This window comes from Mytilus californianus, unplaced genomic scaffold (assembly GCF_021869535.1).
Source record: "Mytilus californianus isolate M0D057914Y unplaced genomic scaffold, xbMytCali1.0.p SCAF_4, whole genome shotgun sequence".
NCBI lineage: Eukaryota > Metazoa > Mollusca > Bivalvia > Mytilida > Mytilidae > Mytilus > Mytilus californianus.
This window is the reverse complement of record NW_026262690.1, coordinates 67,362,672-67,475,397: the sequence shown is the minus strand read 5'-3', so window position 1 is coordinate 67,475,397 and position 112,726 is coordinate 67,362,672. Positions and strand designations below refer to the sequence as shown.

Sequence of the window (112,726 nt, the reverse complement as noted above, 5' to 3'; positions counted from 1 at the left end):
TTCCAAAATTTGTTTAAACCACTGCCTTCAGTTTGGCCTTCATACACCCTATTTATGCAGGACTAAGTTAATGGTATCCTTTTTGGAAAGTTTCCGATATATGTTACAAAATTCTTTAAAAAAAAAAACAACAAAGATACTAGGCTTATAAATAAGTACTTTACGACAGACGTTCGAAGAAATGTCACAAATCTTTCATTTATTGGACGATCAATACACCCACACAACACAAACTCACTCAATGACTTTACATCTCTGACTCATTATTTTTAGTATCCTGGAAGTAAACCACATGTTAAAACGTATATATACCCCGTTGAATTGTTATCGTGATAAACAGTACATTAAACTGTACGTCCTTCAGTTTTAACATGTTGAAACACAAAAATAATCTTTTTGACAACACAGGATTTTTTGTGCTTCTTTGTTAAATATTTGTTTGTTTTTGTTGTGATTAAGATTGTGACACAGTGTTGACTGCTGTACCCCTATTTTGACATTTTTACCTTTTATGTCTGTTTGTTTTATTCACGCATCGTTGTCAATATAATGGAATTTGAGGCGACTGTCATACAAGTGAGAGGTTTAGCGCTATAAAACCAGGTTCAATCCACCATTTTCTACATAAGAAAATGCCTGTACCAAGTCAGGAATATGACAGTTGTTGTCCATTCGTTTGATGTGTTTGTGCTTTTAATTTTGCCATTTGATTAGGGACTTTCTGTTTTGAATTTTCCTCGGAGTTCAGTATTTTTGTGATTTAACTTTTTTCACTGTTTGATTGGATGAAGGAATGACAAACAAACACATGTATGATTTGAAAACTGTCATTTATTATTAAAATGACGAAGAAGCAACCAAATGATAAACATGTATAATTAAATCAATAAATCATATTTATAAACAACATATAGTTTTATAATGACAAAACCTTATTGACCCATCCCATCAAAGATGGGATTACATTCTCCATGATATTGTTACACAAAGCCATCATAATAACAATCCCCCATCCAAGCCAGTGTCAAAAAAAATCCAAAAAAAAATTAGGCCCAACTACCAAAAGAAATTCACAAATCTAAATTATCTACATGTATCTAAGATCTTTCATTCTGGTTACTAATAGCCTAAATCACCTATCCCATGATTATATATGTATTTACAGATTTTAACATGACTGACAGAGGCCTCTGTCCCCATGACAATTAAACGCCAATAAAACCTATATTTACCATCATTTTTTTTTATTTTTTATTTTTTTTAATCTTTTAGTTATAGTTTTTGAATAGAGTAAAACTCGTTTTTATTCGTTTTAATTGCGCTTTTAATTATGTTGATACTATACACTATTTCCGTCTGCTTAATGTCGTGAAAGATAATAGTATTGCCCACAGATTTTTACAGTGCGGAAAATTAATCATCAAACTTATTATGGGAACTTATGGGATTCCAAAATTTTATAACAAAAGGTTCTCTAGAGTTCAAGCTATAGTCATCTGCAATGACAGACGGGTTGATTCATTAATGTTGGTTTTATATCGGTTAAATAAGTGTAAAATTGCATGAACAAAAGTTGCAAACGTAAACTCTTCGTTTTGATTTTGTGTTAAGTTATCCTCCAAAATAATGTTTTTAAATAGTGATAGAAAATGATTGTTTATATTGTAAATATCACAACATAGTTAAAAAGAAGAAAATTAAAACGTTTATTACACTGCACAATATCAACCCTTATTTGTCTAATATCAACCCTTAAGATGTCTCATGACATTTATATATTCATATATATATATATCCTCTCGGACTATGGTTGCCCATGAATTACAGCTATGTGTTGTCATATAAACTACACAATATTACACCTTAAGTTTGCAATGTACAAAGGATTGAAATGAAAGAGGCCCATGTCCCCATTTCATTTTTAATCACAGTAACAAACAGTTCCAAATTAGATGTCTTATGACATTGATCTCTTCATGTATATACCCTCTTTCATTATGGTTGACAGAGGCCCATGTCCCCATGGCAACCAACACCTAACAACAACCATATAAACTACAAAATATTACAATATTTAATACTCCATGTACCAAGGATTGAATGAAAGAGGCCCATGTCCCCATTTCATATTTAGTCATCTACATAATTATATCTTCTCTTATTCATCGTACTTTGATTCAATTTACTTCTTTATAAAAATGATAAAGATCTACATAAAAAAATAATTCATCAAAACATCTTGTGTTTGGATTGTTTGCAATCAACTCTGCTGTGGTCTTTGCAACATGGAATTAACACTCTGCGATTGGTCAATCAATGCTGGTGTTAAAGTAAGATCTGATGTATTTGCATCCTTGCCTTGTATAACACCAGTACTTTTGAGAATTGTAACAACAGTTTGTGTGATCATTTATTTTTAAATCAGAGGGAATTTACACAAGCATAATGAACACATAATTTCCAAAATATATAACTCGAAATTTTAGCATAAAATTAAAAGCCTTTTGTTGAAATATCAACTTTCTGACCAGTAATGAGTATCTAAGAGTATCTAAGTAGTTGACTCAAATGTGTTCTGTAGCTATAATAAAATATTACTTAAAAATATAGCCATATGACATTGCAAATAAGAAGTTTTTTGTACGAGAATATGCCGCGACATGGTTTACCAATTTATGGGCAAACATTTATTCTGAATCCTAGATATCCCAATGATGACTTTTTATTTAAATTTGACAGGTTATACTGATCATTATATGTAGATTATGTTGACCAAAACGAAAAACGCACAAGTTGCACCTTGCGGAGAGTGTGAATCTAGAAATGATGAATTGGTGTATGTGAACCGAAAATTGCTCATTTGTTGTTCTTGGCATACTGATAAAATAATCAATTGATGTCCATTGTAGGAAAACATATTAACTGTTTTATCTGTTCGCAAAGAACACAAAGCAACTAATTTGTCGATTGCAAATATCAATCAACAATATATCGGTTACACATTGAGTTCAAGTTCTTTCATGATATAAATGATATCAGAAGAAGAAAAAACATGTTCTTGCAAAAATTGCAAGTCATAAATATGTATGATAAAAATTTATATACTTTTAAGACATTTCTTCTATTATCTATTTATATGAAAACGGACACTAATAGACTCAACAAACGACGGCCACTAATAGACTCAACAAACAACGGACACTAATAGACTTAACAAACAACGGACACTCATAGACTAAACAAACAACGGGCACTTATAGACTCAACAAAAGACACTAATAGACTCAACACACAACGGGCACTAATAGACACAACAAGCAAATAAAATCTCGACAAACAGTTATTACCATAACAGTCTTTGTGCTTCTAGTTTTTAGTTGTATATCAAAGATTTCAATGAATGTGGAAAATTAATACTAATAATGAAGATTATTGTGGTATATATTTGTATTGCTAACCAAGAACATGCTGCCAAAAAACTTACGTTACTGGCTGTTCCTTAATTATTTTGTATTAAAAAGCTCATGGAGCACATCGGAAAATATGAATAATGTAAAAATACTTAGCACTACATGTATCTATGCGGTTTTGTTTGATTGAGGAATTTATCTTACAGTTGAAAAATAGGATATAGGTATGGAATTGATAAACTACATATTTCAAATGATAGTATTATCAAAGTAATAAATATAACCCCCTTCTAAAGAAATGACCAATCTGGATATGCAGAAGAAGCTTTATATGAACGGGACATTTCTACTGGATAATCAATTTATTGTCGTGTTCAATAGTTACGCTCAACTATTTTGTAAAACTTTAAATTAACGAAATGTATAAATAAATATTTTGTTATAATTGATAAAATAGATATAAGAAGATGTGGTATGAGTGCCAATGAGACAACTCTCCATCCAAGTCAAAATTATAAAAGTAAACCATTATAGGTCAAAGTACGGACTTCAACACGGAGCCTTGGCTCACACCGAACAGCAAGCTATAAAGGGCCCCAAAAATTACTAGTGTAAAACCATTCAAACGGGAAAACCAACGGTCTAATCTATATAAAAACGAGAAACGAGAAACACTTATGAACCACATCAACAAACGACAACTACTGAACATCAGATTCCTGACTTAGGACAGGTGCAAACAATTGCAACGGATTTAAACGTTTTAATGGTACCAAACGTGTCCGGGTATGAATTTACTTTTGGTCCTTTATGGTTTTATCCGCTCTTCAACGTTTTTATCAGGATTTGGACTTAAAATATAAAGACAGTAGTAGTGAAAGTCTTGGAACTTGGACCGATAGTATAGGTCATAAGATGGTTTGAAATACACGTATTCCCAAATATGAACAATTACGTTAAATAAAAACGTAATTTCCCGATGTTTTACTCCCCCCCCCCCCCCCCCCCCCCACAAAAAAAAAAACAAGAAGAAAATAAACCATCATGATTTTCTCCAAACTACGCTACGTACATTTCCATATTCAGAATGGTTGCTCTTGTTTGAGAAAAAAAGTAAAATAACAAAAAAACCGAACTCCAAGGAAAATTCAAATCACAAAGTCCCTTATCAAATGGCAAACACAAGCTCAAACACATCAAACGAATGGAAAACAACTGATTCATTCCTGACTTGGTATAGGCATTTCCTTATGTAGAAAATGGTGGATTAAACATTGTTTAATAGCTAGCTAAACCTCTCACTTGTATGACAGTCGCATACAATTCCATTATATTGACAACAATGTGTGAACAAAACAAACAGACATGATAATAGGTTAAAATGTCAAAAATAGGGGTACAGCAGTCAACATTGTGTTATAATCTTAATCAATATAAAAACAATCAAATATGTCAACAAAGAAAAACAAAATGGCATATAGACAAAGCACATTAGCAAAAATGAAAGACATAGACAAAGCACATTAGCAAAAATGAAAGACAAGAATACAAAAAATTACCACAGAACAACACATGCATCCCATAAGTACCCAGCCACGCCAAAAGGATATTACCAAAAATGGACTTAACAGTAAATTTTAATGATTTACAAAGACAAATAAAAGAACATTATAACACGTAATTAAGATGATAAACATTAGATTGTCTGAAATACATGGCAAATATAGCATTCCAACATAATTTTCTTTGTTAGACCTAGGGGCAAGTAATTTATTTATCAAACATTGATAACCTTGTATAATGTATATGTTCCTGACCATATGAGTACTTGATCATACGCGTATGGTCATGACCATATGCGTAATTACTCATATGGTCCGACCATACGCGTATGGTACGGGTTATTAATACGATGAACGTTGAACATTAATTGCGTAATATCTAACATTGATCAAGAATTTTGAGCTAAGAAGAAGTTTAACAAAGTTACGTGTATCTTCTCATAAGTTACAAATAGAACTACGTAGATATCAGGGTATTCCCCGACTTAACAGAATATGTAATAAATGTTCTTCCAATACTGTCGAAGACGAGGCTCATTTTCTTTTTGTTGAGGATGATAGAAATTATATGTTAGCTAGCATTGCAAAACGTAATTCTTATTTTAAATAATATGAGCAGTCAAAACAAAATCATCTGGTTATTTAGTGTAGAAAATGTTGATTTACTTAAAATAATATGTAATTTTATATACAAACATCTTCCTTAGTGAATATTTTTTAATGAGAAACTATGCATGTATGTACATTTGATTGGACATTTTAGAAAAATATATTGATCTGAATATCACAAACATACTAGCTGATTTTTATCTTTTTATATATATATATATTTATAGAATACATAATTTATTCAAATGTTCTCTTATATCCTTAAGGCATCGTCCCCTGGTATCAACTGCATTCACGTTACCTATGATGCTACCTTGTTTGCTTTTGATACAGGTAGGAATGAGACATTTACACATATTTGACATGCCTATGGTCCATAAGGTATCACCCCCTGGTGTCAGCTGCCTTTAGGAAACCATTATTCTTTCCTATTTGCTGCTGACACAGGATGGCCCGTAGACATGATTAACTCTTTTTTTTTGGCTAGTTGAATATATGTTTATCTAAACTAATTATGTGATATATATATATGTGGTTATCTATTTTTGGCTGTTTGTTTGTTATCTATATCAATCACACTTGCATTATATATTTAAAATAAAAGGGGGATGTGTCCATTGGACACAGATGATGCCCCCGCTTGCATATCATATAAAGTTATAAAGGGACATAACTGAAGAACGGTAAGAATGACGCTACCCAAATTTGCACTTGATCTGAGTTTTGTGGTAATAAGCATTGTGTATAGGTTTCATAACATTTGGTTGAGGCAAACATAAGTAAGAGAACGGAAACGAAAAAATCAGCAATTTTTCCCTTTGTAAAGGGGAATAACTCTAGAACAGTAACAGTGACACCACCAAAATTCAAACTTGATCTGTATTTTGTGGTAATAAGCATTGTATATAAGTTTCATAACATTTGGTTGAGGCAAACTAAAGTTAGAGAACGGAAACGAAAAATTCAGCAATTTTTCCATTTGTGAAGGGGCATAACTCTAGAACGGTTGAAGTGACGCCACCAAAATTCAAACTTGATCTGTGTTTTGTGGTAATAAGCATTGTATTTAAGTTTCACAACATTTAGTTGAGGCAAACTAAAGTTAGAGAACGGAAACCAACTTTGGAACGTACGTACAGACGGCAAAGTAAAACTTAATGCACCCTCCGCTACGGCGGGGCATAATTATAGGCTCTTTATCTATATAGATATTACTTAAAGAACTTAAATTGTTCTTTATTTTGTCTTGTCTTTTTTATCTCATTGTTTGTATTGTATTGTGAAAATTATTGATGTTGTAATGTTTATGCCCTTTGGGGCCCATAATTGGAAATAAATGTTCTTCTTCTTCTGTAGTTTGACCCAGTGAACTCGTTTTTGTTGGTCTTGTCCGGCGAGATCGTTAATGACAGAGCAACATATTTCTTGAACACACATGATCATAGGATTATAATATTTGATTTTTATATACATAAAAATTATGAAATTATGAATTTTATTTTGTATTGACAATTACAAATGTTGTGTGTTATATAAATAAATTCGGTGTCCACCAGTCTTGTTAGGCTATCGGCTATATATATAGATTGTAGTATTTTATTGCCGGATATGCTCTGAGCATAGCAGTACTCGATGAGTTGGTTGAAATCATATTCAAATTTAGACAATCATCTGATATATTGACTGGAGGTGATGTAAATGTGTCATCACATCGCAGTACGATAAATGTAAGAGATGATGACTTCAAAAACTTTCTACATGAAAATAATTTGAAAATACCTACTATGTGTCCTGTACAAAATACCTTTTTATCATTTTAAAGATAGGGAGGGATGAATCACAAATAGACTATTTCATTGAAAACAAGGATATTGTGGAAATGTATGTAACATTTGAGAGAGAACCTCTTAATACTTCTAGCCATGACCCTGTAATGGTATTAATTCACAGGGATTTACAGGCGGATAAGGTGGTTAATGAAAAAATACATGCTTACAGAAATAAATGGAACAAAATGGACATTCCTGAGTACAAAACAGTAGTTGATATTGAGATGGAAACGAAAATTAAAGAGTCTGAAAACTTCATCAGTTATAATATAAACTCATTTATGTCATCTTTATGTAATACAATAGTTGAAAACTTACAACCAAGAAGAAAGAACACTTTTTAAGAGGAAACGTGATTGGACTCCTCAAATGTCTTTTTTTGCAAAACAGGCAAATTTCCTCCACTGGAAATGGAAAATCGAGGATGATAAAAATAGGAACTGTAAAAATTATCAGAAAATGAGAGAAATTAAGTAAAACCTACGTTCTGTCCAAACTCGGAAAGATTCAGCATATCAAAGAACCCCCTACAAGCATTCATTTTTTGTTGAAATCAAAGACAGTTTGATTTTTGACCATTTGGGTCTTAATGTGGACCAATATAAAAACGGTGCCCAAAATTCAAAATCTAGATACACGGTTAGATTCAGCATATTAAATTAAGAACCCAGCGAATACAAGACTTTGAATTAAACACCTTTGAAATTGGTCAAGATATAAGCAATTTATACAAAGTATCAGAAAAGTGTTGTTTTTGGTCCGTTTTTGCTAAACCGTTGGGACCATAACCCCCAGTCAATCCCAGTCTTCCTTATATGGTATGGAACCTTGTGGTACAATTTCATAGAGATCCATACACTCAAACACAAGTTATTGTCCCGAAGCTACAAAAATGCTTGTTTTTGGTTACTTATTCCTAAACAGTTACGACAATAACCCCCAAAATCAAACTCTAACATTCCTTTTGTGGTATGGAACCTTGTGGTACAATTTCATAGAGATCTAAACACCTATACTGAAGCTTTTGTCTGGAAACCAAATGTCTTCGGACTACAATGACGATGACGATGAAAATGTCATAACAATATATGATCGCAAAATTTTTGCGGCTGTATAAATAAACAGCTGTGCCATGAGCGCATGGTACGCCCGTCGCTTTTTAAAAGAATAAAGTTCAATAACTTTTCAATGTCATATCAGAAATTTATGAAAAACTAAAGGGAGGTTATCTTAATAGATATAAACCAGTCACAAAAGTTTCATGAAAACTCCTCAAAGCACTTTAAAGATATTGTCTGAAAACTGGAAAGTCCACCCTTTTTTATGAATACAATCCCATAAATCGGAAACGTAAATTCTAAAATGTATAATAATCGAAAGGGAGCTTATGTCAATAGATATAAACAATTCACCAAAGTTTCTTGCAAATTGGGGAAAGTGTTTTTGCGTTTTTGTCGAAAACTGGAAAATCCCCCTTTTTTATTGGTTGAAGCGTTTTTGAGTTATTGTCCGACATGTTGACGACGGATGGACGGACAGACGGACGGACAACAGTATACCATGATACGTCCCGTAAATGGGCGAATAAAAATCAAGTTCATACAAAATCTAAAACTCTTTCCAGTCACTCACCAATTTTAGATAGAAATATTGTCTTTTCATCAAAATAACAATTTAAAAGTAGGGTCTGTGCAATTTAAAAAAAAAGTTTAATATTTTTACAAATGAGGATTTTTACTTTCTTTTTATAGTTTTAAGAACAGGTCATCTCAATTTTTGTAAATGTATGTGCTGTCTTCTTGATGTATTCACATTCAATGCTCACATTGAGATAATGTTCCTTTCAATTTGCTTAGTAACTTAATTTCAAAAGTTTAAATGTTTGCTGCATATCATTCTATTCTTTTGGTATTTTTGTCCTGAACTTCTCTGATCTTACTGCATACATATACAGATAAATGGCATTAGAGGTATACCAAGAGTACAAAAATCAATTGATGTTGGAAGTCAGTGGAATGATATATAGCAACGTTTTAAACCAATTTTACACAAAGCTCCTGTAGCCTGCTTTACTCATCGTTTTCTGTATTAGGAGGGAAATGATAATATCATATAAAAGCAGAGACATATAATTATATGTCTTGGATAAAAGTTTTGTTTTTATTTAAACCTTTTTTTGGTTTAACTATTTACATGGCCGTTTTCTTGTGAATTTATAAATTAAATTGTTCTTGCTTAAACGGAATAAACGGTGAAAAGATAAAAGTTTTCAGTGTTTGCAGGGGAGGTAGTTTTTGGACACCAGATTTCCCACTGCTGCAAATCCTCTGTTTTAGACTATCATCTACTGACTTTATGAAGGAAGAAATTATTCACTATATATTCTGTTTATATATTTTATTCGATATAACTATTTTTTATCTATTCAAAAGAAAATTCTTAACACAACAAATATTTTTTTTAATAGAAATATAACATCATTTAAAACAAAAAAATATATAAGTTCAATGGCTGTAAATATCATATATCAAATTCATAGTAACTTCTATACATCAATTATCTCTAACATATATGAAATTTGATATGACTTTATTGCATAAAATATACAATTCAAATCTTACTGAAGTATGAAAGTATAAAAAGACAAATTTTAAAATATCCCTATCCAGCAAGTAATAAGTAACATGTAATTGATGTGTATATGTACAAAAAACTGTAAAAAAAATATGTAAAAGATGAAACTAATTTCAAAAGATTTTTTTACAAACTCCTTTGGCAGCTGACAATACAAACGTGGACTAGTGAAAAGGTACCAGACTGTTTGAAAGTTGAAATGCACATATAACTGACTAAATCTTTCATTGACTGATACAATGCAAAATTAAGAGTTTTTTTGTGTATCATATAGAATTCAGAAATTAAGACATTGCAAAGTAATTTTTTACATTATTAACATCAAATAAAAGAATATTTGTTTTGTTTGAAAACAAGTTATGACAGAAAACTAAGGAAAAATCAAATAAAATGTGTGTAAAAATTCCAATTACTAATCTATGTACAATGTAAAACTGACATTTTCAATTTTTAGATGGCTTATTACTAAAAAAAAAAAGAAAGTTGCAATTAAAAAGATAAAAAAAAAATCAAGCAGGAATGTTTGGATGGAATTAAAATTTAAAATGCATCCCTATGGACTTTATAAATTGAAACAGATCAAATCAAGTTGGCCTCTTGGCCTCATATGGCTCTAAAATATATGGGTTTTGTAAAATCTGTTGAAATACAACTGTATTACCAGAAGCTCGTTTCAAAAGTAACAAAACAAAAAATTCAATCGAAATGTGATGGAAACAAAATATATGTATATGTAAAAGTGCACTTTTCCTGTCCTTTTTACCTCTTAAAGCTTGGAGATTCTAGGTGCTATAAAAACAGGACTACCAATAAAAAGTTGATTAGTTATTGTTCAACATAGAAATTAAGATGTTCTGAATTTGTTTGGAGAACAATGTTCCATAACTTTAGAATTACTGATATGACTTTGTAAAGGACTATTTCTTTCTACACTTCCATGTATGAAAATTAACAAAAGCAAACTTGGATTATTGTACAACATAAAAATCATGAGACAACCAAGAACCACAAATGATATAAATCAGATGAGTATTTATCACATTATATGTAAATTTAGCTGAGATCAGCATTTAAGTGGATTGTGTCCCAAGTACCAGAAATGAGATATCCATATCACCAGTAAAGCTTTTTAATATTTCAATAAAAAAGTCAAAGCTAACAGGTCCAATAAACCTTTCATGGTCAATCCTTCATACTCTGGATTTTCTGCTCCATTATATCTGCTAAGGAATGTGTCATATCTGAAAAAAAAAAAAACTTCACATATATTATATTAATATCCAATACTTTTTAAATATTTATTTCAAATGAAGGTTTGTATTAAAACAAAGTTTAATATTAAAGTAAGTCATGGTCTTATTTTGCATGTTTAATATTGATTAATAGTTTTTTGCACACAAATATCGTGAAATACTAGCTTCAAGTCACAGTATGAAGTTGTTTTGGCTAGAGAGACAAGAAGAGAGCTAAAAGCTTCATATTGCATTGAGAGGTAGACATTTGACTTTATAATGTATGCTGAAAAACTGACAATTTATTTATCATATTCATTTAAGGATTTTCTTGGTCTAAATCATATTTGAAACGACCTAAAAAAAATTGTTACATCATAACATTATAATGTCATGATAATATAGGTCATAGGTCAAAAGTTTTGTGCAGAAGTTTGCAAAGTAAACAAACATAGGGACATATGATAATATATACATTTATTGTCATTATATGCATGAGGTTGAGTTTAAATCAATCTCATAAAAAGACTAATACTGGGTACTACTGCAACATTATTGAATGCAGTATTGTAGAAATTCCAATTTCATAGACAATGACATTGATTATATTTATTCCAATTTATTACATATTTAAATCTACATTTTGCATCACATTGTTTCTTCCTAGAGGCATCACTTTTAGACTATTTACATTTCTTTAATTGTGCATGCATTATTATAATAGACAGTATTATGAAGACTAGACAAAGTGATGCCCCCCCCCCCCGCACACCACTCTGAAGTAACTGTATTATAACAAAGTCAATGTAGAACTTTCTTTGAGATATTATTGTGTCTAGCAGACACAAATAATGCCCCCGCAGACGCAAAGTGTTATTTTAAAATACATATGGTTCACTGTAGGCAGAGTAACCTGGAAACACTATGCATCTCTTATGCAAGTATATACTGGTACTCCAAAAATGACAAAGTTCAACGACCTCCCAAAAGAGCAAATATCAATAAAAATCAAAACCCTGACCACATGCACAGCTTCAATATATGTTCAAACAGCCAGCAAAGTGAAAAGTTCCTAGCATTCAAACTGTAGGAGGAGTTATCTGGAAACCCCATGCACCTCTTATGCCAGTAAATACTCCAAAAAATGACAAAGTTCAACTATCTCCCAAAAGACCAATTATTAATAAAAATCAAAACCCTGACCACATGCACACCTTCAATATATGTACAAATAGCCAGCAAAGTGAAAAGTTCCTAACATTCAAACTGTAAGAATAGCTATCTGGAAAACTATATACCCATAATGGGATGGACGGACGGACGGACTGACGGACAGACAAACAGACGAAGTGACGGACAGGGGTAAAATAAGATCCCCCCCAACTTTCAGTTTCGGGGGCATAATAAACTAGAGGCTCTCAAGAGCCTGTGTCGCTCACCTGAATCTACTGTTGTTTTGGAAATCATGGAAAATAAGGTTAAAATCATAATTAATAGTATTAGATTCCCTAATAATGATTGAGGCCAAGTTTGGTTTAATTTGACCCAGTAGTTAAATTAAAACAGGTCATCACATTGTAGTCGTACAATAGTTACTGAAGACCCCTTATCATTATTTAAATTAGTTTTCAAGTTGTGACCATTTGAAATTTTTTTTTTACAATTTTCCCTTAGACTTCTATAGTAAACCCCTATGTTCTATTTTTAGCCATGGCGGCCATGTTGGTTGGATGATAGGGTCATCAGATATATTTTTCAATCAAGATACCATATTGAAAATTGTGGCTAAGTTTAATTCTATTTGGCCCAGTAGATTAAGTGGAGAAGATTTTTGTAATAGATTAAAATTTATTTAAATTACCAATTCAGGGGCAGCAAATTTCAGGGCAGATAGATCTAAACCTGATGAACATTTTTACTCATATCACATTTGCTCTAAATGCTTTAGTTTCAGAGATATAAGCCAAAACTGCATTTTACCCCTATGTTCTATTTTTAGCCATGTCGGCCATGTTGGTTAGCAGGCGGTTCATCGGACACAATTTTTAAACTAGATACCCTAATGATGATTATGGCCAAGTTTGGTTAAATTTGTCTCAGTAGTTTCAGAGTAGAAGATTTTTGTAAAAGATTACAAAAATTTACGAAAAATTGTTAAAAATTGACTATAAAGGGCAATAACTCCTTAAGGGGGTCAAGTGACAATTTTGGTCATGTTGACTTATTTGTAGATCTTACTTTGCTGAACATTAATGCTGTTTACAGTTTATTTCTAACTGTAATAATATTCAAGATAATAACCAATAAACTGCTTCGCTGAGCGCAGCTGGATACGCCTGCAGAGGTCCAACCCTGAACAGTTGGGGCAAAAATGGACACAATATTCAAGCTTGATACAGGTCTGAATTTGGATTGTAATTAAATATTTGACATATTATAGGTTTCTGAATAAATGTAGTCAAAGAACTTGAAATTGGTTATATGAATTGAATTTATATTCAATTAAAGATTTCTTGCTGTTGTGCAATACGCTGTGCTGTTGCGCAATACTTAGTAAATCTGTTGTCAGACTATAAACAAATAAAGTTCAATTAATTCTCAATGTCATATTAGAAATTTATGAAAATGTAAAGTAAAGGAAGCTTATATCAATAGATATAAACAATTCACCAAAGTTTCATAAGAACTGCTGAAGTTATCGTCCAAAAACTGGAAAATCCCCCCTTTTTTAATGAATAAAACCCCATAACTCAGAAATGATAAATGAAAAATTTATAAAATTCTAAACGTAGCTTACATCAATGGATATAAACAATTCACCAAAGTTTCATAAGAACTGTTGAAAGCATTTTTGATTTTTTGTCCGAACACTGGAAAATCCCCCTTTTTTTAATGAATAAAACCCAATAACTCAGAAACGTAAAATCTAAAATTTATAAAAATCAACAGGGAGCTCATGTCAATAGATATAAACAATTCACCACAATTTCTTGAAAGTTGGTGAAAGCATTCTTGAGTTATTGTCCGAAAACTGGAAAATCCCCCTTTTTTTTAATGAATAAAATCCCACAACTCGGAAACGTAAAATCTAAAATTTATAAAAAATGAAAGGGAGCTCACGTCAATAGATATAAACAATTCACCAAAGTTTTATGCAAATTGGTTAAAGCGCTTTTGAGTTAATGTCCGACATGTTGACGATGGATGGACAGACAGACGGACAGACGTATACAATAATACGTCCCGTAAACGGGCGTATAAAAACTGCAAAATTTCCTTAAAATTATCAATTCAGGGGCAGCAACCCAACAACTGGTTGTTTGATTCGTCTGAAAATTTCAGGGCTGATAGATCTCAACCTAATAAACATTTTTACCGAATGTTAGATTTGCTCTAAATTCTTTAGTTTCAGAGATATAAGCCAAAAACTGCATTTTACCCCTATGTTCTATTTTTAGCCATGTCAGCCATGTTGGTTGGCAGCCAGGGTCATCAGACACAATTTTTTTAACTAGATACCCTAATGATGATTGCGGCCAAGTTTGGTTAAATTTGGCCCAGTAGTTTCAGAGGAGAAGATTTTTGTAAAAGTTAATGGACGACGACGGAAGACGGACGCCAAGTGATGAGAAAAGCTCACTTGGCCCATTGGGCCAGGTGAGCTAAAAAAGGCTGCATATACTTTATAGACACAGCTTTATGTTGACATTTTCTTCAGACAGAAATATTACCAAGTTAAAACTTCTGTAAAATCTACATCAATCTTTCCATATAAAAACATATATGTGAAAATTCACATAACATTAATTTTCAGGTCACTAGGAACAATTGACAACTTCAATGTTTCCATAAATCACATTAAATACAGACTGCTCACGAACATTGGTTTCCTAAATCTTCAATATTGGTCTAATACATGTCTAAAGCTTCATATGAGAGATTTAAGATAACCAATACCACAATTACTTCCACTTAATTGCAGCAACAATGCATTTCTTTTTACATCAAAGACATCTTTATACTACTGAGGTCAAGAGTTGTTAATCAAAAGTAACTGAATTAACGACCAAGATACTAGGTTTTTTAAAACTGTTACAAGAATCATGGACAAGAAGCAATTGCTTACAAATATTACTTTTTTAAGAAACAAGTTGTTACACTAAATTTTGTAAGTCAAAAGATCTGTAGTTTGGGTTTTTAAGATAGACATGTAAAAGGAAGAGTTTATGAAATTTTCATACCTGAGTATAACAGCTCTAAAGATATAATCAAAATTTTTCACCATTATTTTATGCATAATTACAGATATTGGAACATTTGGAACTATATTCAATACATGTGAGATGATGCCATAGGAAAGAACTTCAACAAGTTTCAGTTATTCCAATCTAATGCAGTATTTGTTATTAATATGCACTGCCTACCATCATAGTAAATAAATTCACAAAACTGAGCCTTCTCTGGTACTGCATTTCTCATCAATTGACTAACAATTTCATAAAACCTTTTAGCTTCTGATGCCATTGTTTCCAAGTTAACTCCAGCAATATTCCATGTTTTCATTTCTCGTAAGCAAGTCACAGGTGCAGCATACTGCCCAACAAAGTATAATCCCTACAAAAATTTAACATTTTACAAACAAATGTTATTCACCATCGTACCCTATTAATCACAGCTGGTGAGGTCAAACTGAATGTCAATATTTGTTCTATTTAATAAAACAGTTCCAGTCCTATGAATCTTGAGATATCCCCCTCATCAGAGAGCCGTAATAGTTTATTATGTTTTTGTCACTTCACTTTTTAACCTAAATTTCATTGTGACCCGACATTGAGTAATTCATTGATCTTATTGCAGTTCATAGAAAAATCTAAAACTACCCCAGTTTGTTTCATCTAATTAAACAATTCAATAGGTAACATTTTTTCCCCAAACAGCACAATTTAAGGCAGTGTCAATTTCATGCATGTATTGGATTTCAAATATTAGAAATATATGATATTCTTTGGATTGAAGCACTAACATTCATGCCATGACTGGTTTTACTGGAGCAGTTTGGTCAAATTACTTTAATACTAACTGAATGTCAGATTTGATGATATAAATTGCAATTAGGTAAAATTTCTTAAGTCTGCATTCAAAAGAGTGAAACAAAAGAATAAGATTCAAATCACATTAGGGAACCAAAAATATATGTTTTTAAACCAAGAACGGCCTCAAGTCAATGTGAGCTATTGCCATCACTGTGTCATTTTCCATCTCTAAACCTTCTAAAAACACTTCTCCTCTTAGACCACCAAATAAATGATATCAACTAACAATACCTTATGGTGTTTCCTACTAATAAACCAACAAGGTAATTATTACTAAATTAAGAACATAGCAGTAAAACATAAGTTTTTCATGGGTTCCTTTCTAAATAGCGTGTATTTTTACATTTTATATAGTGAAATAAGGAGTTTCAGGAAAGGCTAGACATACCTTTAACATAATTACAGCCCCTGGAATTTGTCAGAACAGCTAAAAAGTCATCTTTGTTTAATCTTCAGCTTTCTTTGCGGTATTAAGCTTATATTTGCTTTCTTATTTTAAAATAATTAGTTAATTATAGGTTCATAACGAGTGAGAAATGGATATTGCTTGATATCAAGTTAAGTTATTCAATTTAAATATAATAATAAATGAGCCTCGACAAGTTTACTATTACTATTCAAATTAAATAACGAGAGAGCTGTTAAACCTATTTCTCTTACGGTCAACTAATTCAAATTCTGTAAATCGTTGGTCTAGTCTTTTGCACATACTTGTATGACCTCATATGTCCTGTTCCGGGGTCAAACTTTAACATCAAACATTTTAAAACTTTTTTTACGCTTCGGAATTTAATGAAATTTGACTAAAAGAAGATTTCAGGTGAAAAGTGTGCGTGTTTTGTATATTAATGAAGAAATCACATATATCCGTTGCCATAGACGAAATGTGAATTGTCTTAACTCTTGAAAGTCGTCAATGACCTAACGAATAGCCAATGGAAATGTCATAAATTCGTCTCATGATGCTGTATATTAGCCAATCAAATTAACACAGTTCTTGTATCACTTTTTTATATCACACTCGGTGTCCATCATGAAGAAGCTTCTGTCCAAGTTTATTAATATTTCATAAAGGATTGTGAAGTTATTGAGGTCTTAAAATAAACTTCAGGCTGAACCTAAATGTTGATGACACTGAGGCAATGGAAAGAATGTAGCAATGCTATGACCTGCCTTTTATATTGCAGGTGAGACAAAAATCATGAAAATTATTGTTTTCTCTCTATTTTCAGCAACCTTAAAGAATATTTTGCTGATAATTGATTTTTTTGGTGAATTAGTAAATTACAGATAACAGAATTTAGACCTTTTTTCTGTTGCATCTAATAATGACAATGTGACTTTAATTTCAATAAAATAAATTGTCTGTGTTCTTGTGCAGCTTTTATAGAAGTTATTGAGCTAAATGTTTTTGTACTTTGTAAGAAAATGTTTTTAAGATTATTTACTAGTGTCATACAGTTGACATGCTTTTACGTACTAAAACTGCAGGTCAGTCTAGGTGGATCCCAGAGGAACCCCCTGTGTATTTTTTTCAAAGAGAAAATTTGCAATTATAGGGATTAAATAGTTGAAGATGGCATACAGTCAACTCTTATTGTCTCAAAGTTCTGCATGAATGAAATCATATCTATTTTCTGATGTTGAAATACAATAATAATTTATACAAATTGAATTTAGATGAGTTAAAATTTTGGTGACTTGAAAAAAAAATCAGAGTTCTGAGAGTATAATTAACAATGTAAATTTTTTTTGTTTAGTTGAAAAGTTATACATCTGTCAAAAATTGCCATATGTATTAGGTGTCTTAGGCACGCTTATTGGCAATTTACCTGTACTTTAATCCATTGATCATTTATTTTGTTTATCTAAAACTTTTTTAGATGGTTAGATGCTTAATTATCAAATAAAGTACTTATTTTTTAATGACACATCAAATTAACTGTACCTCATTCATATTAAAACTGCTTGGTGACACTTTATAAATATTACAGTGGAATGCTCGATCTGGTCCAAATGGATACACAGCTGCAGTTTTTGAAAAGTTTTCAATCCTTCCAGGGTCATTCTGTTTATCATTCAAAACATCCCCAGCACTACAACTTTTAGGAATGACTATGAACAGCTTGTGAGGACATCTGAAGTCTTTTACCGCTTTTTCTTCAAATACAGGACTGATTCCTTTTAAAACCTCTACAATGCAGTAAATATTCAGCATTTAATAATTTTAAGTGAATTTGTATACATTTGTATTAAAATTGTTATACAATCTTAAGTTTCTGTATAATACTTTTTGAACAATTTTTTGTTTTTTTGTCGTTTATTTTGACTAGGGTTTTATTTGACTGTGATTGCTGCCTCGGCATCTTCTTTTTTAGGCATACAATATCTAATCAGCTTTCTTTTGAGATGCTAAGGAAAAAATGTGATACCTATTTATATTAAGTTGTAACTCATTTAAAGTATTGGGATTCTCTTGAAAGCCTACAGAAAAAACAGTTTGATACAAATATTTCAAATTTCAGTTTAGAACAACCACTGATAATGTATAGTGCAAGAAAAATGCACATGGATAAGAGAGAGAAAGAGTATGTCCTATATAACAAAAACATACCTGGTAATATCTTCATTAGATAATTTGTGACATATCCCCAAGCTAGACCATAGGCCACATCACCTGCTGGCAGTACCATCTGTGTCTCCATTGGAATATCCCTTCCTGATTAAATACCAAACTTATTTTATTCAAAACTATCTTTTAGCCTTATACAATTTTGAAGGCTGTGAAAAATTGCATTTAATTTAGATAAGATGTGCATTCACATTGTAATCAAGGATAATTTCATTTAGTGCTTAAAAGACAATTTTACATCAGGTCTTACAACTAACATTTTACTCAAAACTTAAGCAAGGGCCTTAACAAGATTTCAGATTACTTTACTCTACACATTGTCCAAATTCATATAACAAACATTTTACCCTGTTTTGTTTCAAAATTCTTAATCTTATTATTTATGCCTGTCATCATTAAACTAGGTCTATACGTTATATTATTTAGTAAGAACTTTTGTAATAAACAGCTGTGCCACAATCACATGAGTTGCCTGAACTTTAGTAATCTTTAACAGTAATAGTAATAACTTCTTAAATGTCAAATCCCTCAAAATCAAAATTGAACTTGTCTACGTTGAACAAAAGGTTGTGTAAAAATCTTTATACAGATCAGTCAGAGCTTGAGATATCACATTATGTGTAAGAAATTACCAATAGAATGTTTAATTTAGGTAAAAATTGACCTGAAAATCAAATGTAGTAAAAGATTTTTTCCAATTCGCTGAACTGAATGTTGAATCTTTGCAGTTCAATGATGTACAGCTATTTTAAAATATGCTAAATGTTCAAAGTCAATGAACCATACTTGAAGGTGCAGAGCTATATAATCTCCCTGGAAATGAATATGCCAATAGTCATACAACTGCATACCAAATATACTTGACATATCATGAGGAGTTCCCCTTAAACTGAACTTATTAAAAACTTGGTATGTTAACTTTGCGAAAGTTTCAAAGTCAATTGCATTATTGTTTTAAAATAAACTGACCTATATTAAGCTAATCACAAACTTTAATAAATTGTTGATCCTGATGATGACACTAAAAACAGTCCACCTAAGTTTATAGGTGTCAACTCTCTCAATCTCGACAGGACCATCCTTATATATTTCCAAAAATTCTACCACTCGGTGCCTGTCTCTTGTGCAGATTTTTGGATCTCCTGCTATTTGGAAATTGTCACCTCCTCATTCATAATGAGTGGTTTTTACCCAATTATAATTTAGTCATGTGTTTTGTTCACCAGCTGTTCACATTCAGGTGAGTACATCTCGTATTTTTCTGTCATTTTTTAAAATGTTATTTCTGAAAAGGAACCGTTTCCTTTTACAAATGAAGGAGACTCAAAGAAAGAAAAATATCTCAAAAAATAAATGGAGAATGTGTCCCCATGGACACAGATGATACCCCCGCTTGCATACAACAGTATAAAGGGACATAACTCAAGAAGGATAAAAGTGACGCTACCCAAATTTGTACTTGATCTGAGTTTTGTGGTAATAAGTATTGTGTATACATGTAGGTCTCATAATGTTTGGTTGGGACAAACTTAAGTTACAGAACAGAAACTAAAAATTTTGCAATTTTTCGATTTATAAAGGGGCATAACTTGATAATGATTAAAGTGATGCCACCAAAATTCAACTTGATCTGTATTTTGTGGTCAAAAGCATTGTGTATAAGTTTCATAACATTTGGTTGAGGCAACTTAAGTTAGAGAATGGAATTTTGCATTGTTTTCCATTTATAAAGGAGCATAACTCATGAATGGTTAAAGTGACTCCACCAAAACTCATTCTTGGTCTGTATTTTGTGGTAATAAGCATTGTGTATAAGTTTCAAAACACTTGGTTGAGGCAAACTTAAGTTGAAGAACAGAAACTAAAAATTTTGCAATTTTTCCATTTATAAAGGGACATAACTCTAGAACGGTTAAAGTGACGCCACCAAAATTCAAACTTGATCTGTGTTTTGTGGTAATAAGCATTGTGTATAAGTTTCATAACATATGATTGAAGCAAACTCAAGTTAGAGAACAGAAACCAATTTTGGGACATTCAGACGTACAGACGTACTTACGTACGTACGGACAGACGGACAAGGGTAAAACTTAATGCCCCCTCTGCTACAGCAGGGGCATAAAAAACAAAACAAAAAGTGTACGTTTTATTTGCCTGACAATGGATCTATTATGATTTCTAACAGAAACTTGTTGCCCCTAGTTTGGTTTGCAATTTCAATGTTTTATTTATTGACTGCGTTCTGACGTCCAACTACCCAGCAAGTCCTTAAAAAGGCCTTCAGTCAACTGATCAATCTTGGGCTTATATTGAATTACGTCTTTTCTTTTTTTTAGTTTTCATTTTTAATTTATAGCATCCTCATGGATCAAATTTCAAATAGTTTGAATGCAGATAATTTTGTCACCAGAATTCTTATTATTTATGCGTGCCTTGTAAGAAACCATAATAGCTCAAAAGAAATTAACTGCATGCAACAAGCAAGTTATTCAAACTGAAGTAAATCAGATTGGTCTAATTGAAACAAGATTTTCTAAATTCGTTCACCTGTGCTTAATTGAAAAGAAACATACCACTGACAATACTATATAAACTCTCCAAATGTCTACCATTTATGTCAAATGGAATATAAGTGATCCATCTCAGTGCCTCAGGAATAAACAAATGATCACAGCTGTCCACAACAGGAATGACTCGAACTTTTCTTCTATATATGCTGTCACCCAGTGCTGATATAACATTATAATTTAAGGACTTATCTTTAAGAGCATTTTTTGTCAAAAGAAAGATAAACCATCTACATTTGCATGAAGCTGCTTTCAGTTTGTGAGACCATGGAGAACCTGGTAAAAATGAATCAGCATCCAATATATCACTATCAGCAATCCGCTTTTCCCTAAGATGGTCCATTATCTGCTGTGCCTTCTGTTTATCTTCATGGTGGTCTGTATAAGCAACATACACTTGATATTCATACTGTAATTCTTCTTCAGACTCTAACCTGTCAATCTGCGGAGGTTGATTACCTTCCTGAAAAGATAATTATACAACAAGATGTACTGTGAACTATTATACAAATATATCATGCTACAAGAGGTATTTGCCAAAAATAAAGGTAAACAAATTTCCAGCGCAGTTAGGCAAGGGAAATTTGTTTACCTCGAAACCGGTATTTTTGGCAAATATCCCTTGATAGCATGATATAATTGTTTAATTCCACCGAATGTTCTTTGTATCCACTTCAAAGAAAAGTCTAGAGGTCTTTGGACGACACATTATATTTAGACATGGTATTTATAAGTTTTCAGCAAATAGGAAGGAGAACAGGGAAGGAACTTGTAACATGTCAAACTGTATTGCATAACCACATGAATCATGGTGCCATATATAAATAAATTTGTTTTTGATGAGAAAGAGGGGCGGCGGAAGATACCAAAAGATAGGCAAACTCATAAGTTGAAAACAAACTGACAATGCCAGGGCAAAAACCAAAAAAAATCCAAACTTAAAATCAAACAACATTCTAAGAAACACAACATAGACAACTAAAGACTGAGCAACACAAACCCCACCAAAAACCATGGGTAATCTGTGACTAAAATTTCATATAAGTGTATGATATTTCAAAGATATAAGTTTCCACCAAACAAGAAGTAGACTGTTTAAGGAACTGAAAACAAGTCAAATAGTATGGCATAACAAGATGAAGCTTGGGTGCCATACTTCAAGAAGCTATGGCTTGTAGTTATTAAAAAAAAATAAAATTTTAAGAAATATTTTAATACCATATTAAGTTTTCTAAAATCCAAAATATCTATAAATACTGACGGATGGAATAACAGATAGACAGGTTAAAAAAATTGAAAGCCTAAACAACTCTACAACATTGAGTTTAATTAATATTGGGTACAACACACAATTTCTGTCCTTTTGAGATGACTTGAAAGTTCAGGTCTTTTTTTCAAACTGTCGAAATTATTCACACTAGATTCATGGTATCAAACAACTTGTATTTACTGGTTTCATCACATTTACCTCATGAAGTTTCTTACTGTTTTCTAAAAACGTTCAATAACGATTTATTGAGTGCAACACTTTCAAATTGAAATGATTTTAATGACTCAAAACGATAAATTTCTCAGAAATTGCCAATGCTTTTTTCAATTTTGAAGATGAAATAAAAACCAGAAGTTTCCAGTTAATACTAAATTACGAGTGATTCCGCATTCACTTATGGGATTTGTTCTGTTTATCAAATGACAGGAAATCATCGTATTTTTTATTTTATTACCTGTTAAAGTTTTATATAACTGACAATAGTTTCACTCGTTTAATTAGCATGAAATCTTTTTTTGCATTTTACAATTTAAGTGTCTTATCTGATGAGGACAATTTCATGCATGCATATTACATGGTAAATAAAGCACATGTTTGACTTGTGAAACATTATTTTTTTCAACGTAAATTTAATAAAAGTTTAAATTTTTTTTAAATCAGAATTGGCATTTGTCTTTACTAAAAAGTTCATAAATAATGAAGTGAGTTGTAATGGAATAGAATTTCTTTAAAATATTAGTTCTGAGCTCAATATGTCTGAGCTTAATCAGTGCTTTGCGCCGCAAACCATATTTCATTTGTGCCAGAATAAAACACTTCATTGGTGCCCATAATACAGGTAATCATATTCAAAATAGAATTATTCAAAAGAGACTTTTAATAATAAATTTAAAACACAGTTTTTGTTAGCAAAATAAAACATATTCATCAGAACTCAGTCATCATAAAACTATAATGTTAAAACACAGTTCTGTTATAAATCAAAGTGATCATAAAACCTAAAAGAAAGCACTATACACTGGAGTAAAATTATGATCTGACCTAAGCACTATACACATGAGTAAAGTTATAAGTCTGTTCTGGCACAAACCTTGTAAGCATTAAGAACATAAGATAACCTATATGTGTGGTCATTAAAAATAACAGACTTATTTCCTCTATATGTCTCCAAATTGACAATGTCCATCTCGACAACTCAAACATGTGAACACTATATAATTTTAAATCTAAGTGACTCTCAGTTTTGTATTAAGAATGAGTATACGAACTCACTTAATTACCAAGGTGGAATACTAAAATAAATAATCTTATTCACAATATAGCAATGACTGTTTAGACTTTTCTGTTATCATTATTACCTGTAAAATGGTGCAAATGTAGTTTTTATTTTTTGGCCTAAATGAAATATAACCTTGTGGCGCAAATGAAAGATTGGATTTTATAAAAATTGGCGCAAATGCAATGGGCCCAGCTTGATCACTTCTGTTAGGTTTGAAAAACACAGGTAAAAAGTGAATAGCGATCATTAGCCAATATTTCTCGGAGGCATTAATATTATGATGGTTGTTAGGAGGGCTCTCACAATTATCATACTATACTGGAGTGGCAGTATTATAACTGGGAAAGCATTACAAAACAAAATGTAGTGAAAACAGCAATTAAGAAACCAGATCTCAATAAAATGACCGAAATTATTTCTGTAAAAAATTTTTTTTTACCTAAATCCAAATCTACCATTCCAGTCAATGAACTTTCAGTTTAGGTCATGACTGGCACATTTCCAGACCCTTGGTACAAATATATAACTGAATCAAAAACAAAAATACCTTAAATTTCTTTTCCTGAAAATTTTCTTCTTTTAAGTCTTTTTTAATAGCCTCCATCAAAACATCCGAAATCTTCTTTTTTTCATCTGCAATTACAAAAATACCTCACTATTCATTAATTTTGATCTGAAAGGATCATTTGCTCTTTTAAGGGCATCCAATACAGTTGCAAGGGAGGTAATGATGTTGCTAATGTAAATAAGAATTTCATGTTGTCAAACTGTGACATGTATTAGGAAAAGATGCATTTTTTTAATGATTTTAATCACTAGCTTGAAAACGAGTACATGGACCCCATTTTTGAAATGACATTTAACTTTGTTATCTACAAAGAACATTTGTTTCAATTCTTATGAAAAAATCATCAATTTCTTATCAAATAAGATATCAATATACAGAAAAAAATGTCGTTTTTTTAATAAAATCATGAAAATTTATTGAAAAAGAATTATTTCCAAAGAATTATTACACAAATCTAGAGCTTACTTATGTAAAGAAGATATTCCAAATGTATTTACAAAAACCCGCTTGTGTTTATCTTTTGAAACAATAAGTTGGATGTGTCTGTCCAATGGATAGAAGTATCCCAGTAAATGCCTAAAATTTCAACCCCTTTTATCTCTAAAAGTAGCACATGAAGGTATATTTTTTATTTTAATTTGAATCAACTAGGTGAAAAATATCTTGTAAGCAAATTTTCATAAAAAAATCACCATGGGATCAAAACTGTTTTGTATGCCCTTTTAAAGACTGAACAGCAAAATTATTCAGTCAAATTCAATCTTTCAGTCAATTTTCACACTTATCCACTGCAGTAAATACCATATTGTTCAGACAATTTGTTTGCAGTCCATTCAGTACTGTTCAGTAGCTCTTCAGTAAATTCAGTATGATGTTAATGTGAACACATAATACCAACTACTGAACAGTCTGAACATAGACTGAACTGATCTTTAAAATTGACTGCACAGAACTGAATTGTCTGAACAGTACTGATTTACTGTAGAAGGTAAGTCTGATAAATAACTGAAAGACTGAATTAGTTCAGACTTTTCAGATGATCTTAATATCAAATTGAACTGTTTAAGACAAAAAATAAATTACTAGTGCCATGTAAATAGTATTGTTTAAATCTTATTTTCATCATGGCAAAGTTATGAAAAGATAGAGCCTACCTTGGAAATATGATCGGAAACTAACAAGATTTTCTGTTAATTTCTTATACAAAAACTTGTTTGTTTTTTTTAAAAGTTTCCACTTATCAAAGGTTCATACAATGTCTACATCATTCTATAATTAAACACAATGACTTTGTTAAGACAAAAATATTTTGCTGTCACTTTGAAGCTGATTGAATTTTTACTGCTGATACAATACCAGCATTCTAAGAATTGATTTATCGTTAAATATGAATATTCCAAGTTTCTTTTTTTCTTTTTTTTTTTCTTTTGATTTAAACTAGATATTCCCTAATACAACAATGTACCTAAACAGCAAGACAAGTAGTTGTGTTTAACACATTTTTATAGGCAAAAGTAAAGGCAAAACCTTAAGTCCAATAAGAAAATTTCTTTTTTAGAGGCATCTTATAGGAATTTTTAATACGTTTTTATCAATTATACTTTTTTTTCTATGCACATGTTGCTATAATAATATGTGCTTGTTTTGTTAACAAAGGCATTGCAATTTTTCCTCTCTGTAGAACTTTGCATTAACAACAAAAGACTATAGCTATGTCCCTCTACAAAAGTAATTTATCTTTTATCCCTTTATTAGCTCAACTATGCCATTCATTATATCAAGGAATACATAAGTATTCAGTTAACAGGAAGTTATAGCAGGTTATTTTCATGGGGTGTTTATTTTCATTTATTTTGGCAGATAAACGAACTTTGCAAAAATAAATTCTGCGTAAAATCTATGTATACATTCAGTACTTTCTAATAGCTAAGGAGTTTTGTGAATGATCCCATATTTTTTTAGTCGCCATGTCAATAACGGTAAACGTAAGTTTTGCTATAACGTGAATAAAAATTTTTTAAGAGTATTCCCCCTGGGTAATTGAGCGAGTTTATACTCATTTCTAATACAAAACTGAGAGTCACTTAGGTTTAAAATTATATAGATCTACCAAAAAAAAACGTGCAAGGCGAGAATCACGACAGATGTGGACCACAAAAGAATAATTATAAAAACTTTGAAAAAACACAACCATGGTGTAAACCAGCCGAAAGTAGTAATCACTACAACTAAGAATCAGAGTTTAATAAAATGCTTCGCTGAACGCAGCCTGATACGACCGCAGAGGTCGAACCATGAACAGTTGGGGCAAGTTTGGACACAATAATCAAGCTTGATACTGTCTGAATTTGGATTGTGATCAAATTTTTGACATAATATAGGTTTCTGACACAAAATAAATGTGGTCAAAGATCTTGAAAATTTGAAATGGGACATTTAATTTACCTGGAATGGTCTGATATCCAAAATCTAACAACATGGTTAGATTCAGCATATAAAAAAAACCCCAATAATTTAATTTTAGTGGAAATCAAACAAAGTTTAATTTTGGACCCTTCAAACCTTAATATGAACTAATGAAAACAGGGCCCAAAATAAAAATCTAAATGCACAATAAGATTCAGCAAATCATACAGACGCAATAATTCAGTTTTTAATGAAATCAAACAAAGTTTAATTTTGGACCCTTTTGACCTCAATGTAGACCAATTTAAAAATGGGGCCCAATATTTGAAGATTTCTTGCTATTGTGCAATACTGTGCTATTGCCCAATACTGTGTAATTGTGCAATACTGTGCAATTGATGATTTCTTGCTATTGTGCAATACTGTGCTATTACACAATACTGTGCAATTGAAGATTTCTTGCTATTGTGCAATACTGTGTAATTGAAGATTTCTTGCTATTGCCCAATACTGTGCTATTGTACAATACTGTGCTATTGTGCAATACTGTGCAATTAAAGATTTCTTGCTATTGCGCAATACTGTGCAATTGAAGATTTCAAAAATTTTGAAGAAAAAAAATGAACCCCCCCAAAAAAATTGGAAAAAAAAATCCCCCAAACTTTTTAAACCCCCCAACCCCCTTTTGGAGTAATTGTTGTTTTCAATTGAAGATTTCTTGCTATTGTGCAATACTGTGCTTTTGCCCAATACTGTGCAATTGAATATTTCTTGCTATTGCGCAATACTGTGCAATTGAAGATTTCTTGCTATTGCGCAATACTGTGCAATTGAAGATTTTCAAAAATTTGAAATTTCAAAAATTTTGAAGAAAAAAAATGAACCCCCCAAAAAAAATTGAAAAAAAAAATCCCCCCAATTTTTTGAACCCCCACCCTCCTTTTGGAGTAATTAACCCCAAACTCAATCCATGCCTTCCCTTTAGGGTATGGAACCTTGTAGTACAATTTTAGAGAGATCCATACACTTAAACACAAGTTATTGTCTGGAAACTAGAAAAATGCTTGTTTTTGGCCCCTTTTTTGCCCCTAATACCTCAACATTCGGGGCAATTAACCTCAAACTCAATCCTAGCCTTCCCTTGTGATATGGAACCTTGTGGTACAATTTCAGATAGATCCATACACTTACACACAAATTATTGTCCTGAAACTACAATAAATGTGAAATGTGTCCATGGGACACAGATGATGCCCCCCGCTTGCATATCATATAAAATTATAAACGGACATAATTGAAGAACGGTTAAAGTGACCCAACCCAAATTTGAACTTGATATGAGTTTTGTGGTAATAAGTATTGTGTATAAGTTTCATAAAATTTGGTTGAGGCAAACTTAAGTTAGAGAACAGAAACGAAAAATTCGGCAATTTTTCCATTTGTAAAGGGACATAACTCTAGAACGGTTAAGGTGACACCACCATAATTCAAAATTGATCTGTATTTTGTGGTAATAAGCATTGTGTATAAGTTTCATAGCATTTGGTTGAGGCAAACTAAAGTTAGAGAACGGAATGAAAAATTCAGCAGTTTTTCCATTTGTAAAAATGCATAACTCTAGAACAGTTATAGTGACACCACCATAATTCAAATTTGATCTGTATTTAGTGGTAATAAGCATTGTGTATAAGTTTCATAGCATTTGGTTGAGGCAAACTAAAGTTAGAGAACGGAAACGAAAAATTCGGCAATTTTTCCATTTGTAAAGGGGCATAACTCAAGAACTGTTAAAGTGACACCACCAAAATTCAAACTTGATCTGTATTTAGTGGTAATAAGCATTGTGTATAAGTTTCATAGAATTTGGTTGAGGCAAACTAAAGTTAGAGAACGGAAACCAACTTTGGGACGTACGGACGGACGTACAGATGGACAAGGTTAAAACTTAATGCCCCTTCCACTACAGCGGGGGCATAAAAATGCTTGTTTTTGGCCCCTTTTTGGTCCCCTAATTCCTAAACTGTTTGTACCATCTCCCCCAAAATCAACCCCAACCTTCCTTTTATGGTATTGAACCTTCTGGTAAAAATTCATAGAGATCCATTCACTTAAACTAAAGTTATTGTCCGGAAACCAAATGTGTCTTCGGACGACGTCGACGACGACATCATAGCATTATAGATAACAAGCATTCTGAGAGTATTGCATGGCAATACATAGTCCCCTACCAGGTAAAAGTTCATTTTACTGGAACAAAATGCTAACTTTTTCTATAACTTGTCATGGTGTAAACAAAAGGTAAATATCATGTCAATATCTTCAAGCATGACTAAAAAAAGTGTGGAAAACTGATTATACGAGTGAAAAAAACATTAGATATGATTAATAGTTCTCTAAAATTAGATATGATGTAATACAGTGTATATCTTTATTCAAATTATAATCAAATATAATTAATAGTTCCAAATATTTTTTCTTTCATTTGTCACAAACTAATATAGATTTGTAACTTATCTATAAAATGTCAACAACTTTTATCTACACAATGTAAAGTATTGAAATATATACATTAATAAAAATAGATTATTATCTAATTAAAGGATTCTCTTCATATTTTTTTTTTATATATAAAATATATAGCATTCAGAAAATTAGTTTAAACAAACCTGCCAAAAAATTCATCAAATAATTTAACAAAGAATGATTTTTAAAAAATGAGTTATCTCCCTTTGTACAGAAATATGGTTTAACATAGTACTCTAACATTAGATATGGTCCAGAGTTATGGTCCATAACTCTGGACTAAATCATCAGACCAGAATAAAATTCGAACTTGATCTATAACTTGTCATGATAAAACTATATACCAAATATCAAATCAATATCTTCAAGAACGAAGAAAAAAAGTGTGGAAAGCTGATTTGCCGGACTGACGGATGGACAGACGGACAGACGGACAGATGGACAGACGGACAGACGGACGGAGTGCAAACCTAAAGTCCCCTACCGACGAAGTCGGAAGGGGACTAAAAAGCATCTAATGACATCACTGAAAGACCATCAAATATTATATGCACAGAACTACCAGGTAAAAAAGATCAAGTTGATTGATAACAGAACTGTGTTTTAAGATTAAGGTTTTTAATAATGATAATTAATTTCAAATGAATGTGCTTTATTATGGTAACCAAAAACTGTGTTTTAAAGTTATTATTAAAAGTCTCTTTAGAATATATCTATTTTCTATACTATTTACTTTAATTTACCTGCATCATTGGTGCAAATGAAATGCTTTATTTTGGAGCAAATGAAATATGGTTTAGGTCAAAAGAAATGCCAAATGGCTCAAAACCAAAGAACTGTTATTAATGAATGTCAAATTACATAAGAGTTGTAGGTCACTTGATAATTTTATAACCTAATTAGTACATCAAAGGTCTGGTCAATTTGATAACTAATCAACCGTAACATTTACAAGAAGTTTGTACACCTGTGACAAATATCTAAGTTATCGTTATTCTATTGATTTACCTCAAACATTGTTTTTCATTATCCATATGTATTTCTTATTATTTTTTACTATTAAAATAATCATTTCTTTTAGTTTCTTGTATTTGTACAGAACTTCAGCAAGCTATGTTTCACCGTTTTCTTTCTGGAAATTTTTACAACTTTTTAACTACAACCATTTCAGCATACACCAAAATATTCAATTGGGAATTAAGAATCAGCCAAAAAATTTTAAAATGTCAAAACTTTTTGTACACTTTGTTGCCCTTTAAATGCGAAATTTTGAATCCATGCAAAAAACTCGCTCTACGGTCATGACGGTATCTATCTAGTTTTTTTTTTGGTTATTTTTTTACTGACAACTATTTCATGATTAACTTGAAAAGATGTATAACCTGATTAATTATTCTTACTCTTAGCTTACCAGTCGGTGCCCTTTCTCCAAAATATGAATGAAGAAGCTAGTAGTATAAGTTTTGCCCATTTTTGTTTAACAAAGCTAGAACTTTGACTTACAAGATCCACTTGGAGCAAGCATGCTACCAATGAGACCAATGATATGGTTATTTGGTCTTATATTCTTAAAACTATATAATCTACACGTATGAAAACATTTATAAGTAAAATAATTGACATTGATGTTATTGAAATAATATTACCCCTATTTAATCTAAAACCTGTAAATCTAGCACTGGTAAATAAATTCATCAAAACATATACAGTAGCATATAAATTATATTATTGGCACTCAATGAAATTAAGAACTAACAATTTTAAAGAATTCCTTTAATACATACCATTGTACAGCAAAACTCTAGCTGTGTCTTTGCAATCATCAAAATGATTAAGAGTAGAATTCATTGTGTAGTAAAATCTGCCTAACTGTAACTTCTTGTCTTCAGTGGTAAATTGAGCAGCAGTTGTGGGGCCTTCTTCTTCTCTGACTTCTCCTGGGTATGCATGAGAAAATCTGGCCAACTGATTGTCCTCCATTACTTTCATTGTACCAATCACACTAGGAAACTCACACACACAGTAACAAGTCTAAAATTATTTCAATCAAACCGAAATAAAATTAGATGTGGTGTATACAAATCAAACCGAAATAAAATTAGATGTGGTGTATACATCAATGATACAGCTAACTATACCGCAAAAAACAAAAAGACATATGTCTATACAAGAACTGCATGTACCATATGTTTAACTTGTATAATGCTGCCACTTTTTGATGTGCTTTCCACGTCCTTCATCAGGAAACTAGTAACTGTTTATCTTAGTTAGATTTTTTTCTTGTCCTTTGAAAAACTATGGTGTAAACAGCAAATTTTGGTAGTTTGTTACTTTTATGTACAATTTGAACAATATGGTCATGATTTTACAAAAAGTTTGACAACTTCTATGTTGTTGATAACCATATTTGTCCATCTCTAGATGTCATTTCAACTTTCTTTTTGTTGTAAGATGCTTGATAGATTTTTGTGAAAGTATGGTATGGTTTACCTGTTCTAAGCATTTTCTTCCAGAGCTGATGCAGAAATTGTGATAACAAAATCTATAAATTGAGTAATCTCATGTCAAAATTATTTTCATACATTCATTTTCCTTTTTTGAAAACATTTCTAACCCAAAATTTAAAACAAAAAATCTTTGAAAAATTGAAAACTTTCAATAGGTTTGGAATAAAGATTTGACTGTAACTTGTCAACGCTTACCTCTTGGCCAATGGTAATACTGTACATCTTAAGAAATATAATTCTGTAATTTCCACTTCTCATCACTTCTAATTTAAATGTTTTAACATTCTTGATGTTGTCATCTTCCTTAGGTATATCATATTTAACAGCACAGGTCCTTGGTACTAATTCATAAAATTTACAGGACACCTTTTTTCTAACTTCTTCAGTCAAACTCTTGTACCATTCAGACTCTTTCACTGTTTTTTCAAGTTCTGAAATAAACAAAAACAAAAAAAAACTAATGAAATATTCACTATTCCACTTACAAAACTATATATCCCCCATCAAGCTAACATTAAAATAGCATAAAATTATTCATCATAATCTCCGTTTTATGCCCATCCAACTTTTCTAATGTAAAAGGGTCTAATTGTAAAAGGGTCTAATTGTAAAACTGAAATCATATCAAAACAGAACATGATGAGTAATTGTTATAAAAGAACTTCTAAATATTATTCCTGCCAAATTTGGTTCAAGTTGACCAACTACTGTAATCAAGCAAATTTTCGCAAGTGATTCATTTTTGCGACCTTCACGAGTAGAAAAATAATGCGAATATAAGTTGTTGCGAATATGTAAAACTCTGATTTTCATTTACATCAAGGAAATTGGAAAATAGCAAAGAAAAATAGTTGCGAAGATGGTAAAAAAGGGCTAAACCTGAAATAAAGTATCCTAAAAAATTAGTTGGTTTACAGTATTTATTGCTTAAAAAAGATACAAGTGACATTTTCCACGCGATTTGATTGGTGCCACACCAGAATTATATAGACATCTTTGCAATATTGCATGGAGCCAGATCGGTACCAAATTAGAATAATTTACGGAATTCCGTATGGGTTAGCATTACGATTGAGGAGAATTTGCAAAAGTGAAGAAGACTATCAAAGACACAGACAAGAACTTAAATTACAACTGCGAAAAAGAGCTAGGCTACTATGGAAAATTTATTGAAAACCAACTGAAAAGAGCAGATAACCTAAATAGAAAAGAACTGTTACAAAGAAAAACAAAAATCAAAAATACAACAGAACGTGTACCTCTTGTGATTACCTATACTGACCTACTACCAGATATACACAACATTGTGAAAAAAAGAATCCATATTTTACATAACTGTAACATTATGAAAGAAATATTTCCAGAACCACCGCTTGTAGCTTACAGAAGAGATAGGAACTTGGCAGACATAATAGTATATGGGAAGTTAAATAAAATCACTAAAAAAATGATTAGCAACAGCAAAACATGTAAAGAAGAATGTGAAGTGTGCAATATTGAAAGAAATGAAGAAAAAATTGTACTTGGAGATAAGACATTCACTTTCAAAGACAACATTCACAGATGTAAACTTGTAAACCTTGTTTATGGACTACACTGTGGGAAATGTGACCACTATGTCTATGTAGGAGAAACAGAAAGATCCCTCAATGAAAGAATCAAAGAACACCTAGCAGATATTAGACATAACAGGGAATAAAATGCTTCGCTGGGCGCAGCTTGATACGACCGCAGAGGTCGAACCCTGGACAGTTGGGGCAAGTATGGACACAACATTCAAGCTTGATACAGCTCTGAATTTGGATTGTGATTAAATATTTGACACAGCATAGGTTTCTGACACAGAAAGAATGTGGTCTAAGAACTTCAATTTTTTTAATTTACCTATTATGGTCCAATGTCCAAAATCAAAATACATGGTTAGATTCAGCATATCAAAGAACCCCATATATTCAATTTTTGTTGAAATCAAACAAAGTTTAATTTTGGACCCCAACTTGGACAAACTTGAAAACTGGTCCCATAATCAAAAATCTAAACACATGTTTAGATTCAGCATATCAAAGTACCCGAAGAATTCAATTTTTGTTAAAATCAAACTAAGTTTAATTTTGGACCCTTTGGACCTTAATGTAGACAAATTTAAAAAACGGGACCCAAAATTAAAAATCTAAAAACACTGTTAGATTTGGCATATCAAAGAACCCCAATAATTCAATTTTTGATGAAATCAAACAAAGTCTTTTGACCTCAATATGAACCAATTTGATAGCGGGCCCACAAATAAAAAATCTAAATACATGGTAAGATTCAGCATATCAAAGAACCCCATATATTCAATTTTTGTTGAAATCAAACAAAGTTTAATTTTGGACCCCAATTTGGACCAACTTGAAAACTGGGCCAAAAATCTAAAATCTAAATACATGTTTAGATTCAGCATATCAAAGAACCCCATATATTCAATTTTTGTTGAAATCAAACAAAGTTTAATTTTGGACCCCAACTTGGACCATCTTGAAAACTGGGCCCATAATCAAAAATCTAAACACATGTTTAGATTCAGCATATCAAAGAACCCTAAGAATTCAATTTTTGTTAAAATCAAACTAAGTTTAATTTTGGACCCTTTGGACCTTAATGTAGACAAATTTAAAAAACAGGACCCAAAATTAAAAATCTAAATACACCTTTAGATTCGGCATATCAAAGAACCCCAATAATTCAATTTTTGATGAAATCAAACAAAGTTTAATTTTGGACCCTTTGGACCTCAATGTTGACCAATTTAAAAACGGGGCCCAAAATCCAAAAACTTAATACACGGTTAGATTCAGCATATTAAAGAACCCCAAGAATTCAAGAATAAAACCCCATTGAAATTGATCAAGAAATAAGCAATTTATACGAAGTATCTTCTTTTGCACAATACTGTGCAATTGAATATTTCTTGCTATTGCGCAATACTGTACAATTGACAATTTCTTGCTATTGCGCAATATTGTGCTATTGGATATTTCTTGCTATTGCGCAATACTGTTAAATTGAAGATTTCTTGCTATTGCGCAATACTGTGCAATTGAAGATTTCTTGCTATTGTGCAATACTGTGCAATTGAAAATTTCTTGCTATTGCACAATACTTATTATATAATAATTTACACATCCTGTTTGGTGTGTATCTCCTACCATATCATTATTATTTGCTTTTAAATATAATTCAGAAATAACCAACTTAAAATGGAAAATTTTAAAAGAAAAAAAAAGGAAAAAAAGAAAAAAAAAAAAAAAAAAAATCCCCCCCCCCCCAAATTTTTTGAACCCCCTTATGATTCATCTCCCCCAAACTCAATCCCAGCCTTCCCTTTGTGGTATGGTACCTTGCAGTACAATTTCAGAGAGATCCATACACTTGAACACAAGTTATTGTCTGGAAACTAGAAAAATGCTTATTTTTGGCCCCTTTTTGGCCCCCAATTCCTAAACGTTTCGGGCAATTACCCCCAAACTCAATTCCAGCTTTCCCTTTGTGATATGGAACCTTGTAGTACAATTTCAGAAATATCCAAACACTTACACACAAGTTATTGTCATGAAACTAGAAAAATGCTTGTTTTTTGCCCCTTTTTTGGCCCCTAATTCCTAAAATTTTGAGGCAATTACCCCCAAAATCAATTACAGCCTTCCCTTTGTGATATGGAACCTTGTGGTACAATGTCAGAGAGATCCATACACTTACACACAAGTTATTGTCTGAAAGTTACAAAAATGCTTATTTTTGGCCCCTTTTTGGCCCCTAATTCCTTAACTGTTGGTACCATAACCCCCAAAATCAATCCCAACCTTCCTTTCGTGGTATTGAACCTTATGGTGAAATTTCATGGAGATCCATTCACTTAAACTAAAGTTAGAGTGCGAAAACCAATGTGTCTTTGGACGACGCCGGACGACGACGACGACGACGACGACGACGCCAACGTCATACCAATATACGACCAAAAAATTTTTAATTTTTGCGGTCGTATAAAAAGCTGTAGCTGAGCACTTTAAACCAGAAAGACCATGATAAAGAGAACAGGACAGTTCAAGTTCGTCAAAAAATTTACGAAAAATCTGCCAATTATAGAAGATATATTGAAGCACAGTGGATGCAAAAACTAAATACAACAAGCATTCTGAGAGTATTGCATGGCAATACATAGTCCCCTGCCGGGTAAAAATTCATTATACTGGAACAAAATGCTAACTAGTTCTATAAATTGTCATGGTGTAAACAAAAAGTAAATATCATGTCAATATCTTTAAGCATGACTAAAAACAGTGTTGAAAACTGATTATATGAGTGAATTTTTTAAGTCCAAGGACCATAACTCTGCACAAAATTATTAGACCGAAACAAAAATTTGAACTTGATCTGTAACTTGTCATGATAAAACTATATACCAATTATCAATCAATATCTTATAAGCATGATGAAAAAAACATTAGATATGATTAATAGTTCTCTAGAATTAGATATGATGTAATACAGTGTATATCTATTTCAAATTATAATCAGATATAATTAATAGTTCCAAATATTTTTTTCTTTCATTTGTCACAAACTAATAAAGATTTGTAACTTATCTATAAAATGTAAACAACTTTTATCTACACAATGTAATGTATTGAAATATATACATTAATAAAAATAGATTATTATCTAATTAAAGGATTTCTCTTCATAATTTTTTTGGATATATATAGCATTCAGAAAATTAGTTTATACTAAATAACAAACAAACCTGTCAAAAAATTCTTCAAATAATTTAACAAAGAATGTCTTTTAAAAAATGAGTTATCTCCCTTTGTACAGAAATATGGTTTAACATAGTACTCTAACATTAGATATGGTCCAGAGTTATGGTCCATAACTCTAGACTTAATCATCAGACCGGAACAAAATTCAAACTTGATCTATAACTTGTCATGATAAAACTATATACCAAATATCAAATCAATATCTTCAAAAACGAAGAAAAAAAGTGTGGAAAGCTGATTTGCCGGACTGACGGATGGACAGACAGACAGATGGACAGACAGACAGATGGACGGAGTGCAAACCTAAAGTCCCCTTCGACTTCGTCAGTAGGGGACTAGTTAGGCCATTTGGAGTCAACATTAAAAAAGAATGACTTCAATTTATCTAGTTTCATTTACTTTGACTTTCATTCATAAAAAGATATTATGATGTCATGTTATTGTGACGTCAAATTATTGTGACGTCATAACATTACCAAGGAACTAATCTATGACATCATAATGATTGTGAAAGCAAAATGTCTACCATGTAGTTAAGAAGGATAGTAAAGAAACTGAAGAAGGCCAGTGGCCGAAACGTCTTACAAAATGGTTTATTTACTACAATAATAAAACTTTTTATTTATATCTAAGAAAAATGAAGGCTTCAGAGCAAATGCAATATCATTTCCATTATAATTAATATTTCCAAGGGGCATAACTGGTTAAATATATTTGATCAGCACTTATTTTTGAAAGTGTCAAGACATTACTGATATAAACCTATGATATAAGTTTCATAAAATTCTGGCAATAATTGTACACATGAGAACGCTGACAATGCAATTTTCCATGTGATCAATATTTCCAAGGGGCATAACTCTTTTAAAAATTAATGATCGGCACTGATTTTTGAACTTGTCAAAGACATTGATGATATAAACCTATAATATAAATTTCATAAAAATCTGGCAAGAATTGTACACATTAGAGCGCTCATAAGGCAATTTTCCATATATTTAATATTTTCAAGGGGCATAACTCTTTTAGACATTGTTGATCAGCACTGATTTTTAAACTCGTCAAAGGCATTGATGATTTAAACCTATAGTATAAATTTCATAAAAATCTGGCAAAAATCGTACACATTAGAGAGCTCATAAGGCAATTTTTCATATAATTGATATTTCCAAGGGGCATAACTCTTTTAGAAATTGTTGATCAGCACTGACTTTTAAACTCGTCAAAAACATTGATGATTTAAACCTATAATGTAAATTTCATAAAAATCTGGCAAGAATTGTACACATTAGACTCATAAGGCAATATTCCATGTAATTAATATTTCCAAGGGGCATAACTCTTTTAGAAATTATTGATCGTCACTGATTTTCAAACTGGTCAAAGACATTGCTAATATACCCCTATGATTTAAGTTTCAAAAAATTCTGGCAAGAATTGTACACATGAGAGTGCTTACAATGCAATTTTCAATATAACTAATGCTTCCAAGGTACATAACTCTTTTAAAAATTAAATCCTTTGCCAAGCGCAGCCTGATACAACCGCAGAGGTCAAACCCTGAACAGTTGGGGCAAGTTTGGACACAATATTCAAGCTTGATACTGTCTGAATTTGGATTGTGATCAAACTTTTGACATAATATAGGTTTCTGACACAAAATAAATGTGGTCAAAGATCTTGAAAATTTGAAATGGAACATTTAATTTACCTAGTATGGTCTGTTATCCAAAATCTAACAACATGGTTAGATTCAGCATATTAAAATACACCAAAAAAAATAATTTTAGTTGAAATCAAACAAAGATTTATTTTGAACCCTTCAAACCTTAATATGGACTAATTTGAAAACAGGGCCTAAAATAAAAAATCTAAATGCACAATAAGATCCAGTATATCATAGAGCCACAATAATTCAGTTTTTGATGAAATCAAACAAAGTTTAATTTTGGATTCTTTGCACCTCAATGTAGACCAATTTAAAAATGGGGCCCAATATCCAACATAGTAATACAAGGTTAGAACCCCAAAAAATTAAAGACTAAATTAATCCCATTGAAATTGGTTAAAAGATTTGTATTTATTTTCAATTGAAGATTTCTTGCTATTGTGCAATAATGTGCTATTGCGCAATAATGTGCTATTGCGCAATACTGTGCTATTGTGCAGTACTGTGCAACTGAAGATTTCTTGCTATTGCGCAATACTGTGTTATTGCGCAATACTGTGCTATTGTGCAATACTGTGTTAATCTGCAATACTGTGCTATTGAAGATTTCTTGCTATTGCGCAATACTTTGCTATTGCGCAATACTGTGCAATTGAAGATTTCTTGCTATTGCGCAATACTGTGCTGTTGCACAATTCTTAGTTAATCTGTTATATATAATAATTTACACACCGTGTTTGGTGTTTATCTCCTGCCATATCAGTATTTGTTGCTTTTATATATAAATCAGAAGTAATCAATGTAAAAATGGAAAATATTTAGGAAAAAACCCAAAAAATTATAAAAAAACAAATCCCCCTAAAAAAAATTTTTTTTAAATTTGAAATTTTGAAATATCTTGAAAAAAAAAGTATGAACCCCCCCAAAAAAAATTGAAAAAAAAATCCCCCTCAAACTTTTTGAACCCGACCCTTGGAGAAATTACCCCCAAACTCAATCCCAGCCTTCCCTTTGTGGTATGGAACCTTGCAGTACAATTTCAGAGCGATCCATACACTTAAACACAAGTTATTGTCTGGAAACTAGAAAAATGCTTGTTTTTTACCCCTTTTTTGCCCCTAATTCCTGAACGTTTGGGGCAATTACCCCCAAACTCAATCCAAGCCTTCCCTTTGTGATATGGAACCTTGTGGTACAATTTCAGAGAGATCCATACACTCACACACAATGTTTTGTCCGGAAACTACAAAAATGCTTGTTTTTGGCCCCCTTTTAGCCCCTTATTCCTAAACTGTTGATACCATAACCCCCAAAATCAATCCCAATCTTCGTTTTGTGGTATTGAACCTTCTGGTAAAATTTCATAGAGATCCATTCAATTAAACTAAAGTTATTATCCGGAAACCAAATGTGTCTTTGGACGACAACGATGACATGATAGCATCATACGAATGTCTTATAATAGATCATCTGCATTGATTTTCGAACTCTTCCAAGACATTGCTGATATAAACCTATGATTTAATTTTCATAAAAATCTGGCAAGAATTGAACACATGAGAGCACTAACGATGCAATTTTCCATGTAATTAATGTTTCCAAGGGACATAACTCTTTTAAAAACAAGAGTGCACATGCTGAATTGTCTTGCCTGTTTTACTGACCACTGGTTTTATATTGAAAGTCTTAAAGATAAAGGTGTTACTACAAGTATCACATAAACTTAACATTTTTAAAGATCCATGACAATGAGGTCAAGGTCAGATAAAACTGTCACAGACATGTACACCTTACAATTATTCCATACACCAATTACAGTTGACCTATTGCTATTAGTACTTGAAAAACAGACCAAAACACAAAAACTTAACATTGACCAATGAACCATTAAAATGAGGTCAAGGTCCGATGACACCAGCTAGACAGACATGTACACCTTACAATCATTCCATACACCACATATAGTTGACCTGCTGCTTTTAGTATCTGAGAAACGGACCTAATCATATACTTTAACCTTGATCACTGATCCCTGAATTGAGGTCGAGGTCAGGTTAACCCTGTCTGACGGACAAGTAGCAAGTAGACGTTGCATGGAACCCATATTAAATACCAAATATAGTTATCCTATTACTCATAATAAGTGAGAAATTCACATGACGAAAAAAACAGTCACTGAACCATGAAAATGAGGTCAAGGACAATGGGCATATGACAGACGGAAACTTCGTAACATAAGGTATCTGCATACAAGGTATGAAGCATCCAGGTCTTCTACCTTCTGAAATATAAAGCTTTCTACAAAATAGTTTACGCCGCCGCCCCCGGAGAGTAATACCTATGTCTCGCAAACTGCGACTTTCGTTGCAGGCGAGACAATATTTGATCAACACTGATTTTCGAATTCGTCCAAGACATTGCTCATATAAACCTATGATATAAGTTTCATAAAAAATCTGGCAAGAATTGTACAAATGAGAACGCTAACAATGCAATTTTCCATATAATCAATATTTCCAAGGGGCATAACTCTTTTAAAAATAAATGATCGGCACTGATATCAGAACTTGTCCAAGACATTGCTGATATAAACCTATGATATAAGTTTTATAAAAATCTGGCAAGAATTGTACATGTGAGAGCGCTAACAAGACCGGACGGATTGACGGACGCTCGGTGTTTCTATGTCCCCTGCAACGTGTTACACAGGGGACAATTATAGAATATAAAGAAAATTTCTGAAATGTTAAATTGACATCTTATCAAAGAAAAGTTTCCCTATTTAATTAAATGGTCGTTCGGTAAATCTGAATGCAAATATATCTGCAGCAACTCATTTAAAGCCTTCTTCTCTAATGAGAAAGGAATATATGCTAGATATACTTACTGGAGTTGTGATGAGATGATTGAAGCTGTTAATTTTCTCCTTGATAATATTTATGTACGTTTCGGCAACAAAGTTTATCGACAGGTTGTAGGTATTCCTATGGGCACTAATTCAGCCCCTTTAATAGTAGACTTGTTTTTGTACTGTTATGAATCACAGTTTATGACCGAACTCAGTAAAGACCTGTCTAAATTGCATTTAATTGATAAATTCAACAACACTTACCGTTATCTTGATGATATTTTTTCGTTAAATAATCAAGAATTTTCTAAATATACAGCCGAAATTTACCCAAAGGAACTTACTTTAAATAAATCAAATGTAAACGGTAATAACTGTCCTTTCCTAGATTTAGATATTTCAGTTTTACACGGGAAACTCAACACTTAGATTTACGACAAAAGGGACGATTTTTCGTTCCCTATTGTTAATTTTCCCTTTTTGGATGGTGATGTTCCTTCGGCACCATCTTACGGTGTTTATATATCACAACTCGTTCGCTATGCCCATGTCTGTTTTGACATTTTGGATTTTAATGAACGTAATCTATGTATTACTGGTAAATTATTATTGTCAGGGATTTCGTTACCACAAATTACTTTAAACCTTTACTAAATTCTTCCATAGATATAAAGATTTGGTTTTGAAGTTTGGTTGTACTTGTAGAAAACTTATTTCAAAAGGGATAGCACATCCTCATTTTTACTGAGATGTTGTTTACCGTGCCCGGAAATTTAGAAAAGATCCTGGTAAACTTATCGATCCTTTAAATAAACTTATTCTAAAAGGTTACCAATTCAACACTGTAATTAGATCTTTGAATATTGTTTTTATTGGTATTAATATTGAGTTTGTTATCAGTAAATTAAAAGCAAACTAAATATTATTGTTATATACATATGCACATTCATGGATCTACAATCTGTCTGTACCTGTATCTTGGCATTGCACAAGGTCATGTTTTTCTCTGATTGTTTATGACGTCTTTACACTAAATCCATTGGATGTTGGATGTGTAATGATTGATAATTTAGTCTTAGATGCATGATGTTTTTTATTAGTTGTTATTGGCTTTGAACTAGCTGTCAGTAACTGCGAGTACTCTCAGATCTGTACTTAGTGTCTTTTTGTTATTGGGATGTACAAGTACCCAGCCACGTCCACTCTGTGTTTTTGTTAGATGTATTTCTATTTGTATCTATCTGATGAGTTAAGCCTTTTTCAACTGATTTTTATAGTTCGTTCTTATGTTGTACCATTACACCACTATCCCAGGTTAGGGGAGGGTTGGGATCCCGCTAACATGTTTAACCCCGCAACATTCTGTATGTATGTGCCTGTCCCAAGTCAGGAACCTGTAATTCAGTGGTTGTCGTTTGTTGATATGTTTCATATTTGTTTTTCGTTCATTTTTTTTGTACATAAATTAGGCCATTAGTTTTCTCGTTTGAATTGTTTTACATTTGTCATTTCGGGGCCTTTTATAGCTGACTATGCGGTATGGGCTTTGCTCATTGTTGAAGGCCGTACGGTGACCTATAGATGTTAATTTCTGTGTCATTTGGTCTCTTGTGAAGAGTTGTCTCATTGGCAATCATACCACATCTTCTTTTTTATGGCTAGTTTTAAAGATGAATATGATAAAAGAATCTCCTTAACATTACATAAATAAGGTTTATCTAAATAGTTTAAAGTTCAATTGAAACTGGATACAAAATTTCAGGGTGCTTTGATTTGTTTGTAGTTCCTGATAAAAATGCGAGGAAAATTTCATACATGCCCAAAAAATATTCAAGTATGCAGTAAACAGAAGATTTCAGGTGCAAATCCAGGATTTTGAAAAAGGGGGTTACTGTCCAGAAACCAAATGTGTCTTCGGACGACGATGACATGATAGCATTAAACGAATGCAAATTTTTTGCGGTCGTATAAAAATCACAATAATAAACGCACGCAATAATTTCTGAATTTATAGTTATATAGAAGTATTTGGTTAACAAGAAGTGGATGGGCAAAGAAGGTGAAAACAAATCAAACAGTATAGCATGCTCATATAAAGCCAAATACCAAATTTCAGGAAGCTCTGATTTGTAGTTCCTGAGAAAAATGTGATGGATATTTTAGGGGTTAATGGGGAACACAGACAGATCGACAGGGGTAAAACAGTATACCTGTCTCATTTGGAGCAGGTATTACATTCTTCCATTTTCCTTTATTCCTGAAAAAAATGCAAAACCACCAAGATTTCTTTGAGAAAGTCTTTGGCACTAGCTCATAATAAATATTTTTATTTTTAGTCTTACCAGGCAAGACATACTGTAGAAGTCCTGCATAATGGGACCAGACTAATCCATGAGCAACATTTCCAGCAGGCATGATGTCACCAATTGTCTTTGTTTCTGCAAGGAAAAATCAAGAAAAGCTGTCTAATAATCAAAGAAGAAATGATACGAAAAAACTCCCCTATGCTCTTTTCAGTTTTTATAACCAACATCTTTTAAAAAAATGAAATTCCTATGCAATTAGCTCATCAGTAATATTCAACTGTATTAGTTCACCTGAAGAAAGCTTAGGGGGTACTACTGGAGTATCCTTGTTTATTTTTGTATCTGCATACATGTACAGTTTTCAGATTCTAATTAACCTACATTTGCTTATTTGGAAACCAAAAAAGTATTAAAATGATCTATGGGTTATTAGTTTGGAAATTTTTTCATCACTCACTTACAAATCTAGACACTAAATGATAGAAAACTCTTTACTTTATCTGTCATGTTCTAATATTGTGTGGCCAGAAGAGAAGAAAGAATGTCATATGAACTAAACACAACATCATTCCAATAATAAATTCCGGACCTCCTTTTCTGAAATCAGAACTTATCCTGATTTTATGTGATATGAAATCGATAACTTTTACAGTACATGTATTTGCAAGAAGAATGGATTTTAATATTGAAAGTTTTGAACCTGTTTAAATTCTTTAGAAAGAAATTTGTATAGTAAGGAGAGCTAAGATTATGCTTTGTCAGAAAAAAATATATTTCTTTTTAATCTGAAAGTCATGTATCTCCCCATAAATCTTTCTGATGCCCTAAAATACAGTAAACTGGACATTTTCCTGTCTTGATTTGAACACAGATATCAGAACTTTCCAAATGAAATATAAATTTTTGTCTAGGGAAGACAGTAGAATGCAATATCTATGCAACTTATCGAGAGACATCAACTGGTTCATGACAAAGGCCTTAACATAAAAAAAATTAAATTGACTTTTGAGCTTATCAGAAAAACTAAAGTCTAGGTTTAATGACTAGTGACAAATAATAACACTAATGTCTTGCTTCCCCCGAAAAAAAGGTTGCAGGTCAGACATATTACTTGACATCACACAGAAATTTATAGAAGAAAATTATATTGCAAGCAGATGATCCTTATCTCCTAAACCGATTATCACAAATTCCCTATTGAATTAAAGTCAATGTAATGCACAAACCTCTTAATCCCTCAACTACTTCTCTCACCCATTCATCATTCTGTTCATCAAAGTGTATTTTACGAGCTTCTTGAAGAACTGCAATATGTGGAAGCTAAAAATAATTTAGTTAAGAAATGTAATTTACTGTTCAGAACAAAATGAGGATTGTTTGTAGAGAACTTTCCTTACATTATTACTGCCAAGTTTGGTTAAAAGTAGTTTCAGACAACAAGTGATGGCTATAGCTCACGTTGGGTTTAAGGCCAGGTGAGATAAAAATGTGTATAATTATTTTTCTTCACTTTCCAAAATTTGAAAATATGCTTTTAAACTTACTTTGAAAGTATTTATTCTTAGAAGGAATTTATATTCAAGGTTTCAGTGAGTCACTAAAACTAAAGAAATGTATCTAACTAGACTAACTGCTCACCTGGATTTAGGGGCATTTTCAACAATGACCACTCTTCAACATTAAAGACTATAATATAGTTCATGACTAAGATCTTTTTTTTGTTGATCTTGTATTTATACTTGTAACTTTATACTGGTAACTTGTTTCTGCTTTCAGTTTCCCTATACTTACTATAGTTTTTATTTTTTTTTGGTCCAAAAATACAAAAATGGGTAAAAATTGTCATTCAAGGGCAATAACTTTGTTGACCTATTTGTAGGTCTTGTCTTGTTGCTCATCATTTTTGCTGTTTACAGTTTCGCTTTATCTTCTATAGTTTTTGCCAAACACATAAAAAGGGTAAAAAAAAAATCATCATTTAAGTGCAATAACTCCTACAAGGAGTCAACTGAAAATTTCTGCAATGTTGACTCATTTGTAGATCTTGTGTCTTGTTCATTTTTGCTGTTTACTTTTTTTTTATATTACAATTTTCAATTTTTTTCTGTTATCATATACATTATCTTGGCATAAACCCCAAAATTGGTAATTTTTTTTATTTGAGGGTAATAACTCCTATAGAAGTCTACAGATGATTTCAGCCATGCTGAAAAATTGGTAGATCTTCACAGTTTTGATGATCATTTTTATGCCCACGCCGCACCGGAGGGGACATTAAGTGTTACCCTTGTCCGTTTGTACTTCCGTCCCTACGTCCCGAAAATGGTTTTCATTCTCGAACTTAAGTTTGCCTCAACCAAATGTTATGAAAATTATACACAATGCTTATTACCACAAAACTCAGATCAAGTTAGAATTTGGGTGGCGTAACTTTTACCATTCTTCAGATATGTCTCTTTATAACGTTATATGTAAGCAGATTGAGTCATCATCTGTGTCCCATGGACACATTTTCCATTTATTTCACTTAAAGTTTCTCTTTATCTATTAAAGTTTTCAAGATTACAAGGAAAAACAAAAACAAAATTGTAAAAAACATCATTTATGGGGTAACTCCAATAAGGATATGACCAACCATTTTAGCCATTTTGATTTATTTGTAGATCTTATCTTACAAAATAGAGATCAAGGTGACACGATTGTCAGACGGATGACAATCCCTGTAACAGATTTATTCATTACTGATCACTATTTTACAACTTGCAAGTTGCAAGAAATTGACCAGAAACAAACAACAAAAATATACGGCCAAGACATGACTGTATGAGAACAAGCAGAAAGTGATTCATTCTCAGGTAGTTTAAAATATCAAATTGGCACCTTCAAATAAATATATCTGTCAAATTTGGTTTCATTGGTTAAACTTTGGACGAATCTGACCCTTTTTAGACAAGTTAAGACCCATTGGGCTTTCCATCAGAACCAAGCAAATAACACGTAGAAATGGAAGCAAGTTACAACACTAGTAAAGGACATTCAAAGAAATATATCTAGCACGTTTGATATGAACAGGTTTCCTACTTCTTTAGCTAGCAGACAATCTTAAAATTTTGCCCTTTTAAGCTATATTGGGTCATCAGGAACAAAGATATAACATTAGTAAGTACCCTCTAAAGATCATTTCTGTACTGTTTTATATCATTTCAATTCATCTGTCATTGTAAAGTAAAATCCAAATTATATTTCTAAATGTGTTGCAATGAAATTTTTTGCAATCTGCTGGAGGCGACTTTGAATTTCTGATTTAGACAGGCAGCAAAGTAACAATATCAAAGACCATCAAAGGAACATTCTGTCAATTTTTGCTCAATTTTTTTTTTTAGAAAAGTCCTCGCAATAAGAAACTTGAATATACAAAGCCAGCTATATTTTTGTTTTTGTGTTTTTATCAAAAGAAACTGTGGTAAAACTAAAAAGAGCTAGAAATTATAAATACAATATTATATACCTGTGACTCTTCTATTTTATGTAGTAACAAAACAACTGCAAGTCTGTTGGTCCTCTGAGATTTCTCCAAACTAATCAGCAGCTCAAATGAACACCATGAACTGCCTAAGGAATTTTCTGAGATAAACAGCAATGTTTTGTCTGCTTTATCTACCAAGCTTGTAATGGCTGGTAAGACATGTGTTCCTGGTTGTAATTCATCCTGTTCATAAATAATAATACCTTTTTTTTTCAGTTTTGGAATAACTACCTCATTTACAAGATGACGGTCTTCAAATTTATTGCTATGAGATATGAAGTATCTGGAAGTATTATCTGCCATTCTTTTACTGAAAATAAAAATACAATTGGTGTTTAATATACATAAAACCAAATTTGATTTGGAAAATAGTATTCATAACAAGATAGAAAACTCTTAAAAGAAGAAAAAAAAATCACTGCTTATGCAAGCCAAAAGCACTTAAATGGACAAATATTTTCAATACTATTTAAGGACAAAACTATACATTAAAACATGTTAACAGAGAGTTGAAATAAAACCAGTCAAATCACTTTTTTTCTAGCTATACCCATCAACTGAGTTTTTAACTCAATTAAAATTTGTCATAATAATGTTGTTTCACATGAAGACCCTGGTTTAAACAAATTACTTGCTTACACAATTCTATGTGGTTAGGAAGTCAAAGTATCTTTAAATTAAATTTCCTTACCATAGTGTCTGCTTGTCGCTGATTACACTGTTAATATTTGCTAATGAGATTTATGTACTAAGTTCATTCTGTTGAATCACCAATATTTTTTTTATTATAAGATCACATTGGTATAAAAAGAAGGTAGGAACAAAACAATAGTGCAATCGAAAACCAAGAGTCTATAGAAAACAAGCATTCTGTGAGTATTGCCTGGCAATACATAGTCCCCTACCGGTTATAAATTCATTGTACTAAAACAAAATGCTAACTTGATCTATAACTTGTCATGGTGTAAACTATATACCAATTATCAAATCATTATCTTCAAGCATTACGAAAAAAAGTGAGGAAAATTGATTATTTGAGTGAATTTTCTAAGTCCAAGGACCATAACTCTGTACAAAATCATTAGACCGGAACACAATTTGAACTTGATCTGTAACTTGTCATGATAAAACTATGTACCAATCATCAAATCAAAATCTTTAAGCGTGACAAAAAAGTGCGGAAAACTGATTATTTGAATGAATTTTCTAAGTTCAAGGACCATAACTCTGCACAAAATCATCAGACCAAAACAAAATTCGAACTTGGTCTGTAACTTGTCATGATTAAACAATACACCATATATCAAATCAATATCTTCAAGCACGAAGAAAAAAAGTGTGGAAAACTGATTTGCGAACTGACGGATGGACAGACAGACAGACAGAGTGCAAACCTAAAGTCCCCTGTAGGGGATTAATAAAGAATTTAGATTAAGAGATTAAGGAGACTGGACTGATAATTCTGACAGGTTTGCTTATTTGTATATCTTTAATATATAATTTTACTGATCATTTTTGCTTCATAAAGTTTCTGTCTATCTATTTAAGATTTTAAGATAACTGGAAAAAGCTAAAAAAAAAATAGTAAAAAATGCCTACAGGGCCAAAACTCCTATATATTTGACATAAATCAGTAGTAGGTCGATCTTCACTGTATAACTATTTTACTCTTGTCACATTTTCTCTATCTATCATGCATTTTACCCATTGTTCTATTTGTAGCATAGGGGCCATGTTGGTTGACCAGTTGGATCATGTCTGAGACACATCTTTTAAACTTATTACCATAAGAATGAGTTTAGTTCTAATTGACCAAGTAGTTACAGATATGATTTAATCCAAATTAGCCATTTATGGACCTAACAGTGATACGCAAAGGCTTTATCACAAAAAATTTTTTATAGACGTTTAAGCACCTCCATTATATACATTTTGTAGCCAAATATCTTTTTGGGTAAACCCTTTGTTCGTATCTTAATAGCAATGCAAAGATCTCAAAATGTGGATATTTCAGCAGTTTGTGTGCAGTTTTGCACTAAATTCAATATATGAAACCTTGATGCAATGCAAATATGCAAGACAAAATTCTAAACTATGAATACTAAAATCTGCATTCTAATAATGTCTCATGAACAATTTGTTAGGTTTACAATACATTTTAATTTTTAAATAGTCTATTTGCCAATTTAACTATTTGATTCTGTTATTACACACTTTTAACACAATTAGTAGACTGGTTCTTATCCAGGACAAAATTACCTTCTGCACATGTATAGCATAATACATTGGTAAGTTGAAAGTGATATATAAGTGTTTTAATTTTCATTGAAAAATAACTTTTGATATCAAAAGATTTTGTTTTAAAAAAAAAAACGAATTGTAAAAAACGTAATTAAATATAACAAACATTACCCAATTAAAAATTTGCTCATTCTGCTAGCTCTTCATTGTCAATGAAAATGAACAATCCTCCAAAGAAAACAACTACGAATGGATCTCTAGTTCAATTACTGAATATATGCAAATGGACTATATAGGTGCCAAAAAAGTAGCCAAAACTCAACTGGATCTTTGTGTAGTGAGCTGTGGTTCATTATCACATCGCAAATTAACTTCAAAAGATTTGGCAGAGGGTTATTCAAGTAACTGTGTATAACCAACAACATAAAATGCTTCACTAAGCGCAGACTGATACGACCGCAGAGGTCGAACCCTGAACAGTTGGGGCAAGTTTGGACACAATATTCAAGCTTGATACTGTCTGAATTTGGATTGTGATCAAATTTTTGACATAATATAGGTTTCTGACACAAAATAAATGTGGTCAAAGATCTTAAAATTTTGAAATAGGACATTTAACTTACCTAGAATTTGGTCTGATATCTAAATCTAACAACATGGTTAGATTCAGCATATAAAAAAAAATTAATGGAGAATGTGTCCCCATGGACACAGATGATGACCCCGCTTGCATACAACATTATAAAGGGACATAACTCAAGAACGATAAAAGTGACGCTATCCAAATTTGTACTTGATTTGAGTTTTAAGGTAATAAGTATTATGTATAGGTTTCATAATGTTTAGTTGGGGTAAACTTAAGTTACAGAACGGAAACTAAAAATTTAGCAATTTTACGATTTATAAAGGGACATAACTCGATAATGATTAAAGTGATGCTACCAAAATTCAACTTGATCTGTGTTTTGTGGTAAAAAGCATTGTGTTTAAGTTTCATAACATTTGGTTGAGGCAAACTTAAGTTAGAGAAAGGAAACTAAAAATTTTGCAATTTTTCCATTTATGAAGGGGCATAACTCTAGAACGGTTAAACTGACGCTACCAAAATTCAATCTTGATCTGTATTTTGTGGTAATAAGCATTGTGTATAAGTTTCATTATATTTGGTTGAGGCAAACTTAAGTAAGAGAACGGAAACTATATATTTTGCAATTTTTCCATTTATAAAGGGGCATAACTCTAAAACGGTTAGAGTGATGCTACCAAAATTCAAACTTGATCCGTATTTGGTGGTAATAAGCATTGTGTATAAGTTTCATAACATTTGGTTGAGGCAAACTTTAAATGTAATTTTAGTTGAAATCAAACAAAGTTTAATTTTGGACCCTTCAACCTAAATAAAATTGGACTAATTTGAAAACAGGGCCTAAATTAAAAAATCTAAATGCGCAATAAGATTCAGCATATCATACAGCCGCATTAATTCAGTTTTTGATGAAATCACACAAAGTTTAATTTTTTTACCTCAATGTAGACCAATTTAAAAATGGGGCCCAATATCAAAAAAAGTAATACAAGGTTAGAACCCCCAAAAATTAAAGACTTTAAATTAATCCCATTTAAATTGGTTAAAAGATCTGTATTTATTTTCAATTGAAGATTTACTGCTATTGCGCAATACTGTGCAATTGAAGATTTCTTACTATTGCCCAATACTGTGCTATTGTGCAATACTGTGCAATTGAAGATTTCTTGCTATTGAGCAATACTGTGCAATTATTTGAAATTTCAAAAATTTTCAAGAAAAAAAATATGAACCCCCAAAAAAATCGGAAAAAAATAAATCCCCCCAAATTTTTTGAACCCCCCCCCATTTGAAGTAATTACCCCAAAACTCAATCCCAGCCTTCCCTTTGTTTTAAGGAACCTTGTAGTACAATTTTGTGAGAGATCCATACACTTAAACACAAGTTATTGTCTGGAAACTAGAAAAATGCTTGTTTTTGACCCCTTTTTTGCCCCTAATTCCTGAACGTTTGGGGCAATTACCCCCAAACTCAATCCCAGCCTTCCCTTTGTAATATGGAACCTTGTGATACAATTTCAGAGAGATCCATACACTTACACACAAGTTATTGTTTGGAAACTACAAAAATGCTTGTTTTTGGCCCCTTTTTGGCCCCTTATTCCTAAACTGTTGGTACCATAACCTCAAAAATCAATCCCAACCTTCCTTTTGTGGTATTGGACCTTCTGGTAAAATTTCTTAGGGATCCATTTACCTTAAATTTATTTAAAGTGATTGTCCGGAAACCAAATGTGTCGGACAACGCTGACGACATCATATCATTATACGACGCAAACAAATGTTTGCGGGCGGTCGTATAAAAAGGATATCTTCCACTTTATCAAATGGCATATAAACACCGGAGAGGCAATAATTTGTGTTAAGTAGTCATTACTTCAAATGATTGTTGGAGGCTTAAACAACACAAGTTCTCATCTATAAACCAACTATGTATAATATGCCAGTGTCAACTCTCAGCAGGGGCATAAAAAATGAATCATATGGCAAGCTATTAATCTCTATGAAAGAATTCAACAAACAACCATAGATCTGACTCCAAAACAAAATGAAACCATAAACAGGCAATACTTAGAGAGTCACTGACTACTATTGAAAAGATCCCGGACTGTTTGAACAGTCATAGTTTTTGAAGAATATTCCTCTCTACTTGGTGTATGTTAAAATTATACCTATAATCATAAAGCATCCATGCAAACTGCATAAACAGCCTTGAAGCTACATATATGGCAAAGCTCATGCTACAGTCAACATTCACCTGTTAAAACTACAAAGTTAATCCAGCAAGTTCTGACTGAAAGAAAAGATTGAATTTTTAATGTGGAATTAATGATTTTCATCTTTTAATTTGTAAAAACAAGAACTAAGAAAGGTTGTTAATACTTCTGGATGCGGGATTTTCTGTGTTGAAGACCAATTGGTGGCTTTCGTCTGTTTTCTGCCCTTTGGTCGGGTTGTTGTCTCTTTGACACAATTTCCCCATTTCCATTCTCAATTTTATTTTATAAGGACTATATCGAATCTCAAATATACCTTCATGACCTTGTTATCCTGCAATCAGCCAACTATTGTACAAATAACAGGTACACAAATAAATTTTTGCTTTAATTGTACTTGTACAAATAAAGTCTCCTGTTATCCCACTTCCATGTTGAGCAAGCGGTAATGTGGATATTTCTTTTTGTGTAACAGTTCATTTTTGGGTCCTGAGACTTTCGCAGTATGTGTTTATACTATGTTGATTTCTTTGAAAATTAGAGACAATCATTTTGATTTTAACAACTAAAGTTTCAAGTTTTGGGTGTAAATTTCAGGACAAAAACAATATATGTACATTGTTGGAAAATATAAAATTTCTTCGTACTCGCTACGAAACAGGAGAAATGCTCAGCCTCGCTTTTTGTCCTGTTTCTAAAGCTCATACAAATAAATTTTATATTTTAAGACAATGTACATATATTGTATATTTATTGTGTAATATAACAAAAGCATGCATTGATCGTAAAAAAAAACAACCCTGGATCCATCACTGCAACCATCACAGAAAAAATAAAATAGCCTTGCAAGGGTTGTAGGAAGGCGTCACAGATTATTATTTTAACTAGTTAAAATCCTGACAGGATCAGTAGTCTACTGAGTAGAAATGGAAGCAAGTCAACTCGTACCATTGCAAACTCGTACCATGTCAACTCCTACCACTAAAGTCAACTCGTACCAATGTAAACTCGTACCACTGCGAAGTCGTACCATAGCGAACTCAATGTACCACTGCAAACTCGTACCATTAAAAATATACAATATATATGCAATGTTTTTGCAAATCTTTATAAAATATTAATTAATTTTCCTGAATTTTATTGAATTATAGATTGAACAGATATACAATATACAAATGTTTTCTGAATTGTTTTTGCAAATCTTTATAATTTTTTTTTGAATTTCTTTATTACTGCACAAAAACCTTTACACAGCTATAAATGCAAAAATCTATTCAATTTAACTACTTTGTAATGATTAAACATTAAATGAAATATTTATCAGTAAAAGTTAAATAATGGAACGGTTCAAGGAAGACAACAAAGCCAATCTGCCAGTTTTCTTCATCCAATTAGACAAGGAACAATCAGCTACAAATTGGTCATTTATTTAGGGAAATTTAAATATTTATTCGTCATTTAACACCATTTGAATGCATTTAAATAAGTTGGTACGAGTTTGCAATGGTACGAATTTACCGTGGTACGAGTTTGCTTTTAGTGGTACGAGTTGACATTGGTACAAGTTTGCAATGGTATACGAGATGACTATAATTCGTAGAAATTAAGCTGCTATAACGAATTTACAAGTATTTATTTACTCAACTATTACTATCAGACGGTAAAAAATTTACATTGGACGATTTACTTTGTATATTATCCTTGGGTATTCTCACTTACCTTTTTCTTCTTCCAGGTAAGGAACAGTAATCAAACGTTGAAATTATTATTTATGTGGTCCTTCGCCAGTATCGGGCAAAGTTTACATCAAATCTTCTTTTAGTCTACCTTTGTTCTTTATATTTTGTGACGCTTTCTCAGATAATAATGAACATGATGAAATTAAGCTTACCAGCTTTTGTTTGAAAAAGTTGCTGGTTTTCTTTTTAACTGTTCAAAACGAAAGTAGAGCGGACTGGTTTCCCATGTCCAAAGGAACCAGATCTAGGAGATACTAAAAACGGATCAAGTACGGACGTTTAGGAATAATATTTTTTTCAGATTAGGGGAAATATATGTTTATATGTATCATTTATTTTAAGTATAGTGTAAAATAAGTCAGTCAATTTTGTGAAAACTCGGATCATTTTTAAAAAAGTGATGGGTCTACTTACAAGTGTCCACCAGTATCCCTTGTTTTTTACTTTTTATATATTAGTCATGTATAGAAATAACGTTGTGCCCACATGGGTATGCATCTATGTTACCCCGTTTCTTTCCATTGACCCTGGTCACATAATGCATGCTGACTATATTTTGCACAGAAAAAGGAAATATCAAGCCATATGATATTTTACAGAAAAAGTAAAACATTGTTAACATAGTTTACAAGGAACATTAATAAAGATACAAACTTATTCCCTGGTTAAATATTTTGTCAATCTTTTGCTTATTACAGTTGTAAGGCAAGTGATTCTTTCTTTAATAGGTATCCTCTATGCTGGAAAGGCCGTTCAACAATTAGTTTGTCCTGGAATGGCTTGGAATCATGTTGCTGTTCTGCATTTAGATAAGTATCATTTTATTTCAATGTGGTTATTTTAAATTTAATACTTTTCTCTTTTAAAGTTATGCTGGCATTTATAATATGCTGTGCCATGATTATGTTGTGCTTAATTTTATGTGTGCTTCTCTATTTTTAGTTTGCTTCAGCTTGCATGATTATGTTTTTTATATTGTTGTATATGTTTGTATGTATTCAGTTAAAAGCTCTATTGAGCTTATGTTTTGAAGTTTGTAACTCATAATACTGAATCTAAATAAAGCTTTCTCCATATATGTATATTCGTATAATATTTTGCTTTACAACCACTGCCCGGTTACACATTTTTATGTTGTTGTTGATTTTATGAACAGCAAATGACCATATGAATGATATTCATGTAGCAACATTCCAGCAGCGCCTGCATACGGAGTATATATACCAATTGATACGATATTCCCGGGCTTGTGTTTCCTATCATGATTTTCTTGATAGAGGATTGTGCTCACAAGGAAGCTATTAAGGTAGATAGGGTGTCTTCCTCCATCTTGGATTTTGAAATACAAGAAAACAATCGGTGTAGATCTTTAATAAAAAGTGCAAATTTTGAGAGTAGTAGGTAATTCATGTGTAAGAATTTTCATTTCAATATAGAAAATGACCTATTTTATCATATTTATGGTTGTATTCTATAAAAAAAAAAAGAATACTTTTGTTTGATTCTATTTTTTCCAACTTTGCCACATAAGGGGAGGCAACTCAAATGTAAGGGCAGATAATTCAGATAAAGTTACTTTTACAATAGAATGTGCTAGGAATTTATTTATTTTATTATGTAGCAAGAAAACGGGTCCCGTGACCCCGTTTTTTCTTTTTCTTATCTGAAAGCATACTAGTAGAGCTATCTTCTCATATTTTATCTCAAAATTCTATGGTGTAGTTTTCGTTTTATGGCAGAAAATTGGGTTTTCCATGCATAATCTATACAAAATCTGTCAATTTTGCACAACCTGTAGCGTGAAAATAAGCCCCGTGACCCATTCTTTTTATTATTTTTTTTTAAAAAGCATGATATAAACTACATTTTGGCAAATTATTAAAAAATTCTATGGATTATAATTTAGACACCCCATCTACCTTAAGCCAAGAGTTCCAAATGGTGAAGTTGAAATCATCCCTTCGTAAATTTTACGGACGCCATCACGAGTTGGTTGACCGTTATGGAATAACCGTTTCACAGAGGATATGTTCCTTATGTCGTAACTACAATACTGTTCCCTTTTCACGAATGTGACTTACCGAATTAGACTATTTACCGGATTTGTAATAACATAAGCAACACGACGGGTGCCACATGTGGAGCAGGATCTGCTTACCCTTCCGGAGCACCTGAGATCACCCCCAGTTTTTGGTGGGGTTCGTGTTGCTTAGTCTTTAGTTTTCTATGTTGTGTCATCTGTACTATTATTTGTCTGTTTGTCTTTTTATTTTTGGCCATGGCATCAGTTTGTTTTCGATCTATGAGTTTGACTGTCCCTCTGGTATCTTTCGTCCCTCTTTTATGTCAGCACAGGAGTTCTGACTAAAGGGCTTGCAGGGAGGATCCAGGATTTTTGAAAGGGGGTATTATTTCATAAAATGGATTAAATATATATAAATTTTTAGACGATTTTAGGCTAAAAAATCATATAAATCGTAAAAGAGATAATATAATAATTTGTGTTTGTGATAAAAGGGGGGTGAACACCCCCAATAACCCCACCCCCTCTCTGGATCTGCCACTGGCTTATGATACCCCCAGTGACTAACTCCAGTTTAGAAAATCAAACACCCCATTATTAGGAAACTGTTACCAAAATTACTTTTGAAATGAAAACATCTACCTTTACAAAAATGGTGCAAAGAATAATAATTACAACTTTAATCTAAGTATTGACATAAACATATATATCACACCCAACAGCTTATAACAAAGCAAAAAAAAATCTTTTACCATTTGACACTTGAGTGCCCTGTGACATTGAACATGCTGGTGTATAACCATAAGACTAGGTTTTGTGTAGAATCATGACCTTCATGTGACCTTGGTCTTTGACCTGGATATTTAAATTAATTTTTATGACATTTTGTTGTCCAGAAGGGAGATTTTATGCTTTGACATATGCTTTTTATATTGGGCACATTGTTGCACCTCAAGACGAAGTGTCATGTATTCTTGAAGATGACATTTGACCTTCACATTAAGGTCAGATGAGTGATTTTGAAGAACAATTTCTTGTACTTTTAAACATATTACAATTCTTGTTTGCCCTAGCATACCTGATTAGTGCACAAAAAGGTTTTGAAGTCATAGTGCACAAAAGGTCCATCCAGGCATGGCCCTCTCCCTAAATCATAAACTGATGATCATATAAATAATTTTAAGACTAACACCGCTAAGCCAAAAAGATTATGAATTGACATTATATGAACATTACACTGAACTACTGTGTGTTACCAGGGGATATGCAAGTATATCTACATTTGCCCAGATTTTCAACTTTTAACCACATATATTCTAAATTGTCATGGCCTTTCTAGTGCATCTTATATTTTTTCCTGGGGGCTTTGTCTGCTTTGCAACTTAACTATTTAACAAAAGCATAGCTGAAGCCTGCCTACGGGTGCTGGATTTTCTAGCTGTGTTGAAAACCCTTTGGTGGACTTGGGCTGTTTTTTTGCTCTTTGGTCGGATTGTTGTCTCTTTGAAACAATACCAGTTTCCATTCTCAATTTTATAGGCCAGCTATCTCTATAATATGGTAATATTGGACCTGAGATCCTAGACAAATCCTTTCCCCACATCCCTTAAGTATTAGGGGAATAGAACTGATCGATGTAAAGAATCAATGATTCCACTGGAATTTGAAATAAAAAATACAACATCAATCAGGATTGGTTGTTAAATATTATTTGTTTTCATTTCATCAGTCAACTGAAACGTTCATACACTATTTGGTTCAGAGATGAATAAACTGATTAGCTCACAAAGGTAACTAGTAAGTCTTTCTAAAGAGCATGGATATAAAAAAAAAGTTCCATTAAAAATATTAATATCAGCACAAAATCTATGAAAGACCTTTGGGTACATTATTGGCTGAATATCCATGGTTTCATTTTAAAATGACAATATTTTTTAAATCTTTCTTAATGTTGTATATATAATAATGGCAGCAAAACCAAACAGGATCACCTTCATTATGAAATTGAATCACCAAAGGACAGATATACAAACATTCAGCCACAAAATATCTGAGGAGGCTAGGAAAAATTAAAACAATTGTCTCCAACATTTATAACATATTATGGTATATGTGATGTCCTTAAATTGGACCCCAAAGTATGATTGTACCAACCATCAACTTTCAACTCATCCAAAAAACAAAAACAAATAATATATAACGATAAATATAAATTTAAAACTTGGGATCACCATGTTTGTTGATTGATAAGAATATCAGATTAGAAAGCCCAACACATCACCCAGTTTAAATTTGATTGAAATAAACAATTCAAAGATTTTTTAAAAACTTTATAAATTATGGCATATAAACTCTAAACATAGGCACCATTTGACATATTTTAGACATTGTGCTAAAAGTATAATCAGTATTAACATACTATAGAAGATACTTTTGCAATTTTTTTCATATTTTACCTTGTTCAATAGTCTAATAGACAAATGTTACAAAAAGATAATAAGCAGTAAAAAATAAGTAAACTTCTTTTTATCAATTTAGATAATTTTCAAATTGTCAATAGGATATATCATATCCTCCTCATACTATATGAAATTTCCATGTTCAGTGAACTGTGAAATCTGGTTAAAAAAAAATTATTTGGCATTTTTTTTTAAATTTGACATCATAACCAACATGCATGTGTAGAGTGTTTGATGTTGATGTGACATTAACTTCTTAATAAACTAACTTAAACCAAAATGTTAATCTGATATTGAATAAACTAATGGGCACACATATTGGAAAAAATAAAAAATAAATTACATCAACATTAAATAAATATCTTTAAAACAATATACAAAAATATAAAACAATACTTTTTCATTACAGTGATGCAAGTAATTGATATATGGTGACCTAAAGAACATATGTAGGCACTTTAATCAAGCATTTATAGAAAATAAATAAAAAAGGAAGACCATGACTTTTTTGCGGACTAACAATTTTCATGGAATATATTTCTAGTGTCCAGAGGTAGATACAATGTATTGTACATGACAAAATAACTACTTAGAAGCAAGATAGTGTTGTAGTCTGTTGTATAAACTTGCTTATTCAATGAAATATACACATAGTCTTTTTAATAAAGCTTTTGTCAAGGTAAAGACATTATTATAAAAATAAAATTAGAATTCATAATTATCATCAACTTTTTATAGAAAATAGTGTAATTTTTTTTATCAAATTAAATCAAGAAGGAGGGAGCACTATGGAAATACCAATGTAAACATTCTTTCAAACTTGTTTCAAAGAAAATCATAAAATAAGCAAGAGACAGCTATAACACAGATAAGAAAGCAATGTTGTATGATTGTCATGAATTTGTCTGCTCATCTATATCCTGCATGCTGAGTTAACACATTTGTCTTCAACCAATCTTTTTCTCTATTATATCAGCCAAAGACTCTTTCTCATCTTAAAAAAAAACATAAATTCATTTAAAACAAATTTTTATTATTGCAATTTGTGTAACTTCAAAACTTGCAAAAATTTTCCATTGATTCATCAAGATAAAGTCACAGGGTTAATTAAATGATTGATTGATTGATTGTAAGTTGCTTAACAGGGTTAATTAAACAATATGACAAGACGAATTAACAAAATGAAGTTAAACATTTAAATCTTATTAATATAAGAATTTTGTATGTTATATTTAACTTAAATCCTTGATTTTAACTAAAAGCTGCTATAACATCATGCATTACAAAACAATAGTCCCAACAAGAAAAATGTAAGAAAGACAGATAGGTTGAACGATGAAATGACAGAATCAAAGTGATTGAAATCACTCATGAAAAGATTGGAAGAGTAGTTTGAATAATTTCAAATCATATTTAGGTATGGTATGGACAAAAAAGAACATTAATAAAGCGCTATTGCTGACAATTGCATTAACTGCAGGTTCTTAGAAGGATAAGCAATTTTTCAGTAGATAAAATGAGCTAAATGTGAATCAATGATAGTGGGTCCCTTAATTTGCACAACAATTTTGTTTACATTGCAGTTTATATCTTAACCGAATAATGTTCCCTGTTACATGTTTCACCTTTTACATTTTATCTTTTGTAACAAATGAAATTACAAAACAAAGATTCTTCTAATAAAGTTTATCAATTATCCTTGTAAGACATAGGACTAACAGATAGATAGACTTGAAGCTAATAACTTTATTGTGTCAAAAAATTAATCTAAAAAGGTTGTTTTGGGATTTTTGTAAGTTGAAACATAGGTATACTATTTTTCTCCTAAGGTCTCCTCTGAGAATTGCTTATTGATTTTGAAAACAATTATCATGATTATATGACAAGTTGTAGAGTGTTTTTTAATCAATTTATAATTTAATTATCTTCCAGAAAAGGGCATTGAAAATGTACTAATTCAACATAAATAAATTAAAAAACTTATTTTATTAAAATAGGGATTCTTTCTTGATTGTAAAAATATATATACACTTCTTTATATTCAAATGACTAAAATTGATAACAGACATTTGATGGGGAATACACTAAAAAGAAAATTGGTTTGTTCTAATTACTGTGGATTAATTTACTTTCATGGGTACCAACTTTCGTGGATTCATGGAAACTTTCATGTTCGCGGATTTTTAATTTCGTGGTTTTGCCGAAGTCTGTTTACAAGCCTATAGAAAATTTGTTATTTGTTGAACATTTAATTTCGTAGTTCACCTGTACCAATGAATTCCACGAAAATTGGTATCCAACAAATAATACTTAATACACAGTAAGAGTTTTAAAATTTTATTACTAGCTGTTTCAAGCCAATCGCTGATAAGTGTACTAAACTAAATTATTGATTAATTACAGATGATTTTTGCAGATTTATCAAGTAATTTATAGGCCTTACTTGAATTCCTTTTATATATTTATATTTATATTTCATACTTTGTCTTTTTTCTTTAGAAAACAGATCTTGTTAATCCTTTATTAATCATTTATCTTTCAGACACAATTTACAAAATCACTTATGTAGTGTATATCAAAAGTAATAGGCAACAAATAAATCTATCATTTCTATATATCAAACATCTACTGTAAATTCAGAAATTATTGCGTGCATTTATTATTGCGATTTTGTCATTTTAGACTAAAATGCGATTTTAATTTTTGCGATATTGAGAAAAATCCTGTTTAATTCAAATAAAAAATTTCAAAATGCGAGTTTAAATTATTGCGATAACAACCCTGTCGCATTTTTCGCAATGATAAAAACATCGCAATAATTTCTGAATTTACAGTAATATATAGAAATTGAAAGGATATGGAGTAAATGTACATGGGACAAAATCGTACAGAATACATAGAAAACATAGAAAATTATCAATGAACAGGGCTTTTATTCCTGTTCTTCATCTTGACAGTTGATGTAGGGTCTTCAACTATGAACGAATCATTCATACCCTACAACAAGGTCAAGACGGCCCCTAGTGTAAAGTAAAATTTTATCCGGATGAAATATCATCTGGGGGAAAAAATGTTACAGAAGTTGTTGTTATTTTTTTATCCGGAGGAAAATATTTCACTGTGATATATTATCCATTGCCGTGAAATTCTATCTAGTGAATAGTTAATAAAAAAACTTAATCTTTGCAAATACTATGTACTAATAATAGTGTATTTGAATATAAGCTTAATTAGTAAATAAAAAACCAAATAAATGTGTTATAATGGGAAATAATTTCAGAGATTATAATTGAAAATAATATCCTGAAATATTAAAGTAAATATCATTCTTTTAAAAGACAAATATCATGAAACATATGAAACAAAACAAGAAGTAATTTCACAGATCTTAATTGTGAAATAATATCACGATCAATTTAATATATAAAATAAGGTAAGTGAAATACAGGTAAAAGTGAGTTGTTTTCAGATCTCAGTACAAATAAAAAAGTAAGTAGAATTTTTTTTTTTTTTTTTAAATCATGTTTTAAGTCATCTTTTTATATAAATTAATATAAAAAATTAAGAATACAGGAAAAATTTCACTAAGAAATAGATTCTGGTCTCTGGAATATAATATCTGTAAAATATAAATGGCTCATAATTACCTCCCTTTGATTGATAAATTATGGAAATATGTTCTACCTTGGTGAAACATTTATAATTATGGTCAGGTATATATTGATTGTGAGTACCTTACATAGTAGACAGTTGGACTCTATTTCACAAGGTTCTGTGAAATATGGAACAGAAAATATATACTGGTAAATACTATCCGCATAAGACAGATAGAATTTCACTCCTCTGGAAAAAATCTACCTGTGAAATACCATGTCTCGAAAAAAATGTCTGTGACAAATTATCCCCAGGATAAAATATCACAGAGGAAAAAATAAACCGTTACATAAGTGTCGACTTAAGCGGTACTATTGATAAAAATAAACCACAGTTCACCTTCTTGCTCCCCACCCGCCTCGGAGTGCCAACTTGTGCGATGCTTGTGTACGACGGTTCTCCAGTCGAAAGCACCAGGAATACAAGAAAAGTGCAGTAATTTTACAAGGACATCGATCGCTGCTAAAATATGCCTTAAAGTTACACATGTCGGGAGCAGTCATTGAAATACATAATTTATAATTACAGGCGAGGTTTTTAAACATATATTTGTCATACATTGCCCAACAAAAGACCAATAACTTCGAAACAACAAATGATAGACAATACATATACAACTAAACAACAAATGATAGACAGCTAGCACAGGGCACATCGAAATATATGTAAGAAAACCTACCAGTTTAAAAATAGTATGAAAGGGCAATATACAAAACAGATGACCAGACCAGTATTTTGAAGAAATTTAACCAAACATGAAATTTTGACGGTGTATTAATATGATAAATTCTCACATGAACAAGCACACCATAACTGTAAATATTATAAGAGCATACACCTCAAGCACGGGGAAACGTTCTACTGCCTCCACACAGCACTAGAGACAAACTCTTGAATCAATAGAAAATGAAAGGATATGGAGTAAATGTACATGGGACAAAATCGCACAGAATACATAGAAAACATAAAAAATTATCAATGAACAGGGCTTTTATTCCTGTTCTTCATCTTGACAGTTGATGTAGGGTCTTTAACAATGAATATATACATTTGTGTATTAAATAATGAGGTCAAAACTTTGTGTATTGAGATGTATAATGAAGGGTCTGCATGTATAATTATGTAAGATTGAGGTTGATTAGTAATGTGGTTGGCATTTGAGGAGGTGGGGCATTGTAATTAAGGCCCCACCTTGTCTCTGATTGTTTGGTGATCATGACAGTTGTCAATCATACTGATATTGTATCATTACTCTAATTACCTAATAAAAATAACAAAAATAGCCTGCACATCAACACACCTTAAAGACATACATTCTTGAATCAACTGCTCAAAAAATATACCCAAATTTTTCAAAGTTTATATGTGCATATGTAAACAGACTTGAGAATTATAGGGAACTATATTTCAGTGTGTATATATTTTGTAGATTAAGTAGCTAACCTGTGCTACTTGTTGTTAGGGAGGCCGATGCCTTAGGAGAGATTTAGAACAAGTTCCAATCTTTCCAAAAACCAAATGATTGACATGAATAGCACTGTATAACCTGGCAAATTAGAAATGGTGGGATATTAAAATATTCAATATATTCAATTGCTGTTTGAATAAAAGTAGTTTTTATATTATACTTTTAGGTCCAGACTTAAGTTTCCAAAAATCAGGAAACCACCATCAAACCAGTGTTAAATGGATCAGCCTATCTTTTGTATTGAATGTAAAAACAATTTCTTTTATTTCATTTCTGAATTTTTTTTAAATTTCACCAGCATTTTAAGTTTGTATCCTCAAAATATATACCCGTTAATTAAAGCTACAATTCAATGAACAATCTAAGAAATGGTGTGAATAATAATATTAGGACGTTTAGATGATCAAGATGTCATTCATAAAGACGATAAGACTGCACAACATTGAATTTCTTAATTTTTCAATTGTGCAAATCAATCTTACTGATAAACATGTATCAAATGCAAGGGAAAACTCACCATCAAAATAAATAAATTCACAACATTTGGATTTTTGAGGATCAGCTGACTCCATAAGATTCTTAACAATCTCATAAAAACTGTATGCTTCCGATAAAATTGTGTCGGCAGTAACACCAGCAATCCTCCATTCTTTCATCTCTTGTAAACATGTAATAGGTGCAGCGTATTGTCCAATAAAATATTTGTCCTGTAATATAGAATAAAATATTTATATATTCAAACATGTGTATACCAACACTGAGAAAATGGCAAAAGAAAATAAGAGGGAAAAAAATATATGAAAGCATATCATTTGTAAATAAAATGCTCCGCTGGGCGCAGCTTGATACGACCGCAGAGGTCGAACCCTGAACAGTTGGGGCAAGTATGGACACAACATTCAAGCTTGATACACACTGAATTTGGATTGTGATTAAATATTTGACACAGCATAGGTTTCTGACACAGAATGAATGTGGTCTAAGAACTTAAAAATTATTAATTGACCTATTCAAACCATATCATTATATTTGCTTTTACATATAAATCAGAAATAATCAATTTAAAATGGAAAATTTTAAAGAAAATAAAAGGGGAAAAAAAATCCCTCCCCACAAATTTTTTGAACCCCCTTATGATTCATCACCCCCAAACTCAATCTAAGCCTTCCCTTTATGGTATGGTACCTTGCAGTACAATTTCAGAGAGATCCATACACTTGAACACAAGTTATTTTCTGAAAACTAGAAAAATGCTTGTTTTTTTGCCCCTTTTTGGCCCCTAATTCCTAAAATTGTGAGGCAATTACCCCCAAAATCAATCCCAGCCTTCCTTTTGTGGTATGGTACCTTGTAGTACAATTTCAGAGAGATCCATACACTTGAACACACATTATTGTCTGGAAACTAGAAAAATGCTTATTTTTGGCCCCTTTTTGGCCCCTTATTCCTAAACGTTTTGGGCAATTACCCCCAAACTCAATTCCAACTTTCCCTTTGTGATTGGAACCTTGTAGTACAATTTCAGAAAGATCCATACACTTACACACAAGTTATTGTCATGAAACTAGAAAAATGCTTGTTTTTTGCCCCTTTTTTGGCCCCTAATTCCTAAAATTTTGAGGCAATTACCCCCAAAATCAATCCCAGCATTCCCTTTGTGATATGGAACCTTGTAGTACAATTTCATAAAGATCCATACACTTGAACACACGTTATTGTCTGGAAACTAGAAAAATGCTTATTTTTGGCCCCTTTTTTGGCCCCTTATTCCTAAACGTTTTGGGCAATTACCCCCAAACTCAATTCCAGCTTTCCCTTTGTGATATGGAACCTTGTAGTACAATTTCAGAAAGATCCATACACTTACACACAAGTTATTGTCATGAAACTAGAAAAATGCTTGTTTTTTGCCCCTTTTTTGGTCCATAATTCCTAAAATTTTGAGGCAATTACCCACAAAATAAATCCCAGCATTCCCTTTGTAATATGGAACCTTGTAGTACAATTTCATAAAGATCCATACACTTACACACAAGTTATTGTCCTGAAACTAGAAAAATGCTTGATTTTTGCCCCTTTTTGGCCCCTAATTCCTTAAATTTTGAGGCAATTACCCCCAAAATCAATCCCAGCCTTCCCTTTGTAGTATGGTACCTTGCAGTACAATTTCAGAGAGATCCATACATTTGAACACAAGTTATTGTCTGGAAACTAGAAAAATGCTTATTTTTGGCCCCTTTTTGGCCCCTAATTCCTAAACGTTTTGGGCAATTACCCCCAAACTCAATTCAAGCTTTTCCTTTGTAATATGGAACCTTGTAGTACAATTTCAGAAAGATCTATACACTTACACACAAGTTATTGTCCTGAAACTAGAAAAATGCTTGATTTTTGCCCCTTTTTGGCCCCTAATTCCTTAAATTTTGAGGCAATTACCCCCAAAATCAATCCCAGCCTTCCCTTTGTAGTATGGTACCTTGCAGTACAATATCAGAGAGATCCATACATTTGAACACAAGTTATTGTCTGGAAACTAGAAAAATGCTTATTTTTGGCCCCTTTTTGGCGCTTATTCCTAAACGTTTTGGGCAATTACCCCCAAACTAAATTCAAGCTTTTCCTTTGTGATATGGAACCTTGTAGTACAATTTCAGAAAGATCTATACACTTATACACAAGTTATTGTCATGAAACTAGAAAAATGCTTGTTTTTTTCCCCTTTTTTTGGCCCCCAATTCCCAAAATTTTGAGGCAATTACCCCCAAAATCAATCCCAGCATTCCCTTTGTGATATGGAACCCTGTGGTACAATGTCAGAGAGATCCATAAACTAACACACAAGCTATGTCTGGAAGTTACAAAAATGCTTATTTTTGGCCCCTTTTTGGCCCCTAATTCCTTAACTGTTGGTACCATAACCCCCAAACTCAATCCCAACCTTCCATTTGTGGTATTGAACCTTATGATAAAATTTCATAAAGATCCATTCACTTTAACTAAAGTTAGAGTGCGAATACCAATGTGTCTTCGGACGACAATACGACGACGACGCCAACGTCATACCAATATACGAACACAAAATTTTTTTGCGGTCGTATAAAAATGCAAACAACACTTTACAAATTTCATGTGACTGAAGCCCTTTTCTGGCTTTATCTTCATCAGGAATGATCAAAGCTGAATATTTGAAAGCCAAGGATATATATTAGACCCGAATCAGTCAAACAGATATATATGACCAAAAATTAGCCAAATCCATCAAATGTCAACTTTGCCTGAGTACTGATCATAACCTTGCCGACAACCATCCCAACCTTATTCCCAAACACTCTCTGGTTGTGGTCAACCTTAATTTTAAGCATCAATAATATCTTCAAGGCATTAAAATATTCTGTTTGACACAACTTTGTATATTTGAAAGTAGGGATGTAAAACCAAACTAAGCTTTTGACCTTAACCTTGCAGGCAGACATTTAATGGTGGGAATCACCAATACCAAGTATCAATAATAATCTCCATGGCATTCAAAAGTTCTATGTTAGACACAATTGACACAGACAGACAGAGGGACACAGTGATTCCTATACATCCCCTGAACTTCATTTCATAAAATGGAATATTATAAAAAAAAACTTAATTTGAAACCCTGCTTTTTTCATAATATTATCTATCAAGGAATCATGTTTTTCAAGAATTGTATTTCAATATATTTTTGGCATGATAGACTTATTGATACAGTTACCAGAAGCAGATTCAGGATTTACAAAGAAGTGGGGCAATGTTAGGAATGGGAAGCATAGGAATGGGAAGCATTAACCATATAATTTTATGTCCCCCCTCCCTGAATTTGTCTCTGGACACAAAAAACAAATCTGGTAATCTGTGGTAGACCTCAATCAAGATAAGTTTTCTATGCCATAATTACTGATTCAGTGCTTCCAATTGGTTATATAGTTGACATTCAAACGATGTTCATAATTCTATATATATACAATCATTTAATAATCAGTTATCATATCATTATATTCTACCCTGCCCACTGGTCGCATTCTGTTTCTCTTACAATATCATCTTCCCAGTATTTAAAGTATGAACAAGAGTTATAATGAAAACAGACTTACCGGCCGATCAGTAATTTTATATATTTGACAAGAAAAGGGTCTGCTTCCACCAAAAGGATGAATATCAGGAGTAGTTGTAAAGTTAGTTATTCTGTCATTTTTGTCTTTCATCACTCCTCTGGCATCACAACTCTTTGGTATAATTATAAACAGAGTTTCAGGACATTTATAATTGCTGATATTCTTTTTCTCAAATGACTGTTCAATGTTTTTCAAAGCATCTGTAAAAAGAAGAAAAAACTCAAAATCCTCAAAAAATCTCTTATCTGAAAATATTTATGTTCAAGTTTCTCTAATGGAACTAATTTGAATTTGCATGTCAAATTACTTAAATAATAGCTTGATCGACATATTCCAGGTTTATGTATGGGGCCTGACTAAATCAATTCCTTAATTGTTTTTAATTGCTGTAATAGACATTAAAACATGAAATTAGATAAAGGGAAAGAAGGTGGGAAAGTGCTACCAACAGAAAAAAGTCCTCGTAAGCAGGAAACACAAACAAAATGTGTGGTATATGTTAATGAAACAACAATCCAACACAAAAAATCCACAAAAAGACATCAACATCAAATCTTCTTAGCAATAAGATATAACAAGAGACACCAGTTGTTGGTGATAATGGTACATAACACACTGCCTTATGTTGAAATACCCATTTACAAGTCCACTTGCCAAAAAATCATAATATGATATGATGTCAAGGTCAAGATAACATGTGAGAGACAGTTAGTGGAAGATACAGGATTTTCAAAATTTTCAAAAAGGGAGAGCTAAGGCTTTATATAAAAGAGGTATAGCCTTGCAGTAAAAATTTCTGAAAAGTATGAGAAAGCATAAACTTTTGGACCCATTGACCCCTCCCCCTATTTCAATCTTATAATTTTCATGAAAATCCAAAACAATAATTAGATTTTACAATCAATACTTTGCATATACTTATCAGTAATTCATATAATTCTATAGAGATTAATCATTTAATCTAAAAAAAAAAGGTCCTTAGTACTCATTCTTTTTTGCTTACTATTTAGGAGGGTTTTCTTCTATTTTAACCCTTAATAAAATCAAAATTTTAAATTACACACAGACCAAATATCTGAAATCAGAAATTTGTTTAATCTTCTATGTAAAAGTTTCCACTCCTTTTATGCATATGCAAAACTGAAAAATCAATGATTTTCTTCATATATCATTTGAACAATAGACCAAAATTATGTATCAAATCAGATGCAAATCCAGGATTTTGAAAGTGTGTGTGTGTTTGGGGGTGGGGGGGGGGGGGGGACAAACTAGGCAACCTTTGGAGTAGAACAATGCAAAAAGTCTATGCATTAACCATAAATGTAGCTCCATAAAGGGTGGGCCTTGGGCACCCTGTGCCACCCCTTAAATATACCTCTGCAAATAATCTTTCTTATAAGATAAAGTCCTTGAAAATAGCTTCAATATTCCTCTGTCATCACAACAGTCTCTCACACTGACAAACTATGCTCTCTCTCGCATAGTGTACTTAATGATCTTACCAGGTAAGATGACTCTAAGATAATTTACAACATAACCCCAGGCAAGACCATTGGCTACATCTCCAGAATACTGATAAACTTACCTGGTAAGATGACTCTAAGATAATTAACAACATAACCTCAGGCAAGTCCATTGGCTACATCTCCAGCATACTGATAAACTTACCTGGTAAGATGACTCTAAGATAATTAACAACATAACCCCAGGCAAGACCATTGGCTACATCTCCAGCAGGAAGTAACATCTCTGTTTTCAAAGGAAAGTCTTCTCCTAAAACAGAGCCAATCATTTACAGATCTGTCAGTTTCTTTTAAAGTATAATGTGTTAATTAAATTGTCTTGCAAGTTGTAAATTCTATTTTAATTTTACAGGTCAAATACAAAAAATATCCTGTAAAGAACCAAATCCAACCAAAATTGTTCAGGATGAACTCTTGTAAATCAATAGTTGAAATCACAGGATTAATTTGTTCCATCATAGCAACATTGATTTCAATACTTAACAATATTCAGACTAGATCTTCAAATTTTTTTTCATTGAACTTATAAAACAAAAATGCAAGCATAAACACTGTGTAAAGTTGGGTAGTTGAAGGACAGATATAAAATTGATATATGCATATTTTTTTCAGGATCAGTGGAAAGGCTTCTTCAGTAATGCAATAAATACTGAAGTCAGATAGGATTGTAAGAACTGCAGCACAATTGTTTTTTTATTCTGCTTGAGAAAGTAAACAAAATCAAAAATTGAATTTTTGGTCAAGGCTTTTTTTTTGGTTTTGATGCTCTTAAATTTATTATTTATATGGTTTCCTGACCTTTTGATTTCGAGCAGACCTGATGAAGCTTATTCAAGAAACATGTGTCGGTTGCACAAAAGTTTGCATTATACATCCATAACAAACCAACTAAACCAAACAAAGAAAAGTTTCATCTTTCTTTGATTAATAACAGGTACCTACCACTGACGATATTGTGAAGACTTTTAAGATGAGATTTTGTTTGTCCATTACAAGGTACATAAGTAACCCACTGTAGAGCATCAGGTATGTAGATGTCATTACGTCTATCTACCACAGGGATTACCCTAACCCTTCTTTTGAGGATACCATCATGGAGTGCAGCCAGTACCCTCAGCTGAAGCATCTTGTCCTTAACTGAATTCTGTGTCATCAGAAAAATAAACCACCTACAATTTTTCACAGCTTTAATTAGTGTATTAGACTTCACCTCTGGGTCATTTGGGCTGTCAGGATTTTTAAGAATACTGTGTATCCCCTTCTGTTCCAGGTATTCAATAATTTCTTTAGCACACTGTTTGTCTTCTCTGTCTTCAGAATGAGCTATATAGACCTGATATTGGTATTCAAGTTCTGGTGTAGGTTCTAAGTCTTCCAACTTAGGCCTGATTGGGCTCTCCTGAAAATGATTAAAGGTATCCAAACTATCTAGATGGTATAGGTCAATCATAGATAAGAGTGTTTTTAAATTATAAATACTGTACATTTTAAATAAAAACCTCTAGTTATACCAATTAGAGTAAAACATCAAAGATCTAGAAACAACAAAAAGCCTGCAGCCATGAAACATTGTTCTCATTGCCTTATTTAGTTCCACATTGTATGAGCTTTTAAGGACTATTGCATTTCTTTTACAGTTCCTATACTTTTAGGGGCTAAAGGGGACAAAAATCCTATTTTCATTTGGTGCATAAAATCCGATTACTGTGTCCTGCCTATTACTTAGCCTATACTTAACTGTGTCAAGCACAATGTTGTGTCTACAGCCTAATTTTGTATACAACTGATCAATGTTTATGTGTCAAAACTGAGCAAGTGAACAATTTTTTTTAAGGGAAAAGAGAAGAAAACAAGTTAGACAGTAATACAAACCTTTGTCCTAACTGTTTCAGTTAATTGTAAATCTTCTTTTATTGCTTTCACTAAAACTTCAGACACTTTCTCAGTTTCATCTGTAAAAATTAAGATGGATGATTTCATTTTTATTTTTTGTATGCTACATTAGAGTTTCATAAATAGTAATTGGGAATAAAATGTTTGCATTTTGTAGAGTCTTTTTAGGACTGGTAAATACTAGACAGGAAGTGATTCCTATTTGGGAGGAATGGCTTATGTTTTGTGTTAGTTTAAAACACACTAATTTTCAACTAATTGACATTCCTGATGAATTTATTCACAACTTTTTTTCTCAGGGTGATTTTAAACTATACATATTGTAAAGAAACAGGAGTATTGTTGAGGACTATCTCTTAATGTCTTTTGGTTATTTGTGTAATTGGGTTGCTGTTACATTTACATATAGTACACATGAGGCCTTTTTATATGATGTGCAAAAAGTTATCATTATCATTTATTATTACTATTATCAATATCAAGACTACATTTTTGTATATTACCATTGAAAAGAACAACTCTTGCTTTATTTCTACATATGTCAAAATGGTTTATCACAGAGTTCATGGTATAGTAAAATCTTGCTAGTTGTAACTTCTTGTCATCTATATTAAACTTTGCTAAATGGTGATCTTCCATTGCCTTCATTGCCCCTATGGCACATGGGTATTCACAAATGCAGAAATATGTCTGAAAAGGTATTTGAAAAGCATGAACAAACACTATATATAATATGAGTGATACATTTCAAGTAAAACAATTTTTTCGTAACGTCTATAGATAAAAATACTTAATTTCCTAAAACCGTTTAGAGAACATTAATCTTAATTACTGCAATATATAACCACACTTTGGGAAATCTTAGAATTTTGTTACATGCTGTGGTGGAGGGTTGTCTCATTGGCAATCATGTTATCATACCACATCTTTATAAAACTTATATTGATTTTTTCAAATGGGTTAATAAATGAAAACAAAAACATTGTTTGCTTAATTCAACTACAATGTCTCATGCAAGCACAAACTGATATACCCCTGTGGAAGAGTTAAAAATGACTGTTTTGATAAAACATGCAAACATGAACCATATCGCAAGGCTTTTACCAGCTTGGAAGGAGCTCAAGGTAACATAAATTAAGGAACTATTACCTGAGCAATTGATTTTCCAAATCTGAGGATAAAGAACCAGAAAAAATTAAATAATCAAAGCTCTTAGATAAAGATATCATACATAAATATTCACCTGATCACCATCAGTAACACTGTAAAGTTTCACTGCAAATTTTCTAATGTTTCCCCCTCTTATTGAATTGGAAAGTTCCAAAACTGTGACCAGTTTGATATTTTCATCTACTTTTGACAGATCAAAATGGCAAGTACATGATGTTGGTACTAATTCATAAAACTTTGTTGACACATGGTTCTGAAGGTTGGTGGATTGATTTCTATACCATTCAGATTCTTTCAGTTTATTTTGCAAATCTGTGAAAAATAAACAAAATAATTAAAAGTGTACATGTCATTTGCAGGTAAAATTAAATTCAAAATAAATTACTAAAGAAGACAAGACAAAGAAATGCCCCCTCACTCCACTCTGAAGTAACTGTATCATAACAAAGTCAATGTAGAACTTTCTTTGAGATTTTATTATGTCTGGGAGACACAAATGATGCCCCCGCAGATGCAAAGTGTTATTTTAAAATAAGTTCAACTATCTCCCAAAAGAGCAAATATCAATAAAAATCAAAACTCTGACCACATGCACACCTTCAATATATGTACAATCAGCCAGCAAAGTGAAAAATTCCTAGCATTCAAACTGTAGAAGGAGTTATGCAGAAACACTATGCACCTCTTATGCAAGTATATACTCCAAAAATGACAAAGTTCAACTATCTCCCAAAAGAGCAAATATTAATAAAAAATCAAAACCCTGACCACATGCACACCTTCATTATGTGTACAAACAGCCAGCAAAGTGAAAACTTCCTAGCATTCAAACTGTAGGAGGAGTTATCTGGAATAACTATATACCCATAATGGGATGGACAGACGGAAGGAAGGATGGACGGACAGGGGTAAAACAAAATGTCCTCCAACTTTCAGTTGTGGGGGCATAAAAATCAGTAAGCATGCTAATAACATCAGAACTACAGTTTAAAATACTATAAATCAATGCACTGAATACAAGAACAAACTAGAGAAAAGTGACAGAAGCCATCACAGAGGGCCCCTCAGAAGTTAACAAATAACTTGTAATGTGTTTTTTGATTATAACATATGCTAAGCAATGACTGATTTGAACTAATCTTTTGTTCATGACTTTTTATGTATTGTTTTCTTCCTTCTACCGGACAGTGTCTAAGAAGTGGTAAATACTTAGGTACACTTGTAGTTACTAACATCTTCAATAAAAAAAAGGCAAAAACTTTCATTTTGTTAAAAACTAGAGGCTCTAAAGAGCCTGTGTAGCTCACCTTGGTCTATGTGCATATTAAACAAAGGACACAGATGGATTCATGACAAAATTGTGTTTTGGTGATGGTGATGTGTTTGTAGATCTTACTTTATTGGACATTCTTGCTGCTTACAATTATCTCTATCTATAATGAACTTGGCCCAGGAGTTGCAGTGGAAAATATTTTGTAAAAATTTACAAAAATTTACAAAATTTATGAAAATTGTAAAAAATTGACTATAAAGGGCAATAACTCCTTAAGGGGTCAATTGACAATTTTGGTCATCATGACTTATTTGTAGATCTTACTTTGCTGTACATTATTGCTGTTTACAGTTTATCTCTATCTATAATATTATTCAAGATAATAACCAAAAGCTGCAAAATTTTCTTAAAATTACCAATTCAGGGGCAGCAACCCAACAACGTGTTGCCTGATTGGTCTGAAAATTTCAGGGCAGATAGATTTTGACCTAATGGACAATTTTATCCGGTCAGATTTGCTCTAAATGCTTTGTTTTCAGAGATGTGAGCCAAAAACTGCATTTTACCCTATGTACTATTTTTTAGCCATGTCGGCCATCTTGGTTCGCGGGCGGGGTCATCGGACACATTTTTTAAACTAGATACCCTAATGATGATTGTGGACAAGTTTGGTTAAATTTGTCTTAGTAGTTTCAGAGGAGAAGATTTTTGTAAAAGATTAGAAAAATTTACGAAAAATGGTTAAAAATTGACTATAAAGGGCAATAACTCCTTTAGGGGTCAACTGACCATTTAGGTCAAGTTGACTTATTTGTAGATCTTACTTTGCTGAACATTATTGCTGTTTACAGTTTATCTCTGTCTATAATAATATTCAAGATAATAACCAAATACGGCAAAATTTCCTTAAAATTACCAATTCAGGGGCAACAACCCAACAACGGGTTGTCAGATTCATCTGAAAATTTCAGGGCAGATAGATCTTGACCTGGTAAACAATTTTACCCCCGTGTCAGATTTGCTCTAAATGCTTTGGTTTCAGAGATATAAGCCAAAATCTACATTTTACCCCTATGATCTATTTTTAGCCATGGCAGCCATCTTGGTTGGTTGGCCGGGTCACCGGACACATTTTTTTAACTAGATACCCCAATGATGATTGTGGCCAAGTTTGATAAAATTTGGCCCAGTAGTTTCAGAGGAGAAGATTTTTGTAAAAGTTTACGGACGATAAACGCAGGACGCAGGACGACGGATGACGGACGCCAAGTGATGAGAAAAGCTCACTTGGCCCTTTGGGCCAGGTGAGCTAAAAAGTATACCTGGTAGAATGTATTGAAGTAACCCTGCATAATGTGACCATACCAGACCATGAGCTACATTTCCTGCAGGCATCAAATGTTTTATAGTCTCTTTTTCTGAAATAAAAAATCCAACAAATTTTTATTATACATTTAATTTCTTAATCGCTGTCTGTTCTAAAATTGCAAAAACAAGTTTACTATACTACCTAAAAGAAATGTTTTGAATTGCTTACCTGGAATTATGCAGTCTGATGTGTTAAAGTCTATGATCTCTGTGGTTGTATCAAAATCAGTCTTGTTCCATATACTTCTCATTTAAAAATATTTTTGAAGTAAAAAGGACACAAAGTATTAGTACTCTTTTTCTTTTTATGGTATGTTTAAGCTAAACAGCTAAAGACACATTGAGCACTCTTGGTTACATTCCGGCCACCATTTTTTATTGGTGGAGGAAGTTGGAGTGCCCAGAATGAACCATTGACTTTTGACAGGAAAACTAGCAATCCTAGTCAATTAAGATCTGAGTCCAATGCACCTTGCCAAGACTGGGGTTTCAACTCATAACCTCAATGTTGAAAGCCTAGTGTTTACTGCAGGCGAACTACTTAAACAACTCTGCTACCTTCTAAGCTAGTGGTACATCTGTTCATTGTCATACTGTTTTAGTTTATGTAGCATGACAGATGGAGATTTTGATAATTTTTTAGATTGAATTGTTTCCTTTTGTATAGTTATTGAAACTTAGTTTAGAAATTATTTTTACTCTAAAAAAATTACTATTCAGTCAGTAAAACATTCAAAGAATATATAAAAAAAAAGATAAAGATAAAAATTAAAATCTATTTATTTTATCTTTATCTTCTTTTTTATATATTCTTTGAACATTTTACTGACTGAATAGTAATTTTTTCGAGTAAAAATAAGGTTTAGGTGAAAAACGATAATTAAAGTTATTATACATTTAAGACAGTTTTAGAGTAAAGATATAGAAGTTATTAAAGTCATAATTCATTCACAAGTTATAAGTTTAGTTATGGAGAAGCTATTTAGATTTTTATGATAAGTCCGGAATAAGGTACATTGCGTTTTGGAAAGCGTTATGCAAATATTTTAATATTTAAGAGTCTTGATTAGTTGTGTGTTTTGATGAATCAAAGTTTTTTTGATGTAATGATGTAATAAAATGAGAGCGAAGAAATAAAAAAGAATTTGTTGAAAATCAGAAATACTATCTGTATTACTCTGAGAGAGGGAACTATTTAGAACTATAAATGTTATTTGCAGGTGTTATAGATTATTGTAATCAGCTATGATTGTCAGAATGATTGATAAAGATTGTGATTATTCGCAATGAGATGTCTACTCTCACCTTACTTAGGGTATGTGTAGTAACAGAAGTCCATTACTAGACGAAGTGTGCAAGCTGTACTATATAGTAAGGCGATCACGATGTCCCCATTATCAGTGGAAAGCCCCATAGGTGGTCCTCCCAAATCTCGTTTTATAACTATGGAATCATGGGAACAAATATTATCATTAAAAAGATAGCTGTTAATTAGTCTCCTTGAGTGTTTTATTAATTATCAGTTTGTTGTAAATGAAGTGAGCCGACTAAGTGCGGTTGTTTCTTATTGCCAGTTATTTAACTTCATTTTAATTCAACATTTAGAAAATGATATAAAATTTTATAAACGAATACATTAGTACCATTTTTCATCGCGCAAAGGCAAATGAGAACAATAAAATCTGCCGTGTCGGACTAAAAATGTATCGTCTATTTAAAAGATATAGTTTTTTGTCAAAATATAGTCATAATTGCCTCTTTTTTTAAATAGAACGTTGTGTTGACGAATTATGTCTCGGTTACTTACTGCAAGCAAAAGACGGGGTTTTTTCTTCGCTTCTCCCGAAATACATTTGTCCAAAATATCCGACTATTCGTTCGCCATCATAAGATGTATACGTGAGTCAGTGTTGCAACGTGTAATAGTCCATTTTTTGTTTTATACTCACAAGATTGAAGACATCTGTAGATCATGCGGATTAAAGTTTTGATTTATCGTGTGTTGCTAGCTTTACGTTCAGTGTCAAATATAACATGCATATCCCATCAAAGAGTTGTCGCAAGTGTTATATTTAACATCAGAGATCGTAACATTCATTCTGAATACGCGAGATACTGGATTTAAAGTCATTAATCCGACCTGACGCGGCTGCTATTAATGTATACACCCCACACTTGTAACAAGGAATTGTATATTTGAATATACAATTCCTTGCTTGTAAGAATGGGTTTTACTGTTGGAACCGGACAATTCCAGGTATTACTTTATTTCTTTACGGCCCAACTTAACCCTTGAGATTAACTTAGTATTTGAACAAATTAAACTACAGCTATAGGTTTTTGAAGTAAGAATTCGTCATAATTCTGTATGAAGTATACTTAAATAAAGATATACTTACATAAAGAATATATATTTAATACTCATTTGTTTACAAAGATCGTGATCTCAACTTGTCCTACAATTTTAACCTATAAAATTTATACGTCGAACGCACGTATTGTGAACGGCATTTTTACTTGTATTTTAACGGATAAATGTAACAATATCTGACTGAAATGATAACCTTTGTTCGTCCACACCATCATCCGAGTTAGTATTACCATCAAGATCTCAGTTTCGCAGGATCGATGATATTCGAAATTGAAGAAAGGTTATACAATTAAATGTCCCCTCTTTTTTTTCAAAATTGAGGGTACAATTTGTTAATTTTGCTAAAAATGGTTATATCGGCAGAATTCCCGTGTAACTTTTAAAAAAACTTATTTCTTGAAATTTGTAATTCGTAACATATATTCTTAAAATAAATATAATAGAATGTCTATTCCTATTAAACTCATTTCTAAACCAGTGTTACTTGTACTGTATATGGATACACATTTCTCCGACCTAATTTTTCCTTGCCAACTTTTTAATGGCAATTCTTTTCACAATTAACTCTAAAACCAAACGTTAATTGTATTAAGAAGTGAGCTTTTTTATTCCGTCTGACAATTTTTCTACGGTTATAATTGTAGTTTTTAAATTGATAAATTATACAAACATATTTATCATTTAATATTAAAACCATCATAATGACTCATGACACTGATATAATATGCTAGGATCTGCTATTCATTAACACGTCGATAGTTAAACATTATTATTTGTGTACTAATTAAGTTATAGGGTGTTTTGCATAAATTATCTCTACCCAGAATGCATTTCAAAAATTTTGGCCATTGAGTTTTGTTGCTATTAATAGCAATCTCGCTCAAATCCCGTTTCAATCACAGTTGGAAGTACGGGGACAACGTGATCGCCTTACTATATAGCGGGTTGCACACTTCGTCTAGTAATGGACTTCTGGTAGTAATTATATTTATCAACCATGAGTTCCTTGAATTGTTAATACAGATTAAATTTACTGCTATTAATTGTGAATGCTTTGCTAGCTTAGCAGTTGGTTAAAATTGTTTGTTATTTACAAATGATAACATGTTTTTAGTCATATTTTTGAAGTACATGTTATAAAATCAGTATTGATTAGGGGAGATAATTTGATAAGGGAGATAACATATTTCACAATTGAAAATACTTAGAAACAGTTTATTTGGTTATTTTGTATGGAAATTCATTATGAAAATTACATTTTAGTCATTGTTTAAAGTTTATAGATTTGATTAATTATTAAACTTTATGATAAATATAAGAAAGGAAATTTTAGTGTGGAAATAGAAATTTATGCACTTGATTATATTGTATAAAATTTATATACAGAGATGAAACATACTTATGTTCTTTATTTTGTTTCTTTCATATTGTATATTAGACGTTGCCTAAAATTTATATAAATTGAAACTAGGAGATTTTTAATGTGAAATTTTTATAAAAGAAGAAAAAGTTGTGATATTATGATGATATATATATGGAGGATTTAATAAACTATGATGAATATTTATACATCTTATTTCACAACGCCTGTGTTGTTACATTTAAATGCATGCTTTTATACACCTAATTTTAAATAATTTCAGACAGGAGGCAGTTTTTAGGAGTCAGGAGCCTCTGGCCTTTGTTAGTCTTGTATGTTTTTTTAATTTTAGTTCATTTATATGTTTTGGAGTTTATTATGACGTCCATTTTCACTGAACTAGTACACATTTTTCTTTAGGGGCCAGCTGAAGCCCGCCTCTGGGTGCGGGATTTTCTCGCTGTGTTGAAAACCCATTGGTGGCCTTGGGCTGTTTTCTGCTCTTTGGTTGGGTTGTTGTCTCTTTAACACATTCCCCATCTCCATTCTCAATTTTATTTGTCAACCCAATTAACCACAAGCATGTGTAAAAAATACATTTTAATGGTTAAATTAAATGTTCATGAAATACTAAGTGGTTTTTAAATAGTTCAAGACATGAGTGGATCCAGCATATTTTGAAAGGGAGCTTTTGCAAATATACATGGGGATAACAGAAAAGAATGCCAATCTCAATTTTGCAAATTCCTTCAGCTTTGAATGTGATTTTCTGTGTAGTGTTTTGTGAAATTGTTTGTATTTTGCTTGTCATGGCATTTTTACTTTCTCTTAGGCTTATGAGTTTTGAAAGTCCCCTTGGCATCTTCTGTCTTTTATTTTGTATAACATACATCTATGATGAAAGGAGATGAGGGATATGTGTCAATAAAACAACAACCTAACATTTTAAGTTTAGGTCCTTGTGTTGTTTATATGGATTTTTAATTTCTAAAACAGTCTGCATTTGTTAGTAAATATTATAGCTGATATCTTCAGTAAACTATTTCAACATACCTCTTATCCTTTCAATGGTCTTGGTAACCCAGGCATCATTTTCTTTTGTAAAAACAATTTTTCTAGCTTCTTGTAATACTGCAATTTGTGGAATCTATAAAGAAAATAAAAAATCTAAACTATGAAGTTTAGCTAGTGATTCATTTGAACTTTGGTGGATAGTTGTCTCATTGGCAATCAAACCACATCTTCTTATATCTATGAAGTTTAGCTAGTGGTTCATTTGAACTTTTTGGTGGATAGTTGTCTAATTGGCAATCAAACCACATCTCCTTATTTTTATATGAAACTTATATAAAGACCAATAAACAGAATAATAAAATTGAGAATGGAAATGGGGAATGTGTCAAAGAGACAACAAACTGACCAAAGTTGGTTTCATGGTAATGTGCTCGCCTCAAGTGCAGCTAGTGAGTGAGGTCATAGGGTCAAGTTTTAGCCAGGTCAAAGACTTGAAAATTCGAATTTGATGCTACTTTTTTCATCAAATTTCTGCTCTTAGGAGTTAGAGCATACATGGTCACCTCAGAGTTGGAATAAAGTATGTGTGTGAATGGGTACCATCATGATCTTAATCATCTCATCTTTGATAAGAAAATAGCGCATTGGTCCAAATTAATCTTCATTAATGACCATTTTTCAGATCAAATCTTAACATCAATGACAATTCCATGATCATAGGTTTAAGATTATTCATATTAAGGAACATTGTTACTTTTTCTGAATATAGCAAACATTTAATAAAATTACAAAGAATGTGCCTGCTGATGATGTACCACACAATTATGTGATATAAGTAACACAAATTTTGATTCCTTCTGAATTAATGAAGGGTTGAATTAAGTTTAAAAAAAACAAAAACAAAAACAAAAATTATTATACATACATCTTTCTCTTCAATACCATGTAGTAAAAGAACAACTGAAAGTTGCTGTTTCCTTTGGGATCTCTCTAGACCTATTAGTAATTCTAGATTGCACCAGCTACTTTGCATGGCATTCTTCGTGATGAATAGGAGTGTCTTATCAACTTTATCCACCAATTCTGTTAAACTAGACAAAAAAATTTGTCCTGGTTGTAATTCATCCTGAGTAAGGATGCTTATGTCTTTAAAATCTTTCAATTTTGGAAGGATTTCATCAAAAACCAGTTGTTGATCCTCAAGTTCATTACTGTGAGAAATGAATACTTTTATGGCAGTCATTTTTTTCCTGAAACAAATTTTAAAAGTGCATAATCTATCTTTTATGGTGTTGGGAACATTCATCATACCTTCTTGGCACAAACCTGACCAGATGCAGATCCAGGATATTGAAAAATGGGATGGCCCGCAGTCCCCCAAACTAGACAAAGTTTAGAGTGCAACCAGTAAAAAGTCTGGATTAGTTTAAAGCTGCCATTTAATAATGTTCATATTGCTTATCTCACCAATCATGATTGTCTCTTAAGTTATATATTCTAATGCTTTTGTCCTTTATCATGTTTATAGAAATTCAGTTTTGGTGGTTGATCTTTGATATTCTAGCTGCTTTAACTTTTTATCCACTTTTGTAGAATTTATAGCTTGATATCTTGTTTACTTAAGGGTCACTCATCTGTCATTTAGTGGCATGACACGATTTTTGGATGTGGGATATTAAAAGAAGGAAAAAAGAGGGATCTGGGGGGAAAAAGGAGGGAAAGAGGGGGAAATTATAAAAAAAGCGGGATATGGGAAATGAGCACATAACTCACCATTTCAGAAAGTGCAATTGTAAGCGTACTTTCATTCCGCTGTGTATTTATTCTGGGTAACTGTTTTTCACTAGAGAATATTGGATGTAAATAGTGTGAAAGCGTCGATCTTGATATCGTTGTTTTGTTTATATTAGACCGGTTTATTGTTTACATAAATAAATGGGTTAAAATTAGAATGATTTTCAAGGAACTAGTTTCATTAATCTGAGTCAGTCCAGTAAATAATATAGATGATGATGAGGAGGATATTTTTATAACTCAAAATACTTTATCAATGATCAGGACATTGAACTTGATATAAACCAAATTTAAAGAGCAGATTTGTTCTTACATAAAGTTTCAATTATAGAAGCATCCTTTGATATTGACAAAGAAGATATGATTTTATATCTAAGTTGACCGAAAAGCTAATACACAGAAAAACTTCGGCAATCCAATAAATATAAATATTACAATTAGTGACAATTTAAAAGCATATCAGTGATTTTATAGATTTGCGTAGAAAAATTATTTAAATCTTATTCGTTAATAAGCATTATTGTGTTATCGTGTGTTCAAAATGAGTATTAATAACTTCATCAATGTATGGATCTAAAGCACTAGTGTAATTTAATCCCGGTATAAAATAACTATATATAGTGCAATCATTCCGGTACAAAAACACTAGTGTGAACATTCCTTGGATGAAAACTCTCCACTTTTTACATAAATCAACTATGCAAGTTTCAAATACACTAAAAACTACTGAGCCACATTTTATATATATTTCCCCTTAAAAAAAAACTCTTTTTAGAACCTTATAATGACAGGTGGATGTTTTACACTGGACCTGGATAGAAAAACCTAGTGAATTTTTGGATAAAAATCAATGGGGATTTTCCTTCTCCAGAAAAAGTACACTGGCGGAATCAAACCACTGTTGACTTACACAATTAATGATCTCTAGATATTTTTTTGTTGTTGTTAGGTATCTGTTTCATTATTGTATTACCTATATTTATCTTGCAGAATTCCTATACACTACATATATTTTCCTTAGGTGTATATAAATTCCAAAGCTTAGACAATATTCATTATTTGATCCAATATTTTCCATTCTAACACACATCTAAACTAAAGTACTATAAAATGTAAATGAAGTGCATAACGATTTTTTAAACTTTAAAGTATCAGTTGTAGTGGTGTCATGAATTGTAATGGCATATATGTGACTTTTGTTTGCTATGCAATTTTGCAATCATACTCATTTTGGTAAGGTGTCTCTTAAAGTTGCAAGCTGCGTTTTCTCTTGTTACATCTATTAATACAGCGAGAAAGTGAAAGTAAGGTCTGGTTACTTTCGAAATGCAAACGTATACTCATATCATATTTCTTAACAGGAAACCAGTTGTAAGATGCTGCATGTTTCTGAGCGACGGATATTATTTTAGCATAATTGATCGATGCAAGGATTTGTCTACTTATTATACAAATCCTTGATCGATATGCGAATCTGCAATTACCTGTCCTCATGGGTTCCTGCTTAGATATATGTTCAGCTTATCAAATTTTTCAATGTTAACAAATTTGTGGTTTGGCATCGCTAAATACATTTTTAATTTGTTTGCTTGAATAGACTCTTTGTTTACAGTTTAATATAATGCTTATGCTTCATTTTATCAGAGACATATATACACATATGTGTATATATGTCTCTGATTTTATTTAGTTTTTAATAATAACACTGATCTCCAATTTTACGCCCTCAATTTTAGATTTTTCATTATGTTAAAATTTTAAAGTGGCTCATACTCATATTTTCTTTTAGATAATTAATGAATTTCTTTGTTTATCATGTTTATAAATATCAAATTTATCACGATTTTTACCTTTATTCTAAAATTTCTTAGTGCTTATTCCAATTTGTTTTGGTAGATAAATTGGTGTATTGAATAAGTTCTTCTTTAAAATTCTTTGTGCTTTACAACTCACAGTCAATATAACCACAATTACATTCCTTCAACGGCGGTTTACATTTGTTATTATACATGTATATATAATATCACCTTTAATATAGTATTCAACTCACGAAAATTCCCTAAAATGATTGGGAAAACCAGCTTAATTATGGATTTTCGAATTTTTAAAAAATTGCACATCCAGTTGCCAAAACTATAAACGACCATAGACATACAGGACAATACCAATATGCAATAATTGAATGTATTATATATCAGTTATATGTCTCTGGAAAACCTGTCAACAACTTCGATAAAACATTAAATCTGGGACTTATAAATATTTTTTCTATGGATTAAAAAAAAAGGTCATGATCATGACGCAGTTCCTTCCAAAGAGCTAGTCAATTAATTGTTATACATACAAACTGTGAATACCTACATATACATTTAATGTAAACATATGTCTGATGCACATTTTAAGTTGTACTAGGCTAAGAAAAGTTCCAAAATGAATAACAGAGAAAATGTATGATCGTAATCTTATTCACAGAGTGATCGCTGTATATATATATCAAAATGGTGGATAACGCCACTTTCGGCTGCATTATTAGCTTTATCGTGGGGATCAGTTTGTATTGGGGGAGGAAGCCGAAGTTCCCAGAGAGAATCACCGACCTTCGGCAGGAAACCTGACAATTATAGTCAAAAGTTTAAATTGCAGTCGAACACACCTACCGCGTGCGGGTACCAACTCACAACATTTTAAAAAGAACATAGCGCTATATTCAATTGATTGATTGATTGTTGGCTGCTTAACGTCCAGTGGCATATATTTCATGCAATTTCAGGACGAGAGCAAATGAACAATAAATACAATAGGTAGGTCCTGTAATAGAGGCCATCCGGGATGAATGTTGGTGAAATTTGGACTGCCACTGAAAAATGAGGATATGCTGGTTAGGGACAGACATTCTGCCTTGCAACAGGTAACTTCGTACTCCTCAAAGAGTTGTTGTAAGGGTTTTTAACGTGAAGAGAGCTTTACACGAGGCATCGGATTTAAATTGAACGTCCCCAAATAATTAAAACAAGAATGTGACCATAGTACACGGATGCCCCACTCGCACTATTATTTTCTATGTTCAGTGGACCATGAAAATGGGGTCAAAACTCTAATTTGGCATTAAAATTAGAAAGATCATATCATAGGGAACATGTGTACTAAGTTTCAAGTTGATTAGACTTCAACTTCATCAAAAACTACCTTGACCAAAAACTTTAACCTGAAGCGGGACAGACGGACGTACGGACGAACGGACGCACAGACCGAACAACATAATGCCCCTAGGTGGGGCATACACAAAATCAAATAAGAAAATTGATCACTGAAGTTTAAGAATAAACATCCGTCAAAGCGAAAAGCCATTACTAAGATATAACTGACGCAGAAAACTTTCGGTCAAGTTATGGTTCAGTAAATAGCTTAAACGTTTCTGCAACAGTTATATAAATTGCAAAAATAACCGGGTATTTTTTGTTAATTCGTAAGTGTTTCTCATTAACATAGTGATACAGAAAATTTTCTGCAACAGCCATGCCAGAGAAATCTTAATAATGACTGTTGATCTTAATGTGGAAATTTCAGGGTATATTTTGTTCATTGATGTTTCATTACTTGTGCAAACACTTCTTTGACCTTAATGTACAAACCAGGAAATGACTGGACAGTGTATACGAACTGATATATTTGTTAATTGGCGTTCTTTGCTACAATTTTATCAATAAACAGTTGAATAGTGTACATTGCTGGTGAGCAAATTAAGCGTTTTTTAAGTTCTCAACAACAGCAATATGGTATACGTATTTGGTGATAACACGGGCTTTCGGCCCTGGGCTTCAGCCTAATTTAAATCTTATGTCTTGGACCATTAGATACATTCATCAGTGCATTAGACCCACCTTAAATCAAAAGATTAAAATGATTATCGTTAAATAACTTCTAACTTTTTCATTACTATCAATTAGTCAGCAGTGTATTTTGAACAGTGGACTGATTGATAATTTAGTCTGTGAGAACATGATTTATTTATCAGTTGTTGTAGATTTTGTACTAGCTTTCAGTTAAGGATGTACTTAGGTGACATTAAAAAAAAATCTAGAATTTAAAATTGATACATTAAGTCAGAAAAGCATTAGTTAAGAAACAAAATAAGCTAAAAATATTGATAGGTTTCTTCATAGATATTCAATTTTTTAAAAATGGCGGAAAAAGGCTGACTCGTACTTTTACCTTAATATATTTGCATTGGTATTATTTGGGTCTCAAATCGAAAGAAAAGAAATCTAGGATCTGCTTAAATTTTGGTAAATGACCTTTTATGAGCTATTGAAGTCTTGTATGAAAAGAAAAATGAGTGTTATGGGGCAAAATAGTTTACCCTGTAGGAAAAAACAAGTAGTCCGAACATCTGACACAAATTCCTAAACCTGACCTAATTACATCCTTAATGCTAATAATGCTCGTTGTGCATTTTGTCTTAATGTTAGTTGTTTTGCACACCATGCAAATCTGATGAGTCAAGTAATTTTGTGCGCTCACGTACATGTTAAACACCGACACATTTTTATGTGCTTGTCCCAAGTCAGGCGCCTGTAATTCAGTGGTTTTCGTTGGGTCATGTCTGTCATATTTGTGTTTCGTTAATTGTTTTATTATGATATTATATATTATAAATCAGACCTTTGGTTTTCCCGCGTTTGAATCGTTTAACATGTTTTAATGTTGCTCACATCTACGTCATTTGGACAACGGTGGATAGTTGTCTCATTTTGCAATGTCATGCCACATCTCCTTGGTTTATATTCCTACCAAATTCGTCAAAACATTCGCTGTTCCCTAATATTATAGCCCACATATATGTGACTTGAAGTACAAGTTCAAGTTGCACTTTCAATGCGGAAAACGAAACGTATAGAACAAATATATGATATTAGTTTGTATAGGCTAAATCTATGTAGATATTATACACTACATATGAGGAAAATGATATATTAACACGGAAGAAAGACATTTGATTTTCAAGGCGATTATGGCTTCTTGACCTTCAACATGAGGTTCTTAACGATTCAGAGAAGAAAAATCTTTGTTTCATTTCTACTTCTTTTTTAAACACAGGAAAACTACTAGCTGGTTCGACATCCTGTTTTTTACTGAAAATTTAAAGCCGAAAATTAAAATTCTGATATTATGCATATCCTTACATAAAGCAAATGTACTGTCATCCTACATAATATGAAAACTGTATATCTGACCCACATGATCTAACTGTGCATATCACGCGCTTATCTGCATGGGACTAATGGACAGAATGACAGTATACGTCATTTCCCCGCGGGGCATACAAATATAAACATATAGAACCATCGCACTTTACATTTTTCAAGGGAAATATGGAGGGGGCGGGTGAATGCTAGTGTTAAATAATTGATGTCAGTGCTGAAAAAACAATTTTCAGAAAGGGTGATTAGGTAGGAACAAAACAATTAAACATACCTTATTTTAAAACTTGTGTAACCAATACCTTCAGTTTGGCTTTCATACACCCTATTTATGCACGACAAAGTTAAGATATCCTTTTTGGAAAGTTTACGATATGTTACAAAATTCCCGAGCAAAACTCTTTCAAACAACCAACAAAGATGATATAAATAAGAAGAAGTATATACAACAGATGCATGCAGCCGGGAAATTTTCTCTCAGATCTGTCATTTATAGGACGACGAATACACCATTTATATCTCAGTATTTCTTGTATCCGGACGGTAAATCACCGTGTTTATATATACCCGGTTCAATTGTTATCTTGATAACCAGTACATTAAACATGTTAAACTATATGTCCTTCTTCCGTTTTAACTTGTTGAAACACAAAAAAAAACTTTTTTGATAAGCATTTTTTGTTGTTGATTATTATACTTAAATTTACCATAAGAATTGTGAGGTATCGTTGCAAGCAGCTTTCCCTAGCTATTGATTAAAAAAAAGCTAACTATGAATGCTACTTTCAATTTGTCAATCTATTTTTAAAAGAAGTTAAAATAGTGATTATGTTACTACTGTAATAATCAAACAACCTATACCTTACTTTCATAGAACTAAAATTACTTTTTTTACTAATTGAGATATCACCTATTATCCAACACGAAAATCTCAATCCATTTAAATCTGAAAGCAAACCCATTAATTCCCAATTTCTGGCATGGTTGCCAAAACTTATATAATACCTTCTACAACAAGTCAATCAACAGTTGTACACACGATGAAGAATTTATACAATAAACAGTTCTAATATATACACATATATCACTGCGCATGGACAAGAAAAGTTCCAGTGGACAATGACAATGCAAATTGACTGAAAATATTCCATATTCAGTGAATTATAGGAACGAACACAATTTAAGGAATATTATGTTCATATATTTTATCACTTTCTGATCATTCTTCCACGGGAAAACATATAACTGAAACTATATATATATTCAATAAAAATTCTAATATAAGAGTGTGAATATGATACTATATTTGATATGTTTTTATTGAAATTGCTATGTGCTTGATTAGCCAATGCTGTTTCATGATTAAAAAAATAAGAATTTACGACAGTCTATCAACTGTATTTTTTATCTAAATTCTTGTCCGTTATTTCCTTTGGTACAAATTAAAGAGAAATTTCTTAAAGATCAGCACATTTTTATATTGTCTTATCATATATAGTCCTCTAATCGTCAAAATCGGAAGAGATTTTCATTTTATGTTTATATAATTATACATTGTATTAGCTTGTACAGCAATGTCAGCGTTTTAAAAAATGGAAAAAAATCGAAATTATATCATTGCTGTTGCGAAACGTTGTAGATGTAATTAACGACGTTTCGACCCATATCATAATTTTTTTTTTATCAGAGGGAATTTGCACAAGCATAATGAACACATGATTTCCAGAATATATACTTTGAAGTTTTCGCATCAAATTAAAAACCTTTTGTTGGAATATCTACTTTCTGATCAGTAATGAGTATCTAAGTAGTTGACTCAAAAGTGTTCTGTTAGTAACGATGATAAAATATTACTTAAAAATATAGCCATATTGCATTGCAAATAAGAAGTTTTTTGTAAGAGACTATGCCGCGACATCGTTTACCAATTAATGGACATACATTTATTCTGAATCCTAGATATCCCAATACCAAATCCCGAAAAACGCGTAAGTTGCACCGGCGGGAAAGTGTGAACCTCGAAATGGTGAATTGGTGTATGTGAACCGAAAATTGCTCATTTGGTGTCGTTGGCTTTAAACTGATAAAACACATATTAACTGTTTTATAGGTTCGCAAAGAACACGAAGCAACTAATTTATCGATTCCAAATATCAATCCACATCTATCGGTTAAGTATATAAAGGTATCTCTCGGTTATCTGATAAAGGACTTTCTGATTTGAATTTTCCTTGGAGTTCGGTATTTTTGTTATTTTACTTTTCACTTTGAGTTCAAGTTTTTTTTTTTATATATAGATGATATTAGAAAAAAAAATGTTCTTGCAAAAATTAAAACAAGTCATCATAAATATGTATGATAAAAATGTATAAACTTTTAATATTTTTCTTCTATTATGTGAAAACGGACACTGAAAGATTCAACAAACAAAATCTCGACAGTTGTTTGCAGATCTGAATCGCCATAACAGTATGTGTGCTTCTAGTTTTTAGTTATATATCAACGATTTCAATGCATATCGAAACTTAATACTAACAATGTACATTCTTGTGGTATATATTTGTATTGTTAACCAAGGACATGCTGCCAAAAACGTCAAGTCACTGGCTGTTCCTAAAACATTTTGTATTAAAAAGCTCATGGGTCACATCGGAAAATATGAATATTATAAATACATTGAACTACATGTATCTATGCGGAAAACGAAACGTTGCAGGAAACTATACATTTATAAAAACACCAGACATTACGGAAAACGAAATAGTTCGGATGATAGATAGCTAAATTAAAAGCGATTAGGAATTTTTGACTGCATCATGGAGCCTATGGAATACCCCAGAACATTTCAAAACGGTTAGATTGCTATACATTAGAAGTCATTTTATCGAAAGAAAAAAAACCCATATTTAATCAAACGAAAAGACCATTAAAACAACAAAATTGCAACACATTAGACTGAGAAGGATTGTTTTGACCTCATGATTATTTCGATGGTAAGAAATACAAATGAATAGAGATGAAAATGGCAAAACCATTAACATTTTATTTATGAAGGTATACACATTGAAAAAAGAGTAATAAGTAACAAGCTTACGGATTTTATTCGTTTTAACTAGCAACATAAAATTAACAGCCGCACCAGAAGCGTACGATACGTGCACCTTATGCATATTAAGATTGTCAAGGAATGAAATAAAATATTGTAGAACTATTCAATAAAATTCCCAAAAATTGCCCCGGAGAAAAACTTGCATGTGGGTATCATTAGGCGTGAGAAAACTGCCTTAAATTAAACAGTAAAAAATGTAACGACAAATACTTGTATCAGATAATTTTCAAAATCGAACAGGAGCTTACTTTCACCAATCCCAAAGAAAAGAAAAAACAAGCTTGAAGTAAAAGATCCAAGTACACTGGCTTGAAACTGATGGTTATCGTTCCATTACTGTGCATGGAAGACAAAACAGATTTTTTTGAAAATAACAAATGCAGGTTACTAGTACTTTTACCATACACAGGATAAATATTAATTTTCACTTCAATCTGTCGAAGCATGCTCGAAAAATGGCCTTAAATCTGATTGTTTAAGTTCCGTATCTTCGAACGACAAACCGAAAAATGTTCAAGATAGAAAGGGGCTTTCTTTCATCGATTCATTTTCCTTTACCGGCTTCATGATATTCTAGATCTTTAGCCTTTGTTCGGCAGCCGAACGCGGACAATGCATTATCATAATACGCCCCCTTTCATGACGAAATTTAAAAGTCCTGAAAGAACATAATAATTGCTTAAGATAAACCGTTATTTCATTGAAACTATTGTTCTAGCAAGTGGTGTTACAGAAATTGTTTTCTGTGTTAAAATAAACTCATCAATGATACCATGCAGGCTTATATTTTGTAAGCCAGACGCGCGTTTCGTTTATAAAAGACTCACCAGTGACGCTCGAAAAAAAAATGTTAATAGGCCAAATCAAGTACGAAGTTGAAGAGCATTGAGGACCCAAAAATTCCGAAAGGTTTTGCTAAATACAACTAAGGTATTCTTTTCATAGGGGTAACAATTCCATGGTTTTTCGAACAATGCAAAGTATTATGCGAGACTGTCATATGACCTTCGTGATAGAAAATCTCTTGTCAATAGGAATTATTCTTTTGTAACGCATTAAAGACACAAAATATTTTGATAATTAATTCTTGTAGAGTATTAAAATATCATTAATGTACACAAAATAGTATAGTTCATTAATTATATCTATTATAGTTAAACAACAGTGTGTCCTAACATAATCAGCGGTAGCCTCAAATTCAGAAGCATACATTAAATAATAGTTACTTACCTTTAATTTTTTTTTACATTTCTATGATGACCTGTAGATATTGAAAGAGAAAAAAAACTAATTTACAGAAAGCGTTATGTGTAAGACTGGGAATTTCCTGTTCATATGTAGGTTATATAAATACGACTGTACTAAAATATAAGATTTATGTAGGTGTACACACACTCAAACATAAGATCATGTGAGGGTTGTTATAGGTATATTACATTCTGATCCTCTATTAATTATTTAGGTTATTATTAGCACTTTTATTATTTTAAATGAAAACAAAACATTTTATTAATTTTCTTTGTCGTGGCTTTGCTTTTTAATCAATCGTTTATTATTTGGATCAGAATTCCCTTTTCATTTATTCATCCAAACCGTCAGACGTACACATTTTGTCAAATGTATAATAGTACCCACTCACTTAATTATCTTTATACAAATTCATTTGTGAAATTTACTTCTTCTCATCATTAAAAATGACAAGTGAAAAGTAAGTGTCAAAGTACACAAATATAATCTTAACGGAGGGAAAATATTTGAATCTTGCATTCCTTTAGACCCCCTTGTAAGTGCAAATGATGAAGAAGAATAGTAGATATATATTTAACCAAGGAAAAAGAAACAAAATGCTAAAATTTAAAAAGGACAACATAGTTAAACCAATCCACGATGATAATATAGATTGGGTATTTCCTGGCTTTGTTTGATTCAGGATTTTATCTTACTGTAGGAATATAGGATATAAATATGGAATTGATAATTTACCCATTTCAAATGATATTATTATCAAACCAATTAATATAACCCCTACTAAACAAATAACCAATCGGGATATATTAACAAAAGGAGCTTTATATAAATGGGACATATTAAATAATTGCACTTTGTTGTAAAACTTGAATGTATACATAAATATTTTGTTATAATTGCATAAAGGATATAGTGCATTTATCCATGAAAAAATCCCAACACGTGCTAAAAGTCTTGACAAACCAAAAGCAAAAGGAATATATAGCGCTTTAACTACTCTTATAGTGAGACCCTCAAAACAAACGGAACAAACTCTCGCACCTTCCTGCAACTCCCTATTTTTTTTGTTAGTATGCCCCCGCAAAGCAAGTTTGGGGATTTTTGGAATCCCCTCGTCCGTATGTTTGTCTGTCTGTATTTCTGTCCCGCTTCGTGCACGGTGCATAACGTTTGTACCATTAAACATAGGTTGATCAGACTTGGCATTCAGATGCAGCATGGGTTGATGATTTGTCATATACCAAAGCCAGGTCACTATGCCTTTGAACTTTAACCTCTATTAAAGTAAACCATTGTCTGATTTGTGTTCGGTGCACATGCATTACGGGAAGGTGATTTGTCAGTAAGATTAGGTCATTGTGGTTTTGACCTTGGACCCTCAAAAAGTTGATTGACCTTTAACATGGATATGGTTGAAAGCCGAATATCTCAAAATATCATGGAATCAAAACTGAATTTCACAGGAGCAACTTAAATGCATGTACGAGGGTTAAAGTCCTGATATGGAGACAGACCTAGTAAATAGAATGTTTTACCCTTTATAGTTTGTTTTAAAGGCCAATGACGGTTAAAATGAAATAGTTTGATCGCGTTTCTGTTTGTTATTTTCACTAGATATTGAATTGAATTATCGATATATGCACAGGTGGTCTTCAAAACGTCCTTTTTCAGAGTCAATATAAAAGGTTCAAGCAACGATAAATAGTTTAAACAAACAATAACAGGAAAAAAAAATGTAAAATATGGCCCGTAGTCCTACTGTTTTGTTGACTTTGCGAGTCAAAGTGTCTATTCAAATCAAATATAAACGTCAATTACTGTCCTCTCCTAGACTTAGATATTCAATTTTACACGCGAAACTCTAAAAAAATAAACGACAAAAGGAACGATTTTTCGTTCCCTATTGTTAATTTTCCATTTTTGGACGGTGTTGTTCCTCTGGCACATCTTACGGTATTTAGATATCCCAACTCGTTCGCTATGCCCGTGTCTGCAGTGACGTTTTAGATTTCATTGACAGTAATACATGTGTTACTGTTAAATTATTAAGTCCATGATTTCGTTACCCGCAAATTACTTAAAACCTTTTCTTAATTTCTTCATAGCAACAAAGATTTATCTTGAAAGTTATGCTGTGCCTGTCTAAAACTTATTACAAACAGATAGTACAGCTTAATTTGTACGGTGATGTTGTTTATCGAGCCCTTAAATCTATATACGATCCGGATAAACTTATCGATCTTTTACATAAACGTGTTATAAAACACAACAATGTCATTAGATCTTTGAATATTGATTTATAATGAATTAAAACCCTACTAAATATTATTGTTATACACATATGTTCATTCACGGTACTACAATCTGTCAATACCTATATTTTGGTATTGTAAAAAGTCATGTTTTTCTCTTACTGTTAATGACGTCTTTACACTAAATCCAGTGGAAGTTGGATGTGTACTGATTGATATTTTGTTGAAGCTACAAAATTTTTGTAATTATTAGTTATTGGTTTTTAACATGCTTTCAATAATTGCAAGTGCTCTATGATCTGTACTGTATGCCTTTTGTGTTTGTGCTTTGTATCGATCTGATGAGTTAAGCCTTTTAAACTGATTTTTTTAGTTTGTTCTAATGTTGTGCTGTTACAGCACTGTCCCATGTTAGGGGGAAGGTTGGCGCGCCCGAAAACATGTTTAAGCCCGCTTCATTGCTTCATTCTGTAAGTGCCTGTCCAAAGTGAGGAGCCTGTAGTACACGATGAGTCTTGTGTAGAAGAACCGTGCGTCTGGTGTACAAAAGTTTAAACCTGGTATATATGATGAGTTTATTCCTATACACTTATAAAATTGTAAATAGTACGCGATCTCCGTCTTTATTTTAAGAAACAGTGACTATATTAGGCGTGACTGAGTGTACACAAAACACATTTGGTGTTTTAGTCTTGAAGGTCATGAACTGGGAACAATATATGCATTAGTCCAATGATTTGACAGATTGCTGTCTAATTGACGTATACCCACAAAAGCATTGATCTCATCCTTTTATTCGTATGTTTACACGACGTCAAGATATTTCTTTATTTGTGTACTAACGGATCCTCTTTGACTCAACTACCAGATTTATATCGAAGATTGAAATTAATATCGGACATTACTATTATATTGAACGTATCGCTAAGAGAATAATTATGACTTGATGTACCTTGCACTATCAATGCGGAAATCGAAACTAGCGGTAAAATATAAAGTGTGTTTACTTGTATAAGATTAATCCTATGTAAATACCACGTACGTACTATTTATATGAGAAAAACGAAATGTTAAAACAATATACGACATTTTGTCACATTTGCTAATATGAACAAATGGAACCATCGCACAACCTTATAACTTTTTAAGGGCAGTGTTAATGAATGGTGAACTCAGGTTTTACTTTTAGCGTTGATTAACATGGAGAAAGCCAATGATAGTGTGAAATAAAGGATATCAGTACTGAACAACAATATATTTCAGAAAAAGATAAGCAGAACAAACCTACCGTATTCTAAAAACTTGTCTGCACCACTGACTTAATTCCTTCTTTTGATTTTTTCCTTCATCATATGAACAACACACTTAATGATATCCTCCTTTGAAGGTTTCAGATATTTAATAACATTATTTTTAAAAAAATCATCAAAGATACTAGGCTTATAAATTAGTATTATACGACAGATGTGCAAAGTGTTAAAACTTTTGTACAAATCTGTTATTTGTATTTAAAATTTGTTTAAAGGCGGAAGATACCAAGGAGACATTCAAAATTCATAAGTCGAGATAAACTGACAAGTCTTGGGCAAAACACGAAAGACGACGAAAGACAAACATGTTAACAATTCACTACATAGAAAACTAAACACGAACCCATCAAATGATATGATGTATTGATTGTTTGTTTATTAGAAATATCATAATCTTTATTCTAATAATAACTATTTTAAAAAAAAGGTGACAAAATGAAACTACCATTCATAGTTTATTTTTTAATCTTTACATGGAGAACGCTGCATGCAACCATACCTTGGTTAAACGATTTTCATTTTGAAGACTTTGCTAAAACGACTTTATTCATATGTGTACACATGCACTTCGAAGCCAGCTTTGATTTACCAGAGTTGAATAACAGATATAAATTTAGTTTATTGAAGATAATACCAATCTTCAAGATATTTCTTTATTTTTGTACTTATGGATCCCCATTGACTCAACTAGCGGACCTATATCAAAAATCAGAATGACTATCGAAACATAACACTTATACTGAACATACTCAATGCTAGTCAGTAGTGGAATTTTTACTAAAGGAGGAGGTATGATTAGAGCCATACGTTGACCCGTTAAATTGAAAAAATAGTGATCTTATCTAAGCATTTTTAAATTTTTAATTTTATTGATAAAAGAACAGGTTTATATAAACTAATTAAAGATGCCAAAAAATCATCTGTGATGTCACTTTGACGTCATAAACATGTCGAAATTTAAGTATTTGATCTACAATGGTCATTTAACGCATAGTTTTTGGTCAAAATAAATATGAGGAACAGCTTTATTCAAAAAACTATTTAACAGACATTAAAGGCCGTGCGCTTGCCTATAATTGCTTACATCCACTTCATTTTAACTTTGGTGGATAGTTGTCTCATTGGCAATTATACCACATATCCTTATTTTTATATCAAAATCTTTGTAGCAAATATTTTTAGGTTAAAGCTATCACTTATATTTAAATATAAATGACAATTTCTAAATATGATATGAATAAGAAGATGTGGTATGAGTGCCAATGAGACAACTATCCATTCAAGTCACAATGTGTAATAAAAAGTAAACAATTAAAGGTCAAAGTACGGCCTTCAACACGGAGCCTTGGCTCACACCGAACAGCAAGCTATAAAGGGCCCCAAAAAGACTAGTGTAAAACAATTTAAACAGGAAAACCAACGGTATAATCTATATAAAAAACGAGAAACGAGAAACACTTATGAATCACACCAACAAACGACAACCACTGAACAACAGGCTCCTGACTTAGGACAGGTGCATACAAATGCAGCGGGTTTCAGCGTTTTAACAGGCACCAACCTTCACCCTAACCTGAAACGGTGGTATGACATTACAATATTAATAGACACAACACAATAAAATATCAATTGAAATGGCTTAACACGATCAAAAGACAATACACAAAAACAAGTAAATATACACTGAACGAATAAGTTTGATCTATGACACAATATAAATAAAAAAGATGTTTCAATGTCAAAAAGACAACTTTAACCTAGGACAAAAATGGCGTTAAATAAAGTAACGTAAACAGGTAAATTTAAATATAATTATTTTGTTGTTAGGAGTACAGAAACATGTTTTACAAAATAAATTTGTTATTGATAGTACGAGTACCGAAGTGAACAAATTTTCGTCATACTAAATACTTTTCACAAATAAGTAAACATTGAAGAGATGCATTACAAATTGTGTAAACAGGTCAAATTAACACGAATGTACGATTTGAGAGTACTCGCAGTTACTGAAAGCTAGTTAAAAGCCAAAAACAATTAATAATAAAAAATCATGCATCAGAGGCTAAAATCAAATAAAACACATCAGGCAGGGATTTAGTGTTTTAACGCCATGGACAGTCAAAGAAGACATGACTTGTGCAATGCCAAAATAAATGTAACGACAGGCAGTAGGATAGTTTGGGTTTAACCTTATAATAAATATGTATGATGTTATGTATAGATAAAATAATTTCTAAACAGAAAATAAACGTGGATGTGTATATATACATCCCAAAAAAACATTCGAAAAAATACAAACTTAGTTATGTTTTAATTTGTTGATGACAAAATCGATGTTAGTGCCAATGAAAACAATATTCAAAGATCTTATTACAACATTAATCAGATAACCTTTACTAATAAGTTTGTTTAAAGGTTCGATAAGTTTACACGGATCACATAGTGATTTTCGCGCTTTTAGTACAATGTTACTGTAAAATTTAGGATGTGAAATACCATTTTTAATATGTTTTCTACAGGTACAGTGATGCTTATTTTGCTGTTTCTTGCTGTTTTTCACTAAATTTAAACGATTGAAGCCAATAATGCCAATATTTTAGACAGAATTCAAAAATATAAATTCTGAAGGCCAAAAAAACTGATGTCTTGTGAACATCTGAAGGATTTTTTTTTGATAGATTCATATGATACTTTTTAATTTTGAATTCAAGGAGCCAAATATGGCCTTATCATACTTTCTTATTTCCAAAGACATTCACTGTTCCATAATTATTTGATGTTCTTGACTCACTGATAAAATATTAGATTGATATTCATTATAGGAACACAAATCAACCTTGTTTTTATAGACTACCAAACAACCGTCAATCATTTTATAGGTTCGTAAATAACAGTCGACCATTTATTGGTTCGCACTCACCCTGTACATTCGTTTTTATTTAAAAATCAATTAATAAAAAAAGAAAACACAAAAATCCTTGTTTGAGCTTATATATCCTACCAGACACAACAACGTTGTTTCAACATTGAATAAACGTCACATTTAAACGTTGAATCAATGTTGAAAAGTAGGTCTGGAATGAAAATTTATATGACGTTGACAACATGACGTTGATTCAACTTCAGCTTTCAACGTTGAAAATGAGTTGAATTTTGGTCTAAATTTGGTCAGTGTATGTTGAAAACGGGTCGAATGCTGGTTGAACTGTGGTTAGTGTATGTTGAAATCAGGTCGAATCCTGGATGAACTGAGGTCAGTGTATGCTGAAATCAGGTCGAATGTTGGTTGAACTGTGGTCAGTGTATGTTGGAAATAGGTGGGATTTGGGTCCAGGTCGACTGTTTTAGGGTTAATGTAAGTTGAAACTCGAAATGTGGTCAATGTTGAGAAAAGGATGTGAATTTGTTGAACATTGGTTAAATTGAGGTCTGTCAACAGCTGAAATCATTACCCCTTATTATATCCATCAATGTCATTTTAAGTGCAATAAAACTTTTGCAAAACTATATGTACTAAGTGGGAGTAGTCATGTGACGGTGGTTGATGTACATGTAGTCTGTTGCAGAGTTCATTATTTTGGAGATTTCTGCCTGTTCGAATATTTCCCTTTTTATATTTCTCTACATTTTATAATTTAGTGGAAAATAAGTCATTCCATTTGTTTTGGTAAAACTGGTAAGGAGACCATTTACTTCTGAATCTGGTGTTTATAATACAATACTTGCTTAGAAGAACAGGCACAATTTATTAATCTAACCAGACATAGACTATCTTAAACTTTTTTGTAGTGTCAGTTGACATACATTTTTGTACCTTCATTTTTCTTTATATACTTATAACTATTCTGTTCATACACAAAATATGTCTGTGGCATAAAACTATAATTATATTACAAGTTGCTCACATATGCATCTTACAATTTCAAACAAACACAAACTGAATACTTGATTTTATTTAAAATTTTAGTCTTTTACTAGACACATTCCCAGATATTTCAGGGGCATATTTTAGGTATCTTGCACACTAGTTCAATATTGTGGTCTCTGTTGCAGATTCGTGACTTGTAACTATAGCATCTGCAACAGAAAAACATATTATACTACCTTTATCATAACTTGGTTAATATTCTTAAGCAGCTCAAATTAAGAACACTACTGTAATATGTGAACAAATAATCTCTACTATTGTCATTTTTTTAATATTTACTGAGAGCAATTATGTGCTTTTTTAAAATTTGATTTCAGATATGGTAAACAAAATGTTTAAGAAAAAAAACCCCAATAGATTTGGGTAGACAAAGAGCACATTTAAAAGAAATTGTGACAAAATCTTACACAATTTCAAAGTGGAAAAACAATGCTATATTTTTCAATACTCACCTCTTATTATTTCAAATAAGCTTGAACCACCAAAGGCATGTTTATTTTTTTTTTAACAGTCCTGTTTATTTCAGACATCGGTTTATTGGTAAGACATCTACAAAAAAGACACTTTTAAGTGCAACATTTCCAAATTGTCACAACTCTTCTCTTACCTGAAATAGGAAAATAAAAAGTTTTATATGTGCGAAACGCTTACAAAATTTGGACTTCCAAACCATAGGTTGGTTAAAACCCCTTAAGTTCAATTATTTTAATTGTAGCAGTACAGGAAATTTGTCCTGCAGAATCCAACAACATTCTGGAATCAACGGCTTTAGAATTAATTCTAATCCTAAATCATAGTTTGAAGATCTCACAATAAGCTAATGGCATTTCAATTTTTTTTATCTTGACAGTCACTCATAGTGAGATACAATAATGCACCACAAGCACCCAGATCTTGACAGTCACTCATCTTAAGAAACAATTATGCACCGCAAGCACCGAGATCTTGACAGTCACTCATCTTGAGATACAATAATGCACCGCAAGCACCGAGATCTTGACAGTCATTCATCTTGAGAAACAATAATGCATCGCAAGCACAGAGATCTTGACAGCCACTCAATTTGATATTACAAAACACCCATAAAACAACGCATCCTATATTGCCTGATAAGACCCCTATACTTTTTTAGTGTTTCCGCAGATAAAGCTTTGGATGGTCATCAAAAGATGCTTTACTTTAACTTAATAAAAATAAATATTATTCATGTATAATTAATTATATTGATGTATTTTATTTTATATATAAATTCTCCATCAATAGATATTTTCGGCATGTTTGCTATACGCAATCTTGAAGTAGTTCAACATTGAACCTTTGTTTACATTCTTCTTGAAACTGCAATATATTCCAGTCTTTCGTGATACGTCTTTTTTAATTTTACGTATACGTTGTATATGGGTTATATATGTGTAGTTATTAAAACGAAAGGAATATTTTGTTTTTCCTTGATTTTTTTGTGCTGTAATAATAATTCAATACGGTCAATTGATAAAGCATCAGTAATACTACCATCTATTTCCACGTTATCATATAAACCACTTTGAAATTGGTCAGATTGTGTATTAATTTGTTATGTTCACACGTTTTTCTTATCTCCCGTATTGCTTCACTTATAACATGTTTAATTAATTATCGGAATACATGTTGTGAGTGACAGCTATTCTGATGCAGAGAAAAGAATTTGTATGTTTTAAAAAAAATGTATTTCAAGAATGCCATGTGTTGTAAATCTTTGATTGTTTTCAGCACAATACAGGCTAAGGTATTGCTTTGACATGACATGGCTGTCACTTTATTTGAACTTAAGACAAAAGAGCTATGAATGCTTGAAATTGAAGAATCTAACGTTGAAGGCAATGGGACCAATAATTAGTGGTGTGCCTCCTTAAACTCTTTGTATATGACTGATACGATTTTGCAATTGGAAGTAAAACATGCTAAACTGATGGGCATTCATATATTTCTGGTACTTTGTGATACTAGTAATTAAGGGACTCTGATGCACTCAACAAACGGACTAAATATCGACAAAACGTTATTCAAAGACTCGGATTGGGATTAATTGTTACACTTTCTTTGCTATTGTTTATTTCAGTTTAAATTCAAAGAATCTAATGAATATTGAATTTTAATTCTTATAATGAAACTTCCCGTTGTACCTTTCTGTATTATATGCGACTGCCATACAAGTGAGAGATTTAGCTAGCTATAAAACCAGGTTTGATCCACCATTTTCTACATAAGGAAATGCCTGTACGAAGTCAGGAATATAACAGTTGTTTTCCATTCGTTTGATGTGTTTGAGCTTTTGATTTTGCCATTTGATAAAAGACTTTCCGTTTTTAATTTTCCTTGGAGTTCGGTTTTTTTTTTGTTGTTATTTTACTTTTTGTTAAACGAGGACATTCTGCCTGACTCGCGTCATAAAGAAATCGACACTTTTACCACCTACTTGGTATGGCCTCCTATGGTACCAGGCTGTTACATCGAACGCCCGTCCTGAAAGCAAATAGTTCTTGGTATGAATAACTATTTATCCCAGTGGATCATTGATTAGCCCCCATGTGGTTTTCAGAAAAATATGATTTCTGTCTAGAAAAAATCCCTGTTACGATTATCACTTGTCAATATGAGTTGTTCACTTGTACCTCCATAAAAACACACAAAATATTTCGATCATTGCTTTTGGTAGAGAAACATTGGCCGTAAGTGTAAAAATAGAGGCCTCATATATACAAAAAGATATAGGTTTACATGCATATTAGAATTTCAAGAATATGTTTTCATAAGCGACCATGACCCGCTCGGACTAACTTTGAACAACGAAATTATGAACCATAATTTGACAGGCATATTTGCACTAAGATGTACTGGTGTGACCACAAACTATCTTAAACCAAACCTTTATCCTGATACGGGACGGATGCACAGGCCGAAAAAAAACATGCTGTTCCTACCATGTCTACTATCATAGACGGGACATTAAAACAACAATGTGTCTTATAATACAGTAATTGACCTCAAGCGTTTACCGTAAATACAACGCCTTTAATCTTTTTACATTTCATGACTCTGTAAGACAAAAAGTAATTAACAGATTGGTTATTGCATAGTATCTGTATTTAACACTCGACAGCCTGCCTAATATATAACTTAACTGGGATTTCCTGTTTAAATGCATAATATTACGTGTATAAGTACGATGGTACTAACGTATTATTTGATATGTATAGGAGTGCACAAACACACAAAAGTAAGATATGTATTTTTTTTTAATTTGAGGATGAACAGTGTATTTTCCTTTCAAAGTATAGATTCATAATTTGTGGGCATTATTATTATTCACAATCCTTTAAATTTTCTTGACTTTATTATTCTGAAATCACCTATTATTTAGATTAAAATAATCTATCAATTAACCCTAGATGCACACATTTAATCAGAAGTATACTTACTCGCTTATATCTAAAAGTTTCCTTCATAATTATAATTAAATGCTTTAACGTTTAAAGTGAAATTGAAAGTACCAAAATGTTTGCTTGTCAGAGAGAAACATTGTATAATCTTGAGTTCATTTAAATCACTTGAATTTGCTAATGATGAAAATAAACAATGGATACATTTAACCTATGACAAAAGAAACAAAAATTTGTAACGAAAACACAGCGCGTTAAAATACTATTTAAAAGGAAAGCCTAATTTCTTGAAATTATCTAGGCTATGGTTTTGGGATTTTCCAGTTATGTATTATCATGATTATTGAAGACTTAGAGTTGCACAACCTACTATAACCTCGAAGAACGATCTAAATATAAGATTATTACCCCACCTACATTTGTATGTGTATACAAAATAAGTTGTTATAAGAAAGGGACATTCCTGCATTCTTACTGGGTAACATTTATGTCGTTATGCAAAACAAATGCACTGAACTATAGTATTTGAATTTTGCTAATGTATAAATTAATTTTCACTGAACTAGTACACATTTTTGTGCGGGTGTGGGATTTTCTCGCTGTGTTGAAGACCCATTGGTGCCTTCGTCTGTTTTCTGCTCTTTGGTCGGGTTGTTGTCTCTTTGACACATTCCCCATTTCCATTTTCAATTTTACTATAATTGGAAAAATATGATTTTTTGCATGACAAAATCCAAATACGCATTTGAAAAAAACCAAAAGCACAGGAAAATTAATTTAACTGCATTTCAAAGTCACAGTGATACCTTCAACGGAGCAAACTCTCACACCTTACTGTCATTTTAAGATGTTTTTATCTTGATTTATGTTTTGATTGATTTTGCTTTATTTTGCTTTTTGATAAATATTTTGATTTTGTTACCTTGATTTTCATGTAGAAAATGTCAAAAAAAAACAAGGAGGTGTGGTATGATTGCCAATGAGATACCTATCAATGCAATTTCAAATGACGTGGATGTAAGCAATTATAGGTAACCATACAAGAGGGATGAAAGATACCAAAGGGACAGTCAAACTCATAGATCGAAAACAAACTGACAACGCCATGGCCAAAAATAAAAAGACAAACAGACAAATAATAGTACAGATGACACAACATAGAAAACTAAAGACTAAGCAACACGAACCCCACCAAAAACTGGGGGTGATCTCAGGTGCTCCGGAAGGGTAAGCAGATCCAGCATTTTTTTTTACATGGCCTCCCCTCGTTTCTATTGGTGTTATCAAGACCAAATATGGACCATCGATAGACCTCATCATGAAGTATTACCAGATGAGGGCACGTAGGATTTCATCATCCCCTGTAGAAGTTATCTCCCTTTTATTGGGTTTTTTCAACATGGCCCCCCTCGTTGTTTTTAAAGATATCATAACTTTATGTGGACAATAGGTAGATCTCATCATGATGTATTACCATATGAGGGCACGTATGATTTCATTATCCCCTTTGAGAGTTGCATCCCCTTGAAGCAATTTCTTTTATTTGCATTTTTCTTAAAAAGTATAAGAGATAGAATCGAATTGAAAATGGCAGCATCTACAGTAACAAATGTCAATGTTAATAAACATAAACAATTAGTATGTTATCAATCCTTATAAGGAGTTATTTCCCTTGAAAAATTTTACACAATTTTAAAAAAATTGTATTTCAAGAACCGGAAGTCATAGAGACTTGGGACCTTCACCAATAATCTTTAATTCATGTGACCTTTAATTTGCACCCAAGGTCAAAGGTCACTGAGTGCAAAAACAATTTGCGCTGCAATTTCAAGCTTACATATTAAGAAAACGATAAGAGTTTGCTGCATACATACTGTGTATAAAATGTTTCTCTCGACGAGCTCTATATTTTATACATTAAGCTCAAAAATGTCCGACCGTCTGTTCAAAAGTTACGACGAGATAATTCTTTAAAGTATAGTTTTGTGTGCATATCTTTTAAAAGGTAACAGATATGAACCTACTATAAACTGCAAAAATTATCAGTATTTTAAGACCTTCAGTTTGAGGTCAATGTCAGGTCATGATGAAATTTTACCTTGACCTTCAAAGTGTACTATAACCTTGACCCTTTGACATTTGAAAGGTCAAGTGGTCCTGAGTTGAATGGTGGTAGTCCCATGCCTCTACGACTTCCGGTTCTCAAGTTTGGTATTGCATCATATATTTGATAATTCATTGTGACCTTGATGAACTTTGAAATTGTCCCAAATTTTTGTCTACAATGTTGTCCTTTAACTGCAGATCATTTATCATTTAACAAAATTGAAATATCTATTGTCGTTTTTGAGATAATGCAGGTTGAAATTTTACGAGCGGAGGCATGTATTTCTGAATCAACAACAGCTTTCCACCTGAAAGTTTCAGAAATTGAAGACTTAAACATGGTTATATGTTTGACTAATTATCAGAAACTTTCAATGAAAAACTGAAAAAAAAAATCAATTTGAAATTTTTATCTTTTACATTGACTTTGTAAGTTTCATAAGTTCTATTTATATAATTGATATTGCATCATTTTTGGCACTTTTCCAAATGCGGTCATTATGTATATCAAATTGAAGGTCTTAATGAGCTCTACTCAAAAAATGAAAATTTCAAACCCCTTTTTCATCCCAGTGCGAAGGGTGGGGTCATTTAGTGCAAAAAATTCAAACTTCTCAGATGGTTAGGTTGTCGCATATCAAATGAAAGTCCATAAAGCGTACATTTCAAATATCAAATTGACGTCCCCAAAAAATGGGTTGGGTGGGGTCATTGAGTTCAGAAAATAAATTGTCTTCTAAGGTAAGATTGTTGTATATCAAATGAAAGGTCATAATGTGTACATTTCAAATATCAAATTCATGTCCTCCAAAAATGAGGTGGATGGGGTTATTAAATGCAAAAATCAAACTTTCTAGAACATGGCGTTGTCGCATATCATATGAAAGATCATCAAGTCTACATTACATATATCATACTTCCGATATCAAAAATGTAGGCGGATGGGGTCATTAAGTGTAAAAAGTGAAAATTTTCAGAAGGTATGCTTGTCGTTTATCAAATGAAAGGTCTTAAAGAGCACATTACAAAAACATCACTTTTACAGGAAAGACCTTTCAATTGTTTTACAAACAATTGAGATACTAGTTTTTCTTGTTTTTTGTCATCCCGTCCCTTTAATTGAACATTAAACTGAATATTTAACACCACCACACACCCTGGATGTACTTAGATGCTCTGTAAGGATCAGTAGTGTCTGCTCCACGTATGATACCGACCGTGTCACTCGTGTTAAAATATTTGGATAAATATTATCCGTTGATAATATAATAAACAGTAGCGGGTTGGTAATTTTCTCTTATTTTTATGTTAAAAATAGACATTACAGACTGAATCATGAGTGTTTGGGGGTTTTAATCCTGATTTGAGCAAATATTTTATTATGCACCATTTTGTAACTAGGTGTGTTATACTGAAGACACTTTATGATAAGCTTTTACTTCAGTAATAAACGTTTAACTTAATGAAAATGTCCTAGTATTACTGATCATAATTTTAGTTTAAATATTAGGCTCGTAATTGGTATTTTTAGCCGACAATTAATGTATAATAATTTTATAATAGATTATTTGAAGGTCTCGAGTGTTTCTTTGTATAATATAATAAAACGCTTCAGTTGAGTGCCAATGAAAATTCAATACAGAAGTATACACATATCATGTGGATTTCCAATGCAGACTAACGATGAATTCAATTAATCTAATTTATGTATAATGTCTATTTAAATATATATTATTTCATGTCAAATTTGAATATATATTTATATAAGTAAGCGCCATTAAATGAAATTGTTAAATGTAAAAAATTAAATCATATTTTGTAAGATTGATGAAGATTACCGCAACAGTCTAAACTGAAAAAAAAAAAATCAGTAAGAGTAGAAGAAAATAGAAAATTAGAAATATAGCCTCTATTACTTATACATGAGAGGGAAAACAAATACCTCGAACAAATAACAAAAATCAAATCAGATACGCTGACAGGACACACATTTTATTTTTAGAATATTTGTTTCTATATAATTCACAATCATTATCATAGTCTATTTAAAGCCGAATAGAGCCTTTATGAATCCGTTTTCTGAAATATCAGCTAAAATTAACAACAAAGTATAAATATTTTAAATGTTTAACAAAGTCAAATATAATAAAGATGACTTCTTAAAATCAATTTCGATCAAAAACATATCTTTACTGAATCTAAAGCCTTTGATCGAGAGGGTCTGATTCTTGTCAGCCCGTCCCCTTATTTCACTCTTTTAAAAAATCCTGCACCCACCACAGATTATTATAATCACTACACATATAACTTAAGATCGGACACCACGAAACATTTGTGATGAACTCAGATGCTCTGAAAAGGTCAGTGAATTCCTGCTCCTCTAGTGAAAACCACAGTGTTACTCCTGTTTAATAGCATGGATACATTTTATTCAGAGATTATGTTTAAAGCAATAGCGATTTGGTAAATAATACTCGTTATTGTTTTAGCTATATTATTATTATTAAAAAAAATCCTAACAGCCTGATGCATGTTTGTATGGGGGATTTCAATTCTGCTTTGTAAAAGAATTCTATTATCGGGTGTGTTTTTCTGACAACCCTTCAAAAGTTATATTCCATTTGCTAGATATTTAAAAGTTAAATATCCTTGTATTATAATTTTGTATAAATGTTGGACTCATTATAGACTTTAACTAGGTACCGTAAGTAACAAAACAATTCTCATTAAGGTCTCACGTTTCTTTATTTTTTTTTTAACTTTTAAAACACTTAAACAGAGTGATTATGAAAATCCCCGACGCTTAGGCGCTTAGGCATCAAACTGAAAACAGAGTAAGATCAGATATGTGACAGGACAAACATATCTAGTTCTAGATTTACACAGTACAGTTATAATATGTCAAAGTGGGATTCTAAAACAAGCTAAATAAAGTCTTTATGATTACCTTGAACTATCAGATGAAAAGACAATAACATAGTTTATACTGCAACTAGAACACTTCCCGTTGTCTTTACTTACAAAATATAGTTAAAAAGTGATATTTCGTGCCATGACTTTTAATGTCAAGTCAATTATCTTCACAATTTGATGCTCATGTAGGGATGGAAAGTAAGTTTATTTGTTTAACAATTTTTAGCTGCAGTATTAACAAAATGAGATCAATATCAGAAAAGACCAACTTGTTTGTATTTTGCACGTCAAAAAAAAATTTAGGAGATGCGGTATGATTGTCAATGAGTTCAAGATGTTGTCATTAAAATGATAGAATTTTTCATCGATAACATATTTGTTGAGTTTGGTGGATTAATATTTCGGCAAACAGTCGATATTCTAAATGGATACTAATTGTGGACCACAACTAGTCGACTTGTTTTTGTGCTTATTTGAAGCCGATTTCATACAAAATCTTCTCAAAGATAAAATGAAAAGTTATGTTCTGCACCTAATCAAGATTTAAGGACAAACTGCTGGATTGCATGGCGTTAACATCTCTCAATTAATACATATTCAAATTTTGGTGACTTTGTTGAACACATCTATCTCATCGAACTGTAGATAAAGGATACACCAGATACAGTTAAGTCTGGATCATATCTTGACTTGAATCCAGAAATTGATAATGAAGGTGTTTGAGATCAAGACATACAATAAATACAAAATGGTTAAGCTTCCTGTTGTGAAAAGTAAAATAACAAAAAATACCGAACTCCAAGGAAAATTCAAATCGGAAAGTCCCTTATCAAATTGCAAAATTAAAAGCTCAAACACATCAAAAGAACTTTCTATTTCTATGCCGCAACATTCCAGCAGTGCCTGCATGTGGAATATGTATCTCACAGTTGATACAGTATTCCAAGATTTGCATTTCCTATCACGATTTCCTTGATAGAATATTGCTCCTTACACGGAAGTTGTTAAATTAAGGGTTCCAAGTGGTGAAGTTGAAATCATCCCTTCGACAATTGTGCAGACGCTTTCACGAGTTGGTGCACCGTTATGGAATGTCTTTGTCACAGATGACGACGGATATCTTCCAATTTGTTTTAACCGCAATCCCGTCCTCTTTTCCTGGTAAGTGACATCACCAAATTAGATTGATCACAAATTTTTGTAATTACAAAGCAACAAAACAGGTGCCACATGTGGAGAAGTAGCTGCTTACCCTTTCGGAGCACCTGAGATCCCCTGGTTTTGGTTGAGTTCATGTTGCTCATGCAGTTTTTAGTTTTCGATGTTGTGTAGAATAGACTGTTGGTTGTCTTTTCTCCGTCTTCTGTTTTTTTGCCATGGCGTAGTCTTATCAGTTTGAGTATCACTTTGGTATCTTCCGCCTTTCTTTTATGCTTTTTATGTTCACACTATATGGACTCCATTCACAGGTATGAGTTCCTGAAACCCAAACAGCACCAATAGAGTTATGAGAAAGCATTACTGAAATCAACGCTACATACGTTGAACTGTCACCATCACAAATTGGTTGACCAATAAGATGTGTCGGTGTCTCAGCTCACTCGTGACAGGTTCTCACGGTCATAGATTTTAAGTTACCAGTAAAGTCGTCTGATCTGTGTCCTATTGCCGATTATAACATGTTATCGCAGTGTGGATTCGCATGGTGGGTGATGCATGCAAGGCGGGAGTCATAGTTTCCTATCATGATTTTTATTATAAACTATGAATCTATAGAATCAATTGTTCTAAATGGTAACTTTGACATAATATTTTCAAACCTTTTACGATTAGGTTTGACCGTACATGAATATATGTGTCACCGATAACAACACAAGTGTTTAACTTGTCGTAGCCACAATCCCATTTACATTTTTTCATTATGACAGCACCGAAGGTGACTTATTGCCGAAGTTTGCTTGACTTAAGGATGTAGTTATATAGATGAAATTTTAAAAATCTAGAATTTAAAAATTGATTCAATAAGTCAGAAGAGCATTAGTTAAGGGACAAAATAAGCTAAAATATTGATAGGTTATGGAACTCCTTTTTGAGATATTTGATTCTTAAAGAATGGCGGGAAAAGGCTGACTGGACTTTTACCTTATATTTCTAGCATTGGAATTATTTGTGTCCTATTGCCGATTATAACATGTTATCGCAGTGTGGATTCGCATGGTGGGTGATGCATGCAAGGCGGGAGTCATAGTTTCCTATCATGATTTTTATTATAAACTATGAATCTATAGAATCAATTGTTCTAAATGGTAACTTTGACATAATATTTTCAAACCTTTTACGATTAGGTTTGACCGTACATGAATATATGTGTCACCGATAACAACACAAGTGTTTAACTTGTCGTAGCCACAATCCCATTTACATTTTTTCATTATGACAGCACCGAAGGTGACTTATTGCCGAAGTTTGCTTGACTTAAGGATGTATTTATATAGATGAAATTTTAAAAATCTAGAATTTAAAAATTGATTCAATAAGTCAGAAGAGCATTAGTTAAGGGACAAAATAAGCTAAAATATTGATAGGTTATGGAACTCCTTTTTGAGATATTTGATTCTTAAAGAATGGCGGGAAAAGGCTGACTGGACTTTTACCTTATATTTCTAGCATTGGAATTATTTGGGTCTCAAATAGTAAGAAGAAAATCGAGAATCTGCTTCCTTTTTTGTAATGACCTTTTTGTGAGCTATGGAAGTCTTCTATGAAAAGAAAAGTGGGTGATATGGGGCAAAATATTTATATATATACAAGTGGATCTTAAAAATGCATAACTTCAAAAAAACTTCATTTTTTGTGTGTGTTATCTATTTTATTAGTCTTCAACCTCTATAAATTTTATATATATATAAATCATCAGCAGTGTTTTATACTGTTGATGATTTTCGGTCAATATATCTAATAAATAAACATGAACACTCTCCAGTCAGCATATGTTGTGGCGGCGAACTCTGTTGTTTTAAGTTCATGGAATATTTCTCAAACTCTTGACAAGAAACATGTTGTGCAAGAAATAGAGAAATAGATGTTATAAATAAATATGTATTGCTGAATTCATATTTTAAAACAGTGTCTATCTACTACAGCTCTTAAAAAGTCGAAAAATACGAGTAAAGTAGTCAATGAAGGACAAAAACCCTTGTAAGGAAGAAATAACAGTTTCGGCTTTGTTGATTTATTCGTAGATTCTTATTGGTAGATAATTTTTGCTTGATCAGTTTCAATCAACTATAATTTCCATAAAATTATAAAAAAGGGTCAAATAGTAATTCAAGGACAATAATCCTTATAAGGAACCTATTGATGCTTTTGTAGATATTAATTTCCTGATAAATTTTACCATTCACAGTTCTCTCTATCTTATATATTTCCAGCAACAACAAAAACACACCTAAACTGTCATTCAAAGGAAATTACTCCTATAAAAAGTTGACTGACCCTTTTAAACATGTCGAATTGTTTGTAGATTTTATTCTGCTTATTATTTTCTTTTCAGTTTTTCAATATCATACATTTCAAGATAATAGCCAAAGTCGCAAAAGTGGTTAGATAAGAATTGAAGGCAATCACTCCCAATAAGCGTCGTCCAAAAATTTTGGTGAGAATATACAGTAGGTAGATTCACATTTTGAATATTCTGTCCTTGCCATATTTTTTAAAGGGTTTTCAAACTGATAGAGAATATATATATATATATATATATATATATAAAACCCTATGTTTTATCTATAGTCCTGGTGGCCATGTTATTTAACATGAAGGTGCATCAGACATACATTTTAGACAAAACATAAGGATAATTGTTGATAATTTTAGTTCCAATTGGCACAGTAGTTTCAGCTGAGAAGATTTTTTTTAAAGTTAACGGACGATGACGCCAAATGACTGCAATAGCTTACACTGGGAGGTGAAATAAAAGGGAAACATTGTCAATTTAATTTTAGTTTTGTAAAAGGTACCAAATAAACTTTACACCAAAATATTTCAAATCGACATCCATTTACAGTGACTAGTTGGAATATGATGGGTGAATGATCGTTCATCCTGTCTGATCTGGTACAGAAAAAAAAACAGATATCGAGTGGCAATGGAAAATCATGCATTGAAGAAGAATTGATAACACCAATGTCAAACAGAAAAAAAGGCGGTGATTTAAAAATTATACAACATATAGTATCCAAAGAAATCAAAAACTTACATAGAACAGATGATATTAATTATATTGGTTCATTTTCGGTGACAATATGGATTATCTGAAATCGAAATGAAGAGAGGTTTCTTAAAGTCCTAAATGGTACTATACCCCCAGATGTCAGAGTTTCGGTATTGGCATGGCTTTATTACTTTGTTATATGTCCAGTTAATAAAGTTAAAGTCAATTTTAAAATATCCCACAGAAAACAAAAATCCTAGATAGAACCAAGGGTGGAGTCAGGGGCTCTGAAAGGAAATTATACGACAGATACTATTCAGTATATTGGTTCATTTTCATGGTGATGATATGGATTATTTGATATCGAAAAGAAAAGAGGTATCTTCAAGGTCCAAATGGCGCCATCCCCTCAGAAGTCAGTGCTTCGAAACTGGCATATATTTTTTTTTAATTTTGTTTGGAGATTTCCAGCTCATAAGATTATGTCAATGTACTAAAACTAAGATAGAAACTAACCCATTGGGATTTGGTCACGTGGATGCATGAGGATAAATTTCCTCATCGTTTGATGTGTTTGAGCTTTTGATTTTGCCATTTGATAAGGGACTTTCCGATTTGAACTTTTCTTGGAGTTTTTTGGTATTTTTGTTATTTTACTTTTTCCTGGTTTTGTGCTCACGGAAATCTTATCATTTGTTTGTTAGAAATAAGTTTCTTATTAAAGTCGAAAGACTATGAGGAAAATATTTGTGTATATCCACATTTCCTTTCTGACTGAAACCAAAATAAAAATCATAAAAATCCCTTTAAATTTTCGTAAAATTTTCGAATGACACTTGAAAAGAAGAATCTTAAAATGTTTTGGACATATTCTGATGGGAAATAATTCTTCCCTTTACGTACTCGAAATAGTAGCTGAATTAAATATGAGCAATATATAAATATATATATTTATATATTATTGATTCATTTACAGTTCTAATATGGGCTATCTGTTATCGAAAGAAAGCTCTGTTACAAAGGACACGTATGTGAAGACTAAAGAACAAGAAGAACAAATATCAATAAAGGTTAGCGAGTTTATTGCAAAGAAAATAGCAACACCGCCTTTAAAATTGAAACTGATTGACATTTACCATGATATGTATGAACGTCTATGTGGACCCTGGGGAAGAGTGACTGGCAGCTATGCTGATAGCCTTTCTATGTCCACATCAGATGTTGATATAATATTGGATAACATGTGTGTTAATTCTAGCCCTGAAATGACAATGAGCAATTCATGTAATATGGAACTAGTTATTTTTACCGAGGACAATGATATACCACCCGGATGCTGTTGGCTACGAGCCTATCAAAAAATTGCTTTCATGGGAAAATATTTGCCGTCAGGTTCAACTTCTTTTCCTTATGTAAGGGTAAATGGACTGACTAAACAAGTAACAGAGGCTAAATGGAATCTTGTAG

General features: G+C 31.9%; 2 protein-coding genes and 2 long non-coding RNA genes across 6 annotated transcripts; all 4 read right to left on the bottom strand.

Moving 5' to 3' along the window:
* Positions 1-9,854: 9,854 nt before the first annotated feature.
* Positions 9,855-54,664, bottom strand: LOC127738397 (uncharacterized). 3 transcript variants are annotated; one of them, XM_052249632.1, is made up of 13 exons: positions 54,032-54,664; positions 52,268-52,389; positions 47,252-47,579; positions 44,970-45,063; positions 43,780-43,875; positions 32,317-32,552; positions 31,399-31,645; positions 24,665-24,750; positions 21,575-22,031; positions 18,984-19,088; positions 18,318-18,562; positions 15,701-15,890; positions 9,855-11,285 (listed from the first exon to the last, which is right to left on the bottom strand). In XM_052249632.1, the coding sequence occupies exons 2-13, from the start codon at positions 52,333-52,335 to the stop codon at positions 11,227-11,229; spliced, it is 2,211 nt and encodes a 736-aa protein (XP_052105592.1). In that variant the 5' UTR covers positions 52,336-52,389; positions 54,032-54,664; the 3' UTR covers positions 9,855-11,226. The 3 variants fall into 3 exon arrangements, with proteins under 3 accessions (XP_052105592.1, XP_052105593.1, XP_052105594.1); XM_052249633.1 differs by lacking the exon at positions 52,268-52,389 and having other exon boundaries at positions 54,032-54,663; XM_052249634.1 differs by lacking the exon at positions 52,268-52,389 and having other exon boundaries at positions 54,204-54,663.
* Positions 54,665-56,739: 2,075 nt separating this feature from the next.
* On the bottom strand, positions 56,740-91,203 carry LOC127738403 (uncharacterized). The gene is made up of 12 exons (XM_052249644.1): positions 91,104-91,203; positions 80,695-81,019; positions 79,809-79,902; positions 74,979-75,074; positions 72,457-72,695; positions 71,717-71,903; positions 71,193-71,272; positions 70,263-70,719; positions 69,466-69,570; positions 67,777-67,997; positions 64,173-64,362; positions 56,740-59,527 (listed from the first exon to the last, which is right to left on the bottom strand). The coding sequence occupies exons 2-12, from the start codon at positions 81,010-81,012 to the stop codon at positions 59,481-59,483; spliced, it is 2,034 nt and encodes a 677-aa protein (XP_052105604.1). The 5' UTR covers positions 81,013-81,019; positions 91,104-91,203; the 3' UTR covers positions 56,740-59,480.
* LOC127738425 (uncharacterized) lies at positions 65,405-66,702 on the bottom strand. The gene is made up of 2 exons (XR_008000036.1): positions 65,649-66,702; positions 65,405-65,486 (listed from the first exon to the last, which is right to left on the bottom strand). It is a non-coding gene; the product is annotated as an uncharacterized LOC127738425 (long non-coding RNA).
* A 7,260-nt stretch (positions 91,204-98,463) lies between the features above and the next one.
* LOC127738428 (uncharacterized) lies at positions 98,464-101,369 on the bottom strand. The gene is made up of 3 exons (XR_008000040.1): positions 101,067-101,369; positions 99,064-99,218; positions 98,464-98,760 (listed from the first exon to the last, which is right to left on the bottom strand). It is a non-coding gene; the product is annotated as an uncharacterized LOC127738428 (long non-coding RNA).
* Positions 101,370-112,726: the final 11,357 nt, after the last annotated feature.

Excerpts from the sequence above, each read along its gene's own strand:
- LOC127738403 (XM_052249644.1), bottom strand. The coding sequence starts at position 81,012 with ATGACTGCCATAAAAGTATTCATTTCTCACAGTAATGAACTTGAGGAT. Across the intron at positions 71,273-71,716 it reads AAGAGTTGTTCTTTTCAATG|ATGAAACTGAGAAAGTGTCT; the intron begins GTAATATACAAA and ends TAATTTTTACAG. Across the intron at positions 64,363-67,776 it reads ATAAAATTACTGATCGGCCG|GACAAATATTTTATTGGACA; the intron begins GTAAGTCTGTTT and ends TCTATATTACAG.
- LOC127738397 (XM_052249632.1), bottom strand. The coding sequence starts at position 52,335 with ATGAGCTTTGCCATATATGTAGCTTCAAGGCTGTTTATGCAGTTTGCA. Across the intron at positions 45,064-47,251 it reads ATAAAATAGAAGAGTCACAG|CTTCCACATATTGCAGTTCT; the intron begins GTATATAATATT and ends AATTATTTTTAG. Across the intron at positions 24,751-31,398 it reads TAGAGTTTTGCTGTACAATG|ATGAAAAAAAGAAGATTTCG; the intron begins GTATGTATTAAA and ends TTGTAATTGCAG.